This window comes from Mesocricetus auratus, unplaced genomic scaffold (genome assembly GCF_017639785.1).
Source record: "Mesocricetus auratus isolate SY011 unplaced genomic scaffold, BCM_Maur_2.0 Super-Scaffold_100008, whole genome shotgun sequence".
Taxonomy (NCBI): Eukaryota; Metazoa; Chordata; class Mammalia; order Rodentia; family Cricetidae; genus Mesocricetus; species Mesocricetus auratus.
The window spans coordinates 45,122,476-45,266,654 of record NW_024429192.1 but is presented as its reverse complement, the minus strand read 5'-3'; the positions used below and the strand labels follow the sequence as shown (position 1 = coordinate 45,266,654).

The following is a 144,179-nucleotide window of genomic DNA, read 5'->3' as shown; positions in this document are numbered from 1 at the left end:
CTAGTTTAAAAAAAGAAGTGTGATTTTATTTTCTTCAAATAAACCATGAAAATGTATTTATAATTCAAACTGTGTTTGTATTAAAACTTTGATATTATAAAAATTAGGGGAGGTTATGAAGGCTGAGCTAAATTTTGAAAGAACTGGCCTTCCCTAAATTCTAAATGCTGCTACATATAACAACCTACACAGATCATGGCTGCTCCGTTTTTCAATGCGTTGTCCTCTTGCTTGTTTAATCACCAGGTTTCCAGGGGCAATGTCATGAGTGCCAGAGAATAGATGTAAGTTAGTTCTCCAGAGAAGTAACCTTGACAACCTGCAACAATAGGGAACACGCCAACGTAATTTTGAAGATCTGACATGTTTAATAAACAACGAATTAAATAAGACTGTTTAGAGCCCCATACCCCAGGCCTATGACTCCTGGATGCAGACGAGCTAGGTTAGATGCCTTGGTTTAGCCCTGGAGAGCCTCCTCACTCTTAGTGGCCATCCAAAATAAGCCACTAGCCCTGGAAGGTTCTAGCCCAAAGTTGTGGATCAAGGAAAAGACTAATATGTATTTACATATACATCCTATTGGTATTCATTTTCATTTCTGAAGAACTGAAATTAAAATCACTGTCATGCTTGTCTCCTCCTTTAGTTAAGAAGTTAAATTGACTACATATCTCATGAAGCATTTATTTTGGACCACAGTGCATTGCTTACCAAGAGTGACTGAAGACACTGTAGACTATGTATGGAACAACAGAAGGAAGGGACACATTGTATCCAATCAGTTGCTTTTTAAGAGCCAAGAACAAAAGGATGATTTCAGATAAACACTGTGAATACCTTTACTCAAGAGCCCAACCTGTGCACCCTCTCAAGATGTCTGAGTGCTATGAAGGACATCATTGACCTCATGAACATGCTCATGCCACAATGACACCATTTCAAATTCTTTGTTTTGCTTTCATTAACAATGTGAAATTGTTATTGTTATTGTGAAGTTGTTTTTTGCTTTGTTTTTGTTTTTGTTTTGAGACAGGGTTTCTTTATGTAGCTTTGGAAACAGACTGGCCACAAATTCAGAAGATCTACCTGCCTATGCCTTAGGAGTGCTTGGATTAAAAGCATGTGCCACCACTGCCTGGCTATCTGTATAAATTTGGAATTAAAAAAATTCTTAGCTTCAGTTACTGCATGATAACAACCATTTTGTGATAGACAGGGTTGTTTTCTATTTTCACTTTTGCTATTTAGTCTTCTGAAGGTGCTCATTGGTAGCTGGGTTTTACAATCACCCACGAATCTAGTCTTCATTTCTGGAATCACTTTGGTGATTGGATGAAACGGAGGTCAGCATTGTGCCAGTCATTGGGTCAGTTCATTCATTCGTTTGCTAGTTTGTTCATTCCTTCATTCATTCCTTCTTTTAAATTTCCCTCCCAAGTCTTCTGTACTGTAGGCTGGCATAGAACTTGTTATGGAGCTAAGAATATGTGTGGATCTCTTTTTCTTCTACCTCAAATCCACATCTCCTAAGTGCTGGGATTACAGTGGGTGCACCACACCCATTTCATCTGGAGAAAACTTGGAACTAACTTTCACAAGCCTGTGATGTGTCATGAAAAATATCCATTGTACCCAGGAATTCAGTGTTTTATTAACACAGAATAATCTAGAATAATATATTAATATATTATATTTATATATTTGCCTAATGATTATTTAATAAAATGTTAATGTTTATAGTATATCCAGATTATTCTATATAAATTTTCAACTCTACACACATATGTCTCTTTATTATATGCATATATTATTGAAATATCTTATGAATTTTGAAAATCCAGATTTCAGATTGAAACAGAGACTGCTAAGGCAACATACAAACCAGTTGGCTAAAAAATAAACCTTGCGTGAAAGATTTTTTCAGTACTAAATGATGATTGATCAATCTAGTGCTTCTTATATAATAGGTGTGAAAAAAACACTAGATCTCCCCTTAAAAACTTGTGATTTTTTGAATGATGAGCATAAATTTTACAAAGGAGGTAAAAGTGGATAAAACTGGGTAATGTATGTCAGCTGTTAGAGGAGCTATGGATGATGGGAATACCAGGAGAGTGCATATAAATACATGGATATTTAGAGATCAAAAAGGACAAGTGGGGAAATTAGTACCCTTAAAAAGACACAGAATAATGAAATTACAGAAAAGAATCATTAGAGAATAAAATCTGTAGGCATTAACAAAGAAATTCTTGAATGCAAAAAAATTAAACCTCTGCTTGAGAACTGTTCCACACACATTTTATTTACTCTGCTCAGCTACTATGGCTACATGAAGACTTTCAAAACAGGAGTTTCTAAACTCACTGAGAAGTTAAGACCCACAGTCATACAAGCAAACAGTAATTACACCTCACTGCCAGCCCAGCAAATGAGAGAAAATACACAAAGCACCTGGCCACTGTCCGGCACATAGCAAATGTCCCATATAATTTGCTTGCTTTCTCCCTGGCTTGACACATAAATACTGGTGACTCTTTGCTGACCAGAGATAAAGGTATGTTTTCCTGCTTGACTATGGCTTTAGAAGGGTAGAGCCAGTGTTAAGCACTAGTTCACCCTCAGCATTCTGCATGAGATATAGGCATGCACAGAAAGAACTTTTCCTTGTCTTTATAAGAATAAACACTGAAGGCGAACAGACAAACACTCCTCAACTCTTCAACTCACTAGTATTTATCCATCCTTAGCTTTCCTTAATTTACCACCCAGTGTGGACTGTGGAATCTATTAACCTTGCTTTTGACACTTGCAGTCAGCCTGCTGAACATTTCTGCTTCCTCATGCTGAACTTCACCTTCTTGTCAAATTAAAAAGAAATCTATTCATTAATGGGAAAAGTCCTTTAAATAAACACAGGGTTTATTTGCTTCATTGATTTGCTTGATTTTTTTACCTAAAAGTGAAAAGAGCTAATGAATCTGGATTCTTGTTTCATGCATTCCAAAGGTGGAAGACAGAGATCCTTGGCTTTGCCATGCACGGTCCTCCAATAGACTTTGTAGCAGGCAGGTGACAATGTGTGATGTGATCTGCAGAGGATCCTGGGAAGAATTAGGTATCCTCATTGCTTTCAAAAAGGCTAGTATCTAGAAAAAGGAGAACTGGGAAACAGTCAAACAAACCAAAAGCCAGAAAATTAATGTAGAGGCTTCAGATGACATTTAGTTACTGAAAGGTTTTGTATTCCAGGAGGTCTCAGAGAAACCATGTGCCTGCTGTCAAATAAAACCAGGAGCAGAAGAGAAATCATTGCTTAGCATTATCACCTGGAAACTTGGCAAGCATCAAATATGAAAATTCAATCATGAATAAGGGCTTTTGTTAGTAGGGAGTGTCTACACAGTAAACACAAACACTCATTTCTGTATGCTTTAGCAGCCAAATGGGCTAGTATTCTATGTGTTAATGAGTCCTTTAGAAGTTTCCCAAGCATGCCACTAAGATTTCAAGGCACTCCACTACTACTGTCCTGGACCTGGGGTTATTAATTGGGAGGGTTTACTTCTAGTTGGAAGGAGAGCTGTAGGAAGTTTCTGGAGTCAGAGCTGTGGAGTCTAGAGGCTGCTTGTTGGAGGGCTGAGCACTATATGGTTCCATGAGATATGAGGGTGATTGATACCTGACTTTAATGTTCATGTTTAAATAAGTGACATTTCATATGGTTTCTTATATTTTTGGTTGTGAGCCTAGCCTTTAACAGCTGACCCATCTCTTCATCCCTCATATGGTTTATTTTTCACTGTCATTTTCCTTCCTCTATTCAAGCTGCTTGTCTGTATCTCCGTATGCTACAATTTTCTCATTAGAGAATGAAAAACAAAGCTATATTTTTAGTACCATACTATTTTAGCTCAATATTTATGAGGCTTATGATAGATCAGAATTTTAAGTAAAACTCATTTTTTTGGTGGTGGGGAATGAAATCACATTTTAAAAAACTAATACTTAAAAATATCTATAAATAACAGAATAAGAACACAGAAGTATCAGAAATAATGGCAAAAAGTATTCCATTACCATATATAAAAAATTCTGGCAAGTGATATCTATCCAGAAAATTGTCCATTTCCTTTAGATTTTCAAATTGTGTGGAGTACAGGTTTTCAAAATATGACCTGATGATTTTCTGGATTTCCACAGTGTCTGTTGTTATATCCCCTGTTTTGTTTCTTATTTTGTTATTTTGCATGTTCACACTCTGTCCTTTGGTAAGTTTGGATAAAGGTTTGTCTATCTTGTTGATTTTTCTTAAAGAACCAACTATTAGTTACATTGATTGTTTGTATTGTTTTCCTAGTCTCTGCTTTATTGATTTCAGCCCTCTATTTGATTATTTCCTAGCATCTACTCCTACTGGGCGAATTTGCTTCTTTGTGTTCTAGAGCTTTCAGTTGTGCTGTTAATTCTCTAGTGCAGCTATCCTCGAGTTTCTTCATGTGAGCACTTAGTGCTATGAACTTCCCTCGTAGCACTGCTTTCAAAGTGTCCCATAAGTTTGGGTATGTTGTGTCATCATTCTCATTGAATGCTAGGAAGTCTTTAATTTCTTTTTTTCTTTTTTTATTTCTTCATTGACCCAGGAATGGTGCAATTGTGCATTCCATGATTTTGTAGAGTTTCTGCAATTTGTGTTGTTGTTGAATTCTAATTTTAATGCATGGTGGTCTGATAAGGTGCATGGAGTTATTCCAATTTTTTTGTACCTGTTGAGATTTGATATGTTGCCAAGAATGTGGTCAATTTTTGAGAAGGTTCCATGTGGCACTGAGAAGAAGGTATATTCTTTTTTGTTTGGATGGAATGTTCTATAGATGTCTGTTAATCCAAATTGAGTCATAACTTCTATCAGCCCCTTTACTTCTTTGTTAAGTTTCTGTCTGGTAGTCCTGTCTAGAGGTGAGAGTAGGGTGTTGAAGTCTCCCACTATAAGTGTGTGGGGCTTTATATGTGATTTGAGTTTTAGTAATGTTTCTTTTATGAATGAGGATATCTTTGTATTTGGGGTATAGATGTTCAAAATTGAAACTTCATCTTGGTGGATCTCTCCTGTGATGAGTATGAAGTGCCCTCCTTAATCTCTTTTGATGAATTTTATTTTGATATCTAATTTGTTAGATATTAGGATTGCCACCCCTGCTTGTTTCTTGGGTCCACTTTATTGGAAAATCTTTTCCCAACCATTAACTCTGAGGTAATGTCTGTCTTTGAGGCTGTGCTGTGTTTCTTGTATGCAGCAGAAGGATGGGTTCTATCTTCGAATCCATTAGACCTATAATCTCCAAGGAAATAGAAGCAGTCTTCAAAAGTCTCCCAACTAAAAAAAGTCCTGGGCCAGATGTCCTCAGTGCAGAATTCTACCAGAACTTCAAAGAACAGCTTACACCAATTCTTCTCAAAGTATTCCACACAATAGAAGCAGAAGGGTCTTTGCCAAACTCTTTTTACTAGGCTTCAATAACCTTGATACCCAAGCCACACAAAGACTAAGAAACAGAACTTCAGACCAATATCCTTCATTAACATTGATGCAAAAATACCCAATAAAATACTGGCAAATCGGATCTAAGAACACATCAGAAAACTCATCCACCATGATCAAGTAGGCTTCATCCCAGGCATGCAGGATTGGTTCAACATACGAAAATCCATCAATGTAATCCACCACATAAGCATGCTAAGAAACAAAAATCACATGATCATCTCACTGGAAGCTGAAAAAGCCTTTGACAAAATCCAACACCCCTTCATGATAAGGTCTTGGAGAGATCTGGGATAACAGGAACTTACCTCAACATAATAAAAGCTATATACAGCAAACCAACAGCCAACATCAAACTAAATTGACAGAAACTCAACACGATTCTGCTAAAATCAGGAACAAGACAAGGCTGTTCAATCTCTCCATACCTCTTCAAAATTATACTTGAAGTTCTAGCTAGAGCAATACGACAACAAAAGGAGATCAAGGGAATACAATTGGAAAGGAAGAGGTCAAACTTTCACTATTTGCAGATGATATGATAGTTTACATAAGTGACCCAAAAAACTCTACTAGGGAACTCCTGCAGCTGGTAAATACTTTCAGCAAAGTGGCAGGATACAAGATCAACTCAAGAAAATCAGTAGCCCTATTATATACAGATAATAAAAGGGCTGAGAAAGAAATCAGAGAAACATCGCCCTTTACAATAGCCACAAACAACATAAAATACCTTGGGGGTAACGCTGACCAAAAAAGTGGCTTGATTTGCCATGCCTTGTTGACTACCATGGGAGGCCTGCCCCTTTCCAAGAGTGGTTGAGTCGAAGGTATAAAGAAGTGGAGGGAGGGAATATGAAGAAAGGAGGGAGAGGAAACTGTGGTAGGTATGTAAAATAAATGTAAGACAAACAGTTTGCTTAGAAGTTAAAAAGAGAGTAATTGTCTCCATTAAACTATACATGAACAATATGTAATGGATCCAGCTAATGCAGGCTCACCAGCTGTAAATCACCATCATCATTTTCAATTAGATCATATAGAGTTAAAATAAAATGAATTATCCTAAAAGCAAAGGATATTCATCTTTGATATTCATCACTTATTTGTTGAGGTATTTATACCTTTGAATAGTTTTTTTCTAATTCATGTACGTGGTCTGTGTATGAGAAAGAGAGACAGAGCAAGATAGAGAGACAGAGAGACAAAGAGAGAGAAAGAGAGAGAGAGAGAGAGAGAGAGAGAGAGAGAGAGAGAGAGAGAGAGAAGGAGGGAGGGAAGGGAGGGAGGGAGGGAGAGGCAGAGGGAGATGGAAGTCAGAGGACAAACTGGGTTGTCAGTCCTCAACTTGTATCTTGTTTTAAATGAGGTGTTTTGTTCATTGCAGCATATGTCATGCTGCCTGGCCTATGAGATACCTTAGATGTCCTGGATCTACCTCCTTTCTTGCTATAGAGATACTGGAATTACAGATGTCTGCTACCAAATCCAGCCTTACATGGGTACTGGGAACTTGAACTCAGGTTCTCCTGCTGTTACTCATTGAGCCACCTCCACAGCTCTGCAGGCAGTGTTAGCTGTAAGCTACTGCTTATGTCTTTCTAGCTCAGAATGATTGACGTTGCTTTGGCAGATTGAAGTTAAGCCATGGCTAGGGCCTTGTACCATAGGGATCTGCAAATGCTTTGATAAGATCTTGATATATTATTTTGTTGATTGTCTAGACTTAGACAATGATGAAAGTGGTAATAATGAAGATAAAAGTTAATCATATGTCATGTTTAGTGCTGGAGCTGAAATTTATATTTAATGGATATAATTTGTAAAAAATGAGAACTAGTTAAATCATAGACCACATATTATATTAAATAATAATACATTTATTGATAAAATGATTACTACATTGGATGCAATTCTAATTGCCAAATAATGATTGAATTGTCCCATAGATGAGCTACAGACAAAAAAAATACAACACATTAAACCAGTAAAAAGTCAATGAGAATGTTCTATGCCAATAAATTGGTACATGGAACTTAGAATAAATTGTCTCATGATATGTTATGGTTTGTAAGCTGTGTGCTACAAATATTCTGTGCCATTAAAATTATAATAAGGTGAGGCACACACACATTTGTTTTATTAGAGAACTGGATGTTAAACATTTACTGGTAGCTATTGCACGAAAAATAAAATTATGTCCTCTCTCTAAATTATAAATACTTGAAATAACACAGGTCTTAACCAGACATTATTCAGCTGGAGAATTCTTTTGCTTTATTTTCCAATGCTGGAAAAAAATAAGGCATAAGAGAACAAAACACCAATCAGTAATTTAAAACAGTGTTTGGAAAGCACTGAACCAGTGACCTTTGAAGGTCACATTTAATTCTTCACTAAGTGCCATGACACTACTAGCTCAAGGGTGAGTGATTGCAAATTAGCTTCAGCACAAGTATGTTCAACTATTTGTTGTTTTTCTTGTGGCATATGGCTTTATTTTGAGAGTTTTGAATTTTCACACTCCTTGGGTTTGAGTCAAAGGTTTTAGGCTTAGCATGGAATTAAAAGGCATTAGGCACCCCTTTCACCCAGTATGTGCAGTAGCTAATATCCATGTTTCAGATCTAAATAAACAAACAACAAAACGTAAAACCCACAACTTTTACCATAAACAAAATGTGATGGAAGGCAGAAGACATTTTTAGGCAAAGTAATCAATATAAAACTGTGGCAATGATTGCTATATTGTTAGAGGAAGATCTAACATCTGGTCTGTGTCTAACACCAACCAGAAATCCTAACTGACCTGTAAATACACTGTGTATTAGTTTTATTGTTGGTATGCATAGGTTAAACTTTGGAAAACACTTTCAGTTAATGGTATTTGGAGGCAAAGGTGATGTGAGTCAAACTAACGTTTAGATTCTTTTACAGCACTGACTTGATGTTCTCTCAGTGGATAGAAAATAACTCATGATTTAATTGCTCAGAGCAACGGCATCTGTCTCCTGGTCTGTGTAATGTTCATGTTGCTCTGTCTCTCCTGGGGTCACTCATACTTCCTATTATTTTGTGTGTTGCTTGAGCTAGAGTTGGACAGCCTAGTTCATCCTCATTCTTGTGTTTGTGCCACTGGTGAAATGGCCAATGATGGGGAATGTCAACTCTGTGGGACCTGTCATTATCCTATAATTATTCCTGCTCTATCTTTCTCACTGGCTGGTGTGGTTCCTTAGAATAAAAGAAGTTAAAAGACCCTTGAAATCCTGATCCTGCAACAGATACCAGATTACTTCTGCCACATTTTGTTGGTCAAAGGAGGCAAACAAGTACAGAGACAGAGAAAGTAGACGAATTCCCGTCAATGGGAAAACTTCAAGGTTTCATGACAAATACTATTGGAAAATTGTCACTTTGTCTAACCAGTTGACCTCAGTTACAGCTCTTGGATTGCTCTGAAGAGCATTTGGTAACCTTTATTTCCAGGTTTCTGCTGTCTGTTCCGCTCTTAGGATTAGATATCATCCCCTTTAAGAGCACACTAACTCATAACTTTCAATCCATAAACGTACAGCATATTCGAGATGAGTTTGGGGGACCAACAGTGTTGAGAATCATTGATCACCTCGAAAAAGTGTGAAATGTACATTCATATTGATTTTTGGAGTCTCTGGCATCAATGCTACTGACAAGCTAGCAATCAATGATTTTGTCATTAACCTCCTAGACAAATTGGAATGCTGTTCATGACCAAATCTTCTAGTTGCATCTACATTTGCAATTTGTTCACAATTATTTCCTTTTCTAAAAGTCGAATATCCTGACCTGTTAAATAACAGAAGGATGAGATGTGGTATTATATACTGCATTAGTGGGAGCATAGTTTATAATTTTTTCCTCAAAAATTAAATAAACAAAAGAAAAGATAGGGCATAGGAAGACAATGTTTGAGAACATAAGAAAAGTTGGGGTCATGCACATCTAGTTATATTAGGCTTGTAATATTGATCAAGTTGTTTGATTTATCATGATACAAAGATAATAAATAATAATTTATGCCTCAGAGGGTTTTCATGGGTGTAAGATGAGATGCTCTCAGAAATTGGTACAGTGACTAGTGCCATTGAGTCCTAAAGAGCTGGAAGTCATAGGGACTGTAAGTAAATGTTAACAAGAAGGAAACAGTACATCCTTTACAAAACACAAGCCAAAGAGCTCAAAGTGAAACCACTACAATGAAATTATGAGGTATTCATTATATGGCACGTATTTGTGCAGGCTTTCTTAACTTTTATTTATAATATTCATCTACAGCAACTTTTATTGCTATAGTGGAGTTAGGCTAGCAAAGAGAAAAAGAAAGTTACCACACTTGCTGTAAATTCTGAGTATCTTATTTAACTATCAGGCAATGCAATACTTATGTGTATCAGAGTGACCCCTACAGTTCACGGCCTATATCAAAGGATGTCAAAGGATAAGCATGGGTGGCATGCAGTCTTTAGATCCCATTGATTTCTTAGAAAGAGTTGTGTTCCCTTTCAAATCTGTCCTGTGGAAGCATTCAGTTATTTTCCAGTTGTCTGCTGTTTCTTCCTCTAGCTCATGCTTTTTATAGTTTTATAAAGCACAAATATTTTTTTCTGTAACCCTCTCATTTTGTCCACAGTAAATGGGCTTTTTGTACAGGGTATTGAAATTCCCAAATTTTCTTTTATTGTAGCCACACAGCCTTCATAAAGTATTTTCTGACAGGAAAATTTCTCCCTTAAAGCGTTTTTATTATTTGTATTGCTTGGCCACCTGCCCTTTATCAAACGACAAAGAATGAAACCACAGTCCCCTAGAAGCTCCTCTTTCAGAGGTGGTTTATAAAATATAGTAGATGTAGATCTGGCCTGGGGCAGCATTTTTTTGAATCAATCTTCTGTTGGTATTCTCTCTATAATGATGGGTCAGATCCTCATCTGTACCCCCAGCCACAGGCATCTATTCACATGGGCTAAAATTCATGCAACAGAGAAAACTGATAGCAAGAAGTTTAAGAGATGTGTGATAAAGATGATATTCTGGTGCCTGAAGAGTCTTCACTTGTTCCATATTTGGAAATATCTACAGCAAAAGGTAAGAGCCTATTATCAGGAATGGATATACAGTATTTGGGCCGTTTAGACTTGGACTTGATGTTCCTAGGACAATATAGAATAAGGGATGTTAGGATTTGCCTCATATCTGTAAGGAAATATGTGTGGCAGATGAAAGAGCATCGCTGCTGCTACAAGTACAACCACTTGCAAACACTGGCCTATGGCAAAAATCAACATTTCCTTTGCTCACTTTTTTCTGCAATGTGGCAGAATTTGCCAGGAGCTCTTCTCTGCTGTTTGACTAGATGTCAGCTGGGCAGCTGCAATGCTGAGATCTGGAATTTAAAATCTTTCTTTGTGTAGTTAGCAATCAATGTGGAATGTAGATGAAAATAATAGGCGGTGCTGGTGTTTGGAAAACCTCCATGCTTTCTCCATATGGCTGGTGCTTTCTGACAAGATTGTGGCTGGGATCTGAGTAAGATAACTGTATGGGGAAGAGCCAGAAGAGCGCTGAATCCACATCACATTTTTGTCTTAATATATTGCTTGGAACAATCATAAGACTGCTGAGGTTCAAGGAACTAGTTACTGAATGGTGTGGGGGGGGAGGGGTATGTGTCATCAAAAGAAAGCTATAGCCAGTTTATGCAAATAAAATAGGTCAAAGGCTCTAGGATTTGCAGGACATCATGGTCAAGCAGTTTCGGCACAGGGGCAAGACTGATAAGGATATAGAGGATGTAGCTTTCTTGTGTAGTGGTCCTAGTAGAAATGTGTCCTGTTCCACCCATCATATCACAGGGAAGCCAGGTTAGAAAACAGGAAAGCAAGAGTACAAGGCTCACACTTCCTAACACTCTAGGAATCTCTGGAATCTTGGAGGCATTTATGAGCATAACGGCTGCTTTCTCTGGAAATTCATGTAGCCAAATTTGAGCTCATCTGTGTCTAGGTTGGTAAGGATAAGGGCAAAGGAGTGTCAGAAAAGTGCCCAGTATCCCAGAATCAATCAGGTAATGTCTCTCTCTCTAATAACATTTTCTTTATACCAATGTGGTATTATTTTTCTTCTTCCTAAATGCATCTTTATATAGAATGTTTCTTGACATAGAAATATTGTATTGGTGTGAATCATTTTCAGTTAAGTGAGCGTTGTCTTTATTATAATTTTATAGAAATTCATAACCTTTAAAGTTTTATATTTAAACTACTCTTTTATGTTATAAATGTATCCTTATCTTGGCTGTTATCTGCTCATATAGACATTATGTCTTCTGTTAACCAGTTCACTTCCCAAAAGACCTTACTTTGATTGTTATGACCTAACTCGGCATCATTGGAAGATATGACAGTCTGACTGATCCTACTGGTTCATAATACTTTTATTTTCATTCCTAATGTAATATACTGTTACATAGTCCCCCCCCCCCATGAAGGCGAGACAATCCATGATCTCAGAGGATGCTGGAAACTGTTGACAGTATTGAACCTTTCATCTGCTCATTTTTCCAATAAAATTGTATCCATAATAAAGTTTAGTAGATCACTAATACTTAATAATGACAAAATCAAATGATTACAATAAGCATATATAAATAAGGTATGCATGCTTTTAATCCCAGCACTCAAGAGCAAAGGGAGGTGGACCTCTGTGAACTTAAAGCCAGCCTGGTCTACATTGTGAGTATCGTCAGGCCAGCCAAGACTACACATGAGACTTTGTCTCAAAAAATAATAAGTATTTGCTGATATGTATATGTATATGTATATGTATATGCATGTCTGCTCACCCTAGATTGGGAGCACAAAACAGGCCAAAGTACAGACACAACAAAATTGTCACTTGGTGAATCCATGGGTTTTATTGAGGAAAGGCTAACACAGGATCAGTAATGACTCAAAGACAGGTACAGCACCAAAAGAAATTACAGGATGGGTAACAGCTCATATAAGGTGGAAACCTGGAGCACACTGCATAATTTGCAGGCATCTCAATAAGTAAGGAGTGTTCTCTCCAGGTTGCTCAATTGGTCATGGTCTCTTCCAGACAGCCCCTTTCCAGGTGACTGGATTTATCTGAGAGTATTGTTTGTAGCTAGGCTTATCCGAGAGTGACTCTCTGCATCTTTGCTAGTTTACTTGGAAATGGAGGGTCCTAGTGATTTTCTCAGTTTCAGGCACTTCCTGAAGCTATTTTGAGTTTTTTACTTTCTGCCTTAAGGCAGGAACTTCCCTATGGAATGGGATGTTTCAATTTCAGAGGAAACAACTTCACAACACTACTATTATAAAACTTGGATCAAAGATCATAGTTATCTAAAGTAAGGGTTTATCACAAATATTTGTACCATGAGAGTTGATCTAATAACCCAAAATGACTTCTAACTGGCAAAAATGAGTCTTTGAATATAGAACATTTGGTAGAGTGTTTGCCCTGAAATCCTCATTCAGTCCTTAGTGCCATATAAAATCAAATATAGTGGTATATGAATATAATGCCAGTATCTGAGAGGTGGCAACACATGGCTTAGGAGTTTTAAGGTCATCCTCAGTAATACACCTAGTTCAAGACCAGTTACAGACAGAAACCCTGCCTTAGGAAAAGAAAAGAAGGCTAATTGGTGGTATATGGGAAGAAGCTGGTGTTTTAGAAAAGGGATAATTCATGCCCCAGTGGGAATAGAAAGGAACAAAAAAAATGTATTATATGACACATAGCATAAAATTTGAAGTATATAAATTACATATTTCTGGAGTTTTCCATGTGCTCCTTTCAGGCTCTGGTTGTCCGAAGTTATGTAAAACTATAGTAAATAAAACTGCAGATAAAGAAGGGATATCATACAAAACCAGAGTAATGCCTGACACAAGGTGTCTAATCACCTTCTTCAGCCCTAGTGTCTGACAGCATGCCTCCTATGGAGTTTATTGCAACAACTCATGGCAACACTCTTTCCTTTATTCTTACATTATTCTTCCTACTAATGTTTCCTTATAAAAATGTTTCAACAAGCTTTGCCAAAATCCTGAGCAAATTATGCCCACTGGATCCCATATATACAATGTGTCTTCCTTAAAGTAGGGAATGAATTAGTCAGTTAAGGACAGAGAGTTGTTCATTTGGCAGTTCAAACTTCAGTCTATAGGCATATGGTTTTCTGTAATTAAACCCTGAAACAAATCGCCACAGAATTAATCATTAGCTTAATTAGGGCATGAATTCTCACATTTTCTTTGAGAGTCCTCAAATTTGTTATTGTATGTGTTATATTAATGATGGTTTTCAGGTTTTCTATATTGATTGAGAATTTGAATGATCTAAATTGACGTAGAAATTAGTCCTAGAGAGTAGCAATACATATGTGGGGTTACCCTGTGCTCACGCTGACTGTCATTTCCTAAGATTTATCATAAGAATGATATCAAGCTAGAAGGGATTAATTATAATAGTAAATGGTAGCATTGGAACTTAGAGCACTAAAACCTAAGTCCTCATTGTTGCCATTAAGATGGTACACAGGACTGGGAAAGGCGAAATCTTGCCTCAGCAGCTTCAACCATCTGCATTGGTCCCTGCCTCAGAAACATGAGGCTAGAACAGCAGGTATTGTGTTGGTTTGTAACTCAAATCCTCCCTCAAATGTAAATGCCCTGTTTCACCTGTCCCAATTTTTTATTGTAGAAGACTATGGACAGTGTCCCCTTCCAGACTGGCTCTAACATAGTCTGAGTGTTGCCCTCAAGGTAATTGCTTCAACTAACGTTATGATCCATCCCTTAACATGATCTTTAGTGTCACAATTGATATCAATGGATACCTTGAGTCATTAGACTGCCAAATTTGTCTCAGAGCCTGCATTTTCAATATGCTCTCACTTGTTTCAAATAGACTCACCATCATTCACCTGTGTCATCACCAGCACTCTGCTTGAAATGTAATTGGACAGGTTGTTTTTTGTTTGACCTGTGCTTGACTTGATTCTAGGCCTGTCTTTTGTCATCAACCAGACTCTGAGGTGTTAGGCCTAATGAGAAAATGGTGATCATCCCAAGTAGGAGTCAAGATAAATAGGATGTGTATGAACTGGAGAGGTTGGAGCTAAATCGGAGACCAGGGTAAAGTCAAGATCTATGTCAAGGAGGTCTGAATCCAAGTATCAGCAACCAGAAACAGACTGCTCATGTCTGCTAGGGCCTGGCATCTGGGCTGTAGACCTTGGTGGTTAGCAAGAGAACTCTGCTTTCCAGTCCTGCATCACAGTCTAGGCTGCATCCAAGTTACATCTTTGCTGTCCATATGACCTTCAGTTAATTAAAATATTCCCCTCGGTTTCCTTTCCTTTGTAAACTGGTAGTCATAGTAACTGATGTAGCCTGCATAAGTCCTCATCATATAATGGCTATCCCTAGCAAAACTGTCCATACTTGAGAGCTTCATAGCCTTAGTGCCTTTCACATTTGTCCTGCAGTGTCTGGTCTAACAGAGATCAACTAGATCCTCTTTATTACCCCCTCCAATGGCAGCACTCTAAAACCTATTCTAAACTGATAACTGGCAAAGGTGTTTCATTTTCCAAGATCATCTTGTAGCTACCCTGTAACTTAAGGCCAAATTCACAAATTAGATTAAATTCCTTTATTAACAAAAATTACTTCTAAAATATTAAAGCATATATACATATATATATATATTTAAATAACCTTGTCAAATTTGCTTTCCCTGCAGAGGGCTTTTCATTATTCTTTTTTCATTAAAATAAAATATACCTCTGGTTGACTTTCTACATATGTTTTCCTTTGGCCTTCAGTCTGTTGTTAACTATTATTAACCTAATATTAGTCCCTGTCTTCCTGAAGCTCAGTGCTCTGATATCCCCTGAGAAGTCATATGCAATGATAATAGAGTGGGCATTTCACATGTTGAATAATAGTAACAGAAAGTTTAAATGTATAGTGATCCTGGCTACTCAACAGGAGTCTGCCACTCACTCTCTTCAGCAGTAATTTTCACTCTGAAATTATGTGTTGAAAAGGGTGGGGAAAGAACCCAACAAGACAAATGTCTCCAGGATCCAGGCTGTGGTAAATAGGGTATCTAATACCCGGAAAATGAATATGCACCCTCCAGGGAAATATAGGCAATGAGATGAAATGGATTTTCAGATTAGAAAGTTTAGCACTAGGGAAGAAAGGTAGCTAATTTGCAAGTGAAAAGAATAAATGTAGTTGGCTTCCACCTTATTGACAAACTACTTCTCTATAGCTTTCCCTCTTCTTTTGATTTTTGGTTTTTTGAGACACGGTTTCTCTGTATTGTTTTGGAGGCTGTCCTGGAACTTGCTCTGTAGACCAGACTGGTCTCCCTGTTATAGCCAAGGGTTCCCTGTTACTTTATGTTCAAATAAGTAGCTCCTTACCCTAAGAATTAATTACTTTCTGATTTGCTTTGATCTATATTCAGACAATAAGTTCTGGATTCATTGCACCTATAATGTAAAACTCAAATGTAATCATTCTTGCAAAAGTAGAAAACATAAAGTTGTCCATTAGAAAGATATATTTCCTCTTTATCAAAGTCTGGTGTGTGATACAATTTCCATGTTGTTCAGGCAGTTGACTGTATTGCAAACCCAGTCAACACTCTATGGTTCTTTTGACAGAAGAACAGTCTTTTAATACTCTAGTGATATTTTAATATGTGTGATCATCATCAATGAAAATATGTTAATGCAGTGCATATGGGATCAATAATTTATAGTCAAGTCTACTTGCCCACTGTCAACTTTGTTATTTCATTTCTTTGGATACAAAGTATTCTTTCTTCTTCTAATTAGTCTCAACAAGTTGGTTTTATAAATTAAACTTCCCTTAGAATTTAGGACATTCATATGTTCAAAGCCAAGAGTCTTTTGGGAATAGAAGTGTTCATGATTTCTCCTTACTTTACTTCCTATGGAAACTCAATTCATTATCTAGCTGTCTTTAGAAAAGAACACATTATCATCAGGTGGCAGTGGCACACACCTTTAATCCCAGCACTTACGAGGCAGAGGCAGGTGGAGTTCTATGAATTTGAGGCTAGCCTGGTCTACAAAGTGAGTTCCAGGACAACCAAGTCTACACGGGGAAAACCTGTCTTGAAAAACAAACACTAAACAAAACAAAAGAAAGGAAGGAAGGAAGGAAGTAAAGGCACACATTGTCAAGGTCACATGCATGTGACTATAATTCTCCAAATGGTTCCATAAACTGAGAGACATTCTGACAGCTGAGCAGTTTTTCTCAGAAGTTACCATGGCCTTCTTTTCTTATCTACCCCTTTTATCTCTCCGCTTAAGTGCATGTGTGGACTCTGCCTCGTTCTACTCTAGCTACAGACTGGATCTGGGCATAAAAGGAAAACTATGAGGTCATAGTTCTAAAGCATATAAATCCTTTAGGATTTTTCCCCTCTAGACACTACCTGGGCAGCGTTGAAAACTCTAGGCTTAGTAAGACAGCAATCCATTTGTTACTTTATCCCTTCACTTGACAGTATTTAAAAGTACACTCAAGCTCATCATTAGAAAGAGCAAACCATCAGTTCTGAAGTATATTTCTTCATATGTGTTAAGAATTTACTCTCAGTCGGGCAGTGGCGGCACATACCTTTAATCCCAGCACTCGGGAGGCAGAGGCAGGCAGATCTCTGTGAGTTCGAGGCCATCCTGGTCTACATAGTGAGTTCCAGGACAGCCTCCAAAACAATACAGAGAAACCCTGTCTCATAAAGCCAAAAAAAAAAAAAAAGAGATATACTCTCATCTGTTCATTCTCACTTTCCCCTGTGCTGTAGCAATTTCTGTTACATTTTGCCTGGTGTCTCACAGTTACCAGTGCTACTCTAGAGAACACAGAAATTTGAGCCATATGAGATAGCTAAGCAGGTAAAGGTGTTTGCAGACCAACAATATATACAGGACAGTCTGTGCTCAATCACTGGAATCCACATAAACATGGGAGGAGGGAATCAACTCCACAGAGTTGTCCTCTTTCTTCCATATGTGTGTTGTGGCATGCTTCCAATACACACACACACACACACACACACACACACACACACACACACTCAGTAGTAGTAGTAGTAGAAGAAGAAGAAGTAGTAATAGACATAAAAATTGTTAAAATAAAATTGCCATTTTCTGATGCTTGTTTTATCAGCCAGGGTTTTGGAACAAAGCAACCTTTGGCCTCCCTTTTGAAAACCAGAGGTTTGCCAATGATTAACTTTCCTGAAGGTAAACTTCAGAAGGCAGTGCGGAAACTGAAGGCCAGGGTATGTGATAAATAAACCGCCTTGCTCTTTTGTGAAAGGAAAAGAATGAGGGAATTGTACTCTTGTCTTAGTTGTAAAGAGGGTTGTAAAGCATTCCTGGTTTACAAACATGATTGGGATCTAGTACAAAACGATGCAACAGCTTTTGAATTTTCAAAGTTTTGTACTTAATAGAGCAGAATTATATTTCCTTGTAAATAAGTAGGTACTAAAAATGTGATGACTACAGGTTTTTAAAGTTATAAACAATATCTGCCGTTTATGAAAGTTGACCTCTTTCTGTTACTTTTAAGTTCAACACAGATAACCTTCACTTTGTTGCTTCCACCTTCATAGAAAAGCAAATCAAAACTCTTGAGTTAGGCAGACTGCAATCCCAGAGCACAGAGTCTCCTGGAAAAATAACTTTGAGAGCAGCAATCTCCATGCCCCCATTTTGGTCAGCATTTGGTATTCTCAGTGATCTAGTCAGAATATTGTCAGTATATCTTTCTCAGGATTAAAAGATCATAGAGCTTTATGTTCCTGGTAAAATCGGGGCTCCTTATTTTGAATTCTTAGTACTACTAATTAAAGAATTGAGAAATAGACATAGGAGGCACTTTGAAGAATATTTAAGTAGATATCAAGAGAAAAACAACAGGGCAGTGAAGCCATAAATCTTGGCAGCCTCCAGGAGAATGGAGTTGAAGAAGGAGGAAGAGGAGGAGGGGAAGCAGGAAGCAGAAGGAGGGTCAGGAAGAGGAGAAAAATCAAAGTCATTGCAGTACTGACAGGGAAACCAGGCAAATTTAAGAGGGAGTTAGTAGAAAGAGAAGGGGAGAAGAGGAGGGAAGAGGAGGATATGAGGGAGCAGGAAGATTGAGTCAGGGGAAGAATAGAGGAGACCAAGAAAAAAGATACAATAATTGAGGGAGCCATTATAGGTTTGAAGAGAAATCTGGCACTAGGGAAATGTCCAGAGATCTACAAGGATGACCCCAGCTACCAATCTAAGCAATAGTGGAGAGGCTACTTTAAATGCCCTTTTCTGATAATGAGATTGAAGCAGATACCAACAGCTAAACACTGAGCTGAACTCCTGGAGAGAGGGAGGAGTGATGAGCAAAGGGATCAAGACTCACTTAAACAGCTGACCTGAACAAGGGGGAGCTCATGGACCAGACTGAGAGCTGGGAAACCAGCATAGGACTGTTCCAGACCCCCTGAACATGGGTGTCAGTTGGAGATCTGGTCAATCTATGGGGCCTCTGGCAGTGGATCAGTATTTATCTCTAGTACACTCTAGGACTTTGAGAGCCCATCCCACATAGAGGGATACTCTCTCAGCCTAGACACACAGGGGAGTGTCCAGTCCCTGCTCCAAAGGATATGACAGACTTTGAAGATCCCCCATAGAAGGTCTCACCCTCTCTGTAGAGCAGAAAAGGGATGGGGTAGGGGACCAGGGGAGGGCAGGGGAGGAGGGGAATGAGAGGGAACTGGGATTCACATGTAAAACAAACTTGTTTCTAATTAAAAAAAGAATGGACATAGGCAAGCACAGGCTTACCATGCATCAGGCCCTGGGTTCCATCTCTGGTATCCAACAAAATCAACAAAGGTATCAGGATCAAGAGTGTGTTTTTAATGAGGGTTGCAGCCAGAAGTGGAGCCCTGCAGATATTACCAGCTAGACTGAAGAAGTGGGGGAAGAGGAAAAGGATAAGCAGAGCAGGGCAAACATGAAGAGTGGTAGACAAAAAAGTAGAGGGAGAATAAAAGGAGACAGAGAAAAGGATATCAGTCAAGCACTGAAATTTCCTTTCTACCAGAGGGGAATGAGATGGCTCACATTCCTCCAGATGCAAGGTGCTTCTTGATCCCCCATGCCTATTGGAAAGTTTTTTCTCCCCGCTAGGGCTATGAATCCTCCACCAGATAAAAACCCCATTTGAAAAATTAAATTGCGTCTGAGATGCAAGTACCTACCAAAAGGCCCTGGAGGTCAGAGCTATCAGGATTCAAATTAATTGCTTAATGGAAAAAAACACTTCTTGGAACAATGCTAATAATTTGTTAAACCAGGGTATGTTTGTAGCTCTTCGAAATCAATTGGATGGCTGGTTACAAGAATTAATGCATATAGGGAAATTGTGATTGAAATCCCCAAAGTTAAGTATTAATTCCTTAAAGCAATTGGTAATTAGTGAAGAATTGTGCACTCACAGTCAGTATCACTTTTAGCACTTAATTATATACTGTCTCAAGTTGTTTTCCAGTTGTTGCATGAATGTTAGTCTTGTCTCCAAAACTGATCATAGACCCGGAGAGAATAAGTGCTACATTTTCTTCTTTTGTTGGAGCATCACAGTTTTATAAACACAGAATTGAACAGAGGGAGATTCAAAAGTTGATGGATGCCTATTCAAATAAATCAGAGTCTAGAAAAAGGTGACTTGGGGAAGGAAAATTTGTTTAGTTATCTCAGCATTCCAAGAACAAGTGCATATTTCTCTGGAGAGCCAAAAAAAGTGGAGACATTCTGTAGCTGAGTGTTGGCTTTACGGACGCTGTAACGATACGCGACACACAATTACTGAAAATAAGGCTAAGTATTTTATATAGAAAATTACTCACAAGATACCAAACCCCGAGAAGCCCAGCAGATCTCAGCTAGCGACTGGACCGGAAGCCGAACTCCAGGAAAAGAGAGCGAGACTTCCTGTGCGCTGTCTTTTATGCCTTCCCCCCGTAACGCCCCTAGCCATGCCCAAAAGTGGGCTTGGCTAGTGACGTAGTTCCGCCTACGTACGTATACGTCTTTACGTCCAGCCGTATACATCTTTAGTCCTGCCTAAAGTGGGTGTGGTTAGCGGTGTGGTAAACCGCCCTTTTATTACCTCATCTGTATGCGCCTCTAGTAAGTCACATGTTTAATGGCGGCATCAGACTTCCTCCTACAATTCCCCTTTTAGTCTAAAAAAGGACAACTAACTTGTGTCCATGAACAAAATGTATCAAACATCTATTCTATCTAAACCTAAACTTATCTTAAAGAAACACCCAAATATGAACACCTCCTTCCAATCCCAACTCTAAAATAATGGAAAACTAACACTAACAGGTGTAAACTTATAATATCAATAGTAGGGAGAGGGGCGTGGAATTCTCAAAACTACTTCCTGCTGAGATGGGACGATGATAATCTCATGGGGACCTGTGAAAAGAAAATGTTAGTATAACAAAATCTGAGTAGATCAGACAGTCTCAGTATGGCAGGAGCTGCTTGATTGAAGTTCCTGACTGAGGTTCTAGTGTTGATTGAAGCTCTTATCTTGAAGCTCTGGTCAGATTGTAGAAGATGTGCTATTTCTGTTCCTTGGTCTGGAGTTGTGTCGAGTGATGTAGTTTCAAGCCAGTTTCAGGATAGTGCTTGTCAGGTGGAGTCAATGATGTGGGGCAATTCAGATGCCTCCAGTCGAATCAGGTGAAGTCAAGGAAGTGGATCCTCATTCTCTTTCGGAAGCAGTTGAAGATTGCTGTCAGGAAATCCCTTGTTCTCTGGAAAACTCAAACATTAATGTTAACGAAGAAATATTTTAACTTTCATATGTATGCATACAAAAGAGGTGACAATAGGGAAGATGGAAAACCTGGAGGAAATTAGACTTTTCAGAAAAAGAAATCCATAGATAACAGTCCCTCATTTTATTTCTTCTGTCTTATATCAATGGCTCTTTGATATAATACAGAAATTCTGAATTGTATTTAAATAATATGCTTGGGTTTAGAGTAGGAGAGCCAATCCAACTCCAAAGCCAGCTTCAGTTAAATGAATGGGAACTGAGGTATGTGAAGAAATAAAGATAAAAGGATACTATGAAAAAGCAATATAGAGAGATTTAGACTTTGATACCACACAGTGTGTGTTTGATGGTCCTCAGGGTAGCTATTCATTCTTCTACAGGAATCCATATGTCCAGTATTCTTTGCTGAGTTTACCTGTGAATACAAAAACAAAACACTTCTCTTTCCTTTTAGGAGGTCACTTTACCCATTGTGGACTATGAATTTGTAGATGGGCTGTTATCTTCCTCCTCCTGAGATGTTTTCTGTTCTGATCGAATTTTAATTAATTTTGATGGAACCCAAACCTTTTCTTCTCCTGTGGAAACAAAAGCATAACCCCTTCCCCAACGTAACACATATCCTGGTTTCCAGACTGAGGTCATAACATCCTTAAAATACACCGGTTGGTTCAGTTCAGAAGTCTTCTCTGTAGTCCAGTGTCTTTCTGCTGCAGTTTGTCCTTTTTCATCAGCATTAAGAAAATTCAACGTTAGTAAAGCATTGTGTAACCTGTGTCTAGGTGTCTTTGTTTTCCCTGGCTGTTTATGAAGCATCTCTTTTAAGGTTCGGTTAGACCTTTCAATTATTGCTTGTCCTGTGGGATTGTAAGGTATACCAGTTACATGTTTTATATTATAATATTTGAAGAATTGTTCCAATTTACTGGAGACATATGCTGGACCATTGTCAGTTTTTATTGTTTTAGGTATACCCATAACAGCCATTACCTCTAAGAGGTGTGTAATAACAGAGTCAGCTTTTTCAGAGCTGAGGGCAGTAGCCCATTGGAAGCCTGAGTACGTGTCTATAGTATGGTGTACATATTTCAAACTGCCAAATTCTGGGAAGTGAAATACATCCATTTGCAAAAGTTCATTTCTGTGAACACCTTTAGGATTACAACCTGCTGGTAATGGAGTTTGAGTGTACAATGAGCAACTGGGACAATTTCTTACTATTTCTTTGGCTTGTTGCCAGGTGATAGAAAAATCCTTCTTTAAACCTTTGCTGTTAACATGGTGTTTCTTATGAAATTCTGAAGCTTCCAACACATTACCTACTAATAAACGATCAATTTCATCATTGCCTTGTGCCAGAGGACCTGGCAGACCTGTATGGGATCTGATGTGTGTTATATATATAGGATGAGTCCTGTTTCTGATGATTTCCTGCAATTGTAAAAACAATGAGGTTAATTCTGTATTATCAGGAACAAATTCTGCAGTCTCAATGTGCAGGACAACTCTTTCTGCATACTGAGAATCCGTGACTATATTGAGAGGCTCTGTAAAGTCTTTAAGTACCATGAGAATGGCATATAACTCTGCCTTTTGTACGGAGTTGTAAGGGCTTTGAACTACTTTACTTATATTTCCTGATTTATACCCTGCCTTACCTGATTTGTTTGCATCCGTGTAGAAGGTAAGAACTCCAGAAATAGGTGTTTGCCTCACGATACATGGAAGAATCCAAATTGTTTTCTTTATGAATTTGATTCTCTCTGTTTTGGGATAGTTATTACTAATACTTCCCAAAAAGTCACTGCAAGCTATTTGCCAATACTCATTATCCTTCCATAAGGAGGAAATTTCCTCATTCGTTAAAGGTACAATAATTTCAGCTGGGTCTTTCCCAGTCAGTTGACGAAGCCTTAATTTACCTTTTAATATCAAATCTGAGACCTTTTCTATATAGGTTTTCAATTTTTTATTCTGTTTATGTGGCAGAAATACCCATTCTAGAATGATGTCATCCCTCTGCATTAATATTCCTGAGGGGTATTCTCTAGATGGTAAAATAACCAGAATACAGTCCAGATTTGGATCCACACGGTCCACATGTGCTTCTAATATTCTCTTTTCTACCCATTCTAATTCTTTTTCAGCCTCAGCTGATAGTACTCGTGGGCTGTTTAGGTCTTTATCTCCTTTTAAAGCCATTTTCAGGTGTTTTAAATCATGCCCTTCTACACCAATAATCGTCTGTAATTGAGAGATTTCTCCTAATAGTTTTTGAAGATCATTAAGAGTCCGGTAACGATCTCTTCTGATCTGTACTTTCTGTGGTCTAATTTTCTGAGCATCTATTTTATAACCTAAATAGTTAATAGAATCTCCTCTTTGTATTTTTTCTGGGGCAATTTGTAATCCCCAGCGAGGCAAAATTTCCTTTACTGCCTCAAACATCTTTTCCAAATTATCCTTATTTGAATCAGACAATAATATGTCATCCATATAATGATATATTAATGAATGTGGAAATTTTTTACGAATTATTTCTAGAGGTTTATTCACAAAATATTGACACAAAGTTGGACTGTTTAACATACCTTGAGGTAGTACCTTCCACTGGAATCTCTGTACCGGACGGGAATTATTATAGGTAGGTACTGTGAAGGCAAACTTTTCTCTGTCGTTTTCTTGTAACGGTATGGTGAAGAAACAATCTTTTAAGTCTATAACTATAATTGGCCAATCCTTAGGAATTAGAGAAGGTAACGGCATCCCAGGTTGTAGAGACCCCATAGGCTGAATTACCTTGTTGATGGCTCTAAGATCAGTAACCATTCTCCACTTACCAGACTTCTTCTTGACAACAAAAACAGGCGAATTCCATGCACTAGTTGATTCCTCAATATGTCCAGCATCTAGCTGTTCCTGAACTAACTTCTCCAAAGCCTCTAACTTCTCAGATGTCATAGGCCATTGACCCACCCAGACGGGTTCATCTGTCAGCCATTTTAATGGTAGAGCTTTTGGTTGCTCTGTAGGTTTGGCACTAGCATCTTGCTTCTGCACAGCCTGTACATTTGGCATCTGTTTTCTGTACTGTCTTACTATATTCTTACTACCACTAAGAGCTTGTCTATAATTCCTAGCTGATACAGGAGGAATTTTAATCTGCGTATTCCATTGCTGGAGTAGATCACGACCCCAGAGGTTTATAGCAATATCTGCAACGTATGGCTTTAACCTTCCTCTCTGTCCTTCTGGCCCAATAAAGTCAATCCATCTAACGCTCTGTTTAACTTCAGATAGGGTTCCGATCCCTAAGAATTGAACATTAACCTCTTTTAAAGCCCAGTTTTGTGGCCAGGACTGCTGATTAAGGATAGTGACGTCACTTCCGGTGTCCAGTAATCCGTAAATCACCCTATTATTTACCTTAACCGGAAGTTTGGGTCTATGATATTGTATAGAAGTTTGCCAAAATATATGTTTTGTATCTCCTCCTGATGTAATTGATTCATCCTCTGGAGCTAATGTATTATCCAGTGCCGTATTATTTACAATGGGCAGTGGATCTTCTAATTGTCCTGGGAGAGGCTGTCCTCCACTGTCACTGGGAATGACCGGATAATCTTCTTCTTCGGGGCTCCATGGAGCCCCGGAAGCCCGTTTCCCTGCTGTAAATATCTACCTTGTCTGTCTATTGTGGAAAAGCATTCATCAGTCCAATGGCGCCCCTTCCCACACCTCCTGCATAGACCAGGAGGCTTAGGCCTTCTGTTTGATACATTCCTGGTAAAAGCATTATTTCTAGGAATGCGTTGTCTACAGTTCCTACTAAGATGTCCTATTCTACCACAGTTAAAGCATTTTGCATCTTTACGCCTATTTAAATTCTTTGAGATTGCCTTCCCTACCCATGCCTCTATATCATCACAGGTAGGGTATTTGGCATCCTGGTGCCTCCTCAAACCTGTAGAAATAGCTTCACCTACCCAAGCTCCTGTATCCTGACTTTTACATTCCAGGTTCGCTGTATGCAGAACCCATTCCTCCAATGGCGCTGATCTTATTTTTAATGGCCAAATTACCTGCCTGCATTGAGGATTCGCGTTCTCATACGCCAAAGATTCTATAAGGAGACGCCTGGATTCTGGGTTCGCTACCTGTACCTCTACTGCTCTGGATAATCTCTCTAAAAATTCAGTGAACCTTTCCCTTGGGCCCTGTAATACCTTGGTGTAGGGTTGCATTATCTCTCCTGTTTCACAAACCTTATCCAAGGCATTTAACGCAGCTGTACGGCACAAAGACAACATGTGCTCGTCATATGCAGATTGAACCTGCGTGTCAGCGTAAGGACCCTCCCCAAGAATCTTGTCTTGGGGTACTTCATGACCCTTCTGCAATTCCTGAATCTCAATTGCTTTTGCTTCTTGCCTCCATAAAGCTCTCCATTGAATTTGGCAAGAATTTTCGAGTACTGCAGAGGCTAATTGGGCCCAGTCTTTTGGGGTTACTTTATTTACAGTAGCCCATGAGGTTAGGAGCTCTCTGACAAAGGGAGAATGAAGACCATACATGACAATGGCCTCCTTAATATTTTTTAGATCCTTCATCTGTATAGGCTCCCAGTGATAAGCAATGGGACCATTTGATTGTTTTTTCGTTGCTGGTTTTTCTGTTACAGATACCGGAAAAACCATAGGGGAACGCATAGCAACCTTAGGGAAATCATTCCGGCATTTGAGAAGCTTTGGGAAACTCCTGTCCTGACCTGTTGCCTGTATTTCTGATTCTGAAGTATCAGATTGAGCGTCTTCTAAATCCTGCAGTCTATTCATCATTGTTTCTCTGAGCTCTTGAAGTTCTTGGGACAAATGATTTTCTAAGGATGTCATGGAATCTTTCATTTTTTTACATTCATCGTTTACATGTGATTCCAAATTTCTAATAGTCTCATCCTTAGCAAGTACCTCAATAGCATGTAAACTGCCTTCTACAAATGATATTCTATCAGTTAGTTTACCATTGCTCTCAGACATGGAACAATTCTTTTCTGCTAGCATTTCAATTTTATGTTCCAGTCTTTGTAATTTGCTAGTGAAATCATCAAACATGGAACCGTGTTTGTCGTTAAATATTTCCACATTATGTTCCAATTTTTCAATTCTATCTATGGAACACATTTTACCTGAAAATAATTCAATTTTGTGTTCCGTCTCTTTAAACCTGTTCGTCAGACCTACATTATCATTTTTAATATCCTGAATATTTTCTACCAACCCTTTCTTACTCTCCTGCAATGAATTTTGCAATTCCTGAATCCTTTGTATTAAGATTTCAAAACTATCCTGCGATGACTGTATGACCTGTATAAGTTTATTCCTATTTTTGAGCCATTTCATTAACAAAATTATATTGATTATGAAGCTAATAATCACCATCATGGGTAGGAAGCACCTTTCAGGTAGGTCCTCAACCCTTTCTAAAATCCCATCCATACAAAAAACAAGAAAATTCTTAACATCCTGCATCATAGTGTTAGCTGTTGACATTGTATAAAGCAGTTACGTTTGTTACCAATGGAGTAATTCAGGCCGAAATCAACAGGCTGCCAGCGAAAGAGCACGTGGCCGGAGTCAGCTGGCCGCCAGTAAAACAGCACGTGGCCGCGAGAGAAACCTTGGAATTCCGCCTAACCTTACCGGCAGGTAGAAGGTGCTGGTTCCTGGCGGCAGGAATCGTGCCTTGCCGAGCGAAGTAGTGAGGAACTTAGCGAAAGGAGAGTCCACGTGTGCCTGGTCGGGCCGAGAGAAGCCCTGGGTCCCGATTCCAATCCCGCTCCGACACCAAACTGTTGGCTTTACGGACGCTGTAACGATACGCGACACACAATTACTGAAAATAAGGCTAAGTATTTTATATAGAAAATTACTCACAAGATACCAAACCCCGAGAAGCCCAGCAGATCTCAGCTAGCGACTGGACTGGAAGCCGAACTCCAGGAAAAGAGAGCGAGACTTCCTGTGCGCTGTCTTTTATGCCTTCCCCCGTAACGCCCCTAGCCATGCCCAAAAGTGGGCTTGGCTAGTGACGTAGTTCCGCCTACGTACGTATACGTCTTTACGTCCAGCCGTATACATCTTTAGTCCTGCCTAAAGTGGGTGTGGTTAGCGGTGTGGTAAACCGCCCTTTTATTACCTCATCTGTATGCGCCTCTAGTAAGTCACATGTTTAATGGCGGCATCAGACTTCCTCCTACAGCTGAGGTTGCTTATGTTGAATGGAATGGGGAATTTCAAAGTAGAGGTCCTTTTTACATAAAAAGAAATTGTAGCTGGCTTGAGGTCAGGAACTTGCAGTATGATTTGAGTTGCATTAATTTACCTATGTTTTACCAGACCAAAAATAATCATAAGTCTTAGAAGGGGTCTCAAAGCAGAAGACTATGGCTTTATATCTATCTGAAAACATTCTAGGATTTCTATTGTTTGCTAAGCCTTGAATTTAGTGTGTGTGCATGCACATAGACATGTGCATGTATGTATATATGTATAGTATATCACAAAGAGTTTACTATTATTCATTATTACTGGCATAATAAAGTATTAAAATTATGTCCATCATATTGAAATGTATTATTTCTTGATAGAGACAAATGAGAAATCACCACTGATCTTAGGGTATCTTAACTATATTTACCTATATCTTAATTGTTTTCTCAGTAAATCTTCAGTGTAAAAATGTTTATTGTGCTTTTTTATGTTTGTTGGTTTTATGATACACTGTAGCCTTGACTGACCTGGCCCTTGATGTATAGCACTGAATGGCATGGACTGAAAGGCAGTCCTCATCCTCTGCTTCAGGAGTGCTGTGTATTACAGGCATGTGTCATTATCCTCAACACTGATGTGCCTATTGCAACATTGACTCTCTTAAAACAATATTAAAGAATAACTCATAATGTTTATTTGTCCCTCCTAGAAAAGTGCAGCTGGTGATAGAATGGGAAGATGTAGACAAATTTTCTGCACAATAATTATAAAGTAACTAGACAATGGATTCCAGGGAATTCTTTTCTTTTATGTCAAGGGAAAGGACTTCTATGAACCTGCTAGTCGATTTTCAAAGCTTCTCCCCATTCCTCAAATTTAACTTAATACTCTGGTCACTTTAACTTGCTTTTGGTTCCCTGCACACAGCGTATTTTCTTAGTGTTGTGACTTTTATTGGCCTGAAAGCTACTTCTTACTTTCCCCTCCAACTACTATTTATCCTTTAAGATTTCTCTGGGGGCAAACCTCTAGGATTCCCTTCTCCCTCTATCCTTAGATTAGATTAAGTGCCCTAATGACAAATTCATTGCACTTTAGACACCTCAGCGTGCCTCAAGGCTACTCTATCCATTTTACATTAAATATCACATTATATGTTTATTCCCTCCACTAATGTGTGCAGCCTTTTTTTCTACATATCCTGCCTCCTCTCTCCTACCCCATCTTTCTTCTGTGATGATTGCCACAGTTTCAAGAAGCATATAAAATGTACACAATAAATTTTGGTGGTCCTTGGTGCAGTTGTTATGACAGGATTGAAAATGAACTTCTGTTAAGTCAAGGAAAACAAGATCTTACACTAAAATTTTTCCAAGTTTGGAAGAGTAAAGTTTACCCCTTACATCTGGTGTGTATATATTACTTTCTCTGAGATTATATGTAGTCAATATTTTCAAATGGCATGATTATAGAAAAAAATAATGGTACTTGAATTTTTGATCTTGAATACGATAGAATTCTCAAACTTTAAAAATGTACTATTTTATTTAAATATAAGATAATTAAACATAGTACCTAAGAACATTAATAAATGATCAAATAATTCTTTGTAAAACTTCAAAATGTGGTGTGATGTTACCACTAAGTTTTCCATAAGGGAAAAATGGACCAAATAGCAGGATGTTGCAGGAGCCCTGCAGGAGGATTCAGATACCTTCAAAGTTTTTAGCTTACTTCATGGCTTTTCATAAATTGGTCAGTCTCAGAAAGCTCCCAAATCTAACCTCAGAATAAGTAAGTTATCTAAAGCTATTTTAAATTCTACTCTTAGTATCTTCTGGAAGCCATAAGTTTATATTAAGGCATGTCAAACTAGTGCAAACAATGTAGAAATGCAAGACAGAAGTGAAGAGTAAGAATAGAATCTGTCTCCAGAAAGAAAGTATCTGGAAAGTAGTAAGCTTACACTTCAGTATTGATGAAGGATATGATGGGAAAGTCTACAGACTGGATTATAAACTGGAAATATCTCTGTGTTTTCCATCCTGTGTGTGTCTCTTATCTGTGGGAAGAGGAAGACACAGAAGAGAAAAATCTTGTGTTCCAACGTTGGCAACCAAAGGTAAAAGGTAAAGGGGTTAATGGAACAACAAAAATAGACTTTACAAGGGATAGCATAACAGTTGGGTCTTTGTTTCATTACTAACTCCTTGAAAGTTTGATAACATATATGCAATTATATATATTCATATAAATGTATTTATGTGTATAAGGAGAAATGAGGGAAACCAGTATGCTAGCCAATCACTCTTTCATTGACTTATATACCTTGGCCTGTTCCTAATTCTTTAAAATTTTTACTTTTTAATTTAATTTTTTCTGGTGTATGTGTATGAATGTGTGTGATGTTTGTGTGTACATGTTCATGTGTGTGAGTGCACCCATGCTCGCCACTGATGTGGTGAGGAAATTGGAGCACCGCCTTTGCTGCTGGTCCTTGTCTGAGATAGGGTCTTTTGTCCACTGCTGTAGACACCAGACTAGCTGGCGCACAGTGCCTCTGGGCTCCCCTGTCTTGCTTCACATCTCTGGAGTGATAGGAGGACAGACACACTTTGTGCCTGTCTTTCTGTGAGTTCTGCTAAGTTGAAGTCAAGCCCTCATGCTTTCATGACAGATGTTTATCAACTTAGCCATCATCTCAGTCCCTAATCCTTCAGCTTTTTATTGTTCATTTTCAGGAGAATCTAATGCCTGATGCTGCAGTTTGCATTTAATAATCCAAATCTTCTGCTAATGTAATTGTCTGTCCCCACAGAGTTCTCCATTAGCAAATTATTTTTTGTAAATAGCTTCCAAGCTTGTGAGTTTTCGTAAGGTTCTTTGACACACTCAAACCTTCTCTTCTCCCCCGCCTTCCCATCTACAGTTAAGTATTCAACCCTGAATAACTCCCCCACTTTTTTCTTTCTTGCTGCATGTGTCCTACCATCCTATCTGATAACATTTTAAATTGGCTCACAAAATAATAGGTGTCCGTATGACTTAGGGGAGAACAGACATCAATGGTCTTACCCAGAGCTAGGCTTTGCATGTACCAATACCAACCTGAAGGACACAGTGTACCCACAGATGCCATAGCAGCACAGTGGTTATAGAGTGATTAACCACTTTCTACTATATTTTAAGCCTTCTTCACAACAGGGAATCCATACCTAATACTGTAAATCTGGATAAAAGTCCATGATTGGGGAGGTCATAGATCCTGGGGAGAAGCCTGTTATTGTTATTTTGCTAAATAGTTATATTGTCAAACTACTTTCCAAGTATTTGTGTCTATTACCCATAGATTCCGGGTGCCCTCAAGCTTGAACAGAGAATGTTTTGGCAATGAACAGAAGTTAATATAGATACTCATGTTCTACTAAATGACAGATAATTAGTAACTGTGGATGCACAACCCTAAAAGAGATATCTATAACCCCTCCCACCTCTCGAAGACTCAGGGAACACCACAGAAAAGGAGGTTGAAAGAACATGAAAGCTGGAAAATGGTGAGGAAGGCTGTGAAATGTTGTCTTGTAAATCACGGAAGCTGTGGTGAACTGCAGACATAAGAAAATCCAGCATGGATGTGGAGAGGAAACTGAGGGCCCACCCAAAGCTGAGAAGATACTGGTAGCTATAGTGGCTGGGGGTTAGATAGCCGTTATTCAAGGGTGTTGTTGTCACTGGTAGATTGCCCATACTCTCGTGCATGACCCCGCCCATGGTCTGTGTACACATGGGAAGTCTTGTTTGATCATGAGATATTTCAATAAAATACCATCCAAGGCAGTCAGAGGGGAAAAGCAGGGAGTGGATATGAACATAATATATTAAATACATATATGAATTTCTCAAAAAAATAAAAATATTTTAAAAAATAAATGCCTGTCTTCCTCTGATCTCCATTGATTTTCTTAGATTTGTGAAATTTGTTGTTCAGTTTTGTTGAATAGGTTTTCTCTATCTTCAGTTTTTGTGTTAGTCCTAGAGTTCTATGTGTCTTTCTCTTGGTTTATTTCCTTGAGTGTCTAGAATTGTGATTTTGTCTGTTTATTGTTTTTTAGTTATTGTATGAACATAGTATTTTCTAACATTATATCTTTCTCTAATATTCTTCCTTCTGCTTTATCTAGTCTTTTGATTATGCTTTCTACTTTTGTTTTCAAATTTTCATTTTTCTGTATTTCCCATTAATTTTGCTGATTTTTTTGTTGATGGTCTACGTATATCCTGAATTGCATTTCTTACTTGATTTATCTTCTTGTTCCCTGTTTAAAGTTATAGACCTTATTGAAAAGTAGATTGTGTATGTATTTATGTACTTATTTATCTATTTATTTTTGCTCAGTAATTTAGCTTCTCAGTAGTTCAGCCATTTCAATAATATTACATTTGGTAATTTAGGAGTTGCAATTTATGTAGGTATCAAATTATTTCAGTTTTTAGTTTTTCTTTTATTTCTTTATTGCAATTTGTACATCTTTTGGTTTGATATCTCTTTCTTTTTATTTGGCGATATTTATGAGTAGATTTCTCTGGAAGGCTCAGTCTCCAATGTTACTCAGAGAAGAGAACCCACATTGAAATGGGATGAGGCTTCTATTTCTCTTTGTCATACAAGTGAGCCTTGGCAGGAGTGATGTCCACTCACATTTTTTTCAGTATTGATGCTCTGTTTATGTGCATTCTTTAGCATCCTGCCACCCACCTTGTATGATCCTTTTAATTTTTATCTCATTGGAACAGAGTCTATTTTGTTGATTCAACTCTTGTCAGCCAGCAGGTAAGATGGATACAATTTTTAATTGTCCATCTGACCCTCAAAGTGGTATGGATTCTTGATATTAATCATTCTCAAAGAAAGAATTTTTCCTCATTTCTGTTCTTCTTTTCTGTCCACTCAAATCCATACCTGATCTAATGTTTGTTTCTTTCATTTTTCCTTCTTCTCATATTCCCAGAGCCCACTGCCTTTCTTGCTATCTGCTGCATATTCAGGGTGATAATGACAAATGCATCAGAATTGGCTTAAAAATAAATGTTAGTTTAAAAGCATAATTAGCTATAAATGGTTTCATTTTTCTTACATCTGTTGTATATCCTTTTATACTGTAAGCTGCTTAAATGCACATATTCAAACATATGATATGCTTTGACTTTTCTAACCCAGTAACAACAAAGAAGACAGTGCTTTATGTTATAGGGAGGGATAGAAAGTTATTTTAGCATTGATGTGATCCACAAAAGGGAAAAGAAATTATAGGATTTTGGACTTGCTTTCTTTCTTTTATAAAAGATGAAATCAAGACTTTTTGGAGAATGTACTGTTATCTCTTTTGAAAATGAGAATAAGAAGCATAATATGCTACTTACAAATTACAACACATGCTCTAAAAGTTTCCAAGATGTTTTGGCTATTTTAAGGATGAAAGAAACAAAGGGAAACTTGTTAAGTGAAAGGGGAGGTAGAACGATGCATATACGTCCACACAGAAGAGTACTGGAAGGCAGGTGTGACATGATGGCAAGAACACTCTTAGCATCAACTGTGTTAGTCTTCATTCGCCATGCAACCATCTTCTGGTCTAACATCAACTTTCCTATTTATTACTGGAGAATTAACTAATAATAAGTAAATCAATATTTCACTATTACTAGCATTATTAAAGAAAATAGAAATTTTGGTCAAGTGAGACAACTCAACTGTGCAAGTCCAATGATCTGAGTTCAATCACCAGCATCCATAGTGATGAAGAGAATTTGCCTTCTGACCTCCATATGTGTGATATGTGCACATGTACTCACATACAATCATACACACAGCACACAATAGTTGCAGCTATGAAATATATACTTACCAAGTGTGTTCTAAGTCTTTGTAGAACGAGTTGATTTCTGCCCCAAGTTTGTTCCTAGTTCCTACCCAACTTCTTAATCAATATTTAATCTGTAGTAACTACATTTTCCCTTCTATCATAGCCTTAATTCTCAATTTATGCTACTCTGAAAAGATGCCAAAATAGATTGGAAGATGTTAAATGAGCAGAGACATGCCCAAGGTGCACAGGCAGGTGCCAGTTCTGCACATAATGATAGAAGTGGAAATAGACACAGAAAATGTGTCTACTCAGTGTTTTGACTCAAACTTTTGAAAGCTACATTATGCTTTCACAAGCATTAGCTATATAACAATAATCTTTTCTTCTCCAGCTGTGTGTGGATGGATGTGTGTGGAAATGAAATTTAGTAAAGCTAGTGATTTTCTATGATGGCTGAATGGAGACAATGGCATTAGATGAGTGGTTACAGAATGTCTTTGGGTGCTTTGTTGCTTTTTTATCTGACCTAATGTTTCATATATCCTCTCCACATTGACTGTATCTACCAGAATGAGATTATCAATTGGCATGAATCAATCAAATTTTGAACTTTGCACTTCATTCCATGTATTTCTATCTTTCAAACTGCAGATCCAATCTCAAAATCTTTTAAGGCATTTTTTATGGTAGAATGGTACCTACACAAAAAATTCAAATAACTTAAATAAATGGAGAAACATCTGGTCAATTGGATTATGTTAGAATTTGAAGTCAGCTGGGCTTATTAATATTTATGACATAAAAATGTGTCCTTGAATTTTGTGTAACAGATTCCAGTGTGATATTTAATTGCTAAATGATTTGATTTCTTTAGTTATTTAAATACTGTGGCTTGTATCTTTTGTTATTTAAAGAGAAACAATTCCCCGAAAACTCAATTTATCACTTGTAATTTTCCTCCTTTAGGGTAATAATGTTCCATATACATTTTTGCTTATATTCATATCTAGTTTAAGTATGTGATTAAGGCAAAACTGGAAAAGAAATCCATGATGTTTTGCTATTGTAGTTTAATATATTTTAAAGCTTAAAGGTTTATGAAATGGAGATGCTCCACCAAGGCAGATATGCTGCACATGATGTGTTCTGTGGTCACTAGGAGTGTGATTGTGACACTTGGTCTCTGCAGTGTCCTAACCTTAGTCGGACCTGAGAGATCAACCTTAAAAAATATTTCAATGTATATGTGGATCAATAGTTTTTCTATACATCATTTCAAAAAAATTTAGTAACTTCTTTGACACCTGTCATTTCATTTCAAACATTCAGCTACTACCCAGAACCAGGGCTATGAGTTGGCCCACCCCAACATCTACAGATTCTATGAACTGTTGGTGCATGTAAAAGGGTTGAACCTATAGATCCAGAAGAGCAGGATCTCCAAAACCCAGCTCAACAACTGAATATCCAAAAGGAGCCCCAGTGAGGGCATATTATCATTAGTGAAGCAGAAGCCAGAGGTCTCAGACCAGACCAAGGTCTCATGCAATTAACACTTGCAAATAGACATGTACAGACCAAAGAGTAAACTGTGTTTGTGTCTCAATGGGCCACAATACCATTTCCAGGATGACATCCTTCTTTGTTTTTATTTTGTTTCTTGGTTTTGTTTTGTTTTTCTTTTAGATTTGTTTTTTTGGGGGGGTGTTGCAAGGGCAAGAGGGTGGATATAAGGGCACAGGTAGACAAGTGGGATCAGAATGCATGATGTTAAATCCACAGAGAATCAATAAAAATAAAAAAGAATAATTATATTGATTCTATGAAACTTTGTACCTCTATAGATTGTTGTCACTTGCCACTGTGAAGTCTGCTGAAAAGATCTAAAATATGAATCCAGAGAGATTCAATGTCAAGGTGCTTGAGATATTTATATTTTTTGAGACATGCTGTGGCATACCCAGGCTACATCAAGAAGGTCTGTCACAGTCTACCAAGTCATCTGAGGAATTGCCCTTGTTTTCCTGTTACCCTCACCTTGACCAATGTCTTTTTCGTAAGCATCCTACGAATCTACGCATCTAAGATTAAAATCTGTATAAATAAGTTAAGCAATCACACTGATTATAAAATTTAGAGGATTAATCAGCAATTTACAGACTATTCCTCTTAGAGTATAGACTGGATGACTTTTTTCATGTTTCCACATATTATTTATATTTGGATTCCACTCTATAGTATTTGAAAGTCTAAAAGTATCCCACAAAACACATAGAAGGTCCACTACAATTGCTGCCTATCTATCCTTTGGTTCCTAACCAAAGAGTAGGGAATGATACGATCTTATTCTTCGTCATCTCTAATAATCCTGGGTTTTGCTCATCTGTATAAAGCAGCTTTTGGCCCTGTTCCAACATCTTCCATTCACAGACATTTCATAAATAGTCAATGGGGGCACCCTAACTCTTTTGAGGTACTTTATTGCTTAGTTTCCCCTTCCTCTAGTTTGTGTTTTCATATAATCATTTCATTGCCCTGACACCTTATATGATTTTCTCAATTCTCCATTTTAAGTTTCTTTAGAGCCAGCCAGGCTACATTTTGTATCTCTTCCATTGAGCAACCTTTGGAAGGCTGTCTTTCCTATTTTGTTGGTGATGATCACTTTGTGGCCATTCACAGCAAGCTAATCAGGCACATGTCATCCTTTCTTAATATTATTTTACTCAAAATTGTTATTTGGGTTATGGTTATTTATGACTCAGCCAAGAATTTCCAGGGTTTTCATCCCTTTCTCCAAAGAGCATCACTGCTGAGCCTTCAGTTTGCCAGTGTCTCAGAGGTTTATCTCTCATATACTAGCAAGTCCACTAGCAGCTGGAGAAGAGATCAGATATGCTCTCAGTATAGTCACATCTGTACAGAGTCAAAATTCAATTTAAGAAAATGTCAAAATGCCATAGAATGAAGAATAGAAACCTTTTTGATATACAAATGTATGAATTCCATGCATGTCATGCATTAATATGTAATGTACAGAGTGATGATAATTGTTATTGAGAATGAATGACTCATATTTAAATGTCATTAAGGGTAATATGTATCTCTATATAAATATATGAGTATAACATGTATATTATATATGCACATATACACATATATGCACGCATATTTGTATATACATTATATATACATATATATTTACTTGTGTGCTTAAATCACATTAGATTAAGTAAATTGATCATATATGCAGGCATGTAGAAAATTAAAAATAAAATATCAAGAAAACCATTTTCCCCAGTCGTTTTAGGATATGTCACCAATACATGTAGTGGTTAAGAGGATACTTGCTGTATTAGTTACTGGCTAAAGTAATGTAAAGGAGCAATAAATTATTTTAGCTCAAATGTTGAGGGTCCAGTCCATCATGGTGGGGACGTCATAGAGGAGAGTGAAGAGGCTGGCATGGTTGTATCCAGAGGCAGGAAACAGGGGAAGAGTAAAATTAACTCATTTTCTCCTTTTCATTTTGTCCTGGATCTCAACCATGGGGTGATACTGCCCACATTCAGGGTGTGTCTTCCCTTGTACTTAAACCTTTTCATCAACATCCTCAAAGACACATCCAAGGATGTGTTTGATGGAGATTATAAATACAGCCAAGTTGACAATGAATCAACCAATTCCACTTGACACTCAAGGCATAACTTTTAATTGTAACAATTACTCTCATTTTTATTTTATAATCAAAATTTTACTTTATCTATCTTTAGAACTTTTCACATTCTTTAGCAGTGCCAACATTGAACAAAAGTCCAAAATTCCTTCTGAGATTCAAGACAATCTCTTAACAGTGACTTAATGTATAGTAAAAAGCAAGCTATATATTTCCATTCTGCAATGGCATAGTATAAATATTCCCACTTGAGAAGAGAGGAATGTGAAGACATAAGAGAAAAAGCAAGACTAAAGCCCAGCATGGCAAACATCAAACCCTACCATCCCTTTTCACACTTCTGGAGGTCATGATATAATAATAATTTAGTTGATTAAGATAGCCTTGCCCCTCTAGTTTTGATGTCTGAAGCACATGTAGCCTTATTATTGGGATTCTTCCACTATGTGGCCACTGTTTTACTTGACAGAAATCTTTTGGTCCTGATATCCCCAACATTATGGGGTCACCACTATAACTTAGGCTTTATATTTGTGGATTCATGCAGAGACTTCCCAGTGATTTCTTAAAGATAATCTGATCTGCCACATGTTTGTGGGTCTCGGTGCCTTTCTGGAACATTTTGTAGAACCATCCATAACCCTGTAACTCTGGCATTTTTTCATGTTTGAAAAATCATATCACTTAGAATATAATGTCAAGTTCTAGCACCAGCTAGATATGTTGTCTGGATTTCTTCTGCCATAACTGCAGTAATCTTTGGGTACCTTGGTAGCTGTTCTGAAAAAAATGTATGCCTAGGTAGTTGTTTTGGTGTATGGATTGCCTTCAACAACACCAGGATCTCTTGTTTCAATAAATTTGTGTTTACATAAACTTGCCTTTAATGGGTGGAATGTAACACTGCTGACACTTTTGCTGTTGTCCCAGTGGGAGGTGGGAGGTATCACCTTAAGTGGGCTATCATCTCTTTAATAATCACAGATGCTTAATTGGTGTCCTCCTTTTATTCAACATAAAACTTGCTCACATTCCTTTCCACGCAAGCTGCATATTCTTCATTGTTCTACTGTACTTGCTGTAAATCTGGACAAGAACACCAAGTAATCACCATGCTACATGTTGAGCACTATGCTATCTTGAAAAATCCCCCCACCAAATACATTAGTCCTTTACTTTGGAACTCCATATCACTCACCTTCACAGATCACATACAGCACATACCTAGATTATTTGTCAAAATATGGCATGAAACACTTCGATACGAGTTCTCAGCAGAGTCCTTGCTGCCTGCTGGAAGTCTCATGAGTTAGGACTCCACAATCTGTAAATCTGTTGGCATTCTGATATTCTAAATTGTTGACAAAATGTTACTTAACTGTAGTTTATAATATTCTAACTTACACATCAAAACTCTTTCACATTCCTTCTGCAAACCAAGTCACAGGCCCATGAACCACCTAGTGAGGCTTATTACAGCAACAGCCCTGCTTTTTGATATAGACTCTCAGTTTTAGTCATTTTTATTAATAATTGAGAAAGTTCTTGACACAAGAAACTGAAGAGAAAAAGGTTTATTGTGGCTCTTGATTTCATGGTGTCAAGCATAGTGGAGAAGTCACAGCTACACAAGCATGAAATCCCTGCTCACATGGAATCTATAGCCAGAAAGAAGAGAAAAAAGGATAATTATATTTAACTTACTTAAAAACAAGCAAACAAACAAACACGTAGTCCTGGACCCAAGTTTATGAGATAGTGCCACCTCAATTCAGGATGAGTCTTCCTCTTCAATTAATTCAAGAACCATGCTAAACACACTGAGGTGTATTTCCTCAGTTATTCTAAATCAAGTTGAAAATAAAGGTTAACCATCATAACCACTCTAAATTTTTTTCTTTTGATTTTTGAAATTTGATGTTTTCTGGCAAACTAAAAACAAATTGTTAAATAAATGAATAAATAATGTTAAATTCTAATTTATATGAGAAAATTCTTACTTTAAAACTTGACCAAACATGGTATGTACTCACTCATATCTGAAATTTAGACATAGAGCAAAGGATTACCAGCCTACAATCCACACCACCAGAGAAGCTAGGAAAGAAGGAGGGCCCTAAGAGAGACATATATGGTCCCCCAGAGAAGGGGAAAGGGTCAAGATCTCCTGAGATAACTGGGAGCATGGAGGGAAGGGAGAGGGAGTTAGGAGAAATAGAAGAGGAGAAGAGGAGGGGAGAGGAGGACACGAGGGAGCAGGAAGATTGAGTCAGGGGAAGAATAGGGGAGAGCAAGATAAGAGATAACACAAAAGAGGAGCCATTATAGGTTTAAAGAAAAATCTGGCATTAGGGAAATGTCCAGAGATTTACAAGGATGACCCCAACTAACAATCTAGGCAATAATGGAGAGGCTACCTTAAATGCCCTTCTCCAATAATGAGATTGATAACTACCTTATATGCCATCCTAGAGCCTTCATCCAGTAGCTGATGGAAGCAGAAGCAGAAACAGATACCAACAGCTAAACACTGTAATTTCATTTAGCAAGCATAGTGAGAGGGAACTTCATGGTATATACCAATATAGTTAAATTATTGCTAAACTGGCAAGAATCACTGTTGTCTAAAGCAACTCTATAATCTAACAGAATCTCACACTGATGAACTTGTTAACTGACAACATACATCAAACAAGCAGCCGTTTCATTATTTAATTCTGCTCAATCAAGCTTGAAATAGTAACCATGCTCACCTGTTTTCTCTCATTTCATTCCCAATGTCTTTATCTCCTGAGATAAAACACAGTAAAACTGTCATAGTACTCTCTATATGTTGACTACGTGTGCTCTGTCTGTAACCTTCACACAGTGTCAGTGTCAGAAGTTTTAGATATGAGTGTCATGGTTCCATTGACATGTTTAGAAGTTGAACTGGATTCTCAACCCTTCCACACACCACACACATTGAAAACTTGCCTGTTGACAATATACACGTTCCTTTCTTAGTCCTGTGGTTCTTTTGAGGAACATGATAGATTAGATGATGTGGGACTAGTGATATGCTTTGTTATTTATATGGGTAGAAAGTTGAGTGATCCCTAAGCATCCTTGGTATATAAGTCTCTTCTTCTTATTAGGCACAAATATATTGCTTTAAATATTTTCTATTTACACTGTTTCTTAGATAATTATTTCAGGTTACAAACTAACTTCCACTCTTTTCAAAGTGTCTGTTGACTTCTTGTCTTTTCTTTGTGTGTGTGTGTGTGTGTGTGTGTGTGTGTGTGTGTGTGTGTGGTTTTTTTTTAGATAGGAACTTAGTATGTATCTATGGATGTTCTGGAATGCACTATGTAGACCAGGCTGGCTTCAAACTTAAGAGATCTGCCAGTCTCTGCCTCCCATTGCTGCAATTAAAGGCATGTGCCACCAATCCCAACTCTCACCTTCTCTCAGGATCCAAAGCTTATGTCCTATCATTGTCAAAACAGACTACCCAGCCTAATAGTCTTTCACCCAACATAAAAATAATTTAACTTTGAAAGGCTTGGGCCCCTCACATTCAATGTCTTGCTTTGGGGAAAACAAAAAAAGAGAATTGCTAATTTGTATCCCTTTTAATCTTTTCCTTGGACAGGTTGTTGTCCATGTGTAATACATCAAGACACAGAAAACTAAAGGAGTCAACTATTATATGGTGTATATTAACATGCAATCAGGAACAGTTTTTCTTGTCTCGAATTTCCTTTTTGGGAATACACGGCCTCTATAGTTAAACAAGTGAGGTGGCTGTGTCAGACCTTCCCACTCTGTTGATAAACTCAGATCAACTAAACTGAATCTGTGAATTACCTGCAGTTGTGCCGTATCTGAGAGCATAGTCACAGGAGTGACATTCAACATATCCATGTCATCCAAGGTTCACAGAAGCAGTTTCATAGGTTGCACACTTTATTGGTCAGGCATCTTGGGTTGTAGGTTAAAAACCTCCATTCCCTATATACATATTCTAAAAACAAATATAATAATTAAATATAAACATATGCATATATGTAAATGTGTGTCCACATAGATTTTCATGCTTCATTTCTACTTACAAATTCCAGTTAGTATTGTGCTGTTCAATGTGATTTCTTACATCTTCACCTAGTAATAACACAGAGACAGTAATTTCTAAGCTTCCTTCATGGATTTTTTTTTCTTTTTCGTTGATTTTTCTTCACTTGCATCTTAGGATTTCCAAATATTGACTTCCAGCTATCACTGTCATCTAGTTTTGTGTCTCTGAGTTATCCTAGAGAAAATAATTTTTAAAGCCTGTATTAAAAATGGTTGCAGTATGTGAACAAGAGTCTTGGATCACTGCGGCAGCAACGGAGACACCCACTTTACTGGCTGTAGTATTAGGATGGTGGATTACTTTAAATAAAGTGTGAACAGCAGTGGCTTGGGCTGACATAGAGTTTCTGATCTTTAGAGAATAAAATTGTTTCAAATTCAATTGCTTGGGCAATAGGCTTTCTCTTGTAATGTTGCAGTTTTCTCATCAATTATACACACAGACACAGACACACACAGACACACACACACACACACACACACACTCGTTATTTATTTTGTTCTAATGATTCGAAGTTGTTCTACAGTTTGAAGTGTCCAATAGACAAGGGTTAGTGAAGTATGTAGCTACTGGCCTGTGATGTGTTGAATGAGACTGGGCCCCATAAGCTCATATATTTGAATCCTTGGTCCCTAGCTGGTGAATCTGAATGAGAAGGATTAGTAGATCTTGCTTTAAAGGAGGTGTGCCCTTGAGAGTGTGCCCTTGAGAGTGGATTTGAGGTTTCAGTAGACTGCACCGTTCTAGTCCTGCCCACCCTCTCCTGCCTCTTGTTTGTGCATGGGATGTAAGCTCTCAGCTACTTCCTCAGTGCCATGTCTGCCTGCCTGTCTGTTGTCATTGCTCCTGTCATGATAGTCATGAACTCTAACCCTATGAACCATGAACTCCCAAATAAATAGTTTCTTTCATAAGTTTCCTTGATCATGGTGTTTGTCATAGCAATAGAAAAGTAACCAACACAGAACCTTCCATTTTTCCCAGGATATACAGGGCAGCATCGAGTTCTGTCAAATGGATGATAAATGTTTCCTTTCACATCATTTTCTTTTCTATAGAGGCCCTCTTGCAACAAATATGTAAGTATATATGTACACACATACATACATTACAAAGATTAACTAAACAATCTTATCCTTACTTTAAGTTATTTTTAATAAAATATATTTTATGAAAAGCTTTAAGTCAAAATATCATCACCAAGAACTGCTTATTAAACTAAAAATAGCCCACTGAAGATAAAGATAGATGATTATGCTAATGATAACGAAGACTTACATTTGTTTTGAAATTTTCACATATTTCTGAGCTTGTGACAAAACTGTGTAGGTTTAATTTTAGGTTGCACTTCCTGATTCCAATGCATATTCTACTGTAGTGCTCCCAGCATTAATTTTTTCAGTATTATTTTTTGTTGATGAGAAATTTAGAAACAGTGAAACACAAGGAAAGATAAACAACATTGCTTCTATATCTTTCCTGTCAATGTAGCATATTCTTAACAAGGAATTAAAAAAATAGCAATATCAATGCAAGTTTCAATTTAGTCAAGATGTTACTGTAATAATAAAGATAATAATAATTATTATTTGTATGTGTGGTATAAGTGTGCAGGTGCGTGCACATGTGTAGTTCAGAACAGGACACTGATTGTCCCCCATCTATTGCTTTCTATTTTAGTCTCTCTATACAGCATCTCTTACAGTACTGTGAGCTTGCTGATTTGTAGCTAGGCTGACAAGCACGCTCCTGTGATCTCAGGGCCCCACTGCACCTTAACCTCACATTAGGATTAAGAGTGCTTGTGGTCACTCTGGCTTTTTATAAGAGTTCTAAGCATTCAAACTCTGGTCCTCATGTTGGCACAGAAGGTGCTTGCATCCTGCTGAGCCATCTCTATGGACCCTGGTTTTGATATTTTGAGGCAAATGCTGTTTGCATTCATGGAAATGCTCCTAATTTTCTATACTCATTAGCTCTGTAAGCAATTAAGAATCCCTGGAAGGACAGCCTCCTCTATCTCTCCGTCACGATATAGAATAACTGGGAATATTTCAGGACAGATGCCAGGAAACACCTCTCCACTCACTATGGATTCTTTCAAGACATTCATGTTGTTTATTTTTCCAGTTTTAGGGGCTCAACACCTACTTAGTGACACAGGCTTCTTGTGTATGAATCACCTGTCTTTGTGGAGAACACATGATTTCTAAATGAATTTAGAAACTGAGAGAGAAGCTCTCTGTCTTGTTTCTCCTTCCTGATTTGGTGGCAAAGGAATAGTATTTGTCTTCAACACACTTGAGATGAGCATCAGAATCATAAGAAGGACTTTGTCTCGGAAAGTGAAACTTTGAATTAGAATATACAGAGAGCTTGGTGACAGATGTCCACAACCACCCACATGGGCTAATTATCATTTCACAGAAGAAAACAATTACAATCAAATTAACAATCTTGATTCCTTAAGGTGACACAGATAGTACATGAATTAGTAAATAAATTAGGTAAAGGACCCAATTCTGAGTTGTCCCTTCAAGCACCTCCCTCATCTAATATCAGTAACTGCTTCTCTAGCCTTGAGAAACTTTGAAAATTTGCAAAAGAATTCGAACATGAGTAGTTTAGTTTATGAAGTTCAAAGTAACCTATGTTTGAGTTTTTATTTTTTTAGTGCTGGATTTGACCTTAATTTTCTTCATATTGAGGGTAGTAGAAGAAGAGACTTTGTGTGTGTGTGTCTGTGTGTGTGTATGTACACACATGTATATGAAGATTAACACCAGAAGATGGAAAATATGAAGTCCATGACAGGTGAGAATTGAGACTTGCTTGCTCATCCTATCTTGTTCCTTTTTTTATACAGTCAGTTTATAAGTCACTTCAAATATCTGAAGGCAGAACTTACTCCCTATGACATTATCACATATGATTTGATAACTAAACAAAGTCAGAACTCAAGTTTTTTATTAGCCTTGCCACATAAGCTACAGATTCAAATAAATCTGGGCATTGGCACTAAATTGACTACAAAAATGCATTTTTAACAGTGCCTGTAAGCTTTTAAGCCTGTATATTGAGCAAACTGTCAATGCTCTGGAACTCAAGGCATTAGTCACTTGGTAAATATTTGAATGGAAGTGATTGCAAACAAATACTCACAAAACTCTTAATTGACAGTTATTGGCAATGGTAGCTGATGGGAGAGGGGGAACCATTTTTATTTATGGGTATGGCTGCTCATAAGTTGCCTATGCTCTATGCTGTGACAGGTGGCTCCATGCCCATACACATGCAGGCAGCATAAGTTCAAGTCACTGGATCATTAAAATCAGAGCATGTATTGTTGGTGGAAGCACTGGAGGGTTAAAGGAAAATAGGGAGAATTTGAGTTACATATGATCAAGAGACACTGTACACACACATGGAATTATCAAAGAATAAATACTAGTAACATTTTGAAAGTATCTGCATTGACAACATTTGGTGAAAGGTGACCTGTTGTAGCAGAGCAGCTCTTGACAAACAATATATACCACAACTTTTTATATTCCTGTCAAAAGTGCCGTGTTTTCACAAACAGCATGTGGTTTATGTCTTAGGGATTTTAGAATTTTGTCATCAAAATGTAAGATGTTTACTGGAAAAAATGTATTTTCAAGCGTGCCTGTTAGAATTCCGAGTTCTAGATTAGCACGGTGGCATACACTTTAATCCTAGTACTTGGGAGGAAGAGGCCAGCCTGTTCTACATAGTGAGTTCCAGAATAGCCAGAGATAAATATGAGTACTGAGACCCTGTCTAAAAAAGTAATATATGAGTTCTGTAATTCTGGCATGTATCATGTGCATTTGTTATGTGTATTTCCTTTTATCTTACTATTTCAATAACATTTGTGTTATATTTCATAAGGAATACAGAAAAAGGCACTAAACTTTTAGTAATTACCATAAAGATACCTACTACAGTGTCAAGACAAATAAAAATGATGAAACCACAGAAGTCTCCTTTGTGTTCCCTGGCATCTTGACCCTTTCTCTCTTCTTTCCAAAGATAACCACTGTTTGAAGTCTAAGAAGGCGTTTTTGTTCTGAATCTTACAGCTTCAATTATGCATTATTTTATGTCTTATTCATATGTTCAACATTGTAAGATTTATTTCTGTAGTTGGAGGTGGCTATGTGCCATATATCTTTATTTCTGCAATAGCATTTCATTGTGTCGAAATATTATAATTTATGTACCTAGTTTAGTATATCAATATTAGGATTGTCAGAATCTTGGATTGTGACAAAAATGTTGCCAACCAAGATAGTGGAACAGGATGGGATAAATCACTTTGATTTGGGTAGTAGTACAACAAAATGAGACAAGATATGACAAAATACTTTCAGTATATAGAACACAAATCAACAGAGGGCAGTTACCCCTGTGAGGTGAGGAACAGACGATGTTATCAAATGATTGCCATTGTTTATTACCTTCAAAGAATTGACAGAGCATGATGCTAGAGGGTTTCTCAGGGAAACTCAAGTTTGTAATAGAAAGTTCTGGAAAGGGGACAAATGCTTAAAGAGAGAGTGTGAGACTCTATGGGTCCACTTGAATATTTGGGAACGTACTGATTTGCATGCCCACATGAAGGAATTATGTGAGGAAGAGGAAAAAAAACTCCAGACCACATCAGAGGAGCAACCTGATACAAAGCTCTGGGATTGGTGCCCGATCACTACAGTCCAACTGGAAAATTTGATTATTCATGGGACATTGGGTAGCGTAATGGGAAATGTCTTGCCTTTGTAGTGGGGAACAGTTAACTCCAGATTACACATTTCTAGTGTCCCTTAATTAATCTTAAAAGCAGAGAAATCATAATTTGAGGAACATACTGCAAAATAGGTATACCAGAAAGTTGTTTAAAACTTGTTATTAAAGATGTCAAGACTAGATCACTAAAAAGATGAATTCCTGTTCATCTGCAATCCCCAAATGACTGTTAAGTTTGTCTTTTGTTGCTGTGGTAAACACCATGACCAAAAGCAAGTTAGGGAAGGATAGGATTTATTTTATCTTACACGTCACAGTTCATTATCAAGGAAAGCCAGGGACTCTAGTAGGAACAGAGAGGAACTACAGAGGAACACTGCTTTACTGGTTTGTTTACAGGCTCAAGTTTCATCAGTTTTTAAAATATAGTCCAGGCCCACCTGTCAAGAGATACCATGGACCACAGTGGGCTGAACCCTCCTACATCAATTATCAGTCAAAAAATGTCTCACACACATGTCTATAGGCTAATTTGATCAAGGCAATTTTATAACTGAGATTCCCTTTTCCCAGGTTGCATTAAGCTGACAATCTAACTGGTGTAGTAACTGAGTAGGTATGATGGCTAGTCTTCAGTGTTAACTTGGTTAAACTTAGAATGACCCAGGCAATTGGTGAGTCACGTCTATGGATATGTCTGTGGGGATATTTCCAGAGAAGACTAACTTATGGGCACATTCATCTTGAATGTGAACTGGACAATCCCATTGACTGGTGTCATGGAAAGAATAAAATATATAAAAAGACAAACTACCTGAATGCCTACATGTTCTTTCTTTTCTCCATTCTATATAAAGTGAAAGTTTGCTGTGGCCACCATGTCCTGTCCAAGTGACGGGTACAAAGCCATCTGAAACCAGGAGACAAATCCTCGTTAGTTGTTTTTATCAAGCATTATGATCATAGTGGCAAAACCATAATAAACCAGTCACATGTCCATGAAATGAAACCAGAACAGCTTGAAGCATTTCCAAGAAAATTAATTTTATCTGTTAATGCTACGACCCACTTTACTTTCTTATAAATTGTTTTCCTTATTCAAAAACATTATTATTCCTAATTGCTGCTGCATACTTTATGCAAAATTTATAGAAACAAATTTTAACTTAGGATGACGTTGTGGTCTTCTAGAGACAAAGAGAATCCAGGGACTGAATGATTCATGGTGGCTCTTTGGTTCTAGGGCTTATCGACTTCTGGCTCAACCGTTCTTGTAATGTATCATTTCTTATGGTTCTGACCTGAAGCTGACAGTTTCAAAGAGAACTCCACACGTGTAGTCCTAGAGAGCAAATGTGTTTTAGTATTGCTTTGGAACCTTGGTACTGTTAGAAGTTCAGATTAACTTCTTAAAGGTCTAGCTGCTGCTTCTTGAATTGGTATTTGTCCATAGGGAAAACTTACTTATAGATACTTATGGATATTCCAAAAACCACTTTGGGTAGAGTAAAGCAAGTGTGTCCTGTTTAAAAGAAATACAAAAGATTTCCTCTGTGTTAAATGCTTTACAAGTCTTATTTTAATTTAACAGTTCTATCAGGCAATAACATTATCAGTTCAGTGTGCTAGAATTCTATTCATAGGTTAAATAATGTATACAATGCCACATAATTAGTAAGCAGTAACATCACAGTCTAAACTTGGCCTTGTTGACTTTAAAATCTCATTTCATTGAACAAAATGATGATATCCCATTTGAAGTAAGATGAAATGTAAATTTTACAAGGTGTACTTATAATGTTATAGAATATCCAAACTCCAGTTTAACAGTTTAATTGAGGAAAATCAGTATCTAAAATTAAAGAATCTGTTCTGGCAGCTCAGGTGGCCATAAGAAAGCATGACAAATTGACAGTCTAAATAACATTAACTTTTCACAGCTATGAAGACTACACAGTCCAAATTAAAGATTCCTGCATGTGTCCTGTGGCATATGCCCCTCCAGGTTGTTTCCTGTTTACATTCTCACTTTAACATAGCATTGCCCTCTGGAATATTCTTGTAAAGACTAATCACAGGTCTTCGTCCTTATGACCTACTTAACTCTCAGAAGTACTGGCTTCAAATACCATGCATTGGGGAGAAAGATCTCAATGTTTGAAATATGAGGGCACACAAACCTTCATTGTGTAGTATGCCTAGATTTTAGTAAGTTGATTGGGTAATGCACCTTAAATAGAGGTTGATGGAAGAATAACTGCAAAGCATCTTTTTATAAATAGTTTCCAAGTATATGTTTGAAATTTGGACTATTCTGCTAAGCCCACCAGGGCTATTAAACACATTGGACTGAGTAGCTTTTTCTAATGGGTATGCTATGTCAGTCTGTTATTCCCTGAATTTTGACCAATTATCCACATCCAAAAATGTTTTGACAATACCAATCGAATACAAGGAACTAAAAAAAATCATGAATTTGGTTGGGTAGGGAGATGAGAGTGGATCTTGGAGGAGTTGGAGGACAGATGTAAATATGATCAAAATACATTGCTTGGAGTTCTCAACAATAAGAAAATACTTTTGAACCTGAACTAGATCTTTATTCCATGTATGTTGGATTGACAGTTTATATCATAGCATCTGTTATATAGCTGTTAAATGTGTTTGCATGTGTGTTTGCAGACCAGAGCACATTTACTTTCAAAGTATTTCAGTTCATTTCTTAGCACTTGTCCATTGTGTTTTGTGTATATGCTGGCCAGATAGCATTCTGCCCAGCAATTACACTTCCTTACTGTAATCGTGTGGGTCTACAGATGACCTTACTAAATTCCTGAAAGATACGGTCTTTATCTCAAGTGTTATACAAAAATCCAACATACACTCTCATAAAAACATGAATCAATATATATATACATATATATATATATAGGAACACACATAGAGTTGTGCAGCCCCTCTCTTATGTTGAAGCAAATATTAGCATGTTATCGTGTTAAAAAATACCCAAATTAAAATTTAAAACACTAGAGATGTTTTTATTTATAAATAGAGAGCTCACCACCAAAATAAAGTAGAAAACCATTGGGAAACCTCCCCTTTGGGAGCTTTTCTTTCTCAAATACCCACTTTGCTTAATAGCTGTCTAAACAATGTGTTTCTTATCCTTCCTTCTCAGGCTGTCTTCTCTATGTTCTGTCATTGATATATAAACCTGTGTTCACAACTCTAAGACCTGTGGTCTGAATATAGTAAGAGAGCATTTGGAGTACAGATTCATAGCATGTTGAGAATGTTTCATAGGTTGCCAACCTCTGAAATTAAGAATATCCCTGTTAAAATTAAGATATCTCAGATTTATTAGACAACCCAAAATATCTGGAGAGTGTAGCTATCTGTCTGGTACTTTTAACATTAAGTTTCAAAGCAGTTAACAGTCCCTGCTCAAACCTTCCTTAGGCTTGTATATTGGCAAACTTTTCATTAAAGCAGCTGGACTGGGTTTTATACCTTGCATTCGCTTCTGTAACATTCACCTCAAACACTGACGGTATATTCTCAGAGCCCTACATTCCTGATAATGGACATGACTAAAAGGGTGAAAACAAGAACTCATAGCTTAATGCATCCATCACAAAGAGATCAACAAATAGTACCAGATCCTGATTCTTAACCATTCACAGGATGGAGGAGGAGAAGTTCTTTTGCTTAGGCCTCATCTTCTATGTAGTTACTCTTGCTGATACTCCTTGGACCATTCCAGGAAGCACTTCTTGAAAGGTTTAGAAAAAGCAAGTCAGGTGATTTTTTTATCCTTCCTGTGAAATTCTGCCTCAGTTATGATTTTCATTTTCCTGATTATAAGCACTATAAAGCCCTCTTTTTTCTTAGCCTATCTCCAAAATCGAGAATATCCAGGTTTTAACTGCGTAAAACATATCCATTTGCTTTGAAGTTCAGTATGTAAATTTTTCTTTTCATTTTATCCTCAAAGATATTTTGCCAGTCTATGTCCTTGAGAGATGATGTTCCTTTAAATAATAGTGACTTTAAGCTGACTCCCAACAAATTGATGGTAAAAGAGAAACAACAAAGTGCATTAGACACCTGTCTGTATTCTCAATTCGAATCAAGAAGGATTTGGATGTTAGAAGTTAGCAAAAAAAGGGTAAGAGGAACTAAAGATAGATAGTATACCATAAAATGCATATTACTACAATTTACAGCATTTGGAGGTCATCAAAAAATCGTAAATTTCAATAATTTTAAGGTTTGCCATCTGGTGGATGTTATTTTTCAAAGTGCTAGAAAATAATAGTGTCTAGGCACAGGCCCTATTTTATTTCACAAAATTTGATCTCCTAGGCAACCATTTTCCTACATTCATAGTTTCCTACATTGCTTAATTTAAGGAATTTACAAATGTAAACATGATTGCTTTAGGACAGGTGTTTACTGTTTGCAATTTGAAATTATATCAAATTTATCATAATGTAATCATATTATTCTTTGCTGTACAATAAAAATATCTTTCGTCCTTTAAGGTAAATATATAAAATTAAAATTTACTAAATTCGATATTTTAAAAAATAATTCAGTAGCACCAAGTACCTTTATAATGATAAGCAATCATCACAATTCTTTTTAGATAAGTTCTGTAACCTGCACTGGAGGTGTAAAATCTTTAGGCTATGGTTTTTAAACATTAATTAACTTTTCAATATAATAATGGTAATGCCTTTTCTAAGGGGTTTGATGAATTCTTTCATATTTGCCTCAGGATTTAATAACCTTTAAAAATATAAAGTGATGTTTTGTTTAAGGCATTGCTAGAGTTTTCATACCATGACAAATGCATGAGAGAAACCATCCAGTTGAAGTAGAATTTAGTTTGGCTCACAAGTCCAAAGACATTGGTTTGTCTTGGCAAAGAGGACGTAGCACTGTATAACCAATCTCAAAGCAACCAGAAAACAGAGGAGTGAGGGAGAGGAAGAAAGAGAAGAAGAGAGAGGGAGGGAGAAAAAGAGGAGGAAAGAGAGAGAAAGAACTTTCCTACTCCATCTGGATGTGGGAAAATTGACACTTCTATTCAGAGTGGATCTCCACTTGTATAATTACCTCTGGAAACATCCAGTCATGGGCCAGCATCATTATGAGCACTGTTAAAAGCTCCAACCAAATTTGAATTATCAGAGAGACCATATGAGTAGACTGATTAGTGGATCAGAACAGGCTCAAAGGACTCTGCTTCTGAATTACCATAATGAAATTTGATAGAGCAACGGTGAAAAATAATGCAACTAGCCTCAACTAGGCACTTTCCTTATTCTTGTAGGATTCGGTGGAAAGTCCCTGTTTGGAAATGAGTTGGAGGTTGATTTTATAGTCTCAATTTTGTTCTTAGATTAGATTTCCCTTTGTTTGCGCAGAAACTCCAAGTGCTGATCCTGCTTCGACCTCGTGGTTGAGCAATAATATCCTTTCTAGTACAATGTTATTTTTATGTTAACAATATAATAGAGAATTACAGCAGTGAACTATCATTTTAGCATTACTCATTACAACAAAGTCTTATAGGAACAAAAGCCATGGGATGCTATAAAGACCAGTGGCTTATATTACTTGTCTTACAGTTGGCATCTCTTGACTCTTCAGGTGGAATGCATCCTTCCTTTCGCATGTTTGCCTTCAGAGTTCCTAGCACTCCTGGATGTGCAGTTTTGTGAATGAGTCATTTTCTGTCAATTGAGTTCTTCATTCTCTTGATTTCCTTTTCAGATTCCCGTCTTAGTTCAATGTACTTCCTTTAGTAATTATTTTCAATTATTTTATTGTGAATAACTTACTTATTTTTCTTTTTTATCATTTTTTCACATTCAAGTATGATATTTCTAGATATATTTTCTTTGCATTTATTTTTCTGTTCTTCTTTTTCGATTCAATCTTTAAATTTCCTAATTTTTATATTTGCTTATTCCATTTGCAAATGAAAAATTAAATTTCTTGTGGGTTCTTCCCATGATTTTCATAAAATATATCAAGACCAAATACAAATACAAATCTGTTGATTAAATAAAACAGGCATAATTGAAGTATCCTCATATTCATAGTCTCCACCCATCCTTTATGCTTTAAGGGGACCAATCCTGTCTCTCCATTCTTCACGCTTTCAGGAAAGTCCATTCTACAGTTATACAATGTTTTGCTCTGCAGACAGAGCAAACTCTATTGCTCCGGGTATATATAGTTTCCTAGCTTGATTTATCTGTCTGTCTGTCTATCTATCTATCTATCTATCTATCTATCTATCTTCCTATCTTTCATCTCCCTATTTTGTTGGTCCAAGGATTAACCCTTGGTTCTCCAGAACAATATTAGTACAGAACTATTGGGCATCACAGGCTTAGCTAAGATGGGACTACGAAAGCAGCTATAGCAAAGACAGAAAATAATCATCTGAATCAGGGATGTTCATCTCTTCATTTAAAATTTAACTTTTTACACATGTTACTCTCAGTTACTTCTCCCTCCTCTCCTCCTCTGGCCTCTCCATCCTCCCAATGCCCCACCCTACTCCATCCCCGCTCCACTCCCCAGGGAGGGTAAGCGCTTCCATGAGGGATTTTCAGAGTCTCTCATACCATACCTGACCAGGCCTAGGTCCTCCCCCATTTGTCCAGGCTGAGAGAGCATCCCTCCAGGTAGAATAGGCTTCCAGGGTCTACTTGTATGCAAGAAATAAATACAGATCTACTCTCCAAAGTTCAATAGATTTCCCAGGCCTCTTCTCTGACACCCAGGTTCGGGGCCAGGGTGCGTTGTCTGGATCAGTCCCATGCTGGTCTCTCAGTCATCAGTTTGGGGTCAGCTGCCTCTGTGGTTTCACCAACCTGGTCTTGATTCCTTTGCTCTTCACTCCTCTTTGTAACTGGGTTGTAGGAGTTCATTTCAGTTTTTAGCTGTGGGTGTCTGCCTCTACTTGGATGTCATATAAGGTAGTCATCAATCTCATTATCAGGGGAGGGCCTTAAGGTAGCCTTAATGCCAGTTTGTGTCATTCTTGTAGATCTGTGAAGATCTTACTAGTGCCAGATCTCTCCTCCAACTTATAGTGGCTCCCTCTATTATGGTATCTCATCATTCTCTCCTCTCCTATCTTCCTGGTCTCCTGTGTCCTCCTCTCCCCACCTCTTCTTCAGGTCTCTTTTTCCCACCTCTCTTTCCCCTCTCCTCCCCTCTGCTCCCAATCCAATTAGGAGATCTTCTCCCTTAACCCTTCTCTGGGTTATCATGCATATCTTTTTTAGGGTCTTCCCTGCTTCCCAAACTCTCTGGCGGTGGGATTGTAGGCAGGCAATCCCCTGCTTCATGTCTAAATTCCATATATGAGTGAGTACATATCATGTTTGTCTTTTTGTGACTGGGTTATTTCACTCAGGATGGTTTCTTCTAGTACCATCCATTTGCCTGTAAATTTCAAGATTCCATTTTTTTTCTGCTGAGTAGTACTCCATTGTGTAGATGTGCCACATTTTCTCTATCTACTCTTCAGTTGAGGGGCATCTAGGTTGCTTCCCAGGTTCTGTCTATTACAAATAATGCTGCTATGAATATAGTTGAACAGATGTCCTTATTGTATGAGTGTACATCTTTTGGATATATACCTAAGAGTGGAATTTCTGGATCTTGTGGTAGACTGACTATTTATATCTTCCAACCAAATAAAATCCAGGGCCAGATGGTTTCAGTGCAGAATTCTACCAAAAATTCAAGGAAGAGCTAATCTCCCTCATGAATATTGATGTTAAAATACTCACAAATCAAATCTAAGAACACATCAGAAAAATCATACATCATGATCGAGTAGGCTTCATCCCATGGATGCAGGGATGTTTCAACATATGAAAATTCATCAGTGTAATATACCATATAAACATCTGAAAGAGAAAAACCACATGATCATCTCACTAGATGATGAAAAAGCCTTTGACAAAATCCAACACCCCTTCATGATAAAGGTCTTGTAGAGATCAGGGATAAGAGGGACATACCTAAACATAATAAAAGCAATATACAGCAAAAGGACAGCCAACATCAAACTAAATGGAGAGAACACTCAAGTCGATTCCTCTAAAATCAGGAACAAGACAAGGATGTCCACTCTCTTCATATCTCTTTAATATTGTGCTTGACATTCTTGCTATAGCAATAAGACAACAAAAGGAAATCAAGGGGATACAAATTGGAAAGGAAGAAGTCAGACTTTCACTATTTGCAGATGATATGGTCATCTATGTAAACAACTTGAAGAATTCTACCAGAGAACTCCTACAGCTGATAAACACCTTCAGCAAAGTGGCAGGATACAAAATTAACTGAAAAGAATCAGTAGCCCTACTATCTATCTATCAATCAATCTATCTATCTATCTTTCTATATCTATATCTATATATCTATATCTATATATATAGACAATAAAGGGGATGAGAGAGACTTTTATCTCTTGATGATCAGCAATGTATTAGTTTTTCCTTACCAGATACTATGATTTTTCTTAATAAGAAGAGTTTGATATAAAGTCCTGGGCTTCCTTGTTGATATTAAGCTTCATTATATATGATTATGTTTGAAAGTCTCACATTTCTTTAAACCCATTAAGGGCATGTGTTAATCAGCACAATGACATTTCCTTACTTTTGAGCCAATAGAGAAACTCTTGTTTTCATAATTTATGGAGTAAACTTAAACTTCATAATAATTTAAATATTCACCCCCATGAAAGACAGGACATGTCATCTATGTTTCTTGAGTAAACCAATGCCATTTCCTGCTTTGAAAGGTTAATGCCATTATTTTTAATCATTAGAATAAAGTTTGATTTTAAAACTCTACTAAGCATGTTTTAGTAACTTTTTTTTACTGCAGTATAAAAGCTTACAAAAATAAGGGTTTATTTTGTCTCATGATTTTAGAAGTTGCCTTCCACCCTTGGTTGGCATATTTGGGTTTGGGACTGTGCAGTGAGACAGAATGCTAACCTCACTATGATCCAGAAGGAAGATGAGAGAAAAGGCAGGCAACGGTTTCACAGTCTCCATCAAGGCCTCGATCTCTATGACCCAAAGGCCTCCCACTAGCCCCACATTAATCTTTCTATCACCTCCCAGGCATACCACTTCTCTGGGGATGAACCTTTAGTATATAGGCCCTGGAAGCTACCTATATTTAATTATGCCAAGGTAAAAAAGGATTCTTTTTTTTTATTTTCCAGTTTAAATTTAGATAAGAAACGAGGTTGCTTCACAAGTCAGTTCCAGGTCCCTCTCCCATTCCCTCCCCTCCTCCCGTGCCCTCCCCCGAACCCCCCCCGTTATCCCCTCATTCCCCCAGGGAGGGTGAGGCCCTCCATGGGGGTGTCCATAGTCTGTCATTTCATATAGGGCAGGGCCTAGACCCTTCCCCAAGAGTTCAGGGTGAGAGTGCACCTCACATTGTTCTTTGTTATTCTTTTCATCTATTTAATTTTGAAGAGTCTGCTTACTTATTTTTCCTTTTTATCTCTTCTTCCATATTCCATAAAAATATCAGTATACATGTTCTTTCCTGGAGCCCCTTCATAACTGGAGGTTCTTACTCGACATTCTCTAATTAATCTACTTTCCAGTTTCACCCCCCAATGTGTCTGTTTCATTACTGAAATAAAGCTAAATTTTACTATTTTCAAAATTAATCATAATAACAAAAATATAAAATGTACCTATTATCTGTATGAATCATTTTTCTTTTTCCTAATGCAGACTTGTAGGTAATTCTGACATAGTTGCTCTAACAAACTAATTTTCATCATTATAGGTCATTGTAAACATTTATATAGATAAAACAGTCAATATATTTAATCATTTATAGGCATAAAATAATTCATTGAAAAGTAGAATTTCCAACTGGCCATTACATTCTGAACATGCAGACTATTTCCAATACTTTGCTACTTCGAATAATGCTAGGGTAAATAAATATCCTTCTCCTGTCATTGAGCAAATATGTATTGAGTAACTATCATGACAGACACTACTAGGCAATAAACTGTAGGAGTCAATTGAACAGATGGAAAATCCTGCCCTAATGAACGTTAGATCCACTGGGAAAGAAACAGGCAATAAACAAATTAAGCAGTAAATGGGATGTTATATACTTGAAGGGGAGAAACATTGGATAAAAAAAGGAAGGGCTGGTGAATGTAGACTGTTATTTTTGGCATATAATCTGGGAGACTTTGATTTGAGGGTAACAACTGAGCACAAGCTTTAAGGGTGATGCATAAATTGTGGGGGTGTATAATGTTTGATAGGAACATATTCATAAAAGAGTATGAAGTCTGTGTGAGTAGAACAAGAGACCAGAAAGGGAGACGAAACCAGATCTTCTGTGTCCTGAAAGAAACATCATCCCTTCATTTGCAATAGGAAGGTACTAGTTGGGGGTATGTTAAGTAACCTGAGAAGTAATAATGATTACTTTGATAGCAAAATTATTCTGGAAGTTGTCAGCATAATTTCTGTGGGGCACATAAAGTAAAAGAAGTGAATTGCTTCAAGCAATACTGGAGGTAACTGATGTAGTGACTTGGATCATGATGCTGGGGTAGAGACTTTAGAAAAAATGGTCAAATGCCACATATATTTGATGTAACTACTGAGTTGTCAGAACACCAACAGTGCATTCCACGTAAATACTATTTCTTAAACACTTAGACACAGGACACACACTCCACATAGATGCCTTCTAGGACCTTAGTGTCCTTCTTTCTCTGCCAGCTGCTATGAAAGTCCTGATCTCTACATCTAGAAGTTGTCAACTGAAACAATTACTTTGGACAACCTTCCCCTCAGCTCTGCTGCGGAGTTTTTTTTAACCTTGTCAGTTCAATTGATATTTTTAATCTATTCACTACTCACTTAGAGAATTTACAGTTGTAAATTGGATGAGGAAGCCATTCATGTATTTTCTGTCACACACACAAAGACACACATAGAAACACATGAACGTATGTAAACAGATATACAGACACACACACACACACACACACACACACACACACACAAACAAACAAACACAGAGGAGCCACAAGCCAAATAAATTTCCTCAAATCTCTGGAGGCAAGATACATGTAATCAGGTATCAGGGTCATGTTGTTTCTGAATACTTTATAGAACAATTTAACTATCCATTTCCTTTAGCAGTCCTTGACATTCCTTAGCTTGTAAATGAATCACTCCATTCCCTTTTCCTCATTTCTTTGTGTACCTTTACACATCATCTTCTTTCTGAGATTCTCTTACTAAAGGCATTTGTCACTGGATTAGGGCCCATGTCAAAAAATTTAGTAGGACCTCATGCTAACCTCACTGAATCTGTATAGATTTTTTAAATAAGAACATATTTATGATTAGTGCTTATGTTATTCGTTTTGCCCAAAATATTTCAATTCAGAAGTTAATATGAGAAAATACAGGGCTTCCAAAAGAATCAGCAAAATAATGTTTTCAGAATTAACATTGGGAGTGTTGTGCACCCAAAACCTGAGGTATCATCAGTGCTATCTACTTTACTACCTAGTCATCTGCCAAGCCCCAGCTGGAAGGCTCTGAGGAGTTTTGTAATATTATTTACAACATATCTTGTTCTTTAAGTAATCTTTCTTTTGGCATTCTAATTGATTTGTATAATTTGTTTGTTTTAATAAACAAAATCATAAGTTTTTGAAGGCAGGAGCCTTGGTAGTTTATTTTCCTGGTATACTAAACTAGCTACCACAGGGGCCCCACAAGCATTCTTTTGTTGAAACTGGAGTGTCCAGAGGCATGTTTTATAGGATAGCTATAGTTTGGGGTGAGTTATTTCCTTTATAGTACTCAAGTATTTATTCTTCTTCAAGTCCCAATTAAGAGGCATATTCTATTGGAAATTGGTTTTCTACCCTGTAAGATGGAATCAAGTGCCCCTCTCACAAGATCTCAGCATCATTCTCGTGCATGATTGCATTGTTGTCTTTTAAAGTATTGCTGAATTTTTCTTTCTTCTACCCTGGACTTCGAGCTTTCCCAAAACAGAAAGCGCGGTTTAATGCTCCTGAATCTCTCATGTCTAGAATATTGTCTGTCTGTAGCTGGCATTTAGTATTTAACTGTGGACTCTTTTTTTAAATGCATAAATGACTGAAATATGCTGAATCATTTTATCCTCCCTGGCTTCCTTTACCTTATATATAAAATAAGAGTAGATACATGGCCACACTTAATAGATGTGATTCTCGCCAGGTTGGAAGAAGGCTCTGCTCAGGAGCACAAGTGTATTCAGATTCTAAGTAGGAATTGGGCTGCCATGGTTAAAGTTCAAGTGCATAAAATGTCAGGCCTGACAAGACAAGGATATGCTGCAGAACATATGAAAGGGATCCAAGAGGCACAACAGCCAACTTCCATCAGTTTACTTCTGTCTTTTCTCATCCACTTAACCACCCTCAATCTATTTAGAAACAATTATCCGTGGCAACAAACTACACGAGTCTCTCTGAAGAGTTTATACATTTTTTTCATAAAAAGACTCAGTGAATATTCAAAAACAAGAACTACCACAGGCTAATTCCCAAACTAGGTATTGTTAATTGCAGAACAAAACTAAACCCACAGAAGGTGAAGCAAGGTAGTATACTCCACTCTTGCATGAAGGCATCTTGAGGAAGAAGTGTGGTTTATTCAGGAAGAGAAACTCACATTGAGGATTATGGATGAAACTGACAAATCGTATTTGGCTACTGTTTCAGAAGTCACGGACTTTTTCATGTTATCAGAGCAGAGCCAATATTCATAACTGTCAGTCACATGAATAAGTCAAAACAGCAATTTTCCCCTTCATTGGTGGTGTAGGAACAATTCTTCACGGAACTCTGTTTGAATGTAGTTGTTTTTTTCTATCTAAGGCATTGTACCAACTGATTTTCTGAGCAAGGATGTAGTGAACCTATATCTGAAACATTGCAATATCTGACAGATACTCAACCCTTTTAAAGACTCAGAATCCAGACCCCTGCCTCCTTACACTGCCTTAGTCTTTCTGAGCACCTCAGTTGGAAAGATCGTGTGGTCTGAAGTCCTCTTATAGGAGCTGTATTCTTTTCACCATAGTCCCTTGTTCCACACTAATTATTTTTGTACGTGATATTGGCAGTCCTTTGTTGATTCAGGCTGAGATCTTAGAAAGTGTTGTTGCTCATGTCTTTTCTCTTGAGCACTGGTGTAAAACTTGGTATTATTTTGTGATTATCTGTCAAAATGACAAGTGCCTCACATGTGCCGAGTGCATGTTCCAATACTCAGCTACATCATAGCTCCTAGAAGACATGATTTGACAAAGCCATTCTCTAATAGCTATCTAGTGTCCATACTACTCTTTTCATTCCAGTAGTGACCACTATTATTTGTGTTCTGGTCTCCTACTTTAATTACTATGCACACTTTCTTTATTATTATTATTATTATTTATTTTTAAGTTTAAGTTTAGATTAGAAACAAGGTTGCTTCACAAGTCAGTTCCAGGTCTCTCTCCCTTTCCCTCCCCTCCTCCCGTGCCCTCCCCCCCAATCCCCCATTATCCCCTCATGTCCCCAGGGAGGGTGAGGCCCTCCATGGGGGTGTCCATAGTCTGTCATTTCATACAGGACAGGGCCTAGACCCTCCCCCCAAGAGTTCAGGGTGAGAGTGCATCTCACATTGTTGGATGGGAGTCCAAAGTCCGTGTGTATATTCGGGATGAGTACTGATCTACTGCCCAAGGCTCAATAAATTACCTAGGCCTCCTCACTGACACCCCCATTCAGGGGGTCTTGATCAGTCCCATGCTGGATTCCCAGGCTGATGCCTGGGATTCAAAAGTTAACCTTTGTCAGGTCAGCTGTTTCTAGTGGTTAAACCAGCCCAGTCTTAATCCCTTTGGTCATAAACTGGGCGGTGGTGGCACACGCCTTTAATCCCAGCACTCGGGAGGCAGAGGCAGGCAGATGTCTGTGAGTTCGAGGCCAGGCTGGACCAACAGCCTCCAAAACAATACAGAGAAACCCTGTCTCGTAAAAAAAATGCCACTATGAACACTTTCTAATTAATCTTTTTATGTTCTCTGTCACTGATTAGTCATCCTTAAAATGTCTTAATATCACAAGTCCATTACTAAAGTTGCTTCCTTCATTGACTTATTTTTGTTACTTTGCTATCTTAAGTTAGTTTCAAGTTTAATTTCATAGTGTTTCATATTTCAGAGTACAGATACTTTATGGGAGGGAATATTCCAGGTTAAATAGTTCACCTGTTCTTAGCTGTATAATATATTTCAGGCAAAAACTCAACATATAAGACAGATTAAAACAGAAATCACCTAATTGATTGACAAACAGAGAAAAGAATGTGGAATTCAGCTAGCTAGCCATATTACCTACCTTGCTAAAACTTCAAAGGCTTCTCAAATGATGCTTTATTACTTTCTGTGTATCTCAACACATCAGTACATGCTATGTCCCAATGTGCTACCTAGTAACTTATCATTCCTTCATCTATGTATTCTAAATATAATTCACACTAAAATATCAACAGGTTAATGTTAAACAAAATTTGAAACATCTTTTGGATTTTTTGAGTTAAGTGTCTCCCATGCTGTGAGAAAGTATCCCTTCATGTATTACATACCCTGGAAATGGAATTACATGCAGTTGTACACTACCCCATGTCAATACTGCGAATCACACTCACTGTTACCCAGTATGTGCTCTTAACCACTGGGTCATCTCTCCAGCCCTGTTGAGGACTATTTAGTTCATGAATGATAGTAATTACTGTGAGTTTGGCAATGATGAAATACCTTTCATGTTATATCCCCTGGTGCCACATGCAGTTAATTCAGCAGTGAATACATATTTCACACCAATTGCATGCCAGTCAATGTCTTGGATATAGTGTAAGTTAGTTTGTGTCTGTGTTCATAGTGTTTACACACAAAATTTGCATTGGAATGTATGGTGGTATTTATATTTGGACAAGCCTTGTACATAACATCAAGTTCAAACATAGATTAGTATAGATATTTCACACCAAAGAAATTCAGTCTTAGCAATCAGTTACACAGATGACTTTTTTGTAAAGCCAGAAAGATGAACAGAAAGATTCTGCCTTACTCTTAGAGACTGGGGAGATACATGGTAGTATTGAAAATAGTTATCCTTTTGTTAAAAAAACACAGAAAAATCAAGGGGAGAACTAACCCATTTTATGGGATAGACTATGTACTAATGAATAAATGAATATATTCATATATATGTATACTTGTATGTGATCACTTTTACATTATAAGCTATGGTTATTTGATTAATTCAGCTACTATATTGTGCTCTCTTATTTAGGAACCATCTCCTTCTAAAGGTATTTGTCAATTCCTTTGAAGGGAGACTTCCTGTATATGCTATTATCCCTAAGGAAAGAAAATGAGTCTCTCTCTCTCTCTCTCTCTCTCTCTCTCTCTCTCTCTCTCTCTCTCTCTCTCTCTCTTTCTGTGTGTGTGTGTGTGTGTGTGTGTGTGTGTGTGTGAGAGAGAGAGAGAGAGAGAGAGAGAGAGAGAGAGAAAAACATTCATTCAGGAGTCAAGAAGCCTGTGTTGAATGCACCATTCTGTCTCTAGAAAGCAAGAGAGGAAAAGGGAAAAGGTCTAAGGTTTTGGTTATAATAATAATTCAATTCTATTCTATTCTAGAGGAATCACATTGAGTTTCTCTCATGATTATCACCCTATAATTCACACCATCAGAAGAGCTAGAAAACAAGGAAGACCCCAAGAGAAAAACTCATGGTCCCCTGAAGAAGGGAAGGGGGACAAGAATCCCTAAGCAAATTTGGAGCATGGGGGAGAGAGGATGGTGATGGAAAGAAGAGACAGGGAAAAGGGGGAGGAGAACTGAGACAGAGGAGTAATAGAAGGCAAGAAAGGTGATGCCTCCATTAAGGGAGCCACTATAGGTTTGGAGAGAGGTTTGGCAGAGAGGAAATGGTAGGGGATCCACAGGGATAACCGCAGCTAAGAATATAGGCATTGGTGGAGAGACTGCCTTTGATGCTCTACCCCCTATAATGAGATTGATGGCTACCTTGGTTACCATTCCTAGAGCCTTGACCCAGTAGCTGATCGAAGCAGAAACTGACACCCACAGCTGTGCACTGAGCCATACTCCCGGAGTCCAGTTGTGGAGAGGGAGGAGAGATGACCAAATGAACCAAGACTGAATTGGAGATACCCACAGAAACAGTTGACTTGACCTAATGATAACACACAGACCCTAGTCGTAAAGGAAGTAACCAGCATTGGACCAATCCAAGACCTCTGAATATGGGTTCCTGCTAGGAGGCCAAGACAATCTATGGAACCTCTTACAGTGGTGTCAGGGTTTATTCCTAGACCACAACTGGACTTGGGGAGCCCATTCCCAATGGAGGAATTTTATTGCATCCCAGATATGGAAAGGAGGCCCTACCCCGCCAAATTATGTGATGGACTTTGATGATGCCCTGTGGAGGGTCTCACTATCCCTGGGGAGTGGGTGGTATGTGGCTTGGGGGGTCAGTGGGAAGCATGGGAGGATGGAAGGGTGAAGGAATGGGGCCATGGATATGTAAATAAGAGTGTTTCTAAAAATAAAAATAAAAAATAATCCAATTCTAAAGCTGTGCCACTACTGGTACCTTTCCTGATACCGCCACAGGAACTTGGAAAAAGGATAGAATATAAACAGCTATGGCCTGATTTATTCATATCATCCTTTCCCCTATCTACAGAAAGGGGGGTAGAGAATGTTTTCTATGTACATTGTTGTTCTAGTCCTTACACAAGAACTGTATTCTTCATTTTCATTAATCTTTTTAGAAACCTAAAAACAAAACAAAACAAACCCTCCTGGTTCAAAAGTAGGGAGTCGTTTAACAAATTAGAAAAATGATAGTAAGAAATGTGAAGGAGTTTCCTGAAGGTTACATAGAAGGTTTACTCAACCTTTCAACCCATGCATTGGGAGCTAAAACAGCAAACAGTCTGCAGTGTGGTCATCCTCTTTTCTAGTCACCATGCTTAAAGCCAGTTAGAGGGCTCTGTGTTGTGAAGCAGATCAAAGCTCTGTCATCTTAATGATCTCCCCAAACTGTCCTCAGTTGTTTGAATTGCTTAATAGATGAGAGATTTAGCTCTCATAATTAAAAAGAAAGGAAAGTCTTATAAAACATTGGACTGTGATTGGGTAAGTATTAATGTTAACAGTTTTAGGTTGATATTCTAATGAATCCTTTCAACTTTAAATAAGAGTGTCATTATGTGGAGAATAAAAAATGTATCATGAGGAGGAAGCCAGAGCTTCAGACAGAGAATAGGGGAGGAAATTAATAATGAGTTCTAAAGTTAGATGGCTTTCAAATGCAGTATTTTATCTCTATTTTCTAATCATTATTTGTAGACAGGAAAATCTTGAGAGAGAAAGAGAGATAGACAGACAGAGAGAAAGAGAGACAGAGAGAGACAGAGACAGAGAGAGACAGAGAGAGAAATGAATGTATTTTTCTGTTGTGGAATAGAATATTTGTTTAACTAAGAAAAGGTGTGTTACATTTGTTTTATTGCAGAACAATTATTTAACTATGTAAAGTTGTGTGGCATTTGTTTATGCTGCATTTGTTTTACTATATAAAGATGTGTTGCTATTTCACCTTGCCTGCCTAAGGTACCTGATTGGTCTAATAAAAAGCTGAATAGTAAATAGTAGGTAGAGGAGGGATAGTCACGACTGGTGGGAAGAGAAAAGGGTATCCAGCCAGCCAGTGGCCAGTCCGCCAGGGTACAGCCAGCCAAGGGTCAGCCAGCTGGGGGCCAGCCAGGCAGGTACACAGGATGCAGAAAAGCAGGATGGATAGTATGTAGATGAGGTAAACAAGACTTGGGGTGCCACAAAGATTAATAGAAATGGGTTAATTTAAGTTAAAATTTAAAATCCTAGCTAGAAAAAAGCCACGCAAAGGTCAAGCATTAATAATTAGCAATAAGTCTCTGTGTCATTATTTGGGACCTGGCAGTTCAAGAAAGCCTGCTACATCTTACCACAATATTGATTTTTTAGAATTTTGTTGTCCATAGGACATTTTTGGTAGGAACTGTTATTAGGTAGGTGTTCTGGCCCAAAAGGTAGAAACAATATTCACATTGCTCAAATATAGAATATTATTTGCTAGTGTTTTTACAAAAGGGAGACAATCACTGAAATGGTAGGTGGTGGAGTGTGGGTTCTTCAGTTCCCTTTTGTCTTAGTCACTGTTGTACTGCTGTGAAGAGACATCACGACCTTGTCAATTCTTGTAAATGAAAGAGTATATTTGGGGCTTGATTACAGTTTCGAGGTTTTGTCCATTATCCAAGGGCAGGGAGCATGATTCACTGTAGTATTTATGGTAGCTGAGAGTTCAATGTCTGGTTCCACAGGCAGCAGAAAGAGAGAGAATCTGGGCTTGGCATGGGCTTCTGAAACCTTAAAGCCCACCATTAGTGCCACACTTCCTCCAACGAGGTCACACATCTTAATCCTTTCAATAGTACGACTGCCTGATAATCAAATCCATTAGCTTAAGGGGACCATTTTTATTCAAACCACGACCTCAACATCCTACCCCAGGATAGAACCATTTACCCTAGAAATAGCTGGACCTGTCTTTGTGTCAGTTGGTCCGGGATCAGAGCATCTCATTAGAATCACCTGTCTTTGAAAGTGCTGTGGTAGATGCACAGGGAGATTCACTTCCTTCTGTAGACAGTCTTCTTTTATTTCCATCTCTTAAGGCATTTGGGTTACCTGTAGTATTAAAAGGTGATTGAGCCCAGCTGGCTTTGCTAAATACTGGTTGGCAGCAATTGGGAGTTGGCTATGAGACGGTAGGAATTCACTTAAGAATTAAAAGTGATATATTTGGCTAAGTTGCTATGAGAGAACTGTGTCATTTTATTTATCCTCTACGGAAAATAGAAGTGACTGTGACCTGATTTGAATTACTTAGGACTAAGCTATCACGGCTAGACTCCAATTAAGCAGGAAGTGTCATAATTCCCTCATTTTCTACCCATGTCATGCATTGAAGCCTAGAATAATTGTCCTTGCTTCTTCAAAATGGAAGAGAATCCCCAGCTATGGCCTCCAGAGAGCTGAGGGGAAGATGCCTGACACAAATTTGTGCATGATGCATCAAACCCACCCAGTAGGCTTCCATATTTGCATTGCTCTCCAAGCATCAGAGAACCTGTGAGTGCTCAGGCATACCTTTCCACACTAATGAGGAACTTTTCTGTTTTATTCCAATAATTGTATTCAGTGTAAAGTATCTCAGTAGTGACCTATATAAATCTCAGTGGGATTTTTTTAGGAGCCAAATTTATGACAGAAAATTAAACAATTCTTACCCAAGTGCAAGTCGAATTCTTTTTCTCTTGGTTTGGTTTTTCATTGACAAGGATAGCTAAGGAAACTTCAGTGAGAAGGTAGTCTAAAGAGAAGCCTATAGGAGACTTACCTATAAGCCCAGGACATTGCACCCATAAATAATAATTAAACTGTTTGATGGGATTTGACTTCAAATGACCATGTTAGAAGGAATTTGTGCTCCATGTCATACTGTGCATGGAGAAACGCTGGTGAGGTTCTAGTTCATTAACTAGCCCCTAAACCCCTTGCCACCCAGTATGTACAACAAAGAGACCAAAATATTTATTGGTTAGTATGTTTTGTTTCTGGTACTCTTATCCACTCATACATTGTAGAATGAGTTAATATTATGCCAGGGACGCTGAAGACACAGTGAAAAGAAGACTGGGAACAATGTTTCTATTTTCATTGATATTATTATTTTTTCTTGTGAAAATGGTAAAACATACTCAACACGATTACTATCCATTGACAACAGTATGAAGCCAAATAAAGTGTAGTGCAATAAAGCTTATGACATGACAGAGCAAGCACTAGAGACTTATTATTGTACAACACTACTCTATGGATTCTATATGAAGAGAAGACATCTAAGTTGAGATCTCAAGAGACAGAAGTGCCAGTAGGGATTTCTGAAAAAATGTTTTCACTCTTCATGTAAAGAACTTTTCTATCAAGGCTGATCCTCAGGCCCACAGGGTAGAAGGAGTCTACTGACCTTACCCTCCAATTAATGAATGAGTGAATGGAAATTTAAATACATAAATATCCTGTGATCTGATCATAGTATTTTTTAATCTAACACAGCTTTTGTCTTCTCAAATGTTACCTTTTATGGGCTCTGTTCAATATCAAATGATTTTATAGGGCTAGTGTTCTACAAATAGGCTGTTTTCTAAGATGAATGAAAGCACTTTCTGTTCTACCAGCATTAAATGCCTCATCTTGTTCTTCTACAAACTGAACATGTAAGTTAGGTTTATATACACTGCCACCAATAATTGATAGAAAAATTAAAATAAGAAAGTTTTTCTTTAGCTTATTGTTTCAGAAGTTTTAGTCCATCAAAGAAGTTTTAGCATACGTTTTCATGGTATTTATTATTTCTGTGTCCACAGTGAGATAAAATATCATGGTAGCAGAGTTCTGTAGTGAGAGACACTGTTCCATCAAGGCAGACAGGAACCAGTGATGCAGTAACAGAAATAGTTAAATGAAAAACACAAGCCCCAAATACATATGCCCAGAGGTCAACTTGCTGAATATATTCAAATCTTCCAAAGATGTACTGCTTTCAGTAGAACACTGAAAGTTCAAATTGTTGCAGTGATTGACGATTTCTTTAGGTCACTTTCATGATATCTTTGTCTCTGGAAAGTCCTTCACAGACATATGCAATGGTATGTTTCACTAGTCCCTTGTGTGTCTATCAGATTAGCTAACTCAAGTCTGCTACTTGTTAACTTGAACCGAACACATCCCCTTAAACACAATATTCCACCCTGTTATCATAGGGACCAATGCAATACAATACTTGTAATAAAAATAATGTAGTATATCTCCCATGAGTCATCACATATTTATAAATTCCAGCATTATCTAAGAGAGCAAATTGAAAGTCTCTATTAAAACTCAAAGCAGCTCTTGGCTATGAGGACATGGAAAAATACAGAATGAGATATACTTCTAACATACAGCAACAAAGACTAAACATCCCCATATGGAAAGAAAATGACTCAGCATTGATAGAAGAGAAGGGGCCAAGGCAAAACTGAAGAGAAGCATTAGACATAAGAGTTCCATGTAGTGCATCCAGAGTGAGTCTAACAGGCATGGCCTTCTGTAGCACACATAGTCTCTCTATTAAGTGTTCATCAGCAGATGTTCATGTTCCTCGCACATGAAACCTCCTAGAGTTTCAAATGAAGCTTCTTTACCACTGCTTCATGTATCATCCTTTCAGTGCTTGACTGCAGGCACTATGTCACAGTCACATTGTCTGGAGCCGCATGCCTATTATGAAAATCTTGGTGGAAAACCTAATCCCTCAGCCCCGATCCCATAACTCCTACACTCTGTATTTTTACAAAACCATCATTATGTTGATGACAACAAAGTCTGCTATCAGCTTCATCTGTAGGTGAGTCAATTTGAGTGACAGTTTTAGTAGCCTGTGAGAGCCTGGACACCTAAGCTTGACAAAGGTGAGGCTGGGAAACGACACACTATGCAGTCCTGCATTGTCTACTACAGGTGTTCCCTTCTAGAAGGAAGGCCTTTCCTATGATTTTATTCTTTCATTACTTCATATGTATGAATGAGTAGACTGAAATGATTCACTTTTTCTGTTGTCTCAATCCAAATGATCTGGCTCCTTTTTAATGGCCCTGATCTCTCAGCACTGTGGTGTCCTTAGCTCCATTTTTATGCAGGATTTTCTAAATCACTTGTACATTATTCAAGTTATTCTGCCGTCCTTTATGTTCTCTGTCTTCACTGAAAATTGGCCAAAAAAAGCCAACAATAACCATGCAATGGCTTCAACGATCGACTACATTTAAACTCACCCTTCCTCAATGTCAGGGTCTCAAAATATGTAGATAAATTATTTTCCAGCATTTAACATTAATGTTCTCTAGCTCAATTATTGATAAAGTCTCCATTTTCTTCTGAAGCCCCATGAGCTAGCCTTTTCTGTCTACTTTGTTCTTGACATTCTAGTTTGTTCCCATGAAAACTGTTCATTTAACTGAAATCCTAGTATCTAGGCATTTCAACTAACACTGAATCCCTTCCAAATTTCCCTTGCAAATCAGTTCTCAAGTCTTAATTACCTCCTGGTCACATTTAATTAGAGCAATGACTATACTTCTCTGGCCCTCATTTTGTATGTTACTTTCATCATCATTGTAACCAGATACCTGACATAAATAACTAAAACTATTTTGTCTAGCAATTCAGCGATTGATATCATGGCCAGCTGCATTGTTCCTGGGACTGTGGTCACTCAAATTAGTGTGGTAGAAGAGTCTGGCACAGGTACTATGTTCATTATGGTAGACAGGAAACAGAGAGCTATACAGACAAAAGCCCATTACCATACAGAGTCCATAAAAACCACATCCACCCTGAAATATTTCCTCCACCTACTTACCACCAACTAAAGTTTCCAGAACATCCCAAGGAAGCACCAAGTCATCAACTGATAACTAATGGAGGACATTTCATATGAGAACCATACTGAAAATCTGCATTTGACTGTGGATTTCCTAGTACAATATAAAATGGCAGAAGATGTCATGTGAACAGACTTAATTGGGGCAGGGGCTGAGCTAGTTTCATAACAAATACAATGAGGTGATTTTATTCTTGAGGATTATGTCTTCCAAAGGTCCCTCTCATAGTTCCTGCTTTTCAATAATGTTTCAGTGGGGGAGGGGAGTTATATCTAAATCACACTGATCATTATAGCAGAAAGTAGATTTTTCAAACTTAGCATGGTATAAAAATAGGGTCAGTTTATAAGATGTGTAAATGAAATTGCTCACATATCAGGAAAAATGATATTTTACTATATAAAAGTGTGATTTTTAATGATTTTCTTTAAAATACATTCTCTCTTCCCCCCCCCCTCTGTGTGTGTGTGTGTGTGTGTGTGTGTGTGTGTGTGTGTGTGTGTGTGTGTGTGTTTAGGGGGTTGCCCATGCAGGACAGAATTGGATGTCATCTTTTTAGGAGGTGAAGTTACAGGAAGTTGAGGATATTGAAAACAGTAGCTGTCAAGCAGCAAAGACTCTTGACCACTGAGCATTCTCTGCAGCCCCTGCTAATTACTTCCAAATAGATTTCTATTAAAAAATTAAACTTTCCTAAAGTTTAAGAAAATGATTACCTAAGATGCGAATTCTGTTTGCAAGCATGAAACATACTTGATATTGTGTACCTGATATATGAGATTAAGAGTGTATAGCTCACGTTGAAATCTCCAAAACTTTCTTCTTGGAAAAATCTGTCTGATCTGCTGGTATTTTTAAATATATTGACCATATAATTCCTTAATCATTTAACCTTCCAAGATGAATATATTTATTTATTTACTTTAAAATTCTATTAGTTTTTCTATATTTCATGGATTCTTATTATATATTTACTTCTATGGATAACTGATCCAGCTAATAATAGAAAGTATGAAGAGAGTTAATGCATGGTCTCAGACTTATCAGGCAATACATTCCAGAGATAGAATTCACATTGTGAACTCAGAATGACCTAAGTTTAAACTTTAGCTCTGCTACTTACGAATTGTGTAACTTTGGACAATGATAGTGATATCATTGGCTTCTCCTATAAAATGAGGATAATAATACAGTCTTCATCTTATGATCTTAAGGATTAAATTCAATGTACAAAGTGTTTAATGGAGGGCATAGGTCAAGTTAATTATATGATTATTCCAATTAATTGTTGGAAGGACCAACTAAGATGGATGAAACAAATTATGATAAAAGATACAATTTAGAAATTAGCTAGAAATTTGTGCTCTGTAAATTTTCTGCCATGTTTATAGTTTTTCCAGGTAAATGTAATATCACTAATTAAATGCTAAAGATTTTCATTATTATGATACTTACATTACCTATATATGTATATATACATACATATATATATATATATATATATATACTGCTACATTCTGAAAACTTTAAGTCAGAAATTGTGACATTGTTTCTATTTTCCAGATGTAAATCTGAAGATGAAATTTGCCTTATCAAACACAGATAGATTTCAACTAAGTAGAACTCATAGTTCATATCAAGAGCATATCCATTACTCATTTCAGGTCTTCGCTTTGAATAATGGCTTGCTGCACACAACAGCACAGTGTAGTCTGGGAAATTGCCTCCCCAGGATTCCTTTCAACAGGAACAGACTCCCAAGCTCTCAAAGGTCTTTGCTCCTATAATGAAAGTCATCTGGTTACCTCTTAAGGTGGTAGCCAAACTTGGCATTGTCATTATGATGCAGAAGCAAGGGTTATGGAATAAGAAGGTTTCCAGCTAGATTACGAAGAATTTCTAAGTGATGTACGACAAGGTCAAAATCCATGAGGGGAATCTTGATGATATGTACATAAAACTGTTTGAGTGAATCTGAAGTTATACTGAAGATCTCAGGAGTGGCATTGCTCACTATGTAGAACATCTGTTGAATAAAGCCACTAACAGTGAGTTGAATGAGCCTGAGCAAGTTCACATAAATGACAATGTCAAGACTATAAGAACAATGTGCCTAAGCGTGATACAGATTATATCATGACATTTCATAATATGGATACCATGTGTAGAACTGTGAGATTTAATGTTGGCTCTACTGAGTTTTACTTTCTCTCTGGTTTCTTTATACCATTTTCCACACTCTCATTCTTCCTTCTGGGAATACTTATTTTGTGCTACTCTATATTAAACACATTTAATATTATTTTTCTATTTTATAGAACCTCACAACTAAAAGTTTGCTTTGGTTTAGATAAATTTTTGGGTATGTACATTTGAATAGTATTGGAACTATTAAGACTGTGAGGACACATGGAGAAGGAGTCAACTCATTTTTATTGCGATGTGGCTATACAATATAAAAATGCAATGTAACACATTTTTTCTTTGAATGTAAAATGTGGTTCTCAGGATCATCTTTGAATACCTAGTTCCTAGCTCCTGGTGTCTGTGGGAAGGTTCTTGAAGATTTTGTTTGTGGAGACTACAGGGAAGAGGTACTTTATGAAGTCTCTTCCTTCAGGGCTCTATGATGTCCAGCATTCCACACCTAGATCTATGCATCCTCTTCCACATATTTCTACCACTATGATAGTCTGCCTCATTCTTGACCAACAAGTATTGGAGTCAACATCCTCTGTAACAAAATCAAAATAAAACTTTTCTCTTTTTGAGTTGTTCAAAGTAAACTTTTCTAAGTTCTTACAGCTCTTTAAATTTGTTCAATAACTTGTATTCTGTTACAGCATCACAAAATGGAATAAACCTCTAGCCATTTGCTAATAATATGAATTCAAAATAAGTATATGTAGCTGTGGAATTGGCTTAGCCAGGAAAATACTTTCTGCTGAAACATAAAGCCCTATGTTTGATTCTGAAATCCATGTGAAAAAGGAGGGGAATGTAAGTATATTACAATCTAAAAATTACTAAAGAGAAAAATGTCTGGATGTATCATCATGTACTTATAGTCCTAGCACTGGGGCTGGGGTAGGATGAGGCAGAAAAACCCTTGAGATTACTGGTCAGACAGCTTGGACTAATTGGCAAACAGTAGTGAGAAACTCTGCTTCAAAATTAAGGTGGAAGGCACTCATCTAAGGTTGACCTTTGAGCTATGCATATACATACAGGTATATACTTAGCTGTACCTCAACACACACATACTCAAAAAAATGTATATTTTAAGAGGTTATGAGATAATGTCAGAAGACAGAAGAGAAGAATTCATTTAAGTTGCTGTGAAATGATAACATACAGTTTAGAAACTCCTACTTCCTTTAAAATAGTATAATACCTTGAGAAAATTATATTTCCCCAATTCTCAACTTGTGATAAAGGTAGATCTTTAACTTCAGTAATGGGAATTTATGCCAATTAATTTCATATTTAGCTGTGTGACATGTAAGTAGGCATTTAAATTATACTCTTAATGATATCAATTACCTTCAATGCATTAAATAGTTCAGGAACAATTGTCAAGGTCATTTTAAAGGCAAATGGTAAAACGAAAACTTCATTTTCTGTCATTGACAAATCGAGCTCTGGTTGTGATATCCCATCAGGGTAACCCCAGGTATTTAGTGTATTGAACTAAAATGGAAATGGGGAAATGAGGAATTGTGCTGGGGCCACCGACCTGGACATGTGTATATGAGAAGGCCAACATTCTATTCATACATTATTTTACTAAGTCTTCTTTTAGTTATAAGGTCCTGCTTACTGTCACTCTGCACCATATGCTGGACCTGAAGGTCTCTCTCCTTCCAGGTGGTCTATGATTTGAAATAAGAATATATGAGTTGTACTGATCTCTAATATAAAATGAGAAAATGAGAGGGGCAGTAGGGAAAAGGTAGAGAAGAGAAATGTTACAGTATTGGTGTGCGGTGGTATGATTCACAGCAAAAGTGGTATTAAGCATGAGGTGAGGACACAGAACACCTCCAGAGGAAGTGATGTTAGTCACTTTAGATGGGGCTCAAGGAATTCTGCATGGTGTTGAAGTGAGAACTCATAGGAGGGAGGTAAGATATTAAAATCAGTGGAAAACCTTGAGACTGAACTTTTTCTTTTGTATTTCTTATTGACATGAGAAGAGCAAAGTTAATACATTTTGCAAACTTTTATACGACTCCACCTAAAATTTTCCCAGAAAGTAGACAGACTAATGGATTAGTGCCAGAACACACATCTGCATTCTGTCTGTTAAACTACAGTTTCAACTTCTAGGAGGCAAGGTTAGCTTTCCATGGTTTTAAAGTTTAATTATTTTGACTGCCTGTACATAAAAACATTTTGCTTATAAATATTTTAATTTACATTCATTGCTATATAATATTCCACTGCGTGACTATAATATAGTTTGTATTCCATTGCATATTTGAGCATTTGGATGGTTTTCAAAATTCACCACTAGTGCACACACTAGTATATGGCATTATGTGAACATATGCATGAATTTCTCTTGCACTTGTGAACAGGGTCTCATGATTAGTGTGAATGCTGGATTGCAGAATCTCAGGAAAATAACCGAGTTGGCCCTTTCAAAACACATTTCTCTGAACAATGAAGAGACTGGATTACAGAGGCCAGACGTGTTAAGAGAAGCTTTTTCTTTTGCTAGCCGCTTTGGTTATCCCCCGCCAGTTGCCTGGGCTCTGCCGTGCCAGCCTGGTTCTAGATCCGCATGAGACCCAAATAAACACACAGGAAGCTATATTCATTATGAAGCTGTTGGCCTTGTTTGTCTCTTACTGGCTAGCTCTGCTTTAAGTAATTACCCCATAATTGTTAATCTAAGTATGTCTCTTACCGGAGAATAGTTCCAGGCTTCCTACCCCCAATGGCGTTACATGTTGACTCTCTTGTGTTTCCCCTTCCCAGAATCCTCCTCGACTCCTAGTCCCTCCTATCTAGGTTTTCTATTGGCCAGACAGTACTTTATTGACAAATGCACAGGCAAATAACAGGACTTCCCCAACATCTGCTCTTTTCTTTTTAAACAAAAGAAAGGTCTTAATTTTAACATAGTCAAATTGTATATGACAGAACAGTTATCAACTAAGAACATAGTTACAATATTTTAGCAAGATTTAAAGAAAATATCATCCATCCCATCCTTGTGAGTCCAAAGTCCTATATGTAGCTTATCTTTTATCATAACTAAGGAAAACTATAATTATAACTATCTGTCTTCAACTCCATCAAAGACCACAGAAGGATAATATATAAACACTAGGATTGACAGAGACATCTTACTGCCTGGACAGTCACCCGAAGTTCCTCTGTAACGTTGGGGCATCCATCTTCAGCCCATAGGCCACAATGTGTCTGGAACACTTCTCAGCAAAGCAGGAAATTTCAAACTGTCCATCTGCATTGGCAGTCTGTCAGTCATTTTTCTTTGTCCTGCAGAAAGTCTCGTAGACTCTTCCATGAAGCAGGAACCCTGTAAGACTGAGTTTAGCTGTCACTTTCCTGTGGGTCCTTCATGTCCAGATTATACAACAACAGTCAAGCAGTACAGGCAAGAGCAGTTTCTTGCCCAAATGGCTAATCTTGCCATGTTGAAAGCAAACTCCATAACGAGTTTCTTCGATGCCCATTTTCCTCTCAGACATAATTGTTGCTGCCAGGAGCAGACATTTCTCATTGTCAAGACAAACCCTAAACCATTTAAAATGCCATGTTCTGAAGGTCTTTGAGAGGTTTGAAGACTGTCCATCTCAAATATATTTCTGTATATATAGAAACCTAACTTATGTAACTGGAAATTCTATTATAAGTAACTATCTATAGTCTGTATTCAATTATGCATTACGTTGTAAAAGATCAGTATAAGCACAATACTTAATCAAGAGGAGAAATATAAGCATCACAAAATTGACCTTGATTTTGTCTCAATAAATGAAAAACAATACCCATACCATAATTCCCCTTTTTACCATTAAAAAAGGATTGGCTGTGATCACTAGCCAATTATAAATAATCCCATTTAAATGTAAACAAAGATTTATATACAAGATGGGAATTGGGACGTCGCTCATTCCAAACTGCTTCCTGCTGGAAGGGGGCGCTGTTTACACCATGGGGATCATGACAAAACTCAGAAACCTGTATAAGTCCATATTTTCAGGGTCTGTAAGACTGCATCATCTTCGCTGTTTCGATTGTTGGAACACCTGGTCCACTGCTTCCGGGGGTCTTGGTTCGTCAAACCACAAAAGCCTGGAAGGAATCCTTAGCTTTTCATTTTCTGTAGAAACATAAATAAAAACTCCTTTTCCAAGTAACATATCCTTACACTTAAATTTTGAAGTCAAGGCATTTTTAAAAGATAGAAGTTGGATTAATTCAGCAGCATTTATAATCAAGTGTACTTTAGCAGCTGTTCCTTCCTTAGCAATCCAAAAACTGAAAAACACAATAGCATACAGTATCCAGACTCTCTGTGTATTTTCCATCTTTACGTGGCTTATTTATTTATCTATTATTACTTTATTTCTTTCACTTTCATTTATTTTTCTCTGAGACAGGCTTTCTCTTTGGAAATCCACCTGTCTCTGCCTCTGGAGTAATCCTACCGGCGTGCGCCACCACAGCCAGCTTTTGTATTTATTTACCACTTTGTCGTTTCAGTTTCTCTCTCAATCTCACATATATTTTTAAACACACTGTAAAGCTTTAGAAGTTTTTTCTTTATCCCAGTCTGACTTTACTGTAAATCTTTATGTTTTTCTGGCTACGTGTCTTATCTGTAAAACCGCGGCTGTTTTAAACTGCCGTTTCAAGATGGCGGGCGTAAGCGTGATTACAGCTTACCGCCTCAGTCCATGCTGACATCCAGCAAAAGCTGCCACTTCCAGCTGTACGTACTTTCAATCGTTAGCAGAGTCTCTTAAAAGAAGCTTGTTGGGTTTTTTTTTCTTTCTCTTTTAATGCCAAGTCAGGAAGACTCCAGTAAGCGAGCCACGTGAATCTCGGCTTGTGGCTAGCAAAACAGAGCATACCTGAGAAAAATGCTGCTACCAAAATCTGTGCTTCTCTCTGTTCTTCTGTTTCTAAAATTCCTTTAAAGCTTTTGTTATTTTGCGTGGAAATTCATGATCCCACTTCTGACACCATTTTGTTATGAAAAGCTTTTTCTTTTGCTAGCAGCTTTGGTAGGTGCGGGCCAGTGATTGCCTGAGCTAATCGATGTCAGGCAGACAACTGTGTTGGATAAAAGGTGAGGGAGAACAACTGAGCTTGGTGACCTAGTAAGACCTAGACTAAGTGTAGTTTGGCTTCTAGATATTATTTTAGGTGGGTTTTGGTGCCATTCACAGAAAGGAGAGTGGTAGAAATCCCACTAAAAACATGACTGTCTTTCTAGGAAGATCTTCTTATTTAATCAGCAGAGAGTGAAAACTAGCACAGATAAGAACTTGTGCTTCTCTGATTTCTTTCTCAGCCCTTTTACCATCTGTTTATAGTAGGGCTACTGATTTTCTTGAGTTGATCTTGTAGCCTGCCACTTTGCTGAAGGTGTTAATCAGCTGTAAGAGTTCCCTGGTAGAGTTCTTTGGGGCATTTATGTAAACTATCATATCATCTGCAAACAGTGAAAGTTTGATCTCTTCCTTCCCAATTCGTACAATTGCTACAAACAAAATAAAATACCTTGGGATAATGCTAACCAAACAAGTGAAAGACCTGTATCACAAGAACTTTGAATCTTTAAAGAACATATTAAAGAAGCCCTCAGAAAATGGAAAGATCTCCCATGCTCTTGGATAGGTAGGATCAATGTAGTAAAAATGGCAATCCTGCCAAAAGCAATCTACAGATTCAATGCAATCCCCAGTAAAATCCCAGCACAATTCTTCACAGACCTTGAAAGAACAATAATCAATTTTGTATGGAAAAACAAAAGACACAGGATAGCCAAAACAACCCTGTTCAACAAGGCAATGTCCGGAGGCATCATCATCCCTGACTTCAAGGTCTATTATAGAGCTATAGTCCTGAAAACAGCTTGGTATTGGCACAAGAATAGACAGGTAGACCAATGGAACAGATTTAAAAACCCTGATACTAACCCACACACGTATGAACATCTGATCTTTGAATAAGAAGCTAAAAATATACAATGGAATAAAGAAAGCATCTTCAACAAATGGTGCTGGCATAACTGGAGGCCGGCATGTAGAAGAATGCCGAACGATCCATGTTTATCGCCATGCACAAAACTTAAGTCCAAATGGATCAAAGATCTCAACATAAATCCAGCCACACTGAACCTCTTAGAAGAGAAAGTGGGTGGTACACTTGAACAAATTGGTACAGAAGACAGCTTCCTGAACATAACACCAGTAGCACAGACAGTGAGATCAACAATTAATAAATGGGACCTACTGAAACTGAGAAGCTTCTGTAAGGCAAAGGACACAGTCAGAAAGACAAAAAGGCAGCCCACAGAATGGGAAAAAATATCCACTAACTCCACATCTGACAGAGGGTTGATCTCCCAAATTTACAAAGAACTCAAGAAGCAAGTCTCCAAAACACCAAAGGATCCAATTAAAAAGTGGGCTGCAGAACTAAATAGAGAATTTTCAATAGAGGAGTCTAAAATGGCTGAGAGGCACTTGAGAAAGTGCTCAACATCCTTAGCCATCCGGGAAATGCAAATCAAAACAACTCTGAGATACCATCTCACTCCTGTCAGAATGGCTAAAATCAAAAACACCAATGACAATTTATGCTGGAGAGGATGTGGTGAAAGGGGAACACTCCACCATTGCTGGTGGGAGTGCTAACTTGTTCATCCTCTTTTAAAATCAGTATGGAGACTCCTCAGAAAAATGGGAATAAACCTACCACAAGACCCAGCAACTCCACTCTTAGGCATGTATCCAAAAGATGCCCATTCATACAACAAGGTTGTCTGTTCCACTATGTTCATAGCAGCATTATTTGTAATAGCCAGAACTTGGAAGCAAACTAGATTCTCCTCAACTGAAAAGTGGATAGAGAAAATGTGGTACATTTACAGAATGGAGTACTATTCAGCAGAAAAAACAATGGAATCCTGAGATTTTCAGGCAAATGGATGACACTAGAAGAAATCATCCTGAGTGAGGTAACGCAGTCACAAAAAGAGAAACATGGCATGTACTCTCTCATATATGGATTTTAGACATAGATCTGGGGAGTGCCAGCCGACAATCCCATGGCCAGAGAGTCTGGGAAACAGAACTTTCATTCAGTGGCTGATGGAAGAAGAGGCAGGCTCCCATGGCTAAGCACTGAGCTGAACTCAAGAAATCCAGTAACAGAGAGGGAGGACTGATGACAAAAGGGATTAAGACTGGGCTGGTTTAACCCTCAGAAACAGCTGACCTGACAAGGGTTAACTCTTGAATCCCAGCATGGGACTGATGAAGACCCCCTGAATGGGGGTGTCAGTGAGGAGGCCTAGGTAATCTATTGAGCCTTGGGCAGCAGATCACTACCCATCCCGAGTATACACATCAACTTTGGACTCCCATCCAACAATGTTAGATGCACTCTCACCCTGAACTCTTGGGGGAGGGTCTGGGTCCTGCCCTGGATGAAATGACAGACTGTGGACACCCCCATGGATGGCCTCACCCTCCCTGGGGGAAATGAGGGGATATTGGGGGGCTGTTGGGGGGAGGGCATGGGAGCAGGACCCGGAACTGACTTGTGAAGTAACCTTGTTTCTAATCTAAATTTAAACTTAAAAATAAAATAAAAAAAGAACTTGTACTTATGTTCTCATACTTAGGCTTACAGCTTATGGTCTCTAAGACATGTATGAATTCATTAGCCTGAGTGATTGTTAGACTCTCTACTAGTTAGCTTTCCTGTCAACAGCCTAGAGTCCCTGGACAAGAGGGTAACGACTGCATAGACCAGATTGTCCTATGAATATGTCTGTGAGGATTGTCATATTATTACTTGGTTTTGGAGGGCCCAATTCACTGAATGGCAATATTCCCTAGAAATGTGGTCCTAGGCTAAATTAGAAAATTTACTAAACATGAGCCTGCTACCTAGTCCACCAGTAGCAATCTTTCACGGTGTCTACTTCAAGTGCTTACTTTTGCTTAGTACTTACTATTTGCCATTCACTCTAATAGTTCACACATTTTCATATTTTGAACACTCTTTGTAGGGGTCTGGAAGAGACAGACCTGGATTCCTATCTACCTCTGCATTTGTAAGTTACATGATTTACATGTATACTTGTTTATGATGTAAGGGGCAACTTCTTCATCTATAACACCAGAATATTGATAGCTATTATGTGAGACAATGGAATGAAACTTATAAAGTAACCATTAGTGTCTGGTACATAGTCTCTTTAAACTACAGACATTAATATTGTTATTCTTAGCTGTTAGCTATTAATACTTGCTTACATTTTACTCTCAAAATGAAGTCATTTTTATTCTTTCTTACTCAACAACTTGACCTAAAATATGAGCATTTGAGTGTTAAGTAAAAATTTTAAGACATATTTATCGGCTTTAAACCAGATCCAACCATCTCCTCTCTGTGGCTACTGCAATGAAATGATACATGAACTCATGTCAGAAAAGATTCTCTTCTTGATGCTCCTTTTCAATATTAATGATGTAATCAGCTATTTTTATATTCAAATGTATTGATATTTACAAACCATAGCAATCATTGATCTCTTATTAAGCTATTTAAAGAATACATACATACGATTTATGAGTTAGTATATTGTCATATATGTGAATATTTATTGATTATTATTTCCTCTCCACAATTTAACAATGTACTGGCATACTGTAATATAATGTTGTCTTTTCATGTAATGTAGTTTATGCTCATAGTAGGTGATTTTATATAAAATTTTAATACTTTCCCTCACTTTTGTGTGAAATGGATTTTTCCCTTTTTTTGGCAGTAAGAATGGAATTAATACAGTTTTCTGATACAATGAATAGCAGTGAAAAATGTGAAAGTCAGACTTATCCCATTATTTGGAAAATTATTTATAGAATGAATGGATAGGCTTCAGGGCTGTGCATACTTCCAGGAAACAGATTGTGTGGATGCCAAGGTCCAGGGTGAAGTGAGTCAGTTTGGTACCCATAGCTGCTGAAATAGAGGCAGATGGGACATAACAGATGAGAAGGAGGCCACTAGTCATCCATAGAATCCTGCTTCCTCATCCACACACAATGCACAAGTGGCATGATTATTGCTGAAATCCAGCCCTGGGGCACCGATTAGGAAATCCATAGGTTTTCTGAACGGCTCACCAAGTTCCCACCATGCACACTAATCACTATGGTATCTGTGCTTCTCAGTGTCACTTTCCCAGACAGCCTCTGCTCATAGTAGAGTGTCCAAAGGATGCACCAGCTTGTGTCCCTATCCACTCTGCAGAAGTCTAGCCAGGGGAATTAATAAGGACAGACAGTATTTACTCAATTCCTTTCAAGTCTGCTGCCTGATTTGCTGACTGAGTGGTTCTAGGCATTTGGCATAGGAACTAATATGAAGGGACAAAACAAGAATCTGCATCTGGTCATGCATCACAACCCTGAGAAAAACTTTTCTTGATCATTACAGATAATCATCCAGAGAGCTTTCAAGCATCATTTTATGGCATAAATAAATAGCATATCCTACTTTGATAGGTGAAGTTTGAATAGCTCAGGTTTTTTGGACACTGTAATATATTTTAGTTCCCAAGATGATTTTAATGTATTAATAGGATTAGACTTCAGTTTTTTAGGCAACTTAGAAACCATGTAAGGATATTTCAAGGTCATAAGTCTGTGTATAAACTATGCCATAGTAACTGTGATTCGAGAAGGGGTTTCTGCTCTTGTACATGGACTAATAAAAGTGAGAACTGTTCGTATTATTTAACTTCATGTTTAATATGGTCACAGTTATGCTACCATTAGAGAATGTGTGGTCTGGTCAATGTTACACAGCCTGTATGAGACCAGCCATGCCTTTTGACTGAAGCTCCTGTACTCACTTCAGTTTTGTGTAGTTCTTTGACTGGGATAAAAGAGCAAACCCATATTTACCCTTTAAGATGACTTTTAAAATTATATGTGTTTTATATATGTGTGTATGTCACCTATATATACATAATACACATGCACACACCACACACACACACACACACACATTGAAAGCTTCAAGCTCAAGTAGCTTGTGAGACAGCATACTTTGCATGCCATTTTCATACTGTTGTTTTAAGCTTAATGTTTGACAGTTCTAATCAGCCTCTACTATAAGATCTGGGACTCTGTATAAAATCCTGTTTTGCTGTGCTGGCATGGGCTATAGAACTGGGCTTTATCTTGGCTCCACACCTGTAGTGATTTGAATGGCATGCCCCCGTACTTACTCTGGGGATTAATGCCGCCATCTTGTTTTTGCAAGCTTATTGTAGAAACTACATAAGGTTGTTTGAATCTGTGATTTATCTTGTAGGTGAAAAGGTGGATGAAAGTAAAAACTGTCTGGTCACCGCAGAAGGAATGATGAGGGCTGAAGCCTGAGACACAGCATATTTGATGCTGGGGTTGAATATGAATCAAGATAACCACCAGGGATTCCGTGATGAGCAAACTGATTACTTTTTTATGTAGCCTCTATTCACATTTTTATGTTTGATTTTGTCCTTTGATTGTAATGACAGGTTGTGCTTACACATTATTAAAGATGAATACTAAAAATGTAATAGAATATGATTGATGTCATCGCAGCAGACAGGCAAAAGAGAACGGAAGGCCCCTTTCCCCCTTTGGTCTCAGATAGTCTGCATCTCTCTCATACACTTTGGAATGACTTTGGAGGATTTTCTTTACTCGTGGTGCACTGATGCTGTTTACCTGTGACATGGCAGAGACAGGTGAAGGGCTGCACTCCTGCAGCTACTGACATGTTTACTTACAGGTGAGTCATATTGCTCAGGCATGTTGTAGCACTTATGAATCTATGTGTATGTATGTGAAACTTCTTTCCAGTCTCTTAGTCCTTTCTCAGAAGTGTAGCCACTGATAAATCTTTCAGAGAGGGAAGGCTAATCTGGCTTTTATGTCTTAGGACTGCTGTACACACCAAGACTAGTGTTTTTGAAGACCTGTTGAAATATTCATTAATTAGGTCTTAAACGGGAATATATAATCTAAGGATGTGTCTTTGGTTTTATTTCAAAATTTGGGATTTGGTCTTGCTATATTTGACATAACTAAAAAGAAACTTATTAGTGGGCACCAAATACCATCTATAAGAATGCTTACTGCATGATATGAACAATGAAAAAATAGGTAACAATGAAATTCCTCTGGAAGGAGAATTATTAAGTTGAGTAAAATATTTATGTTGAAATGCTGTAAAATAATGAGACGGAGTAACCTATAGCTACACAAACACACTGTGGAAATACGTCTGCAATACCGATGCTAGTGAATCAACAGGAGTCATACATGCTTTAATATCTGATGAATAGATTATACTGTTAGGAATATAATGGATATTTACAACGAAGCAGTTCATTTTCTTGTAAGTGTGAACTAAATGCTGCAGATTTCATCATTTATTGAATGAGGGAACTGAAATGGAAAGGCTAGGTTACCTAGCCACCAACCAAAGAAAGATCCTCTAACCAACATTGGGTCCAGGCAGTTTGATCACAGAGTTCCTGTTACATAAGATTCATCACTATATTATCTGATCTATCCAACTAGTAATGTCAGCAATTTTACCTACTGACATATACCATAGAGAACTTTTCCTCATTGCACAATAAAACTGTGCCTGTATGTATGTGACAATTGCATTGTTAGTAGAAAAACAAAAACAGATTAACATTAAATTCCATTCTAATGAAGAGCTAAATAATTGAGATATATTTATACAAAATGAAATTTTACAATAAAGGGGAAAATATTATACAAATTAGTATCAAAATATTGTTGAATGATTAAAAACAAAATTGAAAACATTTGTCATTTGTAAACATCTATGTCTAAACACATGTAAATTATCCTATTTATTAGTGTTTTATCACATTTTTATGTTCATTCAGTCTCTACGTTTGCACATCCCATTACAATAGAATACTGACCAATAATTATTTGAAAAACATTCAATTGAACTTAATGAATAAAAATGAGGGGCTAATGTGATTAAAAGTGCTTACTGTTCAACACTGAAGAACTGAATTCCAATGTAAGCACACATGCCTATGACTCCATGCTATGCTTCACAGAGTCCAGAGGCTTGAGGGCTATCATCTTATCTAAAAAGACACCAGGAATGTCTTACATACTTTTCGATGTTTGTGGCAAGTAAATATGATTAAGGAAGCTTATAAAATCAAGTATTTAGTTGGGCTTATGTTTCAGAGGTTTAGAGTCCATGATGGTGGCACAAGGGCATGGTGAAAGGCTGAGTTTTCACAACTTGACCCACAAACAAGAGACAGAGAGATACAGAAGGGAATGACACATGTCTTTTAAAGCCTGCCCCCAGTGACACACCTCTTCCAAAAAGGCCACATCATTCAATTTTTCCAAAACAGTTCTACCAACTGGAGACCAAGTATTCAGACATATGAGCTGATGGAGCCTATGCTTGTCCAAACTACCCAATGTTTATGGAGATACTATGAATAAAAAAATAAAGTGGAATGTATTGAAGAGACTACCTGACACTCTTTTCTGTGCTCCATATATATAAGTGCACAATTGTATATGAATATACTCACACATGCATATTGTATGTACACACATATACACACACATGAAGTAGACAGTGAAATATATATATATTGATTGGGATTATTTTATTTATCAGTTCAGGAAAATATTGTAATCTTGAAGAGTACACTATTTTACATCAGAAAATATGTAAAATACTTTATGAAACTAAAATTAATTCTTTCCGAAAATTTTGTACATATATGTAATCAAAATTGGTATAAAAGTTTTCTGAACTATCCAGGACCCACCAGTAGGACAGTCATTAACAATTAATAAATGGGACCTCTTGAAACTGAGAAGCCCTGTAAGGCAAAGGACACAGTCAACAAGACAAAAAGGTAACCAACAGAATGGGAAAATATATTCACTAACCCCACATCTGACAGAGGGCTGATCTCCAAAATTTGCAAAAAACTCTAAGAAACAAGTCTCCAAAACACCAAAGGATCCAATTAAAAAGTGGGATGCAGAGCTGAATAGGGAATTCTCAATAGAGGAGTCTAAATTGTCTAATAGACATTTAAAAAAGTGCTCAACATCCTTAGCCATTAGGGAAATGCAAATCAAAACAACTCTGAGATACCATCTTACTCCTGTTGGAATGGCTAAAATAAAAAACACTAATGACAGTTTATGCTGGAGAGGATGTGGAGAAAGAGGAACACTCCTCCACTGCTGATGGGAGTACGAACTCATACAGCCAATTTGGAAATCAGTATGGAGATTCCTCAGAAAAATGGGCATCAGTCTACCTCAAGATCTAGCAATTCCATTCCTAGATATATACCCAAAAGATGCACATTCCTATAACAAGGATGTCTGCTCCACTATGTTCACAGCAGCATTATTTGTAATAGCCAGAAATAGGTAGAAACCTAGATGCCCCTCCACTGAAGAGTGGATAGAGAAAATGTATATTTATACAATGGAGTATTACTCAGCAGAAAACAAAACTGGAATCTTGAAATGTGCCAGCAAATGACTGGAACTAGAAGAAACCATCCTGAGTGAAGTAACCTAGTCACAAAAATATAAACATGGTATGTACTCACTCATATATGGATTTTAGACATGGATCATGGGAGTTCCAGCCTACAATCCCACTGCTAGAGAGCCTGGGAAACAGGGAGGACCCTAAGAGAGATATGCATGGCACCCTAGAGAAAGGGAAAGAGGCAAAATCTCCTGAGCAGATTGGGAACATGAGGAAAGGGGAGAGGGATCTGGGAAAAAGAGATGGAGAGAAGAGGAGGGATAGGAGGACATGGGGGAACAGGAAGGGTGAGTTGGGAGAAGAGGAGAGAAGGATGAGAGATACCATAATAGAGGGAGTCATTATAGGTTTGAGAACAAATCTGGCACTAGTGATATTTCCAGAGATCTACTAGGACGACACCAACTGGCAATCTAAGCAATAGTGGAGAGGCTACCTTAAATGCCCTTCCCCGATAATGAAATTGATGACTACCTTATATGCCATCCTAGATCCCTGATCCAGTGGCTAATGGAAGCTGAAGCAGGCATCTGCAGCTAAACAGTGAACTGAACTCCTGGAACCAAGTTGCAGAAAAGGGAGTAGTGATGAGCAAAGGGGTTTAGACCAGACTGGTGTAACCCACAGAAACACCTGACCTGAACAACGGGGAGCTCTTGGACCCCAGACTTATGGCTGAGAAGACAGCATGGAACTAATCCATACCCCATAAATTTGGGTGTCAGCGAGGATGCCTCAGCAATCTATGGGGCCTTGGGCAGTAGATCAGTAGTTAGCTGTGGCATACAAATGGACTTTGGGAGCCCATTCCATATCAAGGGATGCTCTCTCAGCCTGGACACATGGGGAGGGCCTAGGTCCTGCCCTGGATGAAATGACATGACTCTGGAGTTCCCACAGGGAAGGTTTTACCCTCCATGGGGAACTGAGTTGGTATTGGGTGGGCGTTTGGGGAGATTGGTGAGTGAAAGGGAAAAGAGGGGAGAGAGAGGGATCTGGGATTGATGTGTGAAGCAAGCTTGTTTCTAATTTAAATAAAAATTTTTCTGAATTTTTATGTATAAAATTAAAAATTGGGGAAAGCAAGATTGATCAGTGTATAAATATCCTTTCTTTCAAACCTTCAAGTTTCAATCCCTGGCACCCATACAGTAGAAGGAACCAGATCTTCTAAACTGCTCGTGTCCCCACATATATATGCAAAATAAATGAAGAAATGAAAAAAACTTAGAAATAAAGTGCATTTGTTTACAAGAGGTGATGTGACAGAATACCACAACGTGATATCTTTACTAGAAACATTGTTTTACTGTTCTGGATGCTAGAAATCAAGATCAAGGTAATGAGAGGCATTGATTTTTTTCCTGTGTCTACTCTCTATGCCTTGGGTACAGTAGCCTTCTTGTTATGTTCTAAATAACCTTAAGTTCTGTCAACCTAATTCAATGTTAACCTACTATTCTTAAGTCCCTATGTCAAAATATGGTCATATTCCAGATTGTTTCTGAAGAAGTTCCAACATACACAATTCAGGTCCATTATATGAAGTAAATAAAAATTGCACTGACATAAAACCTAGGAGACAAAGCTAATAAAATGGAAATAATCAGTAGCATTATAATAATATGAAATAATAGACATGTAACATTTAGTAAGAAATACATTTACAAAATGTGAACTTGCAAGCTTGTTGATCAGACTCGAATATTCATGGTAGCTATTGTGCAGGATCATCATCATCATTATTTTCTTTTATATATTCAAGGTTATCTATGATGAGTATTATTTTCATAATCAGAAGTTTGTAATTGACTATATGGAGAAGATAACAAATTAAAAGCAGACATTAACATATGAAGGACACCATGCTCTGGTTAAACACATTCATTCAGTCACTTGACCAAAAGTTATTGTTTCCTGATTTTTGCCTAGTCCCAGGATGTGTGGGGCAGATTAGAAAGGAAATTTTTGTTTTGCTTTTTAATATAAAATTCTTATTCTATGTGTCTGTAACCTGAATTTGTAAATTTGTGACTCAGTTTGTAACTCACACTTGGTAACATTTAAAATAATATTCCTAGGTAACTCCAGCACATTCTATAATGTATTGAAAGTGGGAGAGATATCCACTTAAGAAGACAGGAGGAAAAAGAGGAGGAACATGATGCTATGTTTTGAAATATTATAAAACTGTGTAACAGCACAATTGTGATTTGCAGGTTCATTAGGAAAATGGAGTTAAGAGCAACTGAAGAGACATTTCAGGAAGTTGGATTTTACAAACATGGAAAAAAAACATTGAATTGTCATCTGTCATTTCAACTGCTTTCTCTTCAGCTTAACTCAGATACTATACCAGATTTTTCTGTACTGGCTACAACAGTGTGCTGCTTTTTCCAATGCATGGATACATTTATTTCTATATTTCAGATTTTAGAAACAGCTGTTTCCTCTAAGCTCAGAGCAAACGTTTATATTTTCCGTATCAAAACATTTCAAAGATCAACTTAAACTAAAATATTATTGTTGTGATAGAACCAGGAAGCATGATAAAGTAGTTGTTAATTGTTGATGAAGAAGACCTCAGAAGCCTCAAAACTATACAGGCAATTGTTATTGTTCCTGATTGCCTATCAGAATGTGATGGTAATACTCTGTTGCTGAAGAAGTTAAGGCTTTAGACACAGGGAATAGAGGAATCAAGCAAATTGAGATAGAAGCTTCCTCCCTACTGGCCAATCCTACAGTGCAGCAAGTTGCTATACAGGTTCTTTGGGGAGAAGCTAAACTACAAACCATACAAACTACAGTAATAACCTGCAAAATAGTATCTTTCCACAGGTGCAATAGTGTCATGGTTGTTATGGTGGTAACCAACTACTTCCTGACTGGTTTTGAGGCCAACTGCACAGACAAAAATTCATATCTGGTGTTGTAAATCTGGTCCTGTATACATGGCAGGTAGGTCAAAGGCTTAATGCTTAGAGGTTACGTTGTCAAACTGTCTTCTAAATACTCATGTGTATATAGAGAGTTTGGGGCTTCTCTCAGCATTTGACAGAGAAGATTTTCATGACCAGTAAATGCTTAGAAATGATCAGGTTTTCAAGAATAATTGATGGTAGAATAATTTGCCCTAAAACCAAAATTTATATCATCCTCCAAGTTTCATGAAACATTGCAAAAGACAAGACAAAATGATCATCCATAGGATGAAGAGACATGCTGCAAAAAAGGAAATCTGTGTACATGTCTCAGTCTTGAGCTCACTGCATCTGTGGTTACTTTGACAACCTTCCAGAATAGATGACGGTGAGCTCACCATTGAAACACAGAGGGACACACATCACACATACAGAAACACACACACACACACACACACACACACACACGAAAGTGGGAGACATGTATTTGGAAAAAGAAGGGTTTCAGTATGAGAGAAAATGGAGGATGAGACAGGGTGATAAGCAATGAAAAGAACTAAAATTTATTATATACATTCAGGAATCAATGAAAGAATAAAATTTAAACTTACTCATCTAAACAATAGGTAAAACATTTGTGGTATGTTTGAAATAATATGTGAGAACCACAGAGCTGACATTCTACACATGGCATATTACTTCCAATTACATGTTTATCAACTTTTGGAGGGGATTTCAGGCAACACCCACTGCTTTAACAAAATATTTGAGTCTGAGTATTTATAAAGGACAGAAATGTACTGATTAAAGTGTTGATTCCTGGGAAGGCCAAGATCAAGGTGGGCAGACTTGGTGCCCGGGGACTTCTTTCTTCTTACTGTGTCCTCATATGGAAGGAAAACAGTTTTTTGTACCTTTCTCATTAGTGCAAAAAACGTCACGATCGCTTTCCAAAGGCTCCCTCTCATAACACCAATACTTTGTTGGTTAAGTTTCCTCTTAAGTCTTAGGAGGACCCATACATTCAGGCCAGAGCAGAGAGGCACAGAGTGGCATGGTGATTGTTAGTGGTAAATGGGCATAAAGAAAAATAATGTCATGTGGTCCTATAATTTCCAACCTTCAGAAAACTGTCTTATTTCCATATCTGCGAAGTAGTCTGCTTTAACCTATCTATCTACTCTTATCAACTTGACAATGTATGCATCCACATGTTTATGAGAAAAAGGTACTTACATTTCTACCAGCATTATTGTCATGATTATACATCTTCAAAGAAAAATGTTTTCCTATGCTATGCTTTTGTGATAAATGAGAATTTGGACAAGAAGTTTATTCAAGAGCCTAGATGGGGAATAACCTGAAGAACAGTATTTCATTTTTACAGCGATGGCATTTTGAAACTAAAAATGCCTAGGTTTAGGAACATGGAACTTAAAAGGGATAATCTCATCCAAAGACTGTGGTTGGCTTTTTATAGAAACATGTAATTTCCCTGAAAGCTACTATGTTACGAATTATATAGAGTAATAAGTATAGGCCCTTGATAACATGTTGTCTTATTTGGAGCTTTAATTTGTACAGCACTGAGTGTAATTGCACAAAGTGGCCTCTCTGCATGAATACACATATTCTATTCAGATGTATCATTGAGCAGGCAATCTTTTTACACTTATTTTTAAATATTTCTACAATTTACTAAAGTAACCCAGTGACACAGAGGGATTACCCAAAGTTGATTAAAAAAAGAATCATTCCTTCATCTCTGGAATTTGTGGGAGGCTGGGGTGAGATGGTTGTAAGAAGCACAAAGATAGATTACTGCAGAATGCCAGTGTTTTCTTTTTAATCACTTCTACTGCAGGCAGTCTCCTATTTTCTGGTCCTTCCAGAAAACTGCTGGTTTTTGTAGATATTCAGTGGGCTGACTCACAATTTGGTCCCATCTTTTGATAAAGCAATTTCCAGCTGGTCCTTGAGATCACACATATACTGTCTTCACGCCAAGCCGGAAGCAGTCCTGCATCAAGAGATCCCTGTGTTTTCAATGAGCTTTGCTAGTAGATGAGTGTCTGAATACTGTGTGTTCAATGGCATAATGTTTTATTATATTTGGCTTAAAATTAAATTAAAGGAGAAATGGAAAGAAAATTCTGGCAAAATATGACTCCTTGAATGTAAATTCAGATAGTAGATCACCACTGAGAAATATCTTGTTTCCTAATAGGAATTAATGTAACCCACACTCACTTGATGTGGGAGCCATTGATTTAGCATATCCAGAAGAAATAAAATGGGTATCAAGATTACTATTAAGTCGTGGTTTAATGATAGGTGTGTGGGGGGCAGTCAGCAGGGAGAAAGTGAATTTCTAAGGCATATGCTATTTTTGGGAGGAAAGATCTAGAGGTATAGTTCAAATTAATTTGTTATGAGGTATTTTGCTTAGCCTCCGGGATTTAGAAGTTTTTATATCTGCTGGCAGATAATGTGTCTAAGAAAGAATGTAAAACAAGAAGAATAAAACGCAATCCTTTAATTTATATTAGTTTTTTTTCTTGCTTGCTGCTATCTCCCTCCCTCCTTCCCTCTCTCCCTCCCTCACTCTCATCCTCCCTCCCTCCCTCTCTCCCTCCCTCCCTCCCTCTCTCCCTCCCTCCCTCCCTTGCACTCTGTTTCCTTCCTTTCTTCTTTCTTCCCATTCTTTCCTTGTGGTCTTATAGAACAGATCAAACATCTTGCTAATACAACAGTAAAGAATAACTCAGAGAAGTCGTGATCCATTTTCATATTCAATGTATGATTTGATATTTTTGAAGTAGAGCAAACATTCTGCAGGGTAAAATTTGAAAATGAGGAAATGACCCAGATCTTATAATGAAAGTGCAGAAGGGATCATCCGCAGCCACATGTCACCACAGCTCCGGCCAGCTCTCTTCACCACTGAAGGAACTAAGGGCTATGCTTCTTTAATAAGAATGTGTGTTGACTACTTTAATGAAAATGATAACCACTATTATTGTTTTAATCAACCCTATTTACTATTCATTGAGTGAAGACTCTGTCCAGATATGTTCTACATATTTTTAAAATCAGCAGTAGTCATTGAACATAGTTCTAGATTTTATAAGAACATTTCATCTAACAATATAATATATTTTCCCATGCCTCTAACTTTCCTTTTTTTCATCGTCCTCTATCCTGTTAGTCCTGTTTATTGTTCTGGGGAGTCTTGCTTCTATTTTCATTTCATACACTCATACTAATTTTATCTATCTATAGAAAATGTAGAATCCGCAAACTAGAAAAAATGTGATAAATATTGTTCACTCTGACTTAATAAGCTTAGTATGAGAGTTCATAATTGCATCCATTTTCTTGAAAATGACATAATTTTTCTTCGTTCTGCCTCCACATGCATGTGTATATATGTACACATGCACACCTGAGCAAACATAATCATACCCACATACACAAATACAGATTACTTTGTAAGGAGTATTTCTATATTACTTAGATATATGTATAATGCACTTAAATATATTATGCCACAATTGTAAAGAATAAGGTACTTTGAAATGTCCATTTCATCTCTTTCGTTCTCCTTTGGTGTATTTAGCTTGGTGACATTGGTAAGTAAAATGTAAAGGATATCTGCTATGTGTCTACCATGCTATATTGGAAGTAAATGTCAGCTTCCATCTCTACCCAGCCCTTTCTTTGCTGAAATCGATCTTAGACACATTACCAAGTTCGAGTTTTATTAATAAAGACATATATATTGGACCTGAAATCATTCTGTCTCCCCTTGAAAAACAAACAAGCAAAAAAGTAAATAAAACCAAACAACACAACCCTTCTCCATGATTGGTGTGCATCCTGACCAGAAGGCATAAGGGGCAGCTGTGGCTTGCTAGCTGTAGGAAGCCCCTTTCTAGATTTAAAGGGGTCACCAAAACCCACTTATAATAGGTTTTTTGTCAGATACAGAGCATGAAGTCTGAGCAGTCACTTCCAGGGACAGAGTCTTGGTTTATATCTATAGTACTGTGTATGATTGTGACCTTCCAGGGTTTCCAACATCCATAAATACAAACAGAAGAAGGCTTTCTCCAGGGAGGCTTATTTTAATTTCAAGTCATATTAATTCTTATAACAATGAGTGGTTTAATCTCAATCAAGTAATTCATGACAGATGAGATATCACCAGGGATTCAGTTGGAAAATGATTCCTTTCTGTTTCTTTCGCTATCAGGATTCTGAAGAAAGATGAAAATGGGGTCAAATCTGACTAATAACTGTTTATGCAATATTGTAAAATTCACACTAATATCAGATAGTGTATTTGTCTTAAACTGTGTATCTGGAGGCTTAATAAAGTTCCATCTTTCCCAGCACATGTCTGTATTTTGATAACTACTTCTCACATTTAAGAAGATTGTTGCTTGGGTCAACACTCAACTTCAAGTGTGAAGTAGTAAACTATCTCTACATATGGGTCACTTGCTACTTTCCTATAACATATCCTCATACATTTAATGTTGTACAGGCTGCAGTTGCTCATTTATATAAACCTCGCACTCAAGATGCTGAAACAGGGGGTTGCTGTGAACCTGTGGCCATCCTGGTCTGCACAGTGAATTTTAAGCTGGTCAGGGCTATATAGTTAGACTGGCTAAATAAAAGAAATAATATAAAAAGTTGAGAATTCTGAAAAGAAATAGATACACACTAAAGGAAAATATGAAAAGTAATTTTACATTTCTCTATAGATCAAATCTTCACCACTTAAGAAGACACTATTACCCCTTCCCATATGCTCACAGCATTTGTATCATTGCAATTCTTACATCTCCTGTATGACTATATTGCAAATCCTACAGTTACATCTCCAACATCTATCTTGTCTCTCTCTATTTCTGTTAGTTTGTGGTAATTAGTAGTCATTTCAAACATGTCCTATTTTATGTATACCTTGATAATGAATTACTGCCTATCTGCACATCCTAATCTATAGCGACTCTTTATACACAATATACTTGGCATCAAATTAATATCCTTATAAAACAGATGAGAAAATTCTACTCCACTCATTCAAATCTCCAGGAGATTATGTCACTGTCCAAAGAATCCAAAGGTTTCAATAAATATAATACCTCCTTCATAGACCAGGGAACTTGGGACAAATTTCCATCCTGAATTTTCTGTTATCTTTTAAAACTATATTTTAAAAAACCATTTTGAGATTATAATGTAATTAATATTTTTTCACCTTTCTCTTTCTTCCCTCCAAAGCCTCTCATGTACTCCTCCTTTCTCTCTTTCAAACCCATATGCATATTTCCTGGATATACAAAGGAAAACCATATTTACATGTGTCTGTTTTCAGAGCTGACCACATGGCATTTGCATTGCCAACTGGTGTGCTCTTCCCTGGGGAAGATTTTATTTTCCACTCCCAGCATTCCTTAGTTGCTTGTAGTTCTTTGTTTAGTGTTAGCACCAAGTGTTATCTCCTCCTCCCGCATTTGCATGTCTATTGGTGTCATCTTTGTTCAGATTATGTTTAGGCACCCATGTTGGTGAGAATTCACAGCTTCTGACATGTCTATAATACAGATTCTTAGAGCAAACTTTCTGTTTCTCTATCTTTTACAATCTTTTTGCCCTTTTCTGCAATGATTCCCCCTGAGACATGTGTGGTACTGAATACCCAGCTAGGGACCCAGAACAAGTGCAGTGATGGAATAATTTACAATTGCAATGCTACTAACCCAGCATAGTCCCTAACTACAGTCTAAATATTTATCCTTAAACCCACAGATAATTGTAGTCCTTAACAATCACCAAAGAAACTCAACTTTGCAACTAGTGGACACCATTGCAGAGAATCATAGCACCAGAATGCTGGGTTGTGGAGCTCAGTCCCAACTGCCATACCTCTTCTTTTTTGAGTAATGCAGATTGTTCCTAATCTCACTCTTATTCTTTTTAATTTTCATAAATGATAAAAATAAAACTTTATTCATAGCCCCATGGATGGCATTTTCTTGACCACCAGAGCCTGATAAAGATGGTAACTGTCACAGAAATCTTACCTACATGAAAAATTGTTAAACCTTTCTTAAAGCTCTGACCAGGGTAATTGCCCTTGCTCTTTTTTCTGAGACAGAGTTTCTTTGTGACTTTGGAGGCTGTCCTGGAACTAGCTCTTCTAGACCAGACTTGTTCTCGAAGTCACAGAGATCTGCCTGGCTCTCCTTCCCGAGCACTGTCTTTGATCTTTTTAAAGACATTGTCTGCTTCAGGCAATAAAATTCATACATTTTAAGACTTGATGAATTCTGATAATCATATCCAATCATACAGGAAACATTATAATCAAAACATACGAGTCCCTAACTTTCAAACTATTCTAAAAGTCCTTTGCTATTTATGCTCTCCTAAGGGAGCAAGTGATTTGCTCATTTTGACTATAGGTTTGTCTTTCTTGAAATCTCTTGTAGTCATAGAACATTGTGTTTGACTTACTCGATAGAATTCTTTCTAAATACAATTGGGGTTGAGCTACATGATAGTTGATTAATATTTCATGGTATAACTTTATTATTATAATTTACTCATCTATTGTCCAGGTGATAAACATTTGGACTGTTCCATATTTTTGACTACTATGAAAAAATATCACTATAATCACAATTGTACAACTGTCGTATAGATATGTATACTTATTTTTCTTAAGTGTGGTCTCATGAACAAAATTATACATTTAGTAATATAAGATGTTTCAATATTGATTTTAAAGTGGCATAATCTTTTACTTTCCTAACAACACTCTTAAATGTCTGCCATTACTGGTACACCAGATATGCACTATGTCTAAGATGTCTCAAACCATCCAAACCAGCTCTATTAACCCATAACTAAGTATTTAAACACTTAAACCACTTTAGGCAATTTCACACACAATCCTCAACAGATACCTAACTTGGGTCATACTTATGTAGTAACAATAAAGTCATTTATAATTCTCATTAGCCTTATCAGATGCTAGTCTTTAAATCTTGGCTTCTCTCTCTCTCAAAAATGATTTAATCTTGTTAAAATTATATTCATAGCAAAAGGATTAAAGACATAATTTTCTTAAAAATAAAATTTGACTCTGGTCAAATCCTTATGTCTTCCTCCATTCCTCCAAGTCCAATATCCCTGTCTCATCCACAGCTCTGTAGGAGACCTGCTGTGGGTTTTCCTTACTCTTTTCCAATACCCAGGGGATCAACAAAGAACACAAAGCTTTTCCTTTTCTTCTCTCTTGTGATGTTCTTCCATGACACCCAGACCTTCTTCATTTTATGTTCCAGGTTCCAATACTCAGACACACATTTTATCTGGAACCTCCAAGCCCAAGCCTATCATGACCCCAGAAGATTTTCCTACAGGCAAAACACTCAACACACTATTCTAACAACTAAAAAGGAAATAGAAATCGAAGAACAAAATACACACCCAACAAAGAAAAGACCAGATAGAAGCACCAAGAATTATAACCTTCTTAATTCCAGATTCTCCAATAATCAGGATAGTGACTACCCTAATTGCCATCATAGAACCTAAATCCAGTAACTGATGAAAGCAGACACAGTGACCCCACAGCCAAGCACTCTTCTGATTTCCTGGAGTTCAGATGTAGAGAGGAAGAAGTGATGAGCAAATGTGTCAAGACTATGTTGGGGAAACCCACAGAAACAAATGACGTGAACAAGTGGGAGCTCACTGACTCCAGACTGATAGCTGTGGTAACTAACTAAGACCAAACTAGCTCCCCACAAAGTTCCAACATCTTCGGTACAGGAAGATACTATGCACATTAATTATCAAAAAAGATGTATAAACACCAAGACAGCCATAAAACCTTTATCTACAATGGTGTCCTATCTGCAAGATGTGCTAGGATAATTGGGTCACAAAGCTTGTGGAAGTAACCAATCAATAACTAACTTAAGACACACTACTTGAAATGGAACACATATCCAACATGGTTTGGGTGACCAAGAACTTAAGACTAGATAGCCTAGGGACCTACTGTATAACCAAATATTACTAGTCATCAAAAAAAAACCATAGTGCTAAAATGACTCCTAATGATATTCTGCTATACTCACAGATAAGTGCCTTGTTTAGCAATCATCAGTGAAGCTTCCTCACGCAGTTGATGGAAGTAAATGCAGAGACCCACATCCAGAGGGAGAGATTCTGTAACACTCAGCCCTCAATGGATATCTCCATCAAACTGCTCCCCTAGGAGTGCAGGGAATCCCAAGGAAGAGGAGGTGTAAAGATTGTAATTGCCAGAGGGGGTGGAGGATAACAAGTAACAGCCCCTCCAAATAAACACAAGCAAAGCTCAATTTATGAACACACATTGTGAAGCTGCATGCTCAAGCAGCATGCATGGGTCTGCACCGGGTCCTCTACACTTATATTAGAGATTACAGTTTAGTGAGTTTTGTGTGATTCCTGAGTGTGTGAATGAGTGAGTCTCTGATTCTTATGACTTCTTTCAGGCTCTTTTCTTTCTGTTGGCTTGTCTTGTCTAACTTTATTGTGAGAGTTTTGTTTTATATTATATTTTGTTATAGTTTTAAAAAGCTAAAAAGGGAATGAATGAATGAATGAAGCTAGTCACTAGGGTAAAAGTTAATAGCTGCCCTGTCATTTATTCCTGGGTGTAGGTGGAAAATATGTTTTCTCCAATAGAGTGACACTGCCTCATGTTCGGATGTAGTGGACCAACATAGAATGAGCTCCACAGTTTGATTGCGTGTGTGTGTGTGTGTGTGTGTGTGTGTGTGTGTGTATGCGTGTGTGTGTGTGTGTGTGTGTGTGTGATTTTGGGGGGGTTACTATTTGATGGTTTTGTTTTTTTTCTTTATGGGTGTTGTAGCATTTCATTTTCTTGGTTTTGAGGGCTTCTAATCTTGTAGTATTTTTTTATTTGAAAGAACTTATATTCGGGTGGATAGAGAGGGGGAGATGATCTGGAGAGAAGAATATGATCAAAATATATTTAAAATTAAAATAGTTTCACATAATAAAAATTTAGTCTGGATTCTTTAAGGGTGAGAACAGGTGGGAGAGGATAAACACACAGTAAATATAGTTATGAAGGAAAGACAATGTGTTCGAAGACACTACTAACTTTAACGAACTTTTACTGTTCCATCCCACTCCATCAGTGCATGTCTTCAGTATTACTTCAGTATTATCTTCAGTGACTGTAATCATGAGCTCAAAAAACTCAGGTTTTTAAGAAAGACCACAACTTCCTATATCAAGACAATCTATATACAGTAAAATTTATGTTTTCTGCACTCTATGTCATGGGGCTTCATTTTAAATAAAAGACTTGCATGTGCTAAAATAGTATAATTATACTTTTAAATTTCAATTATTATTATCATAATGTGTATATGCAAAAATGCATGTGTATGTTGTGTTATAGGTCTCAAGATAAGTAAAAAACTTGAGGAGTTTGTTCTCCTCTTTAACTAGGTGATGCTAGAGACCACAATTAGTTTGTCGGGCTTGGTTCCAAGCACCCTATATCTGAGCTAAACCACATCCCCTGCCCTGAAACATTGGTTTGCCCTTATTATGGTGACATGTAGATACACGACTTAGCTTCCAATTTTATCTTCACAACTATGTAGAGAAGGCATAAGCTATAGATATATTACAGATTAAGTCATTGATCTCTTAGTAACATATTTTCTGTTACCGAAGGTAATGTTTATTCATTTCCTAAAACATGGAGGGCATGGCTGGGAAAAAATCTCAGTGTGCTCAAGTACATGCCTTGTGAGCATAATGACTATTTTTAAGCCCCAGAACTCACTTAAAATTCCTATATGTGGTTCCTTGTGCTTGTGATCCCATGAACAAAAGGCTGAGAAGGGATAATTCTTAGGGTTCATGTTAGTGTAACATGATAGATGAGCTCTAGGTCAATGAAGGACCCTATCACAAAAAAAAGATCCATGACATTTTTGAGAATGATAACCATGGTTATCTCCTGACCTCCATGAACACAGAGGTATGGGCATATATTCATACACATATGAGCTAACTGTTTTAAATGTTAGAAAATTTTGCCAAGTCTCTATTGAAATCTCTATTTACTTTGAACTTTACATAAACCAGGGAGCTTTAGAACCAAGAAAAAGAAAAAAATATAGAAAAACAGGAGTTTGAGGGAAGGACTGAAGTAGGGAAGGAAGGAAGGAACAAATCTAATATTCTTTCTTCTACAATTTATAGTTAAAAGGCTAAAAATCATCAAAGTGTTACATTTGATATGCAAGCTTGTAGTGACTTTTAAGTACAAAAAATAAAGTTCAGAAACAAAGAAAATAAAGTTGGGAAGTCGATATCATTTTAGTATCTAGCAATACCTGAGTGTTTTGTGTAATAAAAAACCTTGTAAACTATTTTAAGTATTTATTCTAAAGACCAACTCTCACCTGAATTCAACATAATATTAGCCCATGAGTGACATTGTTATTTTCCTTCTTCATGATATCTATGGATAAGGAATAATTACTCAGTTCAGTCATTTTGAGCTTTATTATGGAAATGATTCCTGCAGGATGACAATAGTATTTTTATTCTCTGTTTATGAGCTCTGTAAATGATATGAGGCTAGTAAATTATTTCCCTTAGTGAAAAATTATAACTGAAGAAGTAGATTAATAATTTACCTAATGGCAGTGAAAAACAATAACAAGCCCCTCCTTCCCCCACCCTCTGCTTGAGGAGAGTGTGGGCTCTCTGCTCAGGGCCCCAACGCTGACAATGCACTGCTTTGAATTTCCTGGGCCTGCTCTGCACCTAGAGTAGACCCACCCCACCAGAAAGGACCACCTTGAGTCTGGCCACGCCTCAGTTTTGGAACCCATCTGCCTCTGTCCTCTGATTGAGGTGAGTGTGTACTCTGTTCAGGGACACAATCCCTGACATCCCCCTGCTTCATTCATTCTGGGCCTGCCCCTAACTTAGAGTGTCTCTGACATACCTATACCTATCATGAAACCCATCAGAGTATTGGACCTGCTTGAACCCACCAGAAGAGAACCTTAGACCTGTTCCTACTAGGAGAAGAAGACACCCCATGAGCTCCCACTGGAAGATGGGATGGGAAGATGACAATATAAAAACACAGTTAACTACAGAAAAATCAGTAAGACCACACCAGAGTCTAGGAACTCACATAAGTAAAACATGAACATCCCAACACATCTGAAACAGAAGAGAATGACCTTAAAATCAACCTCATGATAATGATGGACACCCTCAAAGAAGATATGAGAAAATCCCTTAAAGAAACAAAAGGAAAAACAAATCAGATGCCCCTCAATGAAGAGTGGATAGAGAAAATATGGTACATTTTCACCATGGAGTACTACTCATGGAAAAAAACAATGAAATCTTGAAATTTGCAGGCAAATGGATGGCACTAAAAGAAACCATCCTGAGTGAGGCAACCCAGCCACAAAAAGACACACATGGTGTGTACTCATATATGGAGTTTAGACATGGATTAGAGAATTGCCAGCCTACAATCCCACTGCCAGAGTGTCAGGGTAACAGGGAGAACCATAAGAGAGATATGCGTGGTACCCTGGAGAAGGGGAATGGGGCAGGATCTCCTGAGGGAGCATGAGGGAGGGGAGAGGGAGTTGGGAGAAAGAGAGATCCAGAAGAGAAGGGGAGAGGAGAACATGGGGGAGCAGGAAGGTTGAGGTGGGGCAAGAATAGAAGAGAGCAAGATGAGAGATGCCATAATAGAGGGAGTCATTACTGGATTGAGGCAAGATCTTGCACCACTTAGATTTCCAGAGATCTACAATGATGACACCAACTGGCAATCTAAGCAATAGTGGAAAGGCTACCTTAAATGCCCTTCCCTGATAATAAGATTGATGACTAACTTATATGCCTTCCTATAGCCTTCATCCAGTTGTTGATGGAAGCAGAGGCAGATACCCACAGCTAAACATTAATGGAACTCCTGGAACCCAATTTCAGAGAGTGAGGAGTTATGAGCAAAGGGGTCAAGACCAGGCTGGTGAAACCCACAGAGACAACTGACCTGAACAAGGGATTGCTCATGGACCCCAGACTGATGGCTAATAGGCCAGTGTGGGACTGACCCAGACACCCTGAATGTGGGTTTCAATGAGGAAGCCTATGCAATCTTTGTGGCCTCAGGTAGTAGATATATATTTATTTCTGGTGTATGAATGGACTTGGGAAGCCCAATCCACATGGAGAGATTCTCTCTCAGCCTGGACAGACAGGTTCCTAGACCATGTCATGGTTGATATGACAGACTTTGGAGATTCCCCATGGAGGACTTCACTGATGGGGGGTGAGCTTGGGGGTTGGGGAGGTTTCTGGGGGACAGGCAAGGAGGGGAGGGAGAGGGAGCTGGTATTGACATGTGAAACAAGCTTGTTTCTAATTTAAATAAGAAAAAAAATTATCTCACAAAAAAGAAAAACAATAACAAAATGTTGGGTTACTGTTATTCTCAGTTTGGTTTGACATATAATGAGTGTCCATTCTTACAGTGAACATTCAGGATTGAAATGACAACTCTCAGAGTCTCCCATCTCTGATCTAAATTTCTCCCATATTTTATGACATCATATGTAAGATACAGAAAATGTATTATAGCAATTGAAACTCCACAATATATACTATTGACACATCTGAATATTTTCATTTTTTTCTGATTATAATGAGAGCTTCAGCTCCAATTTGAAATTGCAAAATAAATAAAACTAGTACAAGTCTCTCTTATAATCTTCAGAATAAGCATTTTTATTAATTTTAATGCATTAGAAACCAGAAAGAATCATCTCACTAGATGCGGAAAAAGCCTTTGACAAAATCCAACACCCCTTCATGATAAAGGTCTTGGAGAGATCTGGGATAACAGGAACATACTTAAACATAATACAAGCTATATACAGTAAACGAACAGCCAACATCAAACTAAATGGACAGAAACTCAACACAATTCTTCTAAAATCAGGAACAAGACAAGGCTGTCCACTCTCTCCATACCTTTTCAACATTGCACTTGAAGATCTAGCCTGAGCCATACGACAGCAAAAGGGGATCAAGGGGATACAAATTGGGAAGGAAGAGGTCAAATTTAAACTATTTGCAGATGATATGATAGTTTACATAAATGACCCAAAGAACTCTACCAAGGAACACTTACAGCTGATTAACACCTTCAGCAAAGTGGCAGGCTACAAGATCAACTCAAGAAAATTAGTAGTCCTACTATATACAGATGATAAAATGTCTGAGAAAGAAATCAGTGAAACATCACCCTTTACAATTGCCACAAACAACATAAAATACCATGGGGGTAACTCTAACCAAACAATTGAAAGACCTGTATCACAAGGACTTTGAATCTTTAAAGGAAGAAATTAAAGAAGCCCTCAGAAAATGGAAACATCTTCCATGCTCTTGGATAGGTAGGATCAATGTAGTAAAAATGGCAATCCTGCCAAAAGCAATCTACAGATTCAATGCAATCCCCATTAAAATCCCAGCACAATTCTTCACAGACCTTGAAAGAACAGTAATCAATTTTGTATGGAAAACAAAAGACCCAGGATAGCCAAAAACAACCCTGTTCAACAAGGCAATGTCCGGAGGCATAACCATCCCTGACTTCAAACTCTATTATAGAGCTATAGTCCTGAAAACAGCCTGGTATTGGCACAAAAATAGACAGGTAGACCAATGGAATTGAATTGAAAACCCTGATATTAACCCACACACGTATGAACATCTGATCTTTGAATAAGAAGCTAAAAATATATAATGGAAAAAGAAAGCACCATCAACAAATGGTGCTGGCATAACTGGAGGCTGGCATGTAGAAGAATGTGGATTGATCCATGTTTATCGCCATGCACAAAACTTAAGTCCAAATGGATCTAAGACCTCAACATAAATCCAGCCACACTGAACCTCTTAGAAGAGAAAGTGGGTGGTACCATGAAAGACCCCAGGCGGGGGACTTTCACGGGAGGGAGACCCGAACCCAAGGAACACCGAGGCCACGAGCTTGGATGCAACAGCAAGAGGCTTTATTGATAATACACGGGTACCCGGGGCATGTCAGTCTCGGGAACTGAGAGCCCCGAGCTGGGGACTCAGGGGTTCTTTTATAGCAAAAAGCGCAGTACAGAAGCGAGAAGCCTAGTTACGGGACCCTGATTGGGTAATTTAAATGAGGCTGGGGCTCAGAACGAGGGCAATTAAGGTTTCTCTCATCTGGACAGAGAGGCAATTAAGGTTTCTCTCATCTGGACAGAGAGGCAATTAAGGTTTCTCTCAGAACTCAATTCTCGGCCTTGGCCCTATCTGAAGAACAAAGGGTTTCTGTGCCTGCCCAATCTTTCTGGGCTGGCTATGCAGACCATAGACACCTGTGCCCCTATCTGGACAGAGATAGTAGTGACTATTCAGCTGCGAAGACCTTGAGCTGAGCTCCCTCCTGATAAAAAATGGCTGAGCTGTGGGGGAAAGGAGTTTTCCATAAGCCTCAGCTGCTTGCGCTGGGCCGGGGTCTTTCACCCTTGAACAAATTGGTACAGGAGACAGCTTCCTGAACATAACACCAGTAGCAGAGACAGTGAGATCAACAATTAATAAATTGGACCTCCTGAAACTGAGAAGCTTCTGTAAGGGAAAGGACACAGTCAGAAAGACAAAAAGGCAGCCCACAGAATGGGAAAAAATATTCACTAACTCCACATCTGACAGAGGGCTGATCTCCCAAATTTACAAAGAACTCAAGAAGCAAGTCTCCAAAACACCAAAGGATCCAATTAAAAAGTGGGCTGCAGAACTAAATAGAGAATTTTCAATAGAGGAGTCTAAAATGGCTGAGAGGCACTTGAGAAAGTCCCCAACATCCTTAGCCATCTGTGAAATGCAAATCAAAACAACTCTGAGATACCATCTCACTCCTGTCAGAATGGCTAAAATAAAAAAAAAAAAACCAATGACAATTTATGCTGGAGAGGATGTGGTGAAAGGGGAACACTCCTCCATTGCTGGTGGGAGTGCCAACTGGTTCAGCCACTTTGGAAATCAGTATGGAGATTTCTCAGAAAAATGGGAATAAACCTACCACAAGAACCAGCAACTCCACTCTTAAGCATATATCCAAAAGATGCCCATTCATACAACAAGGATGTCTGTTCCACTATGTTCATAGCAGCATTATTTGTAATAGCTAGAAGGTGGAAGCAACCTAGATACCCCTCAACCGAAGAGTGGATAGAGAAAATGTGGCACATTTACACAATGGAGTACTATTCAGCAGAAAAAACAGTGGAATCCTGAGATTTGCAGGCAAATGGATGACACTAGAAGAAACCATCCTGAGGTAATGCAGTCACAAAAAAGAGAAACATGGCATGTACTCTCTCATGTATGGATTTTAGACATAGATCTGGGGAGTGCCAGCCTACAATTCCATGGCCAGAGAGTCTGGGAAACAGAACCTTCATTCAGTGCCTGATCGAAGAAGAGGCCATGGTTAAGTACTGAGGTGAACTCAAGAAAACCAGTAACAGAGAGGGAGGACTGATGACCAAAGTGATTAAGACTGGGCTGGTTTAACCCCCAGAAACAGCTGACCTGACAAAGGTTAACTCTTGAATCCCAGGCATCAGCCTGGGAATCCAGCATGGGACTGATCAAGACCCCCTGAATGTGGGTGTCTGTGAGGAGGCCTAGGTAATCTATTGAGCCTTGGGCAGTAGATCAGTACTCATCCCGAGTATACACACGGACTTTGGACTCCCATCCAACAATGTGAGATGCACTCTCACCCTGAACTCTTGGGGGAGGGTCTAGGCCCTGCCCTTTATGAAATGACAGAATATGGACACCCCCATGGAGGGCCTCACCCTCCCTGGGGAAATGAGGGGGATAATGGGCGTGGTTGGGGGTACGGCAAGGGAGGAGGGGAGGGAAAGGGAGAGGGACCTGGAACTGACTTGTGAAGCATCCTTGTATCTAATCTAAATTTAAACTGAAAAATAAAAAATTTAAATTTAAAAATAAATAATAAAAAAAGAAGAAAAAATGCAAAAAAACTTATCCCAATCAAAATGGCCAAGATCAAAGAAATGGATGACAACAAATGCTGGTGAGGATGCGGAGAAAAAGGAAACACGTATTTGTTGCGGGAAGTAGTGCAAATTGGTACAGCTACTATGGAAATACTGTAAAGATTCCTCAAAAAGCTAGAAATAGATCTACATCATGATCCAGCTATATCACCCTTGGGGCTACTAAAGGACTCTATATCCTACTGTAGAACACTGCTTATCTATGTTCATGCTGCTCTATTCACAGTAGGCAGGAAATGGAAACAGCCTAGATGTCTACCAGCTGATAAATGGATAATGAAAATGTAGACATTTGCCAGGAAGAGTATCATTCAGCTGTTGAGAAAAATGGAATATGCTGGAAACATAAAAAGAGCCAAACTCTATGATAGGATCCTCCCAGTTCCTTCTTGTTTGCTGGTTTGAACGGGAATGGGCTCCATAGGCTCACATATTTAAATGACTGGTCTTCAGTTGGTGGCACTTTTTGGAAAGGATTGGGAAGCGTGTCACTGGGGATTGGAAGATTTCAAAAGCCCATATCATTCCCAAGTAGTTCTCCCCTCTGTATTCCCTATCCTGTCTCCCACTCTTCCCTCTCACTCTCTCCCCATCTATTGTCTGCCCCCTTCTGCTCTCCCTCTCTCCTCTCTCCCTCTCCTCCACTCCCTCCTCTCCCCTCTCTCTCCTCTGTCTCCTCTCTCTCCTGTGTCTCTTCTCTCTTCCTAACAGCTGCAGATCAGATATGATCTCTCAGCTACTTCTCTAGCACCTTTCCTGCTGCCATTCTCCCCACCACGACAGTCGGGGACTCACCCTCTGAAACCATAAGAAAGTCTCCTATTCAATGCTTTGATTTTTATATTTCCTTGATCATGATGTCTTTTCACAGCAATAGAAAAGTTACTGACACCCTATGCTGTATGTCCTCCCACATTGCAATAAATAATAAAGACAATTTGTTCAATTACAAAAAAACCAGAAGAATATCTTTGTGCATGGTACCCTAACATAGATTCACTAGTTGAATGTAAATCCTTTTTTAAAAAAATCATAGTTGTTTCAGATCATTCTGAGCCTCGAAGGTAAACCTAGCAGGCTTTGATTTATTTATTTATTAACCTAAGAGTGTTTCTTGACATCTCTTTTAGTGCATAGTTGTTCTGAGTGAAGCAGAGCTATTATTTGAATGACTAAGATGAACAAAACATAAAGATAGACATTCTAATAAGTTTTTTCTGGACTCTTTGGATGTCAAAAAAGAAACTCCACCAAATGCATTCTATCTTATTCACCTCCTCTCCTCTGTACAATTTTAAAATTGTTTTTTAAAAGATTCTTCTGTTCTTTTTTTTTTATTGCTGAGATTCTTTTTTTTTATTAATATTTTTTTTATTTTCCATTTTAAATTTAGATAAGAAACAAGGTTGCTTCACAAGTCAGTACGAGGTCCCTCTCCCTTTCCCTCCCCTCCTCCCGTGCCCTCCCCCCATCCCCCCCCCGTTATCCCCTCATTCCCCCAGGGAGGGTGAGGCCCTCCATGGGGGTGTCCATAGTCTGTCATTTCATATAGGGCAGGGCCTAGACCCTTCCCCAAGAGTTCAGGGTGAGAGTGCACCTCACATTGTTCTATGGGAGTCCAGAGACCGTGTGTATACTTGGGATGGGTACTGATCTGCTGTCCAAGGCTCAATAGATTACCTAGGCCTCCTCACTGACACCCAGATTCAGGGGGTCTTGATCAGTCCCATGCTGGATTCCCAGGCTGATGCCTGGGATTCAAGAGTTAACCTTTGTCTGGTCAGCTGTTTCTGGGGGTTCAACCAGCCCAGTCTTAATCCCTTTGATCATCAGTCCTCCCTCTCTGATACTGGCTTTCTTGAGTTCAGCTCAGTACTTAACCAGCCAGTAAATGAAGTTTCTGTTTCCCAGACTCTCTGGCAATAGGATTGTAGGCTGGCACTCCCCAGATCTATGTCTAAAATCTTCTGTTCTTAATATATATATTACATCTCATCCATGGTTTCCTCTCCATATTTTCCTCCAAGTCCCTCCTCCTCCACTTCCTGGCACCCCCAGATCCACTCCTCTTCTACTTCCTTTCAGAAAAGTGCAGGCATCTCAGAGATATCAACTCAACATAGCATAACGAGTTACAATAAGACTAGGCACATATCTCCGTATCTATGTTTGATGAGACAGAGACACAGACACAGAGACAGAGACACAGAGACAGAGAGAGAGAGACAGAAAGAGGCAAGAGAGAGGAACCTGAGGCAGAAATGCTAAATGTGGTATCCTGGAGGCCAGCATAGAAATCTCAGTATGAGTCAGGGGTGATTGACTATGTCAGGTGCTACAGATAGGTCAAGTAAGATGCATTAGCTGGAACATATTGTCTAGATCACTAGAAATATGTTTGAGCAAATGTCAGAAAGATAAATTAAACATCTACTATCTTTTTGCTATGTGAACTGTCATGAAAAATTTAGTTTAGGTAAATTCTCAGGGGACAAAACATTTCTTAGTCATAGTTTCATTCCAAATAAATATACAAACATCTAAATACATACATATTCTAATCTTTTTGTGCCATGGTTATTGTAGGTAGACTCTGATCTCTCTCCAAGTGCAGTTCAGGGTAATGTCTCTGTAAATGTAAATCAGGGGCACTTCATAGGATCCATGAGGTGAGAGGGAGAGAGGGTGGAACTTTGAGACTTGAATAAATTTCAAGTTGTGCTGTATGAGAACAGCTGAATTACAAAGATCAATAAAGAAATGTCCTTAAACAACACTTTCTTGTTATTCTTTTTTGATTGGCATAATCCTGTCAACATGTTAATACTAATGACTTTAGTATTCTCTTAACATGTATATATTTGCCTTTCCTAACCGATTTTCATAATAATTGATACAATCCCCACAAATTCATTCATTTACATCTAATACAATTACTGTTTACATTTCAGCCTTCTGTAGAACAGGGTTATAAGTGTCTGCAGTCTACAATAAAACCTAAAACAAACCACAGATAAAACTTGTTTAATCATTGATATAGTCACAGTATTTATCAATGTTTCAATGCCTTCCTTTTTCCTATCATTCCAGTTTAGTTTTTTCTAGCCGTAAATAACAACTCTTTCTACCACTCAGTGTTTTTCCAATTTGCATCAGCTACAAGATTTTCTCAATGTTTAATGTCAATGTAATGTAGAGAAGTCTCTCTCTTCCTCTCTTTCCTTGCTATCTATGCATGTGAGTTCTGTCTTCCAAATGTCTTAGTTATAGTCTAATTTACTAGCTAGTATTATGCCTTATTTTATTGAATATACTGGATAGATTTTAAGCTCTTGGTAATGAAGGCCATGAATACAAGAAGTTGATTTTTCATCCACATAAGGAATTCTGTAGAAAGTCATCATTGTGGTATATCTATACTTATTTCAATGATATAGGTAGGATTAAAAGTTTACATAGTTATTCTTGATATTGCAGAACTAATTTGAGCGAAGATTATAATTTCTTTGAGACAAGATCCTGCTTTGTAGTGTAGACTTGTTTTGCTTCGTAGTTTTGAGTACTGTGATAATAAGTGTTTACCATTACACTGGGTTTTAAACATGGATTTGAATTGCATTTTTTCTAAGAGGCACCCTTAAGACAATATCTGCCAAATTGGATTTTATTTTTCAAATTACTAGTCTTCAAAATATATGTAAATATCTCCTTAAAATAAGTATTCCAAAATAACGTTTTAGCTAAATTTAAACCTAAATCTACTAAAGCACCTACAATTGTCAGTTTACCAGAAATCAAAGGAAGAAATATGTTAGATGTTGCCATGGTGATACAATCTATAAATCAAGCTTACACAGAAAGCACTTTAAGGCTAACACTACACACACACACACACACTCTCTCTTTCTCTCTCTCTCACACACACTCAAACACTCATACACACACACTTTACAACAAAAAAGAATAATGGTGCATATGCATGTAAGGAAAATCTTAGTGTATATATGAAACAATTTCAAATTATGAATTTTTTATTCTCTCTTTCTCTCTCTCTCTGTCTCTATCTGTGTGTGTGTGTGCGTGTGTGTGTGTGTGTGTGTGTGTGTGTGTGTGTGTGTGTGTGTGATTGCAAGTATACATGTGGGTGTACCTGGAGATCTAAAGATGATTTCAGGTTTCTTCAATCATTCTTGTTCAATCACTTTCTTTACCATTGTAAGGTCTGTTATCAAACCTGGAGCTCACCTCTTCTGGCTCCTATAGCAAGACAGTCTGTCCTGGGGATCCTTTACATTCTCTCCAAGTGCTGTGAATATTGAAGCTTGCCATCCATCTGACTTTCTACATGGTTTCTTGGAATCTGAACTCCAGTCCTCATGATTAAGCAGCAAACACTTGATCAGTTAAGTCACCTCCCCAAACCCCGTAATACAGATATTTTAGATTCCCCTATAAATAAACAGACTGTGCAAGAAAAACAACATAGAAAATTCATACACTGATTAGATAATCAATGAAGCTAAGAAATTAATACACTATTTAAAACTATGAAAATGGTATTATAATTACACTTTTAACAGCTTTTATTTTGTTATGAATCAAAGTTACAAATGTCTAGAATTTGAATTCAAAATAATCTAAATTCCTGATATATATAAATTAAGACTGAGTACAAACCCCTAACTTCTGTACTCTCTGATTGGAATACAATGATTCACTATATTATTCCACCCACTTTATATACATTTAAAATTTTATGCTGAAAGTTTAAATATTTAATATCTTCTCAAATGAAGAGAAACTGTCTTCCTGAATAGTACTCACTGTACACTCTACAGAAAGCACTTACAGTGTTATCTGTGTAACTATTCTATGCACAGATTCATCTTTGGCTCTTCCATAGTACCTAATGACAGAGCCAAGAACTTCTGATTCATCCTTCCTCCCTTCCCCTCCATGAATGAGAAATCCGGACTGGATTCAGTGTCATTTTACTTGCATTTCAGATGATCAATTCTTGTAATATTTGGAGGCTGCATTTTCCTGCTCAGAGTGTTTGGGCACAAGGTAGAGGTGGAGAAAGTCAAATTTCCAAACTCTGAAGCTGGAGCTTCTGCTTCTGGGACTGCTTCTGCTGGCTCTGCCCCATCTCCCAGAACTTCTTTCTGGGAGACAACCTCACTCTTGTATTTTATTCCAACTTCTCTGTAGCAACAAGTTTAGGTTAATTCTTTCTGTATAAAGTTGCCTAACTGCAAATAAAACTTTCAGAATATAAAGTAAGGGAAAATATAAACATCTAACTAAAAGGAGAAAGTTGTAAAGCTAAATTATGCTCCTTAGGAATGGAGTAATGATTTAACTCAGTCTCTGGATTCTTCTGCATCCATTCTCTTTAAGTGTCTGTATGTCTTAGTATCTATTAGGTTGAACATAACTAAATTGTTCTTCTTTGTGCAAGAATATAGTAGACTAACTGCTATCTGTTTCCTTGGAATTTGACAAGAGCTGGGAGTCAGAGCAGAGTCTAGTATACATGGGCACTTTTCATTTTCTTTCCTTAAATTATTTGCTGTCTATCTTGAGAAATATTATTTTCATGCAGAACTATTGAGATCCCTAACTTGAGGATGTAATAAAAGACTCAAAGGGAATGAAATTATGTAATCTGTATTAGCACTGCCTTGGTTGGGCTTTACTTGCACAGACTCTGAGAAAGTCACTACCATCTGTCTTTTCTCAACTGTTGTGACATTCAAAAAGAATGTGTAGCTCTGAACTGCAGCAAACTTTGATTCACACTATGGTTTACAAGCGCTCAGGTAAAGATGGCTTCAGAATGCATCATGAAGACTCCCTGCTCTGCATCATAGTCCATAAAAAATGGAAATAACTCCCCCTACCAGCAGTACTTTTCTTCTGAAAAGTCACTCCATTTCTGATAAAAATATATTCCTCTTCCCTTGTGTCCTTGTAACTCAATTACTAAAATCTTTTATGCAAGTTGGGCAAACCCTTTTCTGTCCTTAACTTTCCTGTCTTGTTACCAAGCACGGTTCATTGATATCTGCAGACCACCACCATACATTTTTTCTAACAAACATAAAATGTGGAAATTGTGAAAAATTATAAAAATATAGAAAACTTTAAAATGGAAAATTGTCAGCTCTCAAAACCCCAATTGTCGATTCTGCCACCCAGAATCCCTCAAAGGATTAAGAATTTTATCACATCGTGATCCAACTTACCAAATGCCTAGTTATTCTGTTGCTTTGAAACAGTTCACAAAATCCCTCCAGAATTCTTGTCCTCTTAACTGGATAAAGTGTTGACCTGTCCTGTATTTTGGGAGGGAATTGTTCATGTTAGCAGTATAGAACTAAACCAGTCATATGCTTAAAATTTAAAAACTCATTAGAAAACCCCCCCACAATTTATCAGTCAAAATTTGGAGCTTTTTTCCTCAAATAGATAGATTGAAAAACAGTATGACTTCAGAAGTAAACTATTTTTGTTTGTGGGAAACACATTTCTAAGGTTTTTACCATTATGCTTTCCTTTTTGCTTGGACTATTTATTGAGAAAGTCATTGGCATGACCTTCTATTCACCTCTGCATTGCAGCTTCATTCCAGCATCTCTCCAAACTGATTATCTCTTTCTAAAAAATCTTTGGGATTTTAAGGACAAATGCAGCTACTGCTGAACAAACCCTTTTATAAGGTCTGGGCCATAAAACAGTTGATGCTTATTATACAATGCTGGTATGCAAAGTAAATTGTTTCAGGATAGCTGATATGTATAAAATGCTCATAATAAAAATACCAGTTTTCTATATTCACTTTTTGCCGACGCACTATGAACCAGACGCAGGTCTTAAAAATTCTATCTAATGTAGTGTTTGGTCCTAAACACTTAATGATAACTTTCTACAAGGAAACAACTATAATTTCATAGTTCATAATGGATTTCACAGCTGATAGCACTGAATTGTGAGGAGCAGAGCTTGACTTGGTTGTTTTTATAACTATGAATATTTCTATTACCATTTAATTACTTTCAGTCAACATCAGTAAAGAGAGTTCTTATCGAGGTTCTTTCATTTTCCAAAAGGCTAGTATTCAGGAATTTTTGTATGAATTCTTAAAGAAACTTAAAAGTTTATCACCCAAATTCATACATTTGATTGATTAAATGTGAACTTCATATTGGATTTTCTGTAATATTTCTTAAGAACATAAAGAGAAATATTGGCAAACGGAACTGAATTCCAGAAGAAATAAAAGATTGGGGTGGGGGTTCTTTAAATAAGTTGAAGGCTATGGGCATGACTCAATTAATACTAGGATCTAAGGGATTTTATGTGACCATTCTAAGCCCTGAGAACTTGAAAGAACTTGTAGAAGCTAGAAAGTTCCAGATGGTTGCAAATAGGTAGATGATTATTACTTCATGGTCTCCAGACTATCATTGGCTTTAGTGTCCTTTGCCAAGGTATAAAGTTAAAAAACAGCATGATATAAAGGGCTGGCAAAAGAAAATATGATATTTATTCACTTGTAAGTTGATATCAATAAAGTATAATCCATAGACCCAGAGAAGTTACATAAAGAGAGGGATTCTGAGGTATGGGTTTGTGGAGGTGCATGAATTTCCCAGGGAAGGGGAACTAGGATAGACTATGTGAGTATGCTGGGGCATGAATGGACTGGAGCAGTAGATATCAAGTGAGGGGTGGAAGGAGAAAGAATGGGAACAGCTGAGGGGCATTTGGTGGGTGGTGTGGAAATCTAGTTTAGTGGAAGTTTCCTAGAATCTATGAGGGTTTCTCTAGTCATGACTAGTAATGTAGGATATAGAGTCTCAACTGGCCATCTTTTGTAGTCAGGCAAGGCTTCCAGTGTTGGGATTGAGTTGCATTCAGTTGAACTGTTGGCCAAGGAGGTCCTGTGGAGATCACTCAACAACCCAGGCTGATGCTATGGCAGGGGGTTGCTGTTTTAAAACTAACGGTCTGTCCCCAATATTAAGGACAACAACATTTTACCCAGATCTTTGAAAATAGAGCCTTTACCTACACATTCTGGTCTCCTTGGCTCAGGAAGATACTCTGCAGGCTGTAGAAGGAAAAATCTGGACACCAACCCAGCCACAAAGCCCTCCACCTATAATCTCTCTTGCTTGCAAAATGTGCTGGGACAATGGTGGCACAGAACTTGTGGAAGTGGCCAACTAATGTTTGGTTTAGCATCAAGCCCTTTTCAAGAAAGGAAGCCCATGCCCTACCCTGTCTAGGTATCCAGGAACCAGAGACTGGATAGCTCAGAGACCTAGGGTAGAACCAAACACAATTGGCAAAAAAATCAAAGAAATGACTGCTAATAATAGTCTAATATACTCATAGATTGGTCATTGTCTACCATCATCAGAAAGGCTTTCTCTAGTTTCATAGAGACTGAAGCAGCAAGCATGAGGCATGAATGCATCTACACATATTGTATATGTGTTATTACTGTTAGCTTGGTATTCTTTTAGGACTCCAAACAGTGTAAAAGGCTGCCTGCTCTTGGAACTCTTTCTCTCTTATTGGGTTTGAGTTTGTTTCACTAGCACCCATGTAAAAAGTGGGTACCTTTGTGGGAAGTGGGAAGCGGATCGCTGGAGTTTGTTGGATGTGGAAAATAGTTAAACTGGTGAGCTCCATGTTCAGTGAGAGACCCTTTCTCAAAAATAATGTGGAGAGTAGCTGAGCGTTGGTGACACACACTTTCAATCCTAGCACTCAGGAGGCAGAGGCAGGCAGATCTCTACGAGTTCAAGGCTATCCTGATATAAAGAGCGATTGCCAGGATAGGCTCCAAAGCCACAGAGAAACCCTGTCTTGAAAAACCAAAAATAATAATATTAATGATAATGTGGAGAGTGACTGAGAAAGATAGTTGAACATCTACTTATAGACTTCAAAAGAACACACATCTATATACATATACTTGCCCCCCCAACACACACCACCACCATGAAAAACAGTTGAAAAGATTTTATACTATGTTCAAGGTCTTCTTCAAGTATGTCTCTTTTTCTTATACTTCCAGCCTCTTACTAGATTGATTCTTTCCTCGTTCTACTTGAACTCTCAGATAATATCATCTGTTTTTTGACCAAAGCAAAGAAATATACCAAGAAACCTTTTTAAATTTAAGCCAACAGCCAAAACATCTCCTTTACTGTGCTTTTTTTTAAGTAACCATAATGACCTGATCAGAATAGCTAACTACTGATATGAGATCTATGCCAGTGTAAGTATATGCAAACAGGTAGTAAGTACATAAGAAGAAATAAAGGATCACATTAAAATGGCAAATTATCCACAAATTCTTGCTTACTCAGAAACCAAATATTTTTCCATGTTAGCAGAGGAAAACACAAACCATAATTGAACTTCTTTGGAAAAGACCCAAGAAAAGCTAATAAATTCCAACTATTGTTTTTGATAATTAAGGATAGGATATATTTTATGCAAATTTTTTAGACATTGCCCATAACATTTTCAAATAAGAATTAGTCCCAGAATTACACTTTCCTTCCTGCCTGTATTGTCCTGAAAGTATTATGGCCATAGCATATTCATTGCTTGATTGGTGTCATTCGGTGAGGTTGCTTATGGGAAATATTTTATTAAGCATCCCTTAGGGATGGATATCCAGAGATATTTAACAATCATTATTTTGCTGTGAGAGGCTGAAAAGACCAAAAGATCCTCCTTGGATGTGCAGTCCTTGTCTGTGAACAGCAACGTGTTTGTGTTGATGCTTTAGAAGAAATGAACAATAATGTAAGCAGAAAATGAACAATAAAGTTATACTGAATTTTGGGATTGAGATCAGTTGAACTAAAAAGAATTAACACCATAACACAGTAAAGAAAAAGGGCGTAGCCTGTTTGACTTTTCAAGTTTTAAGATATGGCATATAATAGGATCAGTGCAAGGTTGAAGAGACAAAGAAAACACATGCAAAATTGCAGATGTTATTTCTAAATTGTTCATAAGTAGCAGGAAACTGCAGGATGATGTTTAACTACACTGTAGGTAGCAACCAATTTGCATTTGAAATATCAGCATAATGAGTTTAAGATGTGCATTGATCCCATTTCATTTTGTATGGAATGCAACAAAGCATGTTAATGGGTAACCTAAAAGCATATAAATCAGGGAAAAATATGAAATGTCATAAAATTCAGAGCCATCGCAGTAATTGTTCTTGTTTGAAACATCCCATCCAAGGTTTGCACAGAGTCTATGGTAATAAATAGCAATGGTAATTACATCGAATGGAGAAATTAAGGTTTTCCATTCTCAAATATCCATGAGATACAGTGGAATATGACTCATTCCCCCGCAGTAAAGTCTTCTATGATTGATAGTCCCTTAATTAAAAATAAGAAATTATTTCATAGTCACGTTAGTCTTTCTGTTTTAGAAATAGCTGTTTGACTTTTGCTATACTTCATTTTTCTTTCTTATTTTCTAACCTTGTTGCCCATTAATAGCATTTTTCACATCCTAATAAATTCAAAGGGTCATTTTACCCTGAGAAGTATATGAGTCTATTGTTATCCATCTTGATTCTGAGAGAAATATGTTCAATTATTTCAAATCATTCTTATTTTGTGTTTTGGCTTTTCTCTGCCATTGTCCATTATTTTAGGAATTGCAGAAAAATTCTGAGAATTGTGATGATAGAAAAATAATACATATTCAGCAAAGTCAATATAAATCATTATACATCATAGTCCTATTTATAAATACAATTGTAAAGGGCAATTAATTTAATATGACTCTCTAGACAAAAACAAAACAGGAACCACTCATTTTGTTAGTTACTAGCTTGCTTGTTGAACATCTACCCACCACCTCCAATCTCTCTTTATAAGAATAATAACAACCACCATGATGCATATTTAAAAGCAATGGAACTTACAAATAGTTCTTGTTCCTTCCAGTAATCAGTACCACACAAGTTAAAATTAATTATGATCTATTTTATGTACTATTAACTGATAAAACTAGTTTTCTAGATATGAAGTATGATGAAAAACTAGCTTTGCTGATTAGAGCAAAAATTGCCACCAAAACTTTGCAAAGCAATTTCTTAGAATTGAGTTGAGCTGCAAAGACACACTGGTTATATTAGCTAACCAAAATTGTGGATCTTTGGGTAGGTTCTATTAAAAAATCCTTTAAATATGTAGCTGAAGAATCATTTCACTTTTGCAATAGGAGAATGAAAGTGATCTACCTGACCATTCCTCAACAGACAATGAATAAGTAGATAAAATTAACTTATAAAGTGAAATGTTATATGGAATATTAAATTAAAACAAAGCAACCAGGATTTCATGTTTCAGCAAATATATATATGAGCATAAAATGGTCATTAGGATATGATGGTACATATAGTAGCCTGGAAATACAAATGATATTTACATATCATTTACATTAATATATATACTTGATATGGTGAAACATTGACCTTAAAATAGTGGTTACTTCTGAAAAATGGAGAGAGAAAAGATACTGAGAAGGGTCTTAGCTATTGTCTGTAATACTGTATTATTTTTAACAAGCATGATCTCCATAGCAATTTATTAACTTGTTTAAATCCATGTTTCTGACATCATGTTAAATATTTTTATACATTTGTAGTTCTTAATATTTAAAATTTAAAGTTAAATGGAAAATAATATATTATACTTAATTTCACAATTATGCTGATAGCATTTTCACACAAAATGCCATTGGACATGAAGCCCCATTATTTTATTCTTGTGTTTAATGTGTATGATGAGTTCATTTACATAGTAGCCCTGTTAAAAACATTATTTTATGCATTTTCCAATGAATAAATGAAAACAAAAGACAGAATTGCAGATATTGTGCAAGTCTCTGTTTCCCATCCATTGTCCCTCACCTGAGGCGGTCCTGGTCTTCTGCCATAGTCCCTACCAAGGTCCCACTGCCAACAGCTTTCAACTTTAAGTGATATTCTCAAGAAGCCCCACAATCCCAATAGGGCTGCAGTCCTGGTTCTAATGGTCCCAAGGAGGGCACAGGTGGAGTTCGCTAGCCTTACTTGTAGGAGCCAAGTAAAGAGGAGAAGCTACACTAAACTTCCAAAGGAGAGAGTAGACCCTATGAGACCTGACATGAGCACTGCCTCTACTATCCAGGTTTCTAAGTGTTTGTCAACAATATCTCTCCTACTCTGTGACTGGGATTGGAAAGAATGTGGGATAGACATCCCATCCATCATATATCTGGAGGAACCATCCTGATTTCCTCCATCATCAGCAGGTCTGCTTTCCAAACTTTGCTTTTACACAGCAATCTATTAAAGGAGAAACTCCAGCTTGATTTCTAAGAGGAGGTAATGTCTTTACATTGTGAAGAGATTTAAAAATGTAAAACATATTGTGTCTACCCTGGGGACAGTGTGGTCTTTATATGACAAACAGATACATTGGGTGCAGGAATGTGTATGATATATCTACTCATAAACTGAAATACTTAGTAGGAAAAAGAACCAAGGTGCCTATGTGTCTTCATTAGGTGGAGTTCAGTGGGACCCTTGCATAGCCTACTGCCGCTGGCTTTGTTGTTTTTGTCCAAAGCCCTGTCCGTCCACTCATCTCATTAGCTTAGCAGTTCTGTGATCCAGCTGCAATCCATCTTATTTGCATTGCCGAATATTTCCATTATTTTAACTCTCACAATGGTCACACTACTCAATTTCCTGAGAATTCATTACTGCAGCACCTCCAGAGTAAATGAGACCTATCAAAGGGATATGAATAAAGTCAAAGTAATCAAATTTGCTTTTATACAATTTTGCACATGTATGGAATACATCCCAATCACTCACACTTCCTTCTCTTCACCAATCCTGTCAACACCACCCCCTCTCCACAGATGCAAACCATGACATAGTTGATGAATAACACATGACCTCTTACCATATACACATGACCTCTTACCAAATACATGTGGCTTGTATTCTAATCTGTCTTCAGGAAAATGCTATCCAACTTCAAATACACTATAGCATATTCTAGACTTTTAATTTAGTTTTGAATGTTTTTGTTTTCCAGTTGATATTTTAAATAAGAAATCTGGACTGTTCTCCTATTTGTTTGTATTCTTTGTTATGAGGTATTCCACCAATTCACCAGCATCACCTTGGGAATTGACAAAAAATAGAGGGATGGATGGATGTCTGAAGGGCTGGTGGGTGGATGACAAATGCTGTATTATAGATAGATTTCGGGAGTCTGAGATTTACCAGTTTGGAAGCATTAAGAACAGATCACTGGAGCTACATGTGCAGAAGCCCCCTGGTGACTCTTACTCTGTGGTATGTGGGAAACACTTGGCTTGAAGCAGATACTTGTGGGTGGTGGTTCACATCACACACAAACTGAAAGATAGACTCTTATGTCCTCAGGACAGATTTCATCTTCCCTCTATTCAGGCAGCAGAAATTCGCAGGCAATGCTCCTAAGCAGACTGTTTCAGGAGGCTTCCTTTAGAAGGTAATACCAGGAGGTGCCTCATTACTTTAGCGCAGAAATGAGCAGAAAGACCACAAAGGAGCACTAGACTTAGCTGCATTGAAGACAGGTATCATCTATATTCCTACTCCTGCACCCATGACAGTTTCCCCTTTGATTCTGACCTCAAAGATAACACATCTTTTTCAATTAGCTTATCTGTCATCAGTTTCTGTGAGTCTTACTTTGTTATTCTACTAACTGCAAGATCTCTTCCTGGTATAAACTATGCACCACATGTAACACAATGCTACTTCTTTTCATCTTACAATCTGTCTCCTCAACTCCTATAAAGAATTTTCAGGATGTAGTTTTACAAAGATGGCCACCTAGATCCTTAAGCTCAGTTACTACAAGGACTGGCTAAACATTTCTACTTCCCAAACAATGAGTTAGCATGTTGTTGGTATGGTGTCCTGGACAATATCTCCTATAAGAGACTCCAACATTTAAATTCTGTCAATTGATCTCTAATTGTGTGATATGTTGATAGATCTTCTTGACCTTCAAGAAAAAGTGCAGCTAATTCTGACTTCATAGAGCTATTATTAGAATCAAATGGGAAATAATATAAACTAATATCTAGGTCCAACTTAGTAAATACTTTGTCTCTTACCTAGTTATGTAGACATCAGTGGAAATTATTTTTAATTTTTAAATTTAAATTAGAAACAAGGTTGCTGCACATGTCACCCCCCCCAGCTCCCTTTCCCTTCCCTCCTCCCATGCCCTCTCATGAACTCCCCCATTGCCCCCTTTCCCAAACCCTGCTCCTTAAAAGTTCCCAAGCTGCCCAAGAGTACTTCAGAGATAGAATTTGGGTCAATAATGAAAGATACAGGGAAGCTCTTTCCAAAAACTTTAATATCAGTAGCTGCACAAATATGCATTTTCTGGTTGAACTCTTCCAGCTCTCTTTACATTTTGAAATGATCCTTGATTTATAGCCCTGTAATGGGTAATCTCAAATAATCAACGAGATCTAATGTCACCCGGATGATAAGCCTCTGGAGATGATTACATCATCTTGATTAGGTTAATTGCATGTAGAAGACCCCACTCAGGTGACACTATTCCTTGAACTGGGTTCTCAAACTGTGTACACGAAGAGAAATCAAGCTGAGTGCAAGTTGTCGTCTCTTTCCTACTTTGTTGTAGATGCAATGTGACCAACTGTCTCAATGTACTTATGCTATGCCTTTTCTGCAGTGATGACCTTGACCTTACTGCTTAAGTGACTTTGGTTGGGTTGTTTTCTTACTACATGTTACAATACCTCCTATAAATCATATTGATTTCCTTCCCTCAAATTGGAAGTCCTCATCAGTGAGTTCCTATGATTCTGCCTTTAAATATTCACAGTTGTTATGATCATTATTTTATTTGTGTACAATGTATAAAGTATATGTGAGAACCACTTAGGCAAATCCACAGACTATTTACTTAATCTGTGAAATTTCCTTATAAATGAAAATTGTTATTGATATTAGCAGCCCATACATTTCTATCCTCTTTATGTTGTAGGATCTCTCCTCCTGATTTGTTATGATAAAAATTATCATAACAATAACAACCATTAATCACAATTATATTGCAATCTTATCACAATGCTCACAGCTGAGCAAGTTAATTGAAAACTAGGAAAAACCTAATTGCAACTGTTCATAATTTTTCTTGGGCAGCACATGTAATCTCCTATGAATTTAGAACTATAATTTCTTAATGGTTGAAGGAATCTTTGATGACATCTATTTTAACCTTTTTTTTTTAGATGAGAGGACTGAGACCTGTTGGAAGTTACTGCCCTGAGCTGTGTGACTCGGTTGAAAGTTAGAAAGAAAACAGATATAATTAAGCTGTTTCCCTTAACTCTTTGATTGATTAAAATAGTCCTTGGTTTGAATAATATTACCTTTAATTTTTTAAAAAAGGAAACAATGCTCAAGAATTTCTATTTAATATATTTGATATGGTAGAAAATAAGGAACTGCAATACTATCAAATTTTGGAGGTCTTTTTTTTCCAGGTAGAATGCTTTCTTACTGTTTAGGAGAAAAAGTCTAGAAATCTTCCTCAATTGTACAGTATATTTCCCTTCACACATAGCAAGATATTTTTTACAGCCATGTTTTAGTTAAGATGCGTTGGCAATGAAGTCCATATTGGAGAAAGTTTAAATAAAAGGTCACATTAAGAGAAACAGAGCACTGCTCTACGGGAAATGGTTTGTGAGGCTACCACCCTTCATGACCAACCCTCTATTTTTTTTTTTTTTGGTTTTTTATGAGACAGGGTTTCTCTGTATTGTTTTGGAGGCTGTCGGTCTAGCCTGGCCTCGAACTCATAGAGATCCGCCTGCCTCTGCCTCCTGAGTGCTGGGATTAAAGGCGTGCGCCATCACTGCCCGGCGACCAACCCTCTATTTATGTTTCCTTTTTGCAGCCAAGAGAACACACATCTTTGTATAACTTTCTTCTATGAATTCCTGGACAAAATGAAGGTCACTCATCCCAAGTGATCTCTCAGTTCAAGCATCTAAGCTATTGTCTCAAGATTCGTTATACAGATTGGAAGAGAATAGTTGGGTAGATGGTAGATTGGCATGTGGGTTACAGGGCCGCCTTGGGTTCTTTCAGTGTTTCGAGGGAAACTATTTTCCCCATTAGGCAGCCAATTCACATTTTTAGAAGAATTAACTCACTTCTCAGTAATCTGAGGAAAGAGAATTACAATTAACTGGTAACTTAAAAGTAGTTTATAACATCAGACTAAAGTTGTGGTTCTGAAATTTTTCAGAATTGTAATTTGGGACCCACATGTTGATAGGTGTCTAAGTCTGGGAAAGTCTACTTTAAATGAGTTGGAGGCCCCTGAGATGTAGAATCTCAGTACCACAATGGCAGCAAAGACCCACTCCTCTTGAGAAATAAAAGACAGTTATATAGGCAGCTTTGTAAGGGAGTCTGGGTGCCAAGAGGAAATGTAAAACTTCTTTATACCATTCTTATCATAGACACACATGAGTGGACAGACATAAAGTAGTTCTAAGAAGATAATTTCAGTCTGTTGTGTAGTTACCCTGGCCTATCCACAACGGTGCCTGGCACAGTATTTCAACAACTACAAAGTAATGCGGGAAATATCTTATGCATCATGAAATAGTGGCTGAAAAGCTTTTTATCTCCCTTTATTTTGTCATATTTACTTGAAATCATTTTCATAAACTATGTGAACTCTATTTCAGGGTTCCACATATTCACACATACCTTGAGTTTTTACCATAGTCACATTTCTATGCACAAATCCTAAAATATAAATTTTTGGTTATTCTATTTAAAAGTATCTATAGCTGAATAAAATGAGAAGAACCTAGTGTCTGCAGCTATGCTGTGGCTGTCTTTTAGAAAATGCCTACAATGATAGTATTCAATGTCTTATTATAATCTTCAAATTTTAATTTGATATGTCTCTTTTTATCTCTAGTGGGAATAGGAGTACAGAATATGTGAAAACAAACCTAAAATGAATGGCAAAAGATATGTCTTATTTTTTGGTTACAGTTATCCTTATAGGAACAAAACTTGAGCCTGTGGCTGATCATGGCTACTTGGAAATTAAGAAGATTTTCTGCGATGGAAAGAAAATGAAAGAAGTCACGCACCCTTCCAATGAGGTTATAGAGGATTTTACAGGAACCACTTCCAGAGTTAACAAAACAGTATGACACCACAGATATGTTGAATATTTGATGTACAGATGAAAGGGTTACAGAGTATACTTGAAAAATACTATGAAAAAATGAACTTTGGCACTAACACATGAATTGATAGATTAAAGAAAGATCTGAAATAGGGTAAACATGGAAATATGGTAAAACTGTGAACATGTGTTGAAATTCAGTCCTTCAACATGGAAGGTATAGGCATGGCACCTTATACCTTTAAGGAGTACAAAAGCAAGCAAGTGGAGTATTTTTCTCAAATTACCAATATTCCAAAAGGAAGCATGTCACTTTTATTTGTGTATGTGTGATGATTGTGTCTATGTGTACTCATTTGTGTTAATGTAAACAGCATGTTGCTACATGACAGATGTGGGGATCTGAGGGCATGCCTCCTCAAATATTAGGCTTTACCTTGCATGCATGTCCTTGCAAATCATGTAAATTATAGCATATTAAAAGGCATTTAACTAATTTTTGTTTTCTTCCTTACTCTAATAAATATTGCTCAAACTACTTCATCCTCCTTAACCTTGTTGGGTGATGCCCAATGTTTCTTGTGCCCACATCTTATATCACAATAAAATGTTGAAACAATAATTTTTTTCTGCCCGTTTTGTACACTATACTAGGTGGTCTAGAAACCTGTAGTGAGTATCCTGTCTCTGTTTGTCATTGTGCTATAAGCACTGGGATTACAGATGTGTTTCACATCTTGTCATAGGTATTGAGATTACAGAGGTGAGTTACCATGTCACAGTAACTCAGGATCTCATGCCTTCATGGTGAATGCTTTATTGACTGTGGCATCTCCGCAGTGCAGGAAGGACTTGTTAGAGTTGGAATGAGTGACTGTATGTGTAGGTATTATACAAACATGTATGTTACAGAAGTTTGGGGGAGGATCCTTGAAAATATAGACTTAGATTTTTTTCTTCAATAAATGATATTGTATTAGACTTGGGTGCTGAAGCTAGGAAAGATTTAACTGTACAAAAATAAATCTATGGGAGAAAATATTTCAGAAAATCTACACAGGGGCCTAGAAACACATGTAAACTCTATGTTTGGTTCCATCTCTTAACACAAACACACACACACACACTCACACTCACTGAACACACTCAACACCCAAATGAATTGTGTTTATCTATATAAAGGAAGATCAGTCATAATATGAATTACAATGGAAATAGAGAAAGGAAACTACTTTATTTGTTATTTTATTATTTTATTATATATATATATATATATATATATATATATAAAAGAAATATATAATGGGGGCTCCATAATTGTTGGGCATTAACAAAATGGACAGAAAGACTAAGGGAGATGAATCAATTCAAGTAAAATTTATTAGAGGAAGAAAGGAGACAAAAATTAATTAAATGACTTTTATGTGCTAAAAAATGTCCATGTTTTGTGGGGAGACACATTTATATTTATATTGCCAACTGCAATGGCTTTATGCGGCCGAGGGATAGCACAGAGCATGTCAAGAGGGACATATCTTTATACTATTTTTTCAACATGTCATAGGAGAAAGAAAAAAAATGACAGACCATAGTGTCTTTCTCCGGCCAGATTTTCTTGTCTGCTTAGTTTTATAATTCAGAGTAGATAGTTGTATCTCTGTTTAGAAAAACACATAAATTAAATCCTTGGAGATAATGATAGGTCTAGATGACAGAGAGTCGGAGAAAGGAAGAGCTAGAAGATACATTTTAAATGGTATGTAGTAAAAGCAGGCTTCTGATCAGAACTGTGGACAGAAGACTGGAGGACTCCAGGGTCAAGATTGAAAATGCTATTGGATGATAATCTCCATCCCGAGTCCCCAAATCTATTGAGACCTGCTATCCAAACAGCTGTCCTTGTTTGGAGAATTGATCTGTTGAACATGGGAAAGATATTCCACATCTGGGTAGAGAAGGTAGGGACAAGGCTTTACAGAAAAGTAGGTATCTACATAACGGAGTAAACAGCAACATCTTAAAGCCAGAAGTAATTTTGAGGAACTTAATACTCAGGAGTTCACACACACACAACCACACACACACACACACACACACACACACAAACACACACACACACATACACACACAACACACATACACCACACACATCAAATTAGTGGGTTGTGAAGCTTGAGCAATTTCATAGGAGAATGTGATCCCAGGTCCATACACTTACAACATTTAACACATATGATTATGTAGCAAGCTTTGAGTTGCAACTCCCAGGATTCTAGAGTCTCAGTTTAGCGTTCTTTCCATTGTTACAAGAGAGCAGGACAAAAAGAAAAAAAGTCTTCAGGTGCTGGAGTTTCAGGAGACTATGGAGAGTAAGTGACAAAGAATGTCCTATGTCTGCATTAAACTGGTACAACAGATGAAGTTGCAACAAGGAAGGTGTGGGGGTGGGATCAGTATACTCTAGTGTAAATTAGGGGTGATTTTTTTTCTTTTTCTTATAGATAATTCAAAAGCAGCAATAAAATGGACTGAAAGTCGGTTTCTTGTTGTTACTATCATATACTATCAACTCTGAATAATGTTCATGCCAAAAATGTTCCTTCCTACTGGGATGCATACTGGTCTCAGGGTAGATGTAACTTGAAGACATTCATTTGCAAATGACAGGCAGTCTTCTAGTCTGCCAGAGGCAAAGCTCGAGTATGGCATAAAATCAATATAAAGCTAGATGACTAGGGTTCTGGAGGAAGCCTGGGAAAACATGTTCCCCAGCAGTGCTAGACAGTGCAACATGGCACCGAGCCTCCCTGCTCAGTATTTCCTCTATTTGAGATTCACTGTACCTGTGTGAGCACATTCCCACTGCACTCTATCACACATCTGCCTACTATATTGGCCTGCTCAGGGGTACCCCAGGGGAAAAATCCCGCCATGGTTGGTCGCTTGCTGTCCTTCAAACCTCAAGTATTCTGCAGTATCCATCTGCTTTTAGATCTCTCTTGTGCTGTCAGGTAAGTTCAACTATCCCCTGTCCAGGTATTCATGGCTCTCTGTAGGAAGGCTGGTTCAATAATACTGTACCATGGAAAGGGGCACATATTCCTAGCTTGTTTGCTGTTGAATTCCCAGATGCTTCAACAGTTCTTTGAGATTTAATCAGTTCTGAAGTTTAATCAGTATCTTTTAAATTAAGTGGAAATTAGGAAAATGAAAGAAAGGTGTACAAAGAATCCCTAGCTTTGAAATGCATTGCAAATCCTAGACTAAACTACTTTGCTACAAAACCAAATTCATGGAACTAACATGTAATTTAGAGTTTTACAATTTAGCATAATTCCTTATTCCCTATATTATCTCTTACTCTGAAACAGATTGTCCTGAGTACAAAAGGTTCAGTACAATAGACACTCTTGTGTCTGGAGGTCAAGAATTCAAGCATGACTTTGCTGAGGGCTTCCAGAAGGGTCTTTCACAAGACTGTAGTTTTCTCCAATACTACGGGGCATGAATTTCTTTGAGATATCCACATCATGATTGTTGACAGTTTTATTTGTACTTTGAGCACAGGACTGATGCCTTCACTTTACCCCTGAGTGTGATCAGGTTCTTCATTCAGGACTTTACCATGCAGATCTCTTTACAGTATGTTAATAATCAAGTAAATGAACTCTACAGAGAGATTAACAGAAAAAAAAGTGACAAAGGTGGGCATTGTAGCCCCTTACTACCCTAAGAAGAAATTTTAAATAATGGATCTCCTATTTTACTCCAGACACAGCTGTGCTCTAAGAGAATGCAAGATGAGGGATGGGACAGGAAGAGGACAGTTCCTTTCTACCAGAATCATGTAGTCTGGTTCAGGAGTAGCTCCTTTTAAATTGGTGGAGCTGTGGGAATAGAACACAGAGTTTAAGATTGTGACAATGATTACCTTAACAAAGGAGGTCAAGCCTGGGATCCCTGTTGATGGAAAGAGGGTGCAGAGAATGGATAAAGGAAAGAAGAAACACCTCCTACAAAGTGCTTTTGTTGCAGGGATTGAAGGCACACTGAATGGCAGGGCCAAGTCTTTCCTCTGGAGGGAGTGGTGGAAAGGAGGAGCCAGAAGCCATGCTGAGAAAGACACATTGGATCATGCTGAGAACTCTGAGCTATACTCAGCAAGAGAAGTGGAAACACGGAAGTGTATAGCTATATATTTACAGGATAAACAATGTCGTATCCAAGCCTCATGTGCATTTTATGGCCAATAAATAGGCTCAGAAAGAGGAATATCCTCATCTCTTCTAAAGACTTCACTGTCAGAAGAACTGTATTGTAGTCTAGGTGAAAAGTTCTCTTTGAGTTCTTTTACTTCAAATTAAATTACACACCTCGATAACAATGTACTGCCTCTCAATAACATGCAATTTCTTAGAAGCACCACCTTTGTGAAGTGACTGGAAGAATATGATTCAAGTTCATTTCCAGAAAAGAATGAAAGAAAATAGAAGTGTTCACGCATGATGTTGGCTACAATACATTTCAGGCCATGGTCCCTTTATTTAGCCTGGTAAATTCAATGAATTCCTAAACATGTTAATTACTTACCCTATTGCCTTTCTTCTCCCATGGTGCAAACTATGCCATTTACTTGTTAAAACCTCTTTTGAAACTCATTTCTCATTTTTCCCCAAAGATCCACAGGCTCGCTATATAAATGAAAAGAGGCAGTGAGCCATGCAGTTACTGATACTTACAACTGGATATGTCACCCCCTAGGAATGTCTGGGAGGAGCAGTGGGGGTCTAGGGGAGGGCTCATGTCTGCATCATGGTCCTCAGATTCTGATGAATATTCAAGCAGACTGGTTTGAACTAAAGTTGATAATTTCTGTACTTCTGGTCTTCTTTACACCCATTCACTGTCAGAGTCTCTGAATATGATGCACTTTAAATAGTTAATGAACACGTCTGTCATCCACAGAAAAGCATCTCACTAGTCTGGGCGTTATAATGTTTTACCACTCATCATATGTGTTCATCTGAGCAATGAGGAACTGAACAGTTTCCTTGTGCTAGGTTTGCACGCATGTTGCCTTCCTCCACTTAGCATATTATTGTCAAATATTGTATTCTTATGACAATTTTACATGAAGTGTGAAAAGACACAGCTTTTAGATGCTTATGGTATGAGTATGTGACTATTTCCTTTAAAATCAATACATACTTTCTTGCTCCCAATTAAAATTAAGGTACAGAAACAAGGACTAACTGGACTAACTGCATAGAAAGTTTTAAAATTTTAACCTGCTAGTTCTAACCAAAATTTATTAGGAATGTGCTATGTTCAGGATACTATGTCAGTCTTGTATCTGCATAAAAAGGAAAAGAACATTCGTTCTATATGGGTCATTGACTAATATGAGTGTTGAAGTCACCTACTATCATTATACTGGCGTCCATTTCTCCCAGTAATGCTATTATTTTATAAAATTGAAGGCTCTTAGCAGAAGTGTATATACTTGAAATACTTTATGTTACCAAACACTAAAATGCATTCTGTATATTTGCCTCTGGCTGCACATCTTGCTTTCCTATATCTATTCTGAACTATTAGTAATGTCTATTGGGCATTAAATTTGAATATTTTTAAACTTCTATTTATGAAGGGGAGCAGACAGTATATTCCTCTGTATGGTTTAGATCATGTACCAAAGTGTTCTCTTATTTCATTCTTTTTTCTGCACATATCAGAATTTCAATACTTTGTGAATTGGTATTCCACTGTATCTATACAGCACTTCTTCATTGCACATTTATCTATGGGTGACCACCTGATTTGACTCCATCTCATAGCTATTATGATTAGTGCTACAGGAAACACAGACAAGCTTGTATCTATTTCCTACACTGATTTCATCTGCTTTTTGTATGTGTACCTAGAAATGTAATTACTTGATCATTTGGCAGTTTCAGTTTTTTGGAGAAAAACTAAATTAATATTCCCATCAATTACATGCAATTATACTTTTTTTCTACAGACATATTGATGGACTATGAATCTTATAACTGGATTGTTTTCATTTTCTTTAATGTGAACTTTATCAAGATTATCAGTCATGAGCCAGGTTTGGAGGTATACATCTGCAATGCCAGCATTCGCTATATTAAGGCAGGGGGATCATGAATTCAGTGTTGAACTTTTCACACAGAGAAGTCCAGATTGGTCTGGGCTAGGGTTAGGGTTATTTCTTCCCATATCAGTTTGTGAAATATTAATAGGAATTTTTGGAAGGTAAGCTGGGAAGAATAGGCATTATACCAAACCACAAATCATTTCCCTCCTACAGCACAGAAAATACAGGTAGTCAACAATCTGCCATGTACTCAGATGGAGGCTAGACTCAAACAAATGTATAGCTAATTCAGCTGATAACAAAAATGATAACTGAACTCCTCAGTCACCAAGGTACCAATAGGCTGAAGACAAAAGTTCACATGTTCTCTTAACTTACTCTCTATTATAGAACCTCTAGTAAGAGCTGACAGAACACAGGAACTCTGCTGAATCCATTTGGGAATTCTGATCTTTGAATTCTGAATTTGAATTCAGAGGATATATATATATATATATATTTCTTGATATCTATAAAATAAACCCTTCCAAAATGGTTGGGTTGCCTAGATTATTACCTTTCTTTTGGTTTGGTTTTCTTCTCTGTTCTTTGCTATCTTCATTGGATAGTTCTTGTGTGATTGTAGTCAACTGGTAGCTGGAGAGATGCCAACAAGTTCTTTCATGCCTCAGTCTGACTAGTGCGTGGCCTAGCAGGCTAGAGCATCTAATACTTGCTTACCTTTAACTCTCTCCATATGACTGCAAGTCTAGTTTAGCCTTCCTTGCAGTACAGAAGACTGAGGTCTGTGGTCCTTTCTTATACATGACAGCAGCTTCCTCACTTTGAGTGTTCCAAGAAGAAGAAAAAGTGTTCTATGGCATCTTTTGAGGAAGCCTATATGTCTGTTTGTGCATTCTATTAATCAAACAACCCCTGAGGTCAACTAACACTTATGTGAAGGGAATTTGACTCCATTTCTAGAATAGCAAAAAATTGTGTGGTCTCTTCTAATGTAGGCCATATTATATCTAGGCTTTTTAGAGTTTGCTGATATTTGAAACAGTGGGGAAATTTAGGCCTGCTTACCAAAATCCCTCATAGTGAATGGTATCATATGTAAACTTGTTCACACTCTGAAGAACAGGTCTTCCAGCTATGAGTTTCTTAGAGGAGAATAATATACTCTTCCATTTAAAATCCAAATCAACCTGTGTGACAATTTGAAAATTCTTGTATGCGTGCATTAGTATTTTGTATGAAATTGAATATTATCTCAATTTAATATTTCTTTTTTCTGTCACTGAATCTTTTAATGTTTTAGTTGTTTATGTCTTGGAATCAAGTTACAACTGCAACACTGATAATTTTCTCGGAGGCTATTTTATTCCAGTGATTACACGGGATTCAATTGCCGTTTTAATTCATCTTCTCAAAATAGGACTGTAATGCCAAGTAGATATCATGAACTTTGAGCTACATAATATATTTTAGATATGAAAGATTTAAATCTAAGTAAGCAGAAACTGGAATGTTAGCAATTCTGGTTCTACATATCATATTAAACTGAAAGAAGTGGACTTTGAGGTAGAAGGAGAGGGTATTTTTTAGAAATTTATGCTCTGTGTCATGAGTACCACTCATATAAGTTCCTTGTTCATGAAGCAATTTTTATGCCATTTTTTATAATTTGATAGTATCTCATGTTGATTATCATATAGCTTAGCATTTACTGAGTTACAAATTGGTCTTCTGACTGTCCTGTTTCTCATGTTAATTTTATGTCCATTATGGTCAAATGTATTGTGAATAAGTAGCTTTGATCATGATCGATCAGATATGAGTTTGCAGAAAAAACAATCAAGTTTGTAGTCGTGTGAAACTGTGTGGATGAGGCTCTGGACCCCTAGATTTTCAGTTGTTTTGAAGGTCGTCACTCTGAGAGTTCATGCGAGGCAAGTTCTCCACTGTTGACTTGCATTCCTAGCTCTGGGTCACTTTCAAAAGGAGACTACTTAATGCCTTTCTTGAGCTATTGAATAAACTATCTTCTAGAAGAGGCTGAGACTGTAATTCTCCTGGCAATTCCTATATATATTTAGAAAAGGCAGAGAAGGATTATATCATATTTTATTGACACTATCAAGGAAAATAGAGAAATATGGAGTTTTTTCCCCCTGAGACTGCAATAAATGCTGGGGGCATTGTATTAGACAGATATCTGTCTTCAAAGAAAAGATAATGAAGATGACAGCAATCTCAGCATTGGAAATATATTATCCTACCTCTTTCTATAGACTGCTATCTAAGGAGAGAAAAAACACCGAGCAGGTTTCTGTTGTTTGGCTTATTTTAATTTTTCCTTTTAAGAAAAGATCTTCTAGGAATAATGTGAAACATGATGCATGAAGATTCATCAGATTTGATGTCTTACAAATAAGGAAAATATTATAATGCTTTTAACAGAGAGGAAAGGCAACAACAAGTGTAGAAGTTAAGGTGTCTGGAGGTTTGGTGAATTTAAGTTCCTCTTCTGAGACAGAAGTCCAGAAAGGTGGAAGAAGAGGATCACGACCAGGGCTTTAATTTTTCTTTAAGACTTATTTCAGTTTTATTTGTGTATGTGTGTATGTGTGCTTGCATGTGTATGGGGGCATGTTGATGCCTTTGAAGTCCAGAAAATAGTGTTAGATCACCTCAAGATGGAGCTACAGGTGGTTGTGAACCACCCAATGTAGGTGCTGGGTACCAAACTCTGGTCCTCTGCAAGTGCAACAAGTGTTCTTAACTACTGAGCCATCTCTCCAGGCCTTGAACAAGGACTCTTGAATGGAGGAATTAGAAATGGATTCTGGTCATGGAAGTCACAGCACTGCCTATGCATTCCTGAGCTGTTCATGTTTAACATTTTTGCCTATCCCTGGGGAAAATGGTTGTTATAGAAAGTACTGTATGGCTGGGAAAGCAATGCAGTTTAATAAACCTTCCTATGATTCATCTACATTCCCAATATTCTACTTTGCCTCTATTAATCTAGGAAATAGTATATTTGACTAAAATTTATGCTGTTAATTCTGTAAACTATTCGATGATGTCTGAAAAAAATCATGGGGTAGGAAATTCATGCCGTGTGTAACCTTGTCAAGATATACTCTACTCTAGAGTTTATAATGGGAAGATAACTGTAAGTATCTCTAGACACCTTGTTCTCTAATAATCATGCTCTGAGAGGCTTAGCTATTCAGATGGGAGCTTTGGCTATCATCTATCACTAATGTGCCACTATTTTTTGAACAGTAAGTCAATTGGTTCTGAAAGTACTCAAATTGAACAAATTTTGTATAGTGAAAAGAAATCCTACAACAAAATACCAAAGAAGCAGACAAAGAAGAAGAAAGGCTTTTTAAAAGGGACCAGTCACCGGTGGGATAAGAGTAGAATATCTTTAAAAAAAAACCATGACCAATACATTTAAAAAAGTTTTTAAAGGTGTCTGAGTCAGAGTACATGAGCAGGAAAAAACCACTTCTTACGTAAAGTCACAATGGTGGCCAGGATCATCCAGACCTAGAAGCATAAGTGTTCAAATGTGGGTGTCTAAGCAGATGCCAGGCTCTCTGGAGTAGGTTACAAGTGAAATGGGCATAAAAGTCTGTTTTATTCTTGAACACCTGGGATTGTCTTGTACTCTAAGTTGAACAAGTGTCTTTACAAAATGTATGATGACTTTCCCTTAGAATTCAGGTCTGACTTACATAGTAGTTAATATTACATTACACTATAATATAAAAGTCTATATTAAACTATAATATAATAGCCTATGATATAATAGACCATAACTACCATGGTAGCTGATATTATATAACCCATATTTAGTATCACCTGCCACAGTATAAGTATTTTATGAGCATATATTTATTTAATTCTCAATTTAAGGTTATTATGTCTGATATTCAAATATCTTACAGACAGTAAATACAGTCACAGAGATCAAGTAATTTGGTGATCACTTGATGCTAAGTATGTAGTTCACTGTCCCAATTGTAAACAGCATCCCTAACTCTAACCTAACTTCTTTTGATTCAAAGAGTCTGAAGAAACAGGAAGATATTTGTTGCCTGAGGCTTCAGAGGATTGCCAGGACATACGCAGATCATTGTACTAATCCACAACTTTAATGAGATTATGGCAGTTGAAGTGGACGATCTAAACAGTGGAAAGCTCAGAAACCCCCTTAACTATAGGAGATGACTATTGTAATGTGTTAACCTTGACAACATCTATACATATAATTTAGTGCTTAATGGTTCATTATCATTTCAAAGAATCAGTTGCCTCTAATAACAGCTACAGGACATCACAGTCTTTATAATAAGAATTATTCTGCCTTTCTCTAAATATATTTCTTTTAATTTCTTTCAATGCATCATCCAGTTCATAAGTATAAAATTTTACAATGGCGCTGGGATCATCTATAAAAAAATCTATACATCAAGACTAGTGATAGGGTCCTCCTTGCCAGCATAGCCAAGATTCGTAGAGTTTGATTTTGGATTTAGAATCACCAATTTAGAATTGTTTCTTCATATTACTTCAGGCACCATTTCAGATTGGTGTCTGCAAAAAGCAGGCATGAAGATAAAAATTTGTATATAGTAATTGCTCAGGGGGAAGTTTTTCAGAACTAATCTCTAGGTGTTATTGGAGTAAGAAATTAGGATCTAGCAGAGGTTGAGGTTGGAGTGCAGTGGAGTTATCTGATAGGCCATAGGACTGAGGATATAGTTTGGCAGTAAACAGATTGACTAACATGCCCATGACCCTAGGTTCACTCCCCAGTGTTTCAAACACGAGTTCAATTACAGTCATCTAACGTTGTAAAGATCTTCACAGCCCATTTCCACCAATTACTGAACATATCACTTGCCTAGATCACAGAATGTCATGTGTGGTAACCTGTGGAGACTGACTCCCTGAGAACTGTTCAGTATCAATATTCAAAAATTAGGGCAATAAGTATCTCAGAGCTGATGGTACATATTTGTGTTCAGTGAAAATTATTAATTCTTTTTTACAACTGAGCAATACTCTGTTTTGAAAATGTACCATATTTTCTTTATCCATTCTTTGGTTGAGAGATTTTACCCTTTCTGAGGAGTGGATGGGGGTCAGTTGTGGGGAAGCGGGGTGTAGGGGGAGGAGATAAGGGAAGGCAATTTTTGTTGGTATGTAAAAAAAATAAATAAAAATTTAAAAATTACTATTATTTTAAATAATTATCCTTAATTTCCTACACTAAAAAAGTGATAGGAAATTAAATTAAATTGGGGTATGGAGTAGATATAATAGCATCTAAAATAAAAATAACTAACAAGTCAACATTACATTTTAGAATATGACTGACTCAGAGTATATGAGGAAAATGACTAGGAAAGAACCACCTAAATGAACTTCTTGAGTGAAGGCATAGTGATAAATAAATGGCTATTCAGAGAACCTAGGGACTGGGGAGTTCAAATGTGAGACTAAGCAGATAGCAGGTCCTCAAGTCAATTTATGAGTGAAGCAGGCATAACAACCTGGTTTGTAGTTGAGCACCTAGTAAGGTGTCCATATACTCTAAGGTGAATGAGTGCCCTTTTTAAAAGGACAGTGACTTTTCCTCACCAGTATACTTGCTGATTTATGATGAGGAGTCACTATTGTTATGTGTTGTTACAGTAAATAGTTCTACACAGGGTAATGGGGTGTGAACAAGATGGCATTTTTCATATTTCACATCCTGTTTTTCAAAGGCCCGAATTGTCTGTTAGCAATCCTGGGATTGACATGAAGTCAAATTCAGTATTGGCATAATTTTATTTAACAATTAGAATATTAAGAATTTTTCCTGTTGCAGCTGGGGATTCCTCTTCCTGGAAGCTTCCTGGGTCTCCTTTTGGCAATATTTCAAATATACTTCCTTATTCCTGGTCCCTTTCTTCTCTCTGCCTGCTGCCCTTCCCTCACTCTCCATTTCCTCATCTCTTTCCTGTCTTTATATTTATTAGTATGGCTTTCTTCTTTCCACCTTAATCTCTAAAGATTTTTAACAGAAGAGAAATATGCACCGTTTGAAGAATAAAAATGAAAACTATAATGCATCCATTATCAGCCAGGGATAATTTTTCTGTACACACAAAGGTGCTTTTCTGTAATGATCACATCATGCTCCTGTATTTGTTTCAAAATACAGTAACAAGTATTTTTGAATGACATTTTATATACTTTAGAGAACATTCAACACCGTTAAATATTCTTAGAAAGCACAACTTGTAAATTGTGTATAATAATTTAAGTGTATAATGTAAATAATTTAAAGCAATATTGGACATATTATTTATCTATTACAAATGATAAGGCCTTGTATATTTTAAAATATACATAATGTATGCATATTTGGTTATCCTGAGTACTAGGACAAAGGGCAGAAGAATTACAATAAGCCTGATATGGTTTTTAATAACCTTACAAAATTTTGGACCTCTAATATCTTACCAAGCACATTTAATAATGAATGTGTCCAGGTCATTTTAAATTGGCTATAAAGTTATCTGTTCATTCTTTTTTATTCAGTGTTTCTATGGATTAAATTCATTCTATATGTTCTTTTCTTCCTAATTCACACTCATCACTTTCATTCAATCTTACTTCAGTGAGTAAACTACTTCTAGACTTATTTTCTCATGAGTATTATGAAAATTAAAACATGTCTTTTTGTGAAATCACATCGTGGAGTAGATTTTGTGAGTAAAACTAATACTGACTTAAACCCAATAAGAGATTAATAAAATTCAATTTTGGACAGGCCCAAGTAACCATAGGCTAGTTTACCAGAGATTGATTTTATTAGGAATCTTCACTACAGATTACTTACCAGCTCAAGGATGGCTTGCACACTTTTCTGCTTTCTGCAGATGGTGCCCAATGTGAAATTATTTTCTCATGCAATGCACAGAATTGCATGGCACAGATTTTTCCAAGTAATACGAATATTTGATTTTTTCAGAAATAAAAACTGGAAATAAAAAGGAATGTATGTTTCATTTCCTTTTCATTTTGAGTATAGTAGGAGTTAGTTGGTTGTATACAGGGACTCTTGACAGAACTTTTATAGGTATTGCTGCTCCAGCTTTTCCTGATGAACATGTTTAAGGTCTCAGAGGCATTAGGCCATATCACAGAAGAAAGATATTGAAAGAAGGCAGGATGTACCACAAGGATTACTTACAGGTCTTGAATTGGAAACTGCTTGAGAATTGCTGATCAGTATAGCAAGGATGAAAGCATGTGGAGTGCTCAAAATATGTTTATTAAACAATAACAAAACCTACAAAACAATAGCAATGAACAGTACAGTGAGAAAAGACATTTCAGGGTGTATATTGCCTGTATAGAAGACCCATGTTTTGAAGACTTGGTTCCAATATGGTTGTACTATTCAGAAGGTATTGGATGATGAGGATGATACCTCATCAATGAATCAATGGAATCACAGTTAAATGAACCACTCTTAGGCAATGCCTAGGTAGATCATATATATAGAAATGTACATCTTATTTCCCTGCCATTTTCTGTCTCTATTTCCTGGCTGTGATGAGGTGAGCATCATTGCCTCTTTCTTCTTTCTGAATGTCTTAGCCTGGCCACAATCCTGAAAGCAATGGAGTTGGCCAACCTGAGATTGAAACCTCTGAGATCATGAGCCTGAATACACCTTACATTTTTTCAGTTGTCTGCTTATTTACCGTGTGTGTGCGTGTGTGTCTGTGCGTGTGTGTGTGTGTGTGTGTGTGTGTGTGTGTGTGTGTGTGTAGGTATGTGTTAGTTTCCATGTACATGAATATAGGTTCATGTGCCAGGGTGTTGTGTTGAGGTCACAGAGAAGTTTTTCAGGTCACTGTTTTCTCTTCCACTTTGCTGGAGGCAGTATTGTTTCTATTGTACACTGCATTCTCCAGAAAAATTGTCCCAAAATTTCTGAGAGATTCTGCTGGCTGTACTTCTTGTTCCATGGAGAAATGCAAGAGATACAGATGTATGCTACCACATCTGACTTTACACATTAGTGCTTGGGATCTGCACTTTGGCCATAAGGCTTGTGTAGCAAGTGTTCATACCCAGCTGGAGCAAAACAACTTTCTGTAGCCTGAGTTATTTTTTTCAGATACTTTTTCACAGTCAAAAAAGATGGAGGAAATGAAGGGAGTGCCTTCATGGAAAACATTCATGTCGTTTAAATCTACTTCTTGATATTCCATTTGGATTAAAAGCAGCCAATATTATATGTGTGTAAACATATGTATTTTTATTAACTATTCTATGTGTCTTCTTTTGTCTTTTATATATTTTTAAATTAATTTTTAAGTGAGCAGAAGAAGTAATACTGTCTGAAGATAACTATTTTCTGTATGTTAGGTAAAGAATATTGCATATTTAGGTAAAGAGTATTTGTGTGTCTCAAAATGTAAAACTACTTTAAAGTGCAGATTGTAGCCTCGGGGGTGTGAGTGAAATTTTATTTGTACTTGAAAATTTTGCTTCTGTTAAACAGTTCTCTCTTCTTTGTTCCTCTGTTGAGGTGAGTAGTATTCTCTGAATTGTAGCTGAGAAACTTTTCAATACCCAGCTGGGTGTGCTAGCACATGCCTGTAATCCCAGCAGGTGGAGGTCTGGGCAGGAGAATTGGGATTTCAAGACCTACCTGAGGTTAAAAAAATGAGCCCAGGTGTGAGAGAACAGAACAAAAATTTATAAAACTTGAAATCATGGAACTGCTAAGCAAATACTAAATAGTTTATAATTTTGAGCCAAATATAGGTAATGACAATCGTGCTCTACTGTGGGCAGAATTTAAAAAGCTATCCTTACAAATTATAAATCTAACCCATACTTTAAAAACCCATAATTATTAGTTTTATCTTGTATTAATTGTTAAATCTTTTCAAGGTTACTCTATGTAAACCACAAAGAGTCACAAAGAATAACTAAGACTTTAGTCTTTATTTTTATAGTATCCCCTAGCAAAATTTCCAAGGAGGTTGGTTACATTGTATTCAACAGTTGTGTTACAACTCATTTTTGCATCCCCTAAGCATTTGAAAAGTAGGTGAGAAGCTAACATGCAAATGCTGCCAGGAAGTGGTCAGTCCCATTTCATTAGTCAATTATGCATCTTGATTTAAATAAAAGATCCTGTATCTCATGTTGACTGTCTGGAGAAGACTTGAGGGACACAGTATCAGTGTGATTTGATTTGTCCTTCTCCCCAGCTGCTCTGCACATGAAGAATGGCAGAATCCTGGTAAACTTCATCAGTACTATTTTTCTACCTGTGAGCTTGTTAGATTACTGCCTCTATATCTGTTAAGCCTAAAGTATGAGATGTAACGTGACTTCTCTGGATGTCTTGCAGTGTTTAAAGGATGGGAAACCTGCAAAACCAGTGTATGCTAACACAGAGTAGCTTACTAACGGCTACTATTTTACATGCCTGATAGTGCACATTGGAAAGCTGAGCTCAAGCATGTTTGACAAAGTTGCCAGAACTGAATACTTCCAATAACTCAGTACCTTAAGAGATGTGCCTATCATTAGGTATGATGACCAGTAAGTAAATAGTGTCTAAAACCAGGAAAGGTCCAGACACCCACGATTCAGAAAACAGACAAGAAAGGCAGAGTCAATTTCATGGGCACTTGTCTTTGCTGTTGTTCAAAGCAGGCATGTCTATGGAGTGCTCAAATGTGCCCAAGGAAGATTGTATGGCAACTGACTACAAGGAGGAGCTCTTGGCTTGGAGAAGAGCAGCAGGGCAGCCAGTGGTACAAGTGTATAAAGTCCACACTTTATTTAAGGCTTGTAGTCTTCATAGCAATAACTAAGGGACACAGTTAAGAGCAGGCTAAGATGAATAATTTGTGAGTGAACAGCCTTTCCTTACATGTTGAAGGATATGAGGTAATCATTAATTCTAAAAATGTTATTTTTTTGAGTTTTATTTTTTCCTTTTATTTTTATTTACACATCTGTCCCCCAATTCCCTCGCCCTCCTATACTCCAATGCTTCCCAACAAACTGACCAACCCACCCACCCACCACCCACTCCCGAGGGATGGTAAGACCCTCCACAGGGGATCATCAAAGTTGTTCACATCATCTTGGGGAGGGCCCAGGACCACCTTTCTGTATCTGGGCTGCAATAGAATCCCTACATTGGGAATGGGCTCCCCAAGTCCATTTGTGGGCTAGGAATAAAACCTGGCTCCAATGTTAGAGTTTCCATAGACTGTCTTGGCCTCACAAATGGTATCCACATTCAGAGGGCTTGGTTTTGTTCAATACTGGTTCTCCCACTTTACAACTAGGGTCTGTGTGCTCTCATTAGGTCAGGTCAACTGTTTCTGCGGGTACCTCCAGTTCCATCTTGGTTCATTTGGTCATCTCTTCTCCCTCTCCACAACTGGATTCTGAGAGTATAGCTCAGTGCTCCCTGTGGGTGCCTGTTTTTCTGCTTTGATCAGGTACTGGGTCAAGGCTCTAGGGATGGTAACAAAGGTAGTCATCAATCTCATTACAGGGGAAGGACATCAAAGGCAGCCTTACCACCACCTAGTTTCTTAGTAGGGGGTCATCCGTGTGGATTCCTTACCATTTCATCTGTGCCCGACCTCTCTCCAAACATAGTAGCTCCCTTTGTCAAGGCATCTCCTTTCTCGCCCTCTTCTATTCCTCCCATCTTGGTTCTCCTGTTCTCCCCCTTTCTCCCTTTCTTTTCCTTCTCTCTCCCTCTCATGCCCCTCCCCGTGCTCCCAGTTTGCTCGGGGGTACTTGTTCCCATTCTCTTCTTCAGGGACCCTGAGTTTTTTCTCTTGGGATACTCCTTATTTTCTAGCTCTTCTGGTGATATGGATTTTAGGCTGGAAATCCTGTTTTCTATGCCTAAAAGCCATATATGAGTGAGTACATCCCATGTTTGTCGTTTTTTGACTGGGTTACCTCACTCAGGATAGTTTCTTCTAGTTCCATCCATTAGCCTGTGAATTTGAAGATTCTATTGTTTTTTTTTCTCCTGAGTAGTACTCCATTGTGTAAATGTACCACATTTTCTCTATCCTTTCTTCAGTTGAAGTGCATCTAGGTTGCTTCCAGGTTCTTGCTATTACAAACAACACTACTATAGTTGAACATGTGTCCATCTTGTATGAACATATGTCTTTGGATATATGCCCAGGAGAAGAATTACTGGATCCTGAGGTAGACTCATTGCCATTTTCCTGAAACTGCCCTACTGGTTTCCAGAGTGGATTTACAAGCTTACCCTCCCACCAGAAATGGAGGAGTGTTCCTCTTTCTCCACATCCTCTCCAGCACAGACTGTCATTGGTGTTTTTGATTTTAGTCATTTAGCTGGCATAAGATGATATCTCAGAATTGTTGAGTTGCATTTTCTTGATGCCTAAGGATTCTGAACAATTTCTTAAGTGTCTTCTGGCCATTTTAGATTCCTCTATTGAAAATTATCTATTTACTTCTACACCCAAATTTTTTCCTCAGTATATATTTTATTTAAATTAGATACATGCATGTGTCACATGTCAATCCCAAATCCCTCTCCCACTCCTCCACCAGCCCACCCAACACCCCAACCTATCCCCACATCATTCCCCAGGGAGAGTGAGGTCCTCCTTGGGAGGAATCTCCAGAGTCTATCATTTCATCCAGGGCAGGACCTAGGCCCTTCCCTATGTGTCCAGGCTGAGAGAGCACCCCTTCATGTGGAATGGGCTCCCAGAGTTCATTTGTACGCCATGGCAAACACTGATTTACTACCCAAGGCCCCAGAGATTTCTGAGCCCTCCTCACTGACACTACATTCATGCAGTTTGCATCAGTCCCCTGTTGCCTCTCAGTGAACAGTCTGGGGTTCATGAGCTCCCCCTTGTCCAGTCAGCTGTCATTATGGGTTTCACCAGCATGGTCTTGACCCCTATACTCATAACTCCTCCATCTCTGTCAGTGGGTTCCAGGAGTTCAGTTCAGTGTTTAGCTGTGGGTGTCTGTCTCTGCTTCCATCAGTCACTGGATGAAGGTTCTAGGAAAGCATATAAAGCAGTCATCAAGTCATCAACCTTATCATCGGGGAGGGACTATTAACTATTGTTTAGTTTGCCAGTTGGTATTATCCTTGTAGATCTCTGGAAATCTCACTAGTGTCAACTCTATTCAAACCTATAATGACTCTATCTATTATGGTATTTCTCATTGTGCTCTCCTCTATTTTTACCTCAACTCAAACTTTCTGCTCCCCCATGCCTTCTTCTTCCCTCCTTTTTATCCCCCTCTCTTTTTCCTGGTTCCGTCTCCCCTCCCCCGATGTTCTCAATCTGCTCAGAAGATCTTGTCTCCTTCCACTTCTCTGGGGTATCATGCATATCTCTTGGGAAACTCCCTGTTTCCTAGACTCACTGGTACTGAGATTGTAGGCTGACAATCACCTGATCCATGTCTAAAATCCATATGTGAGTGAGCATATACCATATTTGTCTTTTTGTGACTGGGTTACCTCACTCTGGATGGTTTCCTCTAGTGCCATCCATTTGCCTGAAAATTTCAACATTCCATTTTATTTTTCCACTGAGTAGTAAATATTCCATTGTGTAAATATACCACATTTTCTCTAGCCACTGTTCAGTTGAGAGGCATCTAGGTTGCTTCCAGGTTCTGCCTTTACATATAATGCTGCTACGAACATAGTGGAACAGACAGCCTTGTTGTGTGAATGGTCATCTTTTAGGTATATGACTAAGAGTGTAATTGCTGGGTCTCGAGAGCAACTGAGTTCCATTTTCCTGAGGAATCTCCATACTGATTTCCATAGCGGCTCTATGAGTTGGCACTCCTACCATCAGTGGAGGAGTGTTCCCCTTTATCCACATTCTCCAGCATAAGCTGTCATTGGAGATTTTGATTTTAGCCATTCTGACAGGAGTAAGGATGTGGAGGTTTTTCCATTTTCTGGTATATTCTTTAATTTCGTTCTTTAAGGACTCAAAGTTATTGCTGTACAGGTCTTTCTAACAGTTTGAGTGTTACTCGAAGATATTTTATCCTCTTTGTGGCTATTGTAAAGGGTAATCTTTCTCTGATTTCTCTCTGAGCCCATTTATTATCTGTATATAGTAGGGCTACTGATTATTTAATTTTGTATCCTGCCACTTTGGTTAAGGTATTTATCAGCTGTAGGAGTTAACTAGTAGACCTTTTTGGGTCACCAATGTAAACTATCATATCATCTGCAAATAGTAAATGTTTTACTTCTTCCTTTCCAATTTGTATCCCCTTTATTTCTTTTGTTGTCTTATTGTTCTATCTAGGACTTCAAGTACAATATTGAAGAGGTATGGAGGGAGTGGACAGCCTTGTATTGTTCCTGATTTTAGAGTAATCGCGTTGAGTTTTTCTCCATTTAGTTTGACGTCAACTGTTGATTTGCTGTATATTGCTTTTATCATGTTTAAGTATGATTCTGTTATTCCTGATTTCTCCAAGACATTTATCATGAATGGGTGTTGGATTTTGTCAAAGATTTTTCAGCATCTAGTGAGATGATCATGTATTATTTATATGGTGGATTATATTGATGGATTTTCATATGTTGAGCCATCATTGCCTCCCTGGGATGAAGCCTACTTGTTCATGATGGATGATTTTTTCTGATGTGTTCCTGGATTCGATTTACCAGTATTTTGTTGAGTATTTTTGCATCAATGTTCATGAGGGACATTGGTCTGTAGTTCTCCTTCTTAGTTGTGTCTTTGTGGAGCTTGGGTACCAAGGCAATCATAGCCTCATAAAAAGAATCTGGCAATACCCCTTCTGCTTCTGTTATATGCAACAGTTTGAGGAGTAATGGTACTAGCTGTTCTTTGAATATGTGGTAGAATTCTGCACTGAAACCATCTGGCCTTGGGCTTTATTTGCTTGGGAGCCTGTTGATGTCTGCTTCTATTTTGTTAGGGGTTATATGTCTGTTTAAATTGCTTATCTATTCTTGATTTAATTTTGGTAAGTGATATCTATCCAAAAATTGTCCATTTCCTTTAGATTTTCAAATTTTGTGGAGTATAGATTTTCCAAATATAACCTGATGATTCTCTGGATTTCCTCAGTGCATTATTATGTCCTCCTTTTCATTTCTGATTTTGTAAATTAGCATGCTTTCTCTCTGCCTTATGGTTAGGTTGCATAAATTTTTGTCTATCTTGTTGATTTTTGTTTCATTCAACTCTGTTTCATTGATTCTTTGCAATGTTTTCCTGGTTTCTACTTTATTGATTTCAGCCCTCAATTTGATTATTTTCTGGCATCTACTCCTCCTGGGTAAGTTTGCTTCTTTTTGTTCTAAAGATTTAAGCTGTGCTGATAATTCTCTAGTGTGACTATTCTCCAGTTTTTCATGTGGGCACTTAGTGCTATGAATTTTTCTCTCACCACTGTTTTCAATGTGTCCTGCAAGTTTGGGTATGGTGTGTCTTCATTCTCATTGAATTCCAAGAAGTCTTTAATTTCATTTTATTTCTTCCTTGTCCCAGGGATGGTGCAATTGTGTATTATTCAATTTCCATGAGTTTGTAAGGTTTCTGTGATTTATGTTTTGTTAAACTCTAACTTTAAAGCATGGTGAAGTGATAAGATATTGGGGTTTATTCCATTTATTTTATATCTGTGGAGGTTTGCTATGTTTCCAAGTATGTGTTTGATTTTAGAAAAGGTTCCATGTGGAGCTGAGAAGAAGGCATATTCTTTTGTGTTTGTATCGAATGTTCTGTAGATGTCTGTTAATCCCAACTGGGTTAAAACTTAAGCTAGTTCTTTTGTTTCTTTGTTAAGTTTCTGTCTGGAGGACCCGTCTAGTGGTGAGAGCAAAGTTTTGGTCTACTACCAGTGTGTGAGATTTATATGTGATTTGAGCTTTAGTAATGTTTATTTTACCAATATGGGTGACTTTGTATTTGGGGCATACATGTTCAGAAATGAGACTTTATCTTGGTGAATTTTTCCTGTGATGAATATGAAATGTCCATCTTCATCTCTTTTGATTGATTTTAATTAGAAGTCTAATTTGTTAGATATTAGGATTGCTACACCAGCTTGTTTATTGTATCCATTTGATTTGAAATCTTTTTTCAACCCTTTACTCTGAGGTAATTTCTATCTTTGATGTTGAGATGTGTTGCTTGTATGCAGCAGTAGGAAGGATTTTGTGTTTATATACATTCTGTTAGCCTGTGTGTTTTTATAGGTATTTGAGAACGTTGACATTGAGGGATATTAATGACCATTGATTATTGATTCTTGTTTGTTTTGGAATGATTGGTGTTGTTGTTATTGTGTGTGGATTTTCCCCCTTTTTTTCTTTTGGTGTTTGCTAAAATGGGATTATCTATTGCCTATGTTTTTGTGAGTGTAATCATCTTTGTTGGGTTGTAGTTTTCCTTCCAGTACTTTCCGTAGGGCTGGATTTGTGGCAATGTATTGTTTAAGTCTGGTTTTGCCATGGGATATCTTGTTTCCTCATCTATGATAATTGAAAGCTTTTCTGTGTATAGTAGTCTGGGCTGGCATCCTTGTTCCTTACCATTTGTTGGACATCTATTCAGGACCTTCTGGCTTTCATATTTTCCATTGAGAAGTCAGGTGTAATTCATATAGGTCTGCCTTTATATGTTATTTGGCCTTTTTTCTTTACCTGCTTTTAATATTTTCTCTTTATTCTGTAGGTTTTTCTGGTCCGGTCTATTTGGTGTTCTGTTAGTCTCTTTCATTTTCATAGACATATCCTTCTTAAGGTTAGGGAAGTTTTCCTCTATGATTTTGTTGAACACATTTTCTGCACGTTTGAGCTATATTTCTTTACCTTCTATACCTATTTTTGTTAGGTCTGGCCTCTTTAGGTTGTCCCATATTTTCTGGATATTTTGTGTTAGGGATTTGTTGGACTTGAGATTTTCTTTGGTCAATGACTTTATATCCTCTAATGAGTCTTCAACACCTGAGATTCTCTCTTCCATCTCCTTTATTCTATTGGCTATACTTAAATCTATAGTTGCTGATCATTTTCCCAGCTTTTCTATTTCCAGCATTCCCTCATTCTGTATTTTGTTTATTTTTTCTATTTAAGTTTTCAAGCCTTGGACTGTTTGAATTGTTTTCTTCACTTTTTTGTTTTTTTCTTGACTCTCTTTAGATTCTTTAAGAGATTTGTTTATTTATTGAATTTATTGGTTTGTTTTTTTCTTCTATTTCTTTAAGGGATTTTCTAGTTGCCTCTTTGAGGGTCTCTATCATCTTCCTAAAATAATTTTTAAGGTCCGTCTCTTCTGCTTCATCTGTGTTGTGCTTTTCAGGTCTTGCTGTTGTGGAATCTCTACATTCTGGTAGAGTCATATTGGTCATTCCTTTGCTGTGTGTGTTCTTATACTGTCATCTTTCTAGTCCTTCTTTGAGTGAGTGTAGATGGGGCTCTCTGTTTCCTCTGGTCTCCCTGTGATATATGTGGTCCAAGACTTTAGTGTCTGCAACTCTAGATGGATTGATTCTCCTGGTATTCTCCACACTCATGCAGAGCTTGATGGGTGGAGCGGGGGAGCCAAGAGTGTGGTATGGCAGAAATCAACACCTTCCTGCTTGAAGCAGGGCACTGTAGGTGTGGGGGGAGCCAAGGGTAGTGTGTGGGCAAGACTCATGCCCTTCCTATCTGGGTGGGTCC

At 37.6% G+C, this 144,179-nt stretch overlaps 1 long non-coding RNA gene across 1 annotated transcript in view; it reads right to left on the bottom strand.

Annotated features, from left to right (window-relative positions):
• Positions 1–313, bottom strand: part of LOC110341789 — a 5,262-nt gene extending 4,949 nt beyond the window's left edge. Inside the window, exon 1 of the long non-coding RNA XR_002383790.1 lies at positions 189–313. This is a non-coding gene — a long non-coding RNA (uncharacterized LOC110341789). The remainder of the gene's footprint in view (positions 1–188) is intronic.
• Between the last annotated feature and the right edge of the window lie 143,866 nt (positions 314–144,179).